At 47.6% G+C, this 121896-nt stretch overlaps 1 protein-coding gene, 1 long non-coding RNA gene and 1 other non-coding gene across 12 annotated transcripts; 2 read left to right on the plus strand and 1 right to left on the minus strand.

The window, feature by feature from the left end:
- The first annotated feature begins 15498 nt into the window (after positions 1-15498).
- Positions 15499-119536, plus strand: XPO6 (exportin 6). Of its 9 annotated transcripts, none has more exons than XM_058711719.1 (24): positions 15499-16101; positions 46129-46219; positions 49682-49794; positions 50600-50797; positions 55842-56001; positions 57933-58028; positions 68120-68573; positions 71880-72006; positions 77971-78080; positions 87027-87135; positions 89138-89293; positions 90385-90454; positions 96528-96687; positions 99623-99715; positions 102267-102411; positions 104422-104568; positions 105481-105670; positions 110256-110411; positions 111479-111593; positions 111777-111948; positions 113286-113447; positions 115983-116081; positions 116214-116444; positions 118840-119536. In XM_058711719.1, exons 1-24 carry the CDS (start codon positions 16099-16101, stop codon positions 118939-118941), a joined length of 3459 nt encoding a protein of 1152 aa, XP_058567702.1. In that variant the 5' UTR covers positions 15499-16098; the 3' UTR covers positions 118942-119536. The 9 variants fall into 9 exon arrangements, with proteins under 9 accessions (XP_058567702.1, XP_058567699.1, XP_058567698.1 ...); XM_058711716.1 differs by lacking the exon at positions 15499-16101 and adding an exon at positions 25106-25248 and having other exon boundaries at positions 89141-89293; XM_058711715.1 differs by lacking the exon at positions 15499-16101 and adding an exon at positions 25107-25248.
- On the minus strand, positions 54095-61879 carry LOC131501491 (uncharacterized). Of its 2 annotated transcripts, XR_009256803.1 has the most exons (3): positions 61161-61879; positions 57457-57806; positions 54095-55212 (listed from the first exon to the last, which is right to left on the minus strand). It is a non-coding gene; the product is annotated as an uncharacterized LOC131501491 (long non-coding RNA). The 2 variants fall into 2 exon arrangements; XR_009256802.1 differs by lacking the exon at positions 54095-55212 and having other exon boundaries at positions 57204-57806.
- Positions 62265-62456, plus strand: LOC131501738 (U2 spliceosomal RNA). The gene has a single exon (XR_009256871.1). It is a non-coding gene; the product is annotated as a U2 spliceosomal RNA (small nuclear RNA).
- Positions 119537-121896: the final 2360 nt, after the last annotated feature.

A 121896-nucleotide genomic window follows, 5' to 3' on the forward strand; every position in this document is an offset into this window, starting at 1 on the left:
ATTGACACAGAGCTGCATCACAAGCTAGGTCTGGCTCCTGCGAGCAAAGGGGAGGCTGAGCGGAGTGGTGTCCCCCTCCCACAGTGCATGTGTTGAAGTCCTGAACCCCCCACCTCTGAGTGTGACTGTGTCTGGAGATGGGGTCTTTAAAGTGGGGATGGAGGTAAACTGAGGTCACTGAGGTGGACCCTAAGCCAATATGATCGGTGTCCTTAGAAGAAGAGGAGATTGGGACACAGAGACGCACAGGGGGAAGACCACGTGAGGACAGGAAGAAGACGGCCGTCTGAGTGACGAGGAGGGAGGCCTCCTGACACCCTGCTCTTGGACTTCCAGCCTCCAGATTTGTGGCAAAACATATTTCTGGTCTTTAAGCCACACAGCCTACGGCACTTTGTTGCAGCCTCCAGAGCGGACTGACAGAGTGCGTCTCCCGGTCAGGCCAGGTCACAGAGACCCAGGCTCCACTTCCTCTCCCACCTTCTGTTTTCAAGGTCACCTCTTGCACCAAGATGGCTGCTGGAGCTGCCCACTGCGGACAGCAACAAGGAAGAAGGGACAAAACGCGGGTCCCTTCCTCTTAAGGAGACTTCGTGTAAGTCCCCCAGAGCAGTGTTGCGGACATCTTTCTGGCCACCACGCGGTCACACGTCTCACCTTGCTGCGGGGGAGTCTGGGAAATGTGTTCAGCTAGAAGTAAGGGTTTACTCCTAAGGAACAAGGGGAGAATGGGTGCCAGGGGGAGGCAACCAGCCATGTCTGTCGCAGACCGTCACTTCAGTCCGCGTACTCAAGGGTGCACGAGTAGACTTCTTCACTTTTGACATAGTTCACTCTGATTTTTATTGCAAAACCAAGATGGCATGCATACCTTCCTGTGTGAATGTGTCTAATTCCTGGGTGGCTTTTGAGGCGTCTAGCTATGGTGGGCCGTGCCTGTCCTGAACTCCTCTGTCCATGAGCTATCTACCCCCGACCATGAGCTTACACAGGCCACCTCGTTTCTGTCTGTGCAGCTCCTTTGGCCTCTTCTCGACCATCCTCAAAGCTCCGCGATCAGGATATCCCGCTGCTCTCATGCCTGCTGGGAACCAAGACACTCTGGGAAGCATTCTTTCCATCTGCACTTGGACTTCACGAACCTCGCTTTGGAATCCTGCTGCTGTCCCCACAAGAGGTAGGGTTCAGGGCCTGCCCTCCCGAGATTTCCCAAACGATTTTTCCTTACCTCTCCTCCTCCTCCCTAGATCCCGGGAGAATATACCTGAGCCGAAGGGGGCAAGCCCTACTTTTGGCTTTTATGTGTCTCCAGTAAGGACTTAAGGTATCGGGGAACAAAAGCCAGGCTCATGGCCTTTTCTGTTTCTCATCCTCTCATATTCCTCTCTTGAGGTGACAAGCATAGCTTTTGTCTTGGTGGCAGGAAAGAAAAAAAAGAAAATATCAAGAAATTGGGAGGGGGGCCTTGGCTGGCGAAGTCTGTAAAGCATGCAACTCTTGATCTCAGGATCGTGAGTTTGAGCCTCACATCAGAGATAGAGATTACTTAAAAAAACTAAAAAAGAAAATATCAGGAAATTGAAAACAACATAGGTCGATGTCCTAAAAAGATTATCCTACCGTATTTACAGTAAACTTTCCTGTGGTTGACACTATTTGGCATTCCCCACTTCTCACCTTCTACTGCCACTGTAGTCTAGAAAAACTAAATATTTTCTTTCCTAGCCTCTCTCGCAGCTTAAGGAAGCTGTATTTCTCAGTTCTGATCAATAAGACGGGAGCAGATGGCTGCTCAAGGTTTATAGGGAGGCTTTTACTTTATCCCCCCCCAAAGTGGGGGGCGGTTATGGCTGACACATTCTCTTTCCCTCTGCTTCTTACTTTGAATGTGAACACAATGCCTGGAGCTGCAGCAGCCATCTTGCCACCATGAGGGCAAGGCTAAGAGAATCATAGAGACGCCATTGCACCATTGAGCACCTGAGTCTACACAGTGTCATTTATTTACTATTAAGCAAAAAAAACAAAAAACAAAAAACAAAAAACAAAAAACCTAAAAACAAACAAAAAACCCCCCAACCAAACATGAAAGAAAAAAGAAATATAGAAAGAAAGAAAGAAAGAAAGAAAGAAAGAAAGAAAGAAAGCCAGTCCTCATTTTTGAGACTTTGTTACTTGTTGCTGAAAGCATTTCTAATGCATACACTATCACTTTATTTAAATTAGCACGAGTGGATTTCTGTTTCCTGTCACACACTGTGCCGAAACAGTGACAGCCTCTTGAATTCTGGACCACGTGGATGCAAGACAGTTCCTAACCACCCTCCATCCTGCTCAGCCCAGGCCCCGGCCGCCAGTTCTGTCCCGGTGGTTCCCATGCCAGACTCTGTCAGAGTGAGTCACGTGGATAAGATAATACTGCCCAGGGGTCCTAAACAGAACCTTCAAGTAGGTTCTGTAGGTAGGTCCTTCAAGCAGGCTGGAGGATGGAGATAGTCCACTAGCTATTGTCAACCTTGGGACCTACCACATCTCTTCGGCCCCCTTTTGGGCAGCAGAGGCCTCCATTCACTGAATGTTTGAAGGAAAGCCAGATCTGTCTATTAAAGGTCTTCAACAATGTGAGTCATGATATGTTGGGCCGGTCCCTGCTCCAAGAGGAGGTGCCGGGCTGAGGTCTCCCTTTACGTGAGAAGTCCCTTTGCTAGTCTGTCCCTTCTGTATCCTCCCTCGCCGGAGGTCATCAAGGCCTGGAAATAGAGGAGTGACAGTTCGGATATGTACCATCCAGGAGTTCAAATTAGATTCCACCCAGCTCAAAAGTGATGGTTCAACGGAAGCTAACCTAGAGTAAGTTGTAGGACGCTTTCCGGAATAATTCAGGAAGAAAATCATTCTCTCTTTTAGACTTATTCTTGAGAGGGTAAGAGTCCGGTACAGCCGGGGTCCACCACTAGGGGAGAGCTTAGCCAAGAGCAAATGATAAACTAAGAGAAAGCGAGATCAAGTTTCAAGGACCTGCCAGGAGTCCCTGGATCAAGCTATGCCTGAAGACCACTGACACCCAGACGTTTAATATATGTGAACCAGAATATATACCTGTTCTGTTAAAGCCAATTTGAATTGCTTGTCTCTTATACAAACTAAAACAGTCTTGAGAATTTCAGCCCATGACAAACAGCATGGCAGGTGAGCAGCTAGGCTGAGACCTAAATCCCAAATTGCCTGCTGTCAGATCCAGTGAAAGGCACTGATAGGCCAGAGCCTGACTCCAAAATGTCCCCAGGAGAATATGTGTGCACACAGCTTCTCTTGATGTTTGAGTTCTGACTTGTCTCTGAGGATTTCCCAGACCATTGGGTTCGACCCAAAGTGCATCTCTCCACTCCCCACGTTTGTCTGTGCGGTGCCTTTCACATGGGAGTGTGTGCCATTTCATTCTGTTATTGTCCTGTTCTGGTCTTTAAATCTTGGCAGACTTGGGCTGCTCTTCGGCTTTTCTTCTCTTTTCTTCTTTTATTACTTTTTCAATTTTTACATGTATTTATTTTTGAGAGACAGAGCACAAGTGGGGGAGGGGCAGAGAAAGAGGGAGACACAGAATCGGAAGCAGGCTCCAGGCTCCCAGCCGTCGGCCCAGAGCCCGACGCGGGGCTCGAACTCACAGACCGCGGGATCGTGACCTGAGCTGAAGTCGGACGCTTCACCGACTGAGCCACCCAGGCGCCCCTCGGCTTTTCTTTCTTGATGTGAACTCCGCCAGGCCAAGGGGCTGGCTGCTACTGATCTCCTTTTCCCACACAGCTCAGGGCTCAGCACACAGATGGAACTTTGGGTGGCAGCACGGGACAATGGAAGGAACGCTGGCTCTGAATCCTGGCCCTGCCACTTACTAGCTGGGTGACCTTCAGCAAGTCGCTTAATTATTCTGAGCCTTAGCACGGTTATGGTGGAGACCGCATACTATCACGTGTCATTCGTTTGTTTGTTCCTTCAGTAAATCTTTATTGAGTGGGCGCTCTGTGTAGGCATGGGGCTAGGGGCTGAAAATACAATGGCAGGTGTAACAGTCAACATACAGTTTGGTTGGAGAGGCGCCTGGGTGGTTCAGTCAGTTGAGCGTCTGACTCTTGATCTCCACTCAGCTGCTGATCTTGGGGTCGTGGGTTCAAGCCCCATGTTGGGCTCTGTTCTGGACATGAAGCTTACTTAAAAAGAAAAGAAAAAGTAAGAAAAAAAAGTATACTCTGGTTGGTGGTAAGCAGAGGAAGCAAACACTGTTTCTTTTTTCGTTCTGACACACAGACCTCATTTTTTAGCTTTCCTGGCAGTTGGGAGGGGCCGTATGACTAAGTTCTGGCCAATGGAATCTGCGGGGAAAGTGATGTGATATGTGACCTTTCTCCTCACACACGGCCAGGGGAATCCTTTACCTTCTCTGTTTGCCAGCAGATGCAGAAGATCTGATGACTCCAGGGACCTGAAGCAGTGTTGAGAGCCAAGATCAAAGGGCCTGGCACCCTGAAGGATTTGCCAACGTTCTGTAACTGTGACACGAACAAGAAGTAAACTACTGTGTTAAGCTACTGAGATTAAAAAAAAATTTTTTTAATGTTTATTTATTTTTGAGACAATGCGAGAGACAGAGTGCAAGCAGTGGAGGGGCAGACGGAGGGAGACACAGAATCTGAAGCGGGCTCCAGGCTCTGAGCTGTCAGCCCAGAGCCCGACGCGGGGCTCGAACTCACGAGCCGTGAGATCACGACCTAAGTTGGGCACGTAACCGACTGAGCCACTCAGGCGCCCCTAAGCTACTGAGATTTTAGGTTGTTACTGCAGCATAGAGTACCTTGACATCAACTGTGGTCAACTTAAGTAAAAGTGAATTTCTTGGAAGGAAATGGGCTGTTCTTGGGGTCATCAGGAGCCTTAGAAGTGGGCAGCTCCAGAGGCTAAGGAAGGAGGATGTGTCCACACATCCGGAACAATAGTCCAAACATTTCTATCTTTTTGTCCCAATATTCAAATTCCTGGGAAGGGGCTCCACTTAGCCTAGTTTGGGCCATATGCTGCTTCCCTTGGCTAGAGGAGAGAAAATCTTTGATTTCAATCCCTACTCACTGTATTTAATGAGAGGATGGAAACATCAGAAGGGAATTGAGGGGGCGATGGACGTTGGGCAAGATGAAAACAAGCACTCCCTGAAATGAACACACTTCCTTCCCTCTTTGCGTTCCAGCCAAGGGGAGGCCCGGACTAATCGGGTCCTCCCGCAGCACAGCACAATGACTGGGGTGATCTCCATGATGCACAAGTACAGGCCACCCAGATGTGGGCGGAGAGGTCAGGGAGAGCTTCCCAGAGGAAGTGACATTTGATCTGGGGTTTGAAGTGTGATAGAAATCTACTGTGTAAAAGGAGAGGGGGCGGCAAAGGAGAGAACATATGTAATGGTTAGGAGGTACCACAGGAGAGGTGAATTTCTCTTTTCTTTCTCTTCCCCAAACATGAGGGACTTGGAATCAGGGGAAACGTCCTCTTTGATTTTCAGTCATCTCTAAGATATGGAAAAAGGGAGCTAAAATCAACATGATTGACAGATGATACAGTTTTGTTTGTTTGCTTTTTTTAAAGTAAGCTTTATGTCCACCGTGGCACTTGAACTCACAACCCCGAGATCAAGAGTTGCATGCGGTAAAGACTGACCAAGCCAGGCTCCCCTCAGATGATACAGTATTATACCTGGAAAACCTACGTGAATCTGTTGGAAGAAACAAAACAAAACAAAACAAAACAAAACAAAACAAAACAATAAAAATATTCACTTAGTTGGCTAGGTCCAAAATTTAAAGAAATCGATAGCTTCCCTATTTATACTAACAACTGCTTAGAAGAGATAACGGAGTGGTGGCCCCATCTACAATGGCAACACAAAAGATAAAGGACCTAAAAATAAACTTCATAAGAAATGCATAAAATCTATTTGAAGGAGGGGCAGCCGGCAGGCTCTGTCAGTAGAACGTGCAACTCCTGATCTCAGGGTTGTAAGTTTGAGCCCCATGCTGGGCGTAAAGATTACTTTAAAAAATCTATATGAAGGAAACTGTAGAATGCTATTGAATGATGCAAAAGACGACTGAATTTCTTTCTTTTCTTTTTTTTTTTCTAGGCTTTTTCTGGATGCGGGAGCAGCTACCCAGTCCCTTTTCCTGGTCTCCTTGTATCTTCATGCTGACGGGGAACTTGGGCTTGCTGTCTTCTTGCTGTCACCCTACTGGTGCACGGTGCTGCTCCTGCTGTCCTGGCCGGTTCTGGGCACATCTTTTGTTTCATGCATCAGCTTCTGGCAACAGGTCTGGCCTCTTTCTGGGAACTAAGTCACCTTACTCAGTGCCCGGTTTGGGGTTGGCGTCTCCTGTCTCAAACAACAGCTTGGGTTCGTACCTCGCACTGTATACCAATATAAATTCTACGTAGATCAAAGATTTACCTGTATTTTTGAATTAAAGATATAAAAGTACTTGAAGAAAGCATGAGTAAATTCCTTTAAATATTGGCATGGGAGCGGGGCGCCTGGGTGGCGCAGTCGGTTAAGCGTCCGACTTCAGCCAGGTCACGATCTCGCGGTCCGTGAGTTCGAGCCCCGCGTCAGGCTCTGGGCTGATGGCTCGGAGCCTGGAGCCTGTTTCCGATTCTGTGTCTCCCTCTCTCTCTGCCCCTCCCCCGTTCATGCTCTGTCTCTCTCTGTCCCAAAAAATGAATAAAAAACGTTGAAAAAAAAAATTAAAAATAAATAAATAAATATTGGCATGGGAGCAACCTTATAAAGTTTGACTCAAAATCTGAAGCCATAAAAGATTGATTAATTCAGCTATAAACAATAAATTAAGACTTCTCTGTGGAAGAGTGGAACCATAAGCAAAGTCAAAAGGCAGCAATCTGGGAAAAATATTTTCAAGTCAATATCACAAAGAGTTAATCTCCCTGTTGCATAAAGAATTCTTAGAAACATAGCGAAAGAGCCCAGCAACTCAATGGCAAAGAGGGGCAGAGCACAAAACTGGACAGTTCACCAAAAAAATTGCAATGTCATCTCTCAGATGGGCAAAAATCCAGAAGGCTGACAGTATTGACTATTGACTATTGACCGGTCTGTGTAGAAATAGATACTCTCTGTGTAGCTGGTAAGAGTGTACAACTCCTTTACAGGACTCTTCAGGACAATCCATCAAATCACAAAGGCATTTACCCTTTGATCTAGTAATTCTCCTTTGTGAGTTTATCCTATGGATACACCCGCGCATTTATGTGTATGCACAGGGTAAGTTTTTACAGCATTGGTTTTGTTAATGAACGAACGGAAACCGCGCTTTCTTGGGTCACATGCTTACCTCTGATACTGAGGAGTGGGGTTGGCCCCATCCAAGCTCCAAAAAACCGAGTATAAAGGAAAAGTGATCCTTCATAGAAAAACTGGAGTTATCGGAAGGGACAAGAAAAAAAAAACAAAACAACAGATGTCCCCTGCATCATCTATACCCTTCCTGTGTCACATGCTGGAGACAACTTCCTTTACTGGAAGGCTCCAGAGCAAACACAGTGATACAGCACTTAGATGTGTTTGGGGAACCCGTGGTGGTGTCTCAACTACCTTCTAAGGGCGGTGGGTTCTATCAATGTGAGGGCCCTTAGCTCTGCTGAGCACCCATGATGAGTGTGAATATACTAACATGGGGTAGCATCTTGGGCAATGTTGAGGTGACTGCGTCATAGTGAGGAGAGAGGCTTGAGATTTGGAATGAAATTCTAGAGGGGAGAAAGATGAACTAGCCAGCCAGGCATCATGAGGGGGGAGGGGCTGAGGGAAAAAAGCGATCCTGTAGCAGCCCAGCTGATGAGGGACTGCAGGAAATTGCAGATGGTGGGAATGATGGCTTCAGAGTCTTTGCTGCGAGATGTGCGATGTAAGTCCTCTCTTCCGTACATCATCTTCAGTAAAGAAGGGTCCCTACTGCTTTGCTGTAGCGTTTCCCTGTTGAGGGTGATACTGCCTCCAGGAGCACTTGGAAACAGGTGGGCTTGGTTTTTCTTGTCCTGATGACCTGTGGGAGGTGGAGGCATGGTCATTACTGACTTGGTGACCAGGATGACGCTACCTGGTGAGATGTCTCTCGCACGAGGCCGGTCGCACCCCCACTGGAAACGCTGCTGTGGTGTGAGTGGATTGTTTGGGAAAACTTAAAGGTGTTCAGAATTTGGGGTCCAGGTTGAGGTTGGGCAAAACCAAAGCACACAGGAGCCAGAGGACAAAGGACTGACACCTGCGTCGCACCTGTATTTAAGATTTGGATTATGTGTATAATCACTGCTTAATGAGTCTTTTTATAGCTTCCTTCCCCGCAGCCTTAGTTTATTTCCCCATTTGTCATTTGCTTCGTAATAGGCTGTTCTTTTAACTTTCTGCATTTTACACTTATTTTTTGTTAGCTCTAATCTGCATATAAAACAGAGGTATTTTGTACTCAATTTGTATCCATTGGCCCGCAGACCCGGCCTCATCTTCTCCTTGTGAACTTTTATCACCTTCCCCATTTTTGCGTGCCATTACTGTTCAATAACACACTGGGTTTCCTAAATTTAGATTTTGTTGAGGAAATAATTTTCGATAAAAATAACTATTACACACACTGTTCAGAACCAAAGTATTGCAATTTCGGACTTTCTTCTATTAGTTATACATATGGCCAGCTTTAGCACTTCGTCATTACTTCCGAAGTTTGCCATGCCAACAGAAATCCATTTCAGCATTGGGGCATTGGGCTCAAGCTGGAGGGTCTCTAGCCAGAAGCTCGCCTGGGGCTCACTGAGGCTGGGAGACCTGGGTGTGCTTTGGGGTTGGATGGAGAGGGGATGACCTTGTATGAGGTGCTTCCTGTCCTTTAAGGACGCAGTCCCCAGAGGTGGCACAGGACTTATATGAGGGGGTTGTCCAGCAGCTGACTGGGGACATGGAGAACTGATTTTTCACAGCCCTTCAAGAAAGCTGTGATGGCTCCTCATTAGTTTCCTTAAAGGTCAGATCCAGGGGCTCCTGGGTGGCTCAGTCAGGTAAGCATCTGACTCTTGGTTTCAGCTCAGGTCATGGTCTCATGGTTCGTGAGTTTGAGCCCTGCATCGGGCTCTGTGCTGACACCACGAAGCCTGCTTGGTACTCTACCTCTCCTTCTCTCTCTGCCCCTTCCCACTCATACTCTATCTCTATCTCTCTCAAAATAAATAAACTTAAAATAAAAGGTCAGACCCTTACTATAGTGTTCTGGTTATTTACTGTTATATCCCCAAACATAATGATTTTGCATACCTGCTCGTTTATTATCCCTCATAGTTCTGCACAGTTGATGGGGCCTTAGCTGGGTGGTTCTTATTTGGGATCTCTCATACTGTTGCAGTTAGAGAGGTGCTGTGGGCTGGAGTCTTCCCAAGTCATGACTGGGCTCAACGGTCCAAGATGGCCTCTTCACCCACATGGCTGGTACCTCAGCTGAGCTACCTGTGATGGATTTTTCTGGTCAGTACTCTCTCTTTTCACATGGGCTTTCCATTTGTCTGGCTAGAACTTCCTCACAGCTTGGTGTTCTCAGGTAATCAGACTTCTTACATGGTAGCTGGCTTGTCCCAAAGATAATGTCCGAAGAATCCCAAGCAAATACTATACAGCTTTTTAGGAACTAACTTTGGAAGTCATGCTCCATTCCACTCCATTTTACTGGCCAGAAGGGAATTCATAGGGCCAACCCAGAATCAAGGTCAGGGGACTACACAAGGATGTGCATTCCGACAGACATGGTTCAGTGAGGGCATTTTTTTTGGACCAGCTACCACACACGGTCTCGTGTGCTAGTCAGGAGATGCCAGGTTTTGTTGCAGTAACAAACCACCCTAAATACCAGTGCCTCGAAACACAAAGTCTATTTCTTGCTCATTCTGTTGACCTGGTGTAGTTGAGGGCAACGTTCCACCTTATGGTGCTCCAGTCCCAACATAACGGTTCACAGGGCACTATGGCAGGGGAGAACAGAATCAGAGGGACTTGAAAGGAAATGCTAGCCAAGGAAATGCTCTGGCCCAGAAATGACGTGGGTCACTTCCAGCCAGCTGGCCTTGTCCAATCCAACCACAGGAAGTGGGGAAGTATAAACCTCCCTTGTACTTGGAAGCGAGCCAAGGCAGATATCGCTGAACACTGGAAGTCTCTCTCCCATCATACCCTGCCCATGGGTAATTCTTGTTGGATACTTCCGGTGGGTGTCACAGCTAGGTAAGACCTCAGACAAGATTTCTCCCTTAATCATATTAATGGGTGTTTCTAAACAGCTCTTTATTCTACGTGAGGAGGTCACTCAGTAAGCGATATTTGAGTTGGGTCTTCAGGACGAGTAGGAATTTGAAGGGGAGGGAAAGAGACGAGGAAAAGGACATTCCTAATGATAGAATGACATGAGCACAGGCTCAGAGACGTGGGAGAGACTGTGGCTTTCCAGGAGTCTAGCACGGTGGGCTTGTAGAGGGAGAGGAGATAGTAAGCGAGGCTGTAACTAGGATGGAAACAATAATAAATAAGTAATATGTATTGAAAATCTTTTTAAGGTGCCCGTCACAAAACACTTCACGTGCTTCGCCACAGTAATGGTACTGTTCTGCCAAATCTCTTCCATTTGCACCTCCGGGGTCCCATTTCTTCTTCTCTCCTGTGTCCTTCTTCTCGCCCTGTGTCCAGGAGGTTGGCCCCAACCACTATATCACCAGGCTCCCTTGCTCTCTGGCTTCTGGTTGGATTTGTCCCATGGGGATCCCCAAAAGGAGATGGAGGGAAGAGAGTGTGGTCAGGGTATTTATTCCACTGGCTTCCTCCCTACAGGAACACCTTCGCTGGTTGCTTCCTTCACCTGCCCTCGCACGATTCCCCCTAGACAGATTCTGGCAAATGTTCCTCCACTTGCCTCTTCAGCCCTCGGGGTACTCAAAGTCCTGCTGTTACGAGACTGGGGGTACTGTATTATCTTTTGTACGGTTTCCTTACACCCCTTTTAAGATAGCTCCCTTATCAATTCCTCAAATTCTCACTAGAATTTCTTGATAGAATCTGACTGATACAGGTATGTAACTGACCAGGTGGGGATCAGTATTGCTCCCATATTATGGATTAGGAAACTGAGGTACAAAGAGTTGAGGTGACCTGCTCAAGCCATACAATGACCTAAGAGTAAAAACTCGGGCAGAGTATGGCCAGAGAGCTCCAAAGACTTTCAAAGGCCTTAAGTGCCATGTTAAACAGAGACTGTTCCTATCACCTATAGAGGGTACCAGATGCTCCTCCTTTCTTCCTTTTTTCATTAAATCCATACTGGGTGATACTCCTATGCCTCTTGAGAAACCAAGGTGCTTCCTTGCAGGGAAAAATGAGAGAGTTCCTCAGGTTCCGATGGCTTCACAGAGCTGTGGTGGCGCTCAGGGAGATTTTTTTTTTTTGCCATAGAAAGAGCTTTTCTGGAAATTGGGGCCGAGGGTGTGACTGAGGTCCAGCCAATCAGAGCACCACAGTCCCCCTGGTCACAGTGATTGGCTCAGGAGTGATCCAATCAAAGCCAACGGGACTATTTTCCTGAAACACTCCTAGGAGAGGCAAGCTTTCTTCTCTACCAGAGAAGATAAAGCATGGACATGCCAGGGGTGACGGTGTGGATATAGGACCCCCCCCCCCCCCCCCAATCAAGGAATCAGAACCAATAAATGGAGAGGAACGGAGTTCTGCGATGCCACTTCGGACTCTGCCTCCAGCCGCGTCCGAAATCCACGTAAACCTTTGGATGATTCTCTCACACCAGACGATAAAGTCTGTGTGATAGCGTTCCCACTTCCAGGGTCACGACCTCGTCAGTTGCCATGGAAAGAGTCGTGATACAGTGGGAGAGAGCTCGGAGTGGGAAGAGGACGGGGCACTCTGCAGCAGGCAGGCGAATTTCTGTTCCTCCCGCGAGACCCGATGAAAATGTTACCATCTTTGTCCAATCCTCCAACCACGTCTCTCTCCGTAGCTGGTTGCGCCGTCCCCTCTTCCTTGTGCACCCAGAAAGTTTGCGCACACCCCTGCTATATAGCACCTTATTGTGCGGTAATTGTTGGGGGGGCTGTTTCTGCCGTGAGGCAGTGAACGCTTTGCCTGAGTGTCATTCATTTTGGGATTTTGGGTCTTTGGCGAAAGGCCTGGCGTAAAGTTGATACTGGGTGTTTGTTGAATGAATAACTGACTGAATGAGACCAAGGCAGCGGCAAAAGGGATGGGCAGGAGGAGCTGGATGGGGGCCATCTCTGCGGTGCCAACAGAAAACAATAGCAGCCTTAAATCTTTTTTTGGAATAGACAGGCTGGAGATTAATATTAATAACAAAGTGTTATTTAGTTGACTTGGACCCAATCCCTGGAGCAAAATTAATAATACCTGTGATTTATTATATGCCTCGTGTGCCAGGTGTTCTGCGGACGTTCAATGTAATATTAACTCCAGCTTGGCAATGGAGGTGTGCTGATCGTGTAGGGGCCCCACCGCACCCACTCTATTATGGGGAGTTGAAATCGACTCCAGGGAAATAACAATTCCATCCTCCTCCCGTGTGGCTGGTTCAGGGACGGGTAGGCCTGAGCCAAGTAAGACCAGTAGGATCAAGTTTATCGCCACGAGAAAGGGTGTGAGATAAGGTGCTCTCTCTTGCCGGATGTGAACCCGGAAGTGTGTGGCCCTGTCTGTTCCCGGCAGCCCTCTTGAGGACAAAGCCAATCCACTGAGGAGAGCAGAGCCAAGAAAATCCTGGAGGAATGGACCCAGGGCTTCCATCACTCCCAGCATGAACGTGACCTTTTTCTTGTTTTCTTCTTTTCTTTCTTTTCTGTGAGCTCTACGCCCAACGTGGGGCTCAAACCCAGGACCCAGGACCCTGAGGTCAAGAGTTCCATGCTCTACCAATTGAGCTAGCTATTGGTAGACCTATTGGCTGACCTATTTCTGGATGTCCAGTTATGGGAGTTATGTGAACCAAAGGCATACCTCTGAGTCTGGGTTGAGTTTCTGCTATTTCAGCCAATTACACAGCGAGGGAGTCAAGACTTGGATAGTCGTGTGCTTAACGTACCTCAGCTAATGGTAAGAGCTGGGATTCCGCTCCGTCTTCTCCTACAGCCTTTGCCCATCCCACTGAACTGAGCCAAGAAAGGTCAAGTTACCTGGTCTCGGTTCGGATTCATCCGTTTACCTTTTGATATGGTTTCCCTAATACAGGCAGTCTCTACTGCCTAGAATATTCTACGCATCTTGTCTTTGCCTAGAAAAGTACAACATATCTTTCAGGCCTCAGCTTTAGTTAATGTCACCTCCTGACCTTCTCCCCATTCCAACCCTGGAGATTAACTTAGATCCCTTGGCCATTGATTCTCATGGTGGTTTGTATTTTTTTTTTTCACACTTTTTTTTTTTTTACATTTATTTATTTTGAGAGAGAGAGAGAGAGAGAGCACGCAAGCAAGTGGGTGAGGGGCAGAGAGAGGAGAGAGAGAGAGAGAGATTGAGAGAGAGAGTCCCAAGCAGGCTCTACGCTCGATCTCATGAAAGGAGACATCATGACCTGAGCTGAAATCAAGAGCTGGATGCTTAACCGGCTGAGCCACCCAGGCATCCCTTTCTTCCACGCTCTTATCACAAGTATAACTGATTTATTATTGTATAATACTTTTAAAATAGCTTGTCTATTTCATAAGGGCACATAGGTATCTGTTTTCACCTTACCGAATCCTCAGAACAGTGGATGTCACTTAGTGGGTGGCAATAAATATTTGATGAGAGAAGGAATGAAAGCTCTTGCTTTCTGTGGTCAGGAGTTCTATTGGTAATTCTCCAAGTGTGGTCCCAGGACCTGCCAGCATTAGCATCACCTGGGAACTTGTTAGAAATGTCAATCATTAGGCCTCTCCCAGACCTATTGAGTTAGAATCTCGGAGAGTGGGACTGGGATGGCAATCTGTGTTTAACAAGCCCTTCAGGCCATTCAGGTTCTTGCAGGAGTTCGAAAGACACTGGGTTATACAGATTTGCTCTAGTCTATGCAGTGGGCACACATTAGGGCTTAGCCTCTGTGGATTGGGGTTCTTTCCTGCTTCTTTCTTTCTTCTTTCTTTCTTTCTTTCTTTCTTTCTTTCTTTCTTTCTTTCTTTCTTTCTTTCTTTCTTCCTTCCTTCCTTCCTTTCTTTCTTTCTTTCTTTCTTTCTTTCTTTCTTTCTTTCTTCTCTCTCTCTCTCAAATCTTTCCTGAGGGAGAGTGAGTGAGCAGGGAAAGGGCAGAAAGAGGGACAGAGGATCCGAAGCAGGCTCGGTGCTGACAGCAAAGAGCCTGATGTGGGGCTCGAACCCACAAACTGTGAGATCATGACCTGAGCTGAAGTCAGAGGCTTAACTGAGCCACCCAGGCGCCTCTCCTCCTGTTTCCTAAAATCAGCACTTTCACAAGGAAAGCGCATTGGAGGATAGGAACAGGAACTCATCACATTCTATGCCCTCTCAGAACCTCTGCAGTTGCTGCTAACTTCAGCTTAAAAAAATTTCTTTTTCTCTAAATTTCATTTTTAAGTAGTCTCTACACCCCACATGGGGCTTGAACTCACAACCCCAAGATCAAGAGTAGCATCTCTACCAACTTAGCAGGCTTAAAGGTTTTATTTTATTTTTTTTAAAGTCATCTCCACACTCCGTGAGGCTCAAAGTCGTAACCCCAAGATCAAGAGTCCTCCAGCATACTCCCACTGACTGAGCCAGCCAGGCCCCCTACTGCTCCTTCAGCTTTGATCACGCTTTCCACTATCACCCGACTTTATTCTTCAGGTGTCAGTCTACATTTTCATCCCCTCCCTTCCTTGCTATCTCGGCCAGCTGCGTGTTTGTTGGGTTCCTAACATTCACAGCACTCCTTTCTTGCAGTTAGTTTATTCATTTGCCCTTTCCTTGTTTCTCTGCCTCCGCCAGCGCCGGGACGACAGCAGCCGTGCTGACTGCACTAGTCCTAGCGCCTGGGTCCTTAGGGCTGGCTAACGTGTGCGTGGACTAAATGACTGTAAGCTCCACGGAGGGCAGAGGCGGCGGGCTCCCGGCCGGGGAGCCTGGCGCGAAGACGCTCCCTAAAGCTCTGCGGAATGAATGGGCCAACGAAGCGAAAGGGAAACCGCCCCTTTACTAAGATGGCAGGCTCGGGCCCTTTACCAACATGGCCGGCGGCCCGCGTGGATGGGCGGCGAGCGCCGGGCGGGGACGGGCGGGGGCGGGGCCAGGCGGGAGCCGTCAGGTGCGGCCCCGCCCCGCGCCCCCCCACCCTCTCCCCGCTCGATTCCGGATTGGTCCGGTTCCAGCGCCGCAGCCCGGCGGCCGCGCCGTGGGGCCGCGCCGGGCGCTCGCCACTTCCGGCGCGTTGGGGCTGTTGGTCGGGGGCGGCCGCGCGGCGCGAGCGGGCGGCTCCGGGGCGGGCGCGCGCGCAGGGATGCTCCGGGGGGCGGCGGCGGCGGCGGCCGTGTGGGCTGAGGCGGCGAGGACAGCGCGGGCCCCCGGGCCTCTACCCTGAGCCGGCCGCCGGGGCTGCGCCGCCGAGGCCCCTTCAGCCTCCGCCCCTTCAGCCTCGGGGCCCGGCCCGCAGCCGCTTCTGAACGCGGAGGCCGGGAGCCCCTGCCTGGGCCCGGAGCCTCCCCTCGGGGGTCGGGCCCGGGCGGGGGGCCCCCGAGCCGCTGCCCTCCTCGCCGGCCTCCGAGCCCCATTTCCTGCTTTTTCAGTTTCCTTGGGGAGGGGCGGGTGGGTCTAGATGAATTTGTTCCGGGGGTCCCCGGCGAGGCGGGCCGGGGGGCCGAGCTCTTTTTAGAGGGTCCCCGCGGGGCCCGGGTGGGGCAGCGGTTGTCTTTGCATGGGCGGGGGACTTCCCGAACCTGCCGGGACCATGACCTGAACTGTGCGAGCGGGACGTGTCCGAAGCTCGAGAGCCAGCTCACCTGAGCCGCCCCTCCCCCGGCCAGCATGGTAAGTGGGGTCCGAGCCCCTTCCCGCCCCGGTGCCCGGCCCGAGGGGTGGGAGCGGGCCCCGGGACTGCTGAGCCATCGCTTCTCGGGGCGGGGAGAGGCGCGTGCCGAGCCCAGCAGTGACACATGCGTGCAGGCTTTGCAGCCCCGGCTCGGCGCTCCCATCCCCCCCTCCCCTTCCCTCCCCTCCCCCCCCCCCCCTCCCGGGATGTCTCAGGACTGGGAGGGACCTGGAAACGCAGCCGGCACTCCCCTTGCATCTGGCGTTTGCCTCTCTCACAATGTGGCATGTTTGACGGGGGCTCTCCTGTATTTATTGAGGGCTTACTATGTGCTGAGCGACTGACCTGTGTTATTTAATGAGCACACCAGCTCTCTGCTGAAGTGGGGAGACTGAGGCACAGAGCAACTAATAACCCAGCTCAAGGTCACTCTTACGTGACCGAGGCGCTATTTGAACCTAGGCACTTTGACTTCAGAGCTTGTGTTAGGTAGAACACACAGAGCTGGATTTGGGGGCTTGCTGTCGGCGTATAAACGAGGAAACGGGTTGCGATTTGCAGAGGTCACTGATCTGGATAACAGCAAAGTCGGGAACAGGGGTGCTCTTTTGACACCCAGTCTGTTGTTCTTTCTGCTTCGTGCCCTGGCCTTTTCCCTGGTAGTGCTTGGAAAACTATTCATCCTTCCACATCCCCCTCAGAAGCCACCTCTTCTGAAGATACTTGCCACGTTTTTCAGACCCATAGACACTCTCAGTATTCCCTTAGATTTATGTACTCCCGTCTATTTATTAAGCCTTTTGTCTTTTTTGTTGTAATTGTTTCTGAGCCTTATCTCTCTACGGCAGTAGATTCCGTTCTCTCAAAGATGAAATTGAACCTTTATCTGCCCCAACTCCTGGTACATAGTAAGCCCTTGGGGGAGCGGTTGACTGCTCAGCCTGTGTCTGTGCGCTTCCAGAGAAGGAAGTGTTCTTCAGGCTGCCCAGTTTACCCCTGTTGGGGATTTCGTGGAGAAAGGGACACAGTGACATCTGTGATCTAGACGTTCAGGCCAATGGGATTTTTAAAACACTCAAGGAGCCTGTGGGTGTTGTGTTAGGTTCTGGGCATAGAGGGACAGCCTCAGGCATAGGCCTTGTCTTCGTGGGGCTTAGGCCATTAATGGTGAGCAGCACTGTGTGGTAGGTCCTGTGTGTCATGGAGTGGCAGATCAGTTAAGCTCTCTGAGTCCCAATTTCATCTGTAAAATGTGGAGTTAGGAACGCCCTAATGAATAATCCAAAGGTATGAGATAAGACATTTAGTGAGTGATGAAAATAATACTCGGTATTCCTTCAGTTCTTTCAAATTAATTTTCTTGTTTTTCTTTTTTAGATTGTAAAATACACAGAACATAAAATGTACCATTTTAATGATTTAAAAAAATTTGTTTTTCTTAACGTTTATTTATTTTGGAGAGAGAGACAGCCCGACAGAGCAGGGGAGGGGCGGAGAGAGAGAGGGAGACACAGAATCGGAAGCAGGTTCCAGGCTCCGAGCTGACAGCACAGAGCCTGATGCGGGGCTTGAACCCACAAACTGTGAGATCCTGACCTGAGCCAAAGTCGGACGCTCAACTGACTGAGTCACCCAGGCGCTCCCCATTTTAATGATTTTTAAGCGTACAGGTCAGCAGCATTAAGCGCACTTGACCCTTGAGCAACATGGGGGTCATGGGCACTGACCTCCATGCAGTGGAGAATCGTGTATAACTTTGGACTCCCCCAAAACTTTACTGTTAGTCTCCCTGGAAGCCTTACTGATAACATTAACAGTTGATGAACGTTTATTTTGTATGTTATGTGTATTATATACTGTATTTTTTTTTAACAATTATTTATTATTGAGAGAGAGAGAGAGAGGGAGATAGAGCATGAGCAGGGGAGGGGCAGAGAGAGGAGGAGACACAGAATCCGAAGGAGGCTCCAGGCTGTGAGCTGTCAGCACAGAGCCCGACACAGGGCTCGAACTCACAAACCGGGAGACCATGACCTGAGCCAAAGTCGGACGCTTAACCAACTGAGCTACCCAGGTGCCCCTATATACTGTATTCTTAACAAGAAAGTAAGCTAGAGAAAAAAGTCAATAAGAAAATCATAAAGAAGAGGAAATACGTTCAAAACCACGTTGTTCAAGGGTCACTGTACATTCACAAGGTTGTGCTTTCATCCCCAGAACTTTTTTCATCTCACAAAACTGAAACTGCATCCATTAGGCAATAACTTCATTCCTTTCTCCCCCCATCCCCTGGTGACCACTATTCTATTTTCTCTCTCTGTGAATTTGACTCTGTATCTCATATAAGTGGAACCATACAGTATTGGGTCTTTTCGTGACTGCTTATTTCACTGACTATAATGTCCTGGAGGTTCAGCCATGTTGTGGCATGTGTCAGAAATTCCTTCATTTTAACACTGAGTAATCTTCTATTGTGGGTGTAAACTCACATAAAACTCCTATAAGCTCATATTTTGTGCGTCCAGTCATCTGTTGATGGACACCTGGGTTAACTTGCACCTTTTGACTTGTGAGTAATGCTGCCGTGCATAGGGGTGTCCCAATCTTTCAGTGGATTTTAAGTCCCCACTATGCGGCAGGCTCTAGGGAATGTCAGATGAAAAAGCAGATAAGCTCCTCCCCTCGGGGAGTTTGCAAAGAATGTTGCTTTAGGACCCCGGGCAGAATTTTATTGGTTATTGACTAAGCTAGCCCAGCACCCTTGCATTCAGATTTCATTAATAGGCAGGCAGAGCATCCTGAAAATGGCCACCTGGGAGCAATTATTGTAAAGTAGTTGACTTCATGTTTACCTTGTATGTCTTTTTCTGGGGGGGGGTAAGTTTCAAGTGAAGGTTTTTGTAACCTAGACCTCACATACTTAAGCACCCAGGGGGTGGCCACAATGGATGTGATGAGAAAAGGATCTTTTTTTTAAATTAAAAAAAAAAAAAAATTTTTTTTTTAAACGACTTTATTTTGAGAGAGAGTGTGCAAGCAGGGAGGGGCGGAGGGAGGGAGGGGAGGGAGAGGGAGTGAGAGAGAGAGAGAGAGAGAGAAAGAGAGAAAGAGAGAGAAAATCCCAAGCAGTCTCTGTGCCTTCACAGAGCCCAACTTGGGGCTTGAACTCATGAACCACGAGATCATGACCTGAGCCAAAATCAAGAGTCAGAGGAGCCACCCAGGCGCCCCGAGACTAGGACCTTCTAATCACAACATTTTTTCAGTTCTGACGCCAGGGGTTCATATCCTGTAGGTATCCCAGGGTCGGGTGTGGACGGGGCAGGCCTTGTCCTCAGAATGCAAGGAAGTTGTTGCCAGGTGTGTATTTTACAGGAGGAGGAGCTTTTCCCTGGGATCACAGCTCTTTATTCCGGGAACTTTTTCCTCACTCTTAACATTTTCACTTTCAATTAAGGGCATTAGTTGACACGTTTGAGCCTTTTTAATGTCTTCTTTGTAAAACTTCAATTCTGATGAGATGAAAATGGTGTAATAGGAGAAAACCACCATTTGTTGTGTGTCTGCTATAAGCTAGCTGTTTCTCATTTGTTCATTTTTCTTGTGGTCAGTCATTCAGTGTCTGTATCTGGTCTGGTTTACTGGAGCAGCCCTGCGAGGTCACATTGTTACGAGGGGGGGGAATGACACCTGATGGAGGTACCTGGGTGGAGCTGGCATTTGGACCAGGGCGCTCTACTCCAGAGCCTGTGCTTTTGGTAGTTCAGATCTTTCTCGATTTCCAGTGGGGTTGTGTCCTGATAAACTCCACGTAAGTTGAATATATTGTAAGTCAAAATGCATTTACTATCGAACATCACAGCTTAGCCTAGCCTACCTTAAACGTGTTCAGAATACGTAAGTTAGCCTACAGTTGCACAAAATCACCTAACACAAAGCCTGTCTTACAACAGAGTGTTGAATATCTCACGTCATTTGCTGAATATCGTACTGAAGAGAATAGAATGGTTGTGGGTGTATCAGTGGTTGACCCCGCTGATCGTGTGGCTGACTGGGAGCAGCGGCTGACTGCCACCGCCCAGCGTTAGGAGAGAATTTCGTACTGCGTGTCACTAGCCTGGGAAAAGATCCAAAGTCAGAATTTGAAGTATGGTTTCTACTGACCGCGCGTCGCTTTTGCGTCCTCCTGAAGTCGGACCATTGTAAGTCGGGGACTGTCTGCGCCTTGTGCTGCTGCACGTGGAAGATCATGGAACAGGATGGGGGATGTCACCCGACTACATTTTGTTGGGTTCTGAGGTAGATAGTGATGGGGGCCGGGAAGTATGGATATTTCCTTTAAACCCTCCCTCTAGGAGGTATCTTGACCTGCAGATTGAGAGCCAGTTAAAAAACAAGATTCGTAGTTGCAGTACAGAATCACTAGAACAGCTGTACTGTAACTACATTTGATTAATTCATTGGTGTGTTGTTGTTGAATTTCGGCGAGTTCTGAAGTGATGTAATATCTTGAGGTTCCCACTCCTCTGAAGAGTGGTTACTTCATATTGAATGAGCTGTTGGTTATTGTGGAAGTTTTGTGCAAAATCAAGTTCTTGCTTAAGTTAGTGTTTTTCTAGTTGCTTAGAAAAGTGCTTTGGTTACAAGGACTTCTTATGTTTTTGAATGTTGCCTTCTGTGAGTGGTCCCGAAAACGGAGGCAAAATCACACCTTCCGTTTGGCCACTCAAATGGTGTGTCATCCCCTTGTTCGTTAATGGTGTCACGTGGCGCACCGAGCCCTGGGAGGTATGAAGAGCCGTGACGGTGCGGACAGATGCCAGGGAAAGGTTCAGAAGTACTCAGGCTCTGTCCGCAACGCAGCTAGAGCTGGGCTGGGAAGCAGGTTAACTAGCCAAGAAATGACATTGCTCAAATGATGGAATTACTTTACTGGGAAAAACACAAACTCTGTAATGCATAGAGAAGTAATTCATTACGGTGAGCGAGAGCTTTTTAGTGCCTCAGTTCATTCATAAAATAATTTATTGATTTCCTATGTCAAGCGTACAATCCTAGGTACTGTGGATATAAGAATATAATAGTTAATACTTATAGGGCTTAGCATACACCACATATTTTACGTATGTTCACTCATTTACTTTTCTAAGCAATGCCAGGAGGTAGAGGCTATTTTTATTTCTCATTTTATGGATTAAAACATCCAAAGCCCTGAGAGGTTAGGCACCTTCCCAAGGTCACATTGTGACTGAGTGGTGGAACCGGGATTCAAAGCCAGGCAGTCTGGCTCCAGAGTCAGAGCGGAGTCAGAGCTCGTAACTGTTACACTTTGACCCCAAGAGGGTTAGTATTGCCCTGTCCTCTAGGAGCCAGTTTAATGAGGCAGATGGGACTGTCTCCCGGTGATTACAAGAGACTGTGATAAGGGTGATAGAAGAATGCATTGGTGCAAACGGCAGCATATCTGAGGGAGACTCACTGAGGAGAGGGGCCAGGGAGGGTTTCCCAGGAAGCGTATTGGAATCTTGAAGGGTTAGGAAAAGTTGTCTGCAGATAGTTACAAAGATCAGATAGGTATCCCTAAAGATAACCAAAAACAGGTGTCAAGGGAAAGTGAAGGAAGGAATTAAGGTAACATTTGTTGAGTGCCTGCGACTTTGTAGGGCTTTAGGTACTTGTAGGACACAAACGTGTTATTTCTTCTCATTGTAAATACCTTTACCTCTGCTGCCCAGGCCGGCTTCTGCCCCGTTTCTTTGCTCCCCTTTGCAGTAGAACTCTGGGGAAGAGTGCTCTCTAATTCCTCACCTTCCATTCTGTCTGCCTCGCACATCAAGGTGCATCAAGGTTCTTCTGTCCACTGGTGCTACAGCTGAGATGATTAGTTCCCAAGCCCTCTCCACGGCTCCCACGCCTTCACATCCTGCTTGCTTGCTTTTTGTGGCATTTACCTTAAAATTTTTTTTAATTTTTTTTTTTTTTGAGAGAGAGTATGCAGGCAGGGGAGGCAGAGAGAGAGAGAGAGAGGGAAAGGGAGGGAGGGAGAGAGAGAGAGAGAGAGAGAGAGAATATATATCCCAAGCAGGCTTTGCTCCATCTCATGAACTGTGAAATCATGACTTGAGCCAAAATCAAGTCAGACGCCCAACCCACTGAGCCACCCAGGCGCCCCCCCCCCTCCCCTTTGAAGTGAGCTTTATGCTCAACGTGGGGCTTGAACTCATGACACTGAGATCAAGAGTCGAGTGCTCTAGGGACTGAACCAGCAAGGCCCTGTGTAACATTGACCATTTGAAAACATTTTATATACTTGATGTTATTTATGAGGTCTATTTCTTGTTATCTCCTTCTGCTAAAATGTTAACTCTATAGAGCTGGGGATCTTCACTTTGTTCACTGATGAATGGCAAGAATCTGGAACAATTTCTGGCAGAGTAGACAGTTACATTGTAGGAATGCTGTGGATGTGTTGCATGTTCAAAGGGCCTTTGGAGAGCTGGAGTAAGCTAGGTTCCCCGTGCCCAATAGAACTTGCCGAGAGAGGATATTTCAGAAGAGAAGGGTGTAACTAATGTTCAAACCATTGAATAGACTGGTTTGGCCATGGTGGTTTGTGTTATGTAATAGCTGGAGAGAAAGCCATAAAGGTGGTTTATGACCAGGTTATGGAGGGCCTTCCGTAGGGAGTTTGGCTTTGTTGGCTGGTTTTTCCTTAAAGGAAAACCATCTGCCGCGTACAGGTTAGATTGGTGTGGGAAACCAGACATGACACCTTGCCTGTATGGCCGTGCCAAAGGTCGGTTTTTAGGTGTGGAATTAGAGTGAGGAAGACTTGAGCGAGAGAGTTGTCATTTTTTAAAAAGTGGGTTCCAGAGTTAAGGGATAAAGAAAAGGGAAAAAACTCAAGTTGACTTTGGGAAACTGGTGTTTGGGAATAGTGGAGGTTTTAATTAATTGGTGATTTGGATTTGGTGGAATGGAGGAGGTGACAGGTAAAGAAACGGACAGGAAGATGACAGGAGAGAGGCCCCATGCAGATAAAATAAGGGGTTTGCTCTGGAAGGAGGTGGGCATTTGCCACGTTGAGATGCAGGTGATTGGCATCGGGCAGGACAAAGGTCTTGACGATTGACGAAGCGGAATCGTTGACATACGTGTCCAAGTCAAGGAAGATGTGACAGCATGGGCTTGGGTGAAAAGGGAGGGGGCTCCTGAGCTTGTAGCTGCTGTCCTCCCGCACCTTTTGCGACCCATCGCGGACTGACTTTGTGTCTTCACCACTTTTCGAGATCACCTGTAACTTGTGGGTGCTGACACCAGTATAAGCGGCCTCTTTTCAGTCCTTGTGCCTTTCTGACCTGCCTTTGGCAACCCCTGGACTTCTTTTTCGTTTCTGAAACACTTTTTTTCCCTTGCCCCCCATGATATTACTGTCCTGGTTCAGTCTTCCTTGGTCTTCTCATGGCTTCCGCTAGGACCTGGGTGCCAGTGAGGACTCAGCCTCACTCTCCAGCCGTTGGTCTCCACCTGAGTGTCCTGGAGGCACTCGAAGCCTTTCTGAGCCAAGTCTACCATCTTTATCTCAGGTTAGCGCCTCCTCCCACCTGCCCTGCTTCTGTTCATGACCTTATTTGCTGTACACTTAAGGGGGAAACCTGAGTCATCTTTAACTTCCTCTTTACCTTATGCCTCTAGACTTGGGGATGCTCTGCTGACCTGTGTTCTGACCCCCGCCCTTCCCTCCATTCCCTCCACTTCGGTCAGGGTTGTCTCTTGCTTTCAGTCTTGGTGTCTCGACGGCTTCCAGGTTCTCCCTCTGCCATTCCATCTTTTGTATTCCTGCCAGAGCCACCTCTTGGAGCTCAGATGGAAGCGTGCCATTCGACCCCAAATCATTCAGAGCAGAGACCCAAGCTTTCCACAGAGCGGCGGGAAGCACTTGGGCCCTGGATTTTCACAATTTCACTTTTAGTCCTCTCAGTACGGATGAAGATGATGTATTAAATGCTTACAGTGATGTATTTGGAATATCTTTTAAAGACTTGCCAAATTATACATGTTCCCTAGCCACAGCAAACCACCTGTCGTTCCCAGAACACTGAGTACTCTTCATACTTCTGTCTTTGCTCAGTGCTGTTCCCTCTGCTCTAATGTCCTTTTCTTCATTTTTGCAGGTGACACCTTCCCCACCATTTCAAGGTCACCATAAACACCTTTCTAAGGCTTTTCAGCTAGTAGTTTAGCATTTATCATCTTTGAATAGTTATGTTTTTTCTTTTGACTTTTATTATTTTGATATATTGTTTTTTATTATATAGGAATTACAGGACTACATGCTTCTAGTGTCAATTCAGAAGCGTGAGGAGCACAGTGTGAGATCTTCGACTCGTTTTCTTTTAGTCCCACTCCAAGTCTGCGGGTGGGGAGGATTAGATCTTTGTCTTTAAGAGTCTGTGTCAGAGTGAGTCTTAGGCCTCTTTGCATTTCCAGCATCTGTAAGCATTCTGTAGATACTGAGGCAGTCAAAAGAGTCAGGTGTTAAAAGAAAAATTCAAGAAGGTCAAGGAGGCCCTAGACTGTAGTAAATGACAGTGGCAGTTTTTGGAGAGTGTGGTAAGATTGTAATAGAGTATGAATGTAGTAGGCACCCTGTTTTTCCAAAACCTACACGCTCACAAACAGGCGCCCTGTTTTTCCAAAGCCAGCACACTCGCATGACAGCATTTTCCCCCTAGACGCGTAGAGGTGGGGAACAGCAAGCCGGGGAAGTTGTTAGAAATGCTGTGTAGATGGTGTGCTTAGGGGGAGGCTCCAGCCACCAATTGCTGCTGGAAGAACTGTTGGGGCACAGTGGGGATGGGGTGTGGTGAGGGAGGGGTTGTGGATACTGAGGAAACTCACGGCGCAGAGGGAAGTGAGGGAGGTGGCAGGAGGCTGATGGGAAAGGAAGGAAGCTGGGGGTCAGAGGGAGCAGAAGGTCTGTGTGTGTTTCATAATTACACTCCACAGCAGCCATTGTCGATGGGCCCTCACGTTCACTGCGTACGGTACCTCCTTTAATTTAATGACAGCGCTGCAAGGTGGGTCTCCTCTGTTCTCATCGCACAGTTGGGAAGATGAGGACACTGAGGGTCAGGGAGGATAATGTAAGTACCTCGTTCAAAATTACACAGCAGGTTGATAGAAATGCGATTCAGACCCAAGGTTCTAACTCCACAGCCCGTGGTTTTTTTTTTTTTTTTTTTTTTTTTGACATCACTAGGTTGTTTCTTCTTCCTCTTCCTCCTCTTCCTCCTCCCTCCTCCCCCCTCCCTCCCCCCTCCCTCCTCCTCCTCCACCTCCTCCTCCTCCTCCACCTCCTCCACCTCCTCCACCTCCTCCACCAGGTTTCTTCTTAAGCCAGTGCACATTTACAGAGACATATTTACTCGAAATGTAGTCCAGCTGGGTGTATTGTCCCAGGAAAAACAGTGCATCTAGTCATCTAACCTTAAAACTTGTAAAGTAATAGGGCAAGATGGTCAAAACTTTGCTCATAACTGAGGAGAAACTAGGTATCTGCATGTCCTCTACTGTGATAGACTAGAGAAAGCATGACTCTTGAGGGCACAGTGGTAGCTGGATCCCATCACAGCACATCAGCAGAAAGGACAGTGGCTTGATTTCTTTATGCAGGTCAGTTGACCTAAGTCCATTAGGTTTAGCGTATGTGGGAGCTCATTTACATTAGAGTAGCCTGCTGCTGTTTTACATAAGGGTTATCATGAAAAAGATCTCTGGTCTCAGACTCCCTGAAGAGGTAAAGGTATTTTATTAGCTAAATGCAGCTGGGGAAACAAAAAATCACTGGTTTCTAAATTGGTTAGTAATTAAGTAGACCTGGGAAGATCGTTCCATCTCTCTATTTAAAAAAGAGTAACCAGGGCGCCTGGGTGGCTCGGTCGGTTAAGCGTCCGACTTTGGCTCAGGTCATGATCTCACGGTCCGTGAGTTCGAGCCCCGTGTCAGGCTCTGTGCTGACAGCTCAGAGCCTGGAAGCTGCTTTGGATTCTGTGTCTCCCTGTGTCTGACCCTCCCCCGTTCATGCTCAGTCTCTCTCTGTCTCAAAAATAAATAAACGTAAAAAAAAGAAAAATAAAAAAGAGTAACAACTGGATAGTTTTTTATAAGAATGACATGTGCTTTTTAAAAATCAGGCGTTACAGGTGCAAAGAATATGGCAAAAGAAATCACCCCTAATCCTACTACCCTAAAGTATAATTAGCACCATGTAAATATCTGTATGTCTTTGTAGATATGTGTTATCTGGATAGGCGAGATGGAATCCTAAAGTTCTTTCATTTCAAAAGTGATCATGCTGATTTGGGGGATCATTTTTTTTTTTTTTTAATTTTTTAACGTTTATTTTTGAGAGAGAGAAGAGACAGAACATGAGCAGGGGAGGGGCAGAGAGAGGGGGAGACACAGAATCCGAAGTAGGCTCCAGGCTCTGAGCTGTCAGCACAGAGCCTGACATGGGGCTCGAACTCATGAACTACGAGACCATGACCTGAGCTGAAGTCGGATGCTTAACCGACTGAGCCACACAGGCACCCCTGAAGAATCATGTTAGTTTTAAAGTAAAAGAAAAATCAATTAATTGTTGCATTTTTTTTTTTAAAGCTTTACTTTCTGGAGTAATTAAATACAGAAAGTTGCAAAAGGAGGTCCACAAGTTCCCAGTGGTGACATCTTCCATAGCTGTGTGCAATAGCAAAACCAGGAAGTTGACGTTGGTGCCTGTCAGTTACCGACTGGACTGGAGACCTTACTTAGTTTTCACCTGTTTTTAACCTGCACTCACTTGTGTGTAGTTGCAGCTTGGTCCACGTGCTGATGGATGTAACTGCACCGCAGTCAAGGTCCAGAGCTGCCCCAGCACCACAGAACTCCTCAAGCCTAGTACTCTCTGTGTCCTGCCCCCACCCCCCAGCATCCACTCATCTCTCTCTCCCTCTAGCTTTGTCAGTTTGAGGACAGTGTAGGAGTGTAATCCATGTGTGACCTTAAGAGATTGACTGTTTTCATAAGCATGGCGCCCTTGAGGGGTCACTTGCATTTCATAGCAAATAAAGAAAGCAATGAAACTGAACAAGGACTTGTCAGATTTCAAGTAAATCTTTGCTTCAGTAATTATTAGCTTTTGATAAATCCGTGGAGGTTAAGAGAAAAGATTATGAAAGACTTCAACAAGATGGAGTCATTTTTATTTTATCTACTAATTTTATTTTATTTTTAAATAAGCTACAGCCCAACGTGGGGCTTGAACTCAACAACCCCAAGATTAAGAGTCCCATGCTTCATTGACTGAGCCAGCCAGGCACCCCAAGAAGATGGCCTCAATTTTTTTTAACGTTTATTTTATTTGTTTAGAAAGAGCGAGAACGAGTGTGAGCAGGGGAAGAGGCAGAGAGAGGGAGAGAATCTCAAGTAGGCTCTCTGTGCTGTCAGTGCAGAGCCCAGTGAGGGGTTCAATCTCACAAATCGTGAGATCATGACCTGAGTGGAAATCAAGAGTCAGATGCTTAATTGAACCACCCAGGTGCCCCCATTTTTTTAATGTTTATTTTGAGAGAGTGTGCACACTCACGCATGAGCAGGGGAGGGGCAGATAGAGGGTGAGAGAGAATCCGTCCCAAGTAGGCTTCATGCTTGGCGCAGAGCCAGACATGGGGCTTGATCCCACGACCGCAAGATCATGACCTGAGCCAATATCAAAGTTGAACGCTTAACCGACTGAGCCACCTAGGCACCCCAAGATGGCATCATTTTTAATAAATATATTCCATGTTTCAGTTCTAGGCAGTGTCAGTGACCTTAATAATAGGAAAAATAAGAACATTTGCACTTCTTCTGTTTTCCCCTTCTCATTGTTGATTGTTGTTTTACGTTACTTTAGAGCATTTATAATTTGTTCCGTAACCATAATTTTCTCAGTATTTAGTTTTAGTTTTAGATTTTAAGGATTCATTGTTCTCCACTGGTTCTTTGAACTGTGGTCTTTTCATACATGAAGTCTTTTTTCTTTTTAAGTTTATTTAACAAATAATAGAGAAAGACACAGAGAGAGAGAGAGTGCGTGCGCGCGCGCCAGTGGGGGGAGGGGCAGAGAGAGAGGGGACAGAGGATCTGAATGCAGCAGCCTTTGTGCTGAAAGCAGTGAGCCCGATGTGGGGCTCGAACTCATGAACCGTTAAGATCATGACCTGAGCCAAAGTCAGACACTTAACCAACTGGGTCACCCAGGTGCCCCTCCATATCTCTTATCTTTAATTCATCTTCCTGTTGGCTAGATTTGATTGTCAGTTTTTAAAAAGGGTGACTTATTTGGTGAAATAATGCTTTTATACTTGAAGGATATCTTGGCTAGGTATAAAATTCTTGGTTTGCACTCTTTCCTTCAGATTCTTAGATATTCTGGGATTGAGTGAGATATTCTGGGATTGATCCTTTTAATCTGTTCAGCATTGATTAGCTGATAATTTCTTTTCATAGAGTTTTTGGTTGCTATATTCCCTAAATTATTTCATGTTTGAAAATGCCTGCCTGTTGTTCTTATCCATAAATACTCATGGGTCATACGTTCTTTTCTGAAGAATTTTGTTGATACTTACCGTTTTTTTGCCATTGAATGATGTGTGGACAAGTGTGTTTAGCCTAGTTCATATAATGCTGTCCCTTTACCCCAGTTAGAGATAGCTTGCCTTTTTTTGCATGGTTGTTAGAAGAAATCTATGTTGCTGAAGTTCACTAACTCAATTAGGATATCTTTTAGTGTGGATTATTATTTTTTTTTGTTATCATTTTGCCCAAGAACGTGGTATGCCTGCATTAAGGCATAAGTTCCCTAATGTTGGCTATTTTAGATTTCTGGTGCTTGGTACTAATACTGTAGTAAACACATTGAATACATCTTTGTCCACTTTGTGAGATAGTAGGATAAATTTCTAGAAGAATTGTGGAGCAAACCGTGTATTTAAAAATTCTGGTAGATGGTGCTATTCCTACAGTTAGGAGTTTCTACTCTCATTAATGGGATACTTCCTGTTTTCCTATCTTCCAGCCAACTGTTTAAACTTTTTTAATGTGAGAGGTGAAAATGGCATATCGGGAATTACATGTGGGATCCTTTTTTGTAAGTGAAGTGGAACATCTTTTGATATTTTATTGCCATGTGCATTTTTTCCCATGTCTGCTGACCGTTTTTGGTCTCCAGATCTTTGTACATTTTTCTGTTGGGTGAGCCAACAATTAAAAAGAATGTAATTTGGCTGAATTTTAGAATCGATAAAATTATGTTTGGAATGGCTTGCACATTTGGTCGATGGCTCTCATGCTGCTGATTTTTTTTTTTTTTAAACGTTTATTTATTTTTGAGACAGAGAGAGAGCATGAACGGGGGAGGGTCAGAGAGAGAGAGGGAGACACAGAATCGGAAACAGGCTCCAGGCTCCGAGCTGTCAGCACAGAGCCTGACGTGGGGCTTGAACTCACGAACCATGAGATCATGACCTGAGCCGAAGTCGGACGCTTAACCGACCAAGCCATCCAGGCGCCCCTCATGCTGCTGATTTTAGTCAGAATAAGAGCACTAACATTTCACATATACTAATATTGTAGACCTGACTAACATGATTGTCTTAGTGATGGGACTGTGTAATCTCATCATTTTCTAAACTTTTGTCTGATGATCCATGTGGTTAAGACAATATTCTTCCCCGCTTGGCTTCATGTTTGTCATAACATAACGTGAGAACAAGTTTAATTGTAGGAAAGCAATTCCATGGCCAGAAAGCTGCGGAGCTCACCTTGGTGAAGAGGTTTTTCTGGTAATCATTTGTTAACTGGGTTTGTGAACCAGAGTGTGAATTTAGAATGCTAAAGGATACATGAAGTAATTTCATAAGGGAGTTTACCAGTCATGCTTAGGGTTTCTCTGATTTTCTACTGAGATTCCCCTAATGGCAGAGAACACCTATACCTGGTTAAAGGAAGGCACCTGTCCTGGGGCTATAGGTCACAGCCGCTCTCTGTGAATCTGAAATGTCTTGAATCTCTTGGGTTGACTTTAAACATATACTGTTTAAAAATCAGTGTATGTATTCTTTCTTCCTTCCTCTCCTCTCTCCCCACCTTTTTGGCCTCCCCAGTCTTCACAAGCAAATTAAAGACCCAGGCACACACATTATCTTTGAGGATAACACCAGGTGGCCTTCAGCTCATTTTGCCGTGGGGGCGACTGATCTGTTTCCAGACCTTTGTGGACAGACATGCTTTGCTGAGAGGTGCTAACAAATCCCATCCTCGTGTAACTGTGAAGGAGACTTCTTATGAAGAGAAGAAACTTAAGGCTTTTAAAGACCTCGAAGAAATATCGGAAGACATTTTGAGAAAAAGAATCCCCTTTCATACCTTGATAGTGAACAGACTGAAAGCGAAAGGACTTCGCGTGGACCGCTTTTTTCGGCACACTCCATAGGACCCTTGACATTTAACACTTGTGGTTTTGATGATTGTCGGTGACCTTCAAAGCCTTTGATAAGTCATTTTTTTTTTTTTTTTTTTAAAGACGTGTCTTGCAGTGTCTAGAACAAGTTACCTAGCTGGCTAGTGAGTGGCCCAGCTGACCTCCTAGCTCAGTGCAGCCTGTGGGTTCTTTACCATTCAGCGTTGTGACTAGGGCGTTATAAAAGTCTTCACTACTTTATGGAAGATAATCCCCCAAAGAAATTCAACTCACGGAATTGGTAATGCAAATGAAAAGATAAGAAGTTAAAGTTCTTAGTGAGGAAATAGAAGTTATGGATAAATTCAAGAGTTGAATGTTAAGTTTGGGGTCTTGGATTCACCATGCCCTAGGTGTAGAAAGAAAGGAAAGCAGTTCATAATACTGGTGGCGTGCTAGGCCTCTGAAGATCTTGCTGATGATGTAAGGAAAGTTGAAAAGACATTTAATTTCAGGTGGGAAGTCTGTGCACGGATGTGTTGTGTGCTTTGTAATACTTCACCCAAGTGGAAAGTCGGGAGGTGAGTTTGGGGAGTTGCTTGTGATAGAGTTGCAAAATAATTGGGAACTCATCTGGTCTACAGTTATTGAATGTGAGGGTGGAAAAGGGTGAAGAAAAGTTCTAGAAGTTTATAACTTCTGGAAGTTTCTAACCCTGGATGAGGAGATGTGCCTGGCAAGAAATGATTACTGTCCTGGGGGATGAGTGCAAAAATAGAGCCTTGTAAGAGGTACTCCTGTACTTTGAAAATAAAATAAAAGCCTTGGCCAAATTGGAGAGTTGTAACCGGGAAGGCTTCCGGAAGGAGGTGACACTGGGGCTAGGTTTCAGAGCAGAAGGAGGAAGTCACTAGGCAAAGAATTTGGGGCTTGAGGCGCAGAAGCAGAAGGGCCATTTCGGGCAGATGGAGCCACAGCTACATGTGGAAGAGGGGTCAGTTCACAGCAAGGAAAGCTTTGAAATGTTGAAGAACAGGACGCCCGCCTGGCAGCACTGGTGATTTCTGTGAAGACTGCGACTCCAGAGGCTTTTATTTAGTTCGTGACGAAAGGAGCCCTGTGCTTTTGTACAGCCCAGGAAATTATTCACGTACATTCTGCATTCTGATTTTAGAGAAAGACAACGTAAGGGATCTATCAGGGATTTATGTATTTAATTGAAACATTGTACTTGGAAGTAATTTTAGACCCGAAGGGTTGCACAAATAGTGTGTGGGGCTCCTGTGTGCTTTTCTCCCGTGGGGATTTAGTTTTACACAGAGCTGTAGTCATCCAGCCTTCCAAGATCTGTGGCCAGTGAGTTAGGTCGGTTTCTGTAGCGTCTTCTTTCTTGTACCATTTGGTAATTGAAGTAGGTGCTGGTGCTGTCACAAAGGCTTCTCTGCCACCTTTTGATTTTGCTTAGTCAATTGTTTTTCCCTGATGGTAAAAAGGACTTTGAACTCTGTTGTAGACTATTGTGATAAGTACAAAATAGATAAGAGCTCGGATTCAACCTCTTGGATTTTGTTTTTCTAAGTCTTTTTTCCTATGTACTTTTTATTTATTTTTTAGAATTAAAAAAAAATTTTAATGTTTACTTATTTTTGAGAGAGAGAGAGAAAGAGAGAGACAGAGAGAGACAGACTGCAAGCGGGGAAGGGGCAGAGAGAGACACAGACACAGAATCTGAAGCAGGCTCCAGGCCCTGAGCTGTCAGCACAGAGCCTGATGCGGGGCTTGAACCCACGAACTGCGAGAGCATGACCTGAGCCGAAGTCAGACGCTTAACCGACTGAGCTACCCAGGCACCCCTCCTATGTATTTTTTAAACATGGCTGAGATCACGATACTGTAAATGCACTTTTTTTCTTCTTTTTGCATGTAACGTTATAGAAGTGGTTTTCCAAATCATCAAATACTTCATAAGTATTTACAGAGGCTGTGTAATATTGCATTGCATGGATTTTTGGGCAGTTAGATTGTTCCATTTTTTTTGCCATTGTAAATAATATGTGATTCATGTTTTTGCAAAGAGCTTTTTCTGCATTTCAGAAAATTGCCTTAGGCTAGATTCCCAGAAGGGAATGATTTTTTAGGGTATGAAGATTTTTTAGTAAACCTTTTATTTTTAACATAGTTTTAGATTTAGTATGTACATGTTTAAGCTACGTCATCAGATATTTTCTGGAAAGTTTATACCAGTTTATTCTTCCTACCAGCTGTAGATAAATTCACTCCTTGGCATTGGGTAGGCTTAAGAAAATTGTTGCAAATTTAATAGGTTAAAAAGTGGCTTCATTGTAATATATTGTTTGGGGTGGAAGGGTAGGAAAAGTTATCACCAACTTCGATTTTATTTTTGTCTATTTTTTTTTTGCTACCTACATCCTTCCTTATTTTTGTCTCTTTATAGGACTTATAGGTCACATTTATAGGTTTATTTAATGTTTACCTATTATTTACTTAAGCACCCTTTGTAGTTATTTTAATGTATTAGAAATGGTGCCTTAACATACTTTTTCCCCACAGCCTTAAGAGTTTTCTGTGTGTGTGTGTGTGTGTGTGTGTGTTAAAATAAACATAAAATTTACCATTGAAAAATGTACGACCGTGACATTAAGGTAGGTACGTTCACTGTGTGGCGCCAGCGTCCTCATTCCTAGTTTGGTGTGCGTTCGAGCAGTTGTCCCGTGTACCCTAGGTGGCAACGGTATTGGAGCACATTCTTCTGAGCTCTGGCTTCCCCCTCTCATTTTTTCCTTCCCCCAGGAGGGATGTAGTTCCTGATTTGTTTATGATGGGTGCACTGGGGAGAGCCCAACACCGTTGGCCCACATTTCCCAGGTGTGAGGTCACGGCATCAGAACCCTCCTAGCTTTGTCCTTGGACTTCTCACCTGCTTATCCTCAAGAGAAGCTTGTCTCCCGCCGCCGCCGTGTCCTGCCTTCCTATTGTTGCTCGGCCTGGCTGGATCAGGTCAATTCAGGATGGAAAGGGGGAGGCATTGCAGCTTTGCAAGTCATGAAGAGGATATTGGACTTTGATCGCACTCGGTTGCTTGAGACCCTAGCGAGCGATAGACCTGGGCGGGAGGAAGGAAGTGATTATGCCCCTTCAAATCCCAGCAGGCTGGAATACAATCTGGAGATTTTTGCCAAAATGAAATAAATGTTATTTAAACTGTTGTGTAACATGCCACTTCTGAGGCGCCTGGGCAGCTCAGTCGGTTAAGCGTTCGACTTCAGCTCAGGTCACGGTCTCACGGTTTGTGGCTTCAAGCCCCGCGTCGGGCTGTGTGCTGACAGCTTAGAGCCTGGAGCCTGCTTCGGATTCTGTGTCTCCCTCTCTGTCTCTGCCCCTCTCCCACTCACATGGTGTCTCTCTCTCTCTTTCAAAAGTAAATAAACATTAAAAATAAAATGCCAGTTGTGTCTGGGAATAATTCTGGATGAAGGTGGTACAGGTTTTACAAGACTTGCTCTTAAACAGTTACAGGTAGTACGAGCAGCTGCCATGGATTCTTTATGAATGAGTTGTAGTGTTACTTGGGATTTTAGATTTGCAGCACGCATATAGTGGGCCTGTTAACTTCACACTCATTCATTGCCTGATTTCATCCCATGCAAGGTAATGCCAGCTCGCTCATCATACTTACAGCCCTAGAACTCGCTGTCCTCCTTTAAATTTTTTTTTTTTTAACGTTTATTTTTGAGACAGAGACATAGCATGAGCAGGGGAGGGTCAGAGAGAGAGGGAGACACAGAATGTGAAGCAGGCTCCAGGCTCTGAGCTGTCAGCACAGAGCCCGACGCGGGGCTCGAACCCACGGACCGTGAGATCGTGACCTGAGCCGAAGTTGGACGCTTAACCGATGGAGCCACCCAGGCGCCCCTCGGTGTCCTCCTTTAAAGGATAGAGGAGCTGTCACTGGGAGAGGGCTCTGGTGGCCCTGCTCCAGGGCCTTCACTTGACCAGTAGCTGGTCGACTTTGGGCAAGATACTCTTCATTTTCCTCCTCTGTATGTTGAGGTTGGACTTGCTGTTCTCTGGGGTTTGTATTTCTAAGATTCTGTGGTCCTGTTTTAGGAGTTGTTTGATAGTATGCCTTGTGTTGATGGTCTCTGCATCTTTTGGATTTAATTGACTAGGCATGCAGATAAAAATATCCGTCCTCCTGGGATATGTACCTGGGAAAAAGAAGCAGATGGAATTGTGACGAGAGAGCCTATTTTGGGCTGTATTACTCATTTATTTTAGACAGTTTCTTGCCGAATAACTATTCTTATCACTTGCTTTTTTGGCTGTGTAATTAAAACCTTCTACTGTAATATAAATAAATAAGCATGTAACTTACATGTATTTCAGCTCCTAGCGGGATATGTTTGTTGCCCAACCAGCAGATGCAAAATTTTTAATGCCTATGCTGTATCCTCTCCTTGTTCACAAATGATGTGTGCTAGTATAGCCCTGGCATCTGAGAGGTTGATGAGTCTCTTTTGCCTGTCATATCCTTGTCTTGCTTTCTCTTTCCTATTTGCCCAGCCCGCTGGGAGCACTGAAGAGCAAAGTTGGAGGGGTACCAATCCAACAGATGAAGTTTTTTTTTTTTTTTTTTTTTTTAAATATTTATTTGTTTATTTTGGGGGGGGTGCAGAGAGAGAATCCCAAGTAAGCCTCATACTGGTAGCACAGAGCCAGGACGTGGGGCTCGATCCCACGAACCATGAGATCACGGGCCAAAGTCAAGAGTTGGACATAGGGGCACCTGGGTGGCTCAGTCTGACTTTGGCTCAGGTCATGATCTCATGGTTTGTGAGTTCGAGCCCCGCGTCAGGCTCTGTGCTGACAGCTTGGAGCTGGCAGCCTGCTTCGGATTCTGTGTCTGCCCCTCCCCTGCTCATGCTCTGGCTCTGTCTTTCAATAATGAATAAACGTTAAAAACAAAAAAACACAAAAAGGGAGTTGGACACTAAACCGACTGAGCCACCCTGGCACCCTCAACAGATGAAATTTTCAAAAACTTTCTATTTGGAAATAATTTCCAACGGACACAAAGATTGCAAAGACTGAGTAGTACAAAGAAATCTCTTCTACCCTTTATCCAAACTCTGCCAGTGTTAACATTTTGCCCTGTTTGCTTTATTATTTACAGTTTCTCCACGTACACAGGTTCTTTGGCTGAACTGTTTGAGAGTAAGTTGCCTACGTCATGGCCCCTTGACCCTGTGTCGTGTATTTTCTTACGGAGCCACGGTGCAGTTAGCAACTTCAGTTAATGTAACATTGATTCAGTACTTTCATCAGATCTGCCATTGGTATTCCAGTTTTGTCCTTTGACCCAATTATGTCCTTGTAGTATTTTTCCCCACTTTGGGGCAGGATCTAGCCTTAGAATCGAGTATCGCATTTACTAGTCATGACTCGTTAATCTGCTTTAGATTTGTTTTAAGTTTTGGAAACCAGTGCCCCTGTCCATTAGTAGCTAATTGGTGGTTCTTGTTTTTCTGTATTGTCCAGTATAGTACATGGATAGGTTTTTCCCAGCATTAAAACATACTGTCCTCTCTGTACAAGATGTTTCCTCTAACTGGTCCCCAGGGGGACAGACAATGCTGCCTCGACCTTCTCACTGCCACAGTGGGACCAGGTGGGCTTTCTGGCCCAGATGCCTGGCCGTTTTCCTGCTTCTACCTCCCAGTCCTCAGCAGTAAACAGACCCCTTTTGTTCACGGGAGAGACAGAATCTGACCCAAACCCGAGAAATACTGTGCAAACCCAAAAAATACTGGGAGGTATTTTTTGCCATTGATCAGCTTGATGGTAGCTTTAGACTAAAGCAGAAAAGTACCTTTTAATGATTAGAATTACCTTTAGAGGCGGCTAAACCATATGTTTGAATCAAATAATTATCTATATGATGATATTATACAAAGTTATATCTGTCGTTACTCCCAAAGGGCAAATATTTTCAAAGTTAAGCTGTAGGCAACAATGAGGAGCCCTTCTGAGGCAAACGCAGAACTTCATTAAAAAAAATTTTTTTTTAACGTTTATTCATTTCTGAGAGAGACAGAGAAAGAGAGGGAGAGAGAGAGAGGGGCAGAGAGAGGGAGACACAGAATCCGAAGCAGGCTCCAGGCTCCAGGCTCCGAGCTGTCAGCACAGAGCCCGACACGGGGCTCGAACTCACGGACCGTGAGATCATGACCTGAGCTGAAGTCGGATGCTTAACCGACTGAGCCACCCGGGCGCCCCATGCAGAGCACCAATAGTTAGTTCCAGACATGTGTTCGTGGAGTCATGGTAAGTGCATCTGCTCTGGCCTTGCTCTCCCGGAACATGGTGCGTCTCCGTTTCTTTCCTGCAGTAGAAAACCGTTTTTCCTGCAACTTGTGTACATAATTTTTTTTTTTTTTTACGTTTGTTTATTTTTGAGACAGGGAGAGACAGAGCATGAACGGGGGAGGGTCAGGGAGAGGGAGGCACAGAATCCGAAACAGGCTCCGGGCTCCGAGCTGTCAGCACAGAGCCCGATGCAGGGCTCGAACTCACGGACCGCGAGATCATGACCCGAGCCGAAGTCGGACGCTCAACCGACTGAGCCACCCAGGCGCCCCTGTACATAATTTTTGAAGTTAATCACTGCACTGCACATCTGTAGTCCCAGACAACCCCTCTTCTTAGCGTTGCCTCTACTTTCCCGTCGCAGATGGGCTAAGGGACACCCGGACTCGGGCACGGATGCGGCTGAGTTGGGAGACGCGGCTTGCGGCGCGTGCCAGCTGCGTACGTGTGAGCCAGGCACTCGGCACCCCCGGCCTCAGCGCCTGCGCTTCTGAGGGCTGGACTTCGGAGGTCCAGCCGGTTTCAACAGTTTGCTTTTAGAGAAGTAAAGCGAGATTTCTACTCATTAGGATGTGTTTAGGGTTTTTGTTTCTTCTTCTTCTTCTTCTTTTTTTTTTTTTTTTTTTAAGGATAGTATCTGCCATTTGAGACACACAGAGCAGAGACAGGAAAGGAGGGAGAAGACCTGTGAATCCCTCCTGACCGGGGCTTCCTCTCCAGGCTTTCCTGCTTTCTGGCTTTTTGAGCCGAGTGACTTCAGAGGGGCCACATAGATGTCACGTTGTTGATTCCCGTCGCACATTCTTTTAAGCTGCTTATTCCGTCTCATGCTCTTACAGGCCTGAAGGCCAGAGGGCCTTCTTTCCTCATCTGTTTCCTCTTCCGTGAAGAAGAGCGTAAGGGAGAAGGAGTGTTCTCTTCAGAGTCGGAACACCCATGGTAATCCTGTTAGCTTCTGAGAAAGTTTATAAGAGATTGAAATGTCTTCACTGTTGTAACGCGTCAGGTATGCCTCGCATACTTTTGAGCCTTGGTCAGAGGCTAGTGCGGAATCCTTGTTCCCAGAAACCTTTCTGTACAGGCAAATAGAGTGATAGCATTGTTCTGGATATGCCACAGGATATTTGAGTGGGACTCTGGGATGCTGGTCCTCATGTTTCTGGGTTTGGCGGCAAGGAGGCCATGAGCCCAAGTGCAGGAGGCTCATCTGATTCACCTCCTTGGAGGAACATACTGGAAAAGGTGCCAGGAAGCTTGATAAAAGCTTCTTTAGAAAAGAGTCATTTTTCCCCCCTGGTACTGATTTTGTAAAAAGATTATGCTTCGGTGGGGGGCATTTTAGAGGCAAGTAGATAAAAACATTACAGATTTTAGGTGGGGTTTGAGAAGCCTGCCATGTACGTGTCTTAAGTTAAGGACCAAACACCATATTATCCGCTTTGGGTCTCAGTGTCTTTTTAAGATGAATGGTTAGCATTCTCCCGTTTTTTCCAGAAATGTTTATTGAACGCATGTGAGCAGTCTGAGGCCTTAAAGGGGGAATTTTAAATAGTCACGTGTATTTTAAATTCGGAAGGATTACCAGTATTCCTGAGAAACGAAAAGTGATACTGTCTCCTTGTTCCTTTTTTTCTCCTGAATTCGGACTGTAAGACATTTGAGCACCAGTCCATGCTGGATGTGGTAGAAAATACAAATGTGTTAGGCAGAGTGTCTTCCCAGGCATTTTATGTTCTGGTTACGGAGAGAGGCCCACTACCTATGAAGTATTAGCAGTGACAGTTGGGGCTTTCAGCCCTTTATTCCTGGCATTATGTTCACCGTGTGCTTTACACAGATTATTTAATCCTTAGAACGATCCCATGTGTTAGGTTCTCTTATCCCCAGTTGTGCGCAAGAGGAAAAAAAGTGACAGATTAAATAACTAGGCCGAGGTTGAGGTGCATTTGGGCTCAAACCTGAGGAATGCAGTCTCGGAACCCGTGCACTTGAATTGTGCCGTGCTGAACTGACCAGAGAACAGGGCCATGGGCAAAACTGTTGGTACTGATTGTAAGAGATAAAAACACGAGGTACACACAGCGAAGGGAGCCATGCTGTGAACTTTCATTTTGTAAGAAACGTCATGAAGGTAGAGCTATGAATTGCAGACCCAGGAGCAGGTGCAGGATGGGAGGAGACACTTGCTGGGGAGACCATGCGTGCTCAAAATGGAGGGATGGCTTCCTGTGGTGAGTGATGGTGAGTCAGGCGTGCTTTCCTCCTTTCATCCTAGTAAACTCTGCCTTCTTCAAAACCCAAAATGCATGTTCTCTGTGAAGCCTTCCTTCTCTCCCTCAGACAGAGTTCGTTCCCTTGGGATCCGGAAGCCATTTATACATCTGTCACTACTAGATCTCCTAAGCCATCCTATTCTACTTTTTTTTTTTTTTATCATAGGCTCTTCCCTTCTCTCCCCCAGGCTACCTCCAGTCCCTTGAAGTCAGGGGGTCAGTCAGTCTTGTTCATCTTAGTCTTATCGATATTCATCTCCGGGGCTTAATGCAGAGTCAGTTACTTGGTGAGAATTGGGCTTATTTGTTTGTTGAATGAATGGCTGAGTTTCTCAGTCCAGATTCAAAGGCCCTTTAAAGCTAGATTTAGAATAATTGGGACAGAGAATCCACGTTTAGAAGAATTCATCTGGTGGTGAAGCACGGATTGGACTGGAATTGGGAGAGCCGACATCAAGGCAACCAGGGAAGAGAAATTATAGTAATCTAGGCAGGAGGGGATCAGGGCCTATAGAAGTGATGAGGGAAAAGGTGCAAATCTGAAAGACAGTGTAAAGCAAGAACCAGGTGGCCTGGTGATCTTAGAAGATGTAAGGAAGAGTCAAAGATTTCAGATGATGTGATCCTTCCCTTTTCAAGTTTTCCTTGTAGTTAGGCGATTATGGGTGTTGGTTGACTTTGTTGTTCCTTAATAAATGAGTCAGTAGTAGGTAGGTCTCTGAACCACTGAACCGTGAGCAGTGCAATAAAAGGAACAGATAAAGTCAGAGCAGGCACAGCCGAAAGCTCCTCCGCGCTGCAGATTTTTAACTCTTTGTGGAACAGAAAACTTTATTTTAGAGAGATACATACACTCCGAGAGAGTTTTCTGAGCCAGGTTTATTTTCTCATCCTGCCTCAGGGTTTTAGTCTGCTACTGAGGTAAGCCGAGGAAGTCTTGGGGAGGTATACACAGGCTTTTGGGATTGTAATCCTTCATGCTGTCACCCTAACAGCTCTGAAAACATAGGTGATGGTGCCCAGCAATCCAGGAGTCTCCCACTCAGACCTGACCTTCAGGCCCCCAGTTGCTCTCAGTGGTTGTGCTGATAGAGGAAAAAACACAACTTTTAAACTCACTAGCTGAAAATAACAACCTGAATGCTGAAAATAAGTATGCCATTAAGGTTTTTAAATGGTGTATGTATACTTGCAGAAAAGTGCACAAATCCTAATGTGCATCCTGTGTGCTAACACTCAGATCGAGAAAACAGAATGTTACCAGCATCTCAGAATCCCTCTTCCCCAGAGGTAACCACTGTTCTGATTATTTTGCTTGTTTTAAAAATTAACATACAACGAATAATGAAGAGTGTGTTTTGGCTTCTTTTTACTCAACGTTGTGTTTGTGAGATTCATCCATGTTGTTGCATGTGGCGATATTTATTCATTCTTATTGTCTTATAATATTTTCCTGCTGAATGAACCACAATTTATCCATTCCACTGGATAAATGCTTATCCAGTGATGCTTATTTGGGTTCTTTTGGCTTTTTTGGATATTATGATTAATGGTGCCGTGAACATTTGTGTACAGTTTTTTTTGATACAGGTGTACCAATTTCTGTTTGAGTTCTCAAGGAGTAGAATTGCAGGGTCATAAAGGATGCATGTGTTCAGCTGCCAAGGGTTTTCTCTCTTAAAAAAGTATTTTAAATTCCAGTATTGTTAGTATACGGGGTTACATTCGTTTCAGGTGTACAATAGAGTGATTCAGCACTTCCGTGCGTCACCCGGTGCTCATCGTGACAGGTGCCCCCCTTGATCTCCGTCGCCTGTGTCACCCAACTCCTCACGCACCTCCCTTCTGGTAATCAGGAGTTTGTTCTGTATAATTAAGAGTCTTGTTTCTTGGTTCTTTTTTTCCTTTGCTCATTTTTGTGTGTTTCTTAACTTCCACCTAGGAGTGAAATCATGTATTTTTCTCTGACTGACGTATTTCGCTTGGCATCATACTCTCTGGCTCCATCCATGTCATTGCAAATGGCAAGATTTCTTTCTTTTTTATGGCTGAGTAATATTCCATACTCCTCCATACCGTTTTCCACAGTGGTTACACCAGTTTGCATTCCCACCAACAGTTCATGAGGGCTCCTTTTTCGCCACATCCTCGCCAACATCCTCGCCAACATGCGTTGGTGCCTGAGTTGTTAAGGTGAGCCATTCTGACAGGTGTGAGGTGGTATCTCATCGTGGTTTTGATTTGTGTTTCCCTGATGACGAGTGACGGTGAGCAGCTTTTCATGTGTCTGCTAGCCATCTCTGGCTTCTTGGGAGAAATGTCTGTTCATGTCTTCTGGCCATTATTTGATTGGATTGTTTGTTTTTTGGGTGTTGAGTTGTATCAGCTCTTCATATATTTTGGATGCTAACCCTTTATCGGACATGTCACCTGCAAATTATCTTCTTCTGTTCCGCCGTTCAACCACTCTCTGAAGTGGTTATGCCAGTGTATGCTTCGCCGGCAGCAGTATGTGCCTGTTCTAACTGCTCAACAGCCTTACCAACTCTTGTTCTTGTCCTTTTAATTTTAGCCGTTTTGGTAGATGCATAGTGCTGTCGTGGTTTTAATTTGCATTTTCCTGACAACGGATGAGGTTGAGCACTTCTTTTCTGTATACGCTTAACATTTTTTATTTTTTGTTTTTTATTTTAGAGAGAGTGCACATGGGGGAGAGAGAGGCAGAGGGAGAGAAAGAGAGAATCTTAAGCAGGCTCCATGCTCCGTGTGGAGCCTGATGTGCAGCTCGATCCCGTGACCCTGGGATTATGACCTGGGTGAAATCAAGAGTAAGATGCTCAACTGCCAGAGCCACCCAGGTGTCCCTGAACAGGCTTTTTGAATAGCTTCGTAGAATTAACTATTTGTCAAAAAGTTGAATCCTTTGTCTTTCCTCAATTGACTTGTACTCTAAGTCCTCTGGTGGAAATATCTTTTCCCGTTTTGTGGCTTTCTTTTGCGTGCTCTTCCTTATGCCATTTGATGAATATTCTGATTTATCAATCTTTCCCTTTGTTTAGTGCTTTTATGTGTCCTTTTCAAGGAATTTTTCCCTACCCCAAAGTCATGAAGATGCTCTACGTTATCTTTTAGAAGCTTTATTGTTTTCTCTCTCACATTTTATATCTGTTGTCCAACTGTAATTGTTTTGTGTGAATGTGTCTTACTTGGTTTTAATTTAATCTTGTCTTTCCTTAGTTCTTCAAGGTCCGGATCTTACATCCCAAGCACAAGCTGGGAAGCGGTCGGGTGTGTTGAGTCCTGAGTGTGCTTCATAAGTTAGTCACTACAGGGCTTGAGTAGTCTTTGGGAATTGGAGCCTGTTCTTCCTACCACATCATGGCACGTGGGTTTTGTTTTATGTCCTTTGTTCCTTCATTACTGGAAAGTGAAGTCTGCACGGAATCTTACCGCTTCCTTACTTGCCTTTAATCCCTAAACCCACAGCAATCTGGATTTTGACTTCATCCCCTCCCTGAAACATCTGGCAAAGGTTCCAGTAGCCTTCTTGCCAGTCGGGAGGAATTCGCCAATATCCTTCGAGCTCTCTGCCGGTCTTGAACCTATCTTTTCTGTCTTTACATCTCTGTTCTGTGTATATGACTTTGATCTCCTTTTTGTCTCCTGTAAACTTTTACATAGTTTCATTTTGAAATCCAGCTGGAAGAGCCTCATTAGAGATGTTTGGACAAAGCCCGTAAAGCCTGAGGACATGAATCTCCAGTTTCAAAGGAGGCCTACCACTTCAACTTTTTGTTTTGGTTTGTTTTCATTTGGTATTTAAGACCAAATAAAAATGATAGCGGCCATAACTATGAATTAGGTAATTCTTTAGAGTTTACATAGTAGCTTTATGTGGGTCATTGTGAGGTAGGTGTTAATATTGCCGTGGTAGAAGTGATCGAAAATGTAAACAGCGTGCTGTTTGTTTTTATTGGCAAGCTCCTGGTGATACTACTGGGTTAGGTTTTGGAGTTTCGTTTTTCGTGTAACCGTCATTCGGTGGGGAGCGTCCATCCCGTGATCCATGTGGATACTTCCATCTGTCCACTTTTCTGTTGGAAGGTTAGCTTGGGTTTGGGCAGTGAGGGTGGTTGGGACCGGGAGTGGAGTTAGAGGTGCGTTCTTTGGAGAGATTGTCCTGAACTTGTCCCAGCAGCATTTAATACAAGGCTGGTGATTGTCAAGTTCACAAACTTGTCCCTGAAGAACCAGTACAAAATAGATCTTGGTGGTAGTTTGCCTCAATGTGCTGAGCTCGGGTGTTTTCTAGGATCTACCCTGAAATGATTCACTACAAGAAAAAGTTGTGGAGCAGGTGTGATTTGAAGATGTGTCCTTAATTTTCAAGGACCCATTTTGACTCCAGAGGAACTACTGATTTATTTTGAACTCAATGGATGACCTAATTTCAACAGGTGTCTCTTAATTTATGTTAAGTTTTATTTTTTTGCCAGTAAGTTAAATGGTGAGATTTTCCTTTGATTCTTTCAGATCTTTCCCACAGACTGTTTTTAAAACAAATTTTTTTTCTTTCACAAAACATTTTTAAGCTTATTTATTTATTTATTTATTTATTTTGAGAGAGAGGGAGGAATCAGGGGAAAGGCAGAGAGGGGGAGAGAGTCCCAAGCCAGCTCTGCACTGTGAGTACAGAGTCCGATGCAGGGCTTGAACTCAGGAACCGTGAGATCTGTGACCTGAGCTGAAAACCAAGAGCCTGATGCTCAGCCGACTGAGCCACCCAGGTGCCCCAACAAATCTTTTTTTTTTTTTTCCCCCTGAATCAAATGGGTATACCAAGTCGACTTATGAAACAGATCAAAGCATTCTTTTACTTACATCAATTCATTTTAGGAATTTGAATATTTAGCATTTACTTAGCGAGAACAGTGAGATGTTGCGATCAACACAAAAAGTTGAAAACAGGTTAAAAAAGATTGTGGGCTATTTTAGTCTGACCTTCCGGTTATTTCTGCATTTGAAAAAAATGTGTGTATATGTATGTACGTACACACACACACACACACACACACACACACATATTTAAGTAGGCTCCATGCCCAGTGTGGGGCTCAAACTCATGACCCCAAGATTAGGTCACGTGTTCTACCGATTGAGCCAGCCAGGCCCCCTAAAATACGTAGTTTTTAATAGCTTAATTTGCAGGGGCACCTGAGTGGCTCAGTTGGTTAAGTGGTTGACTCTTGGTTTTGGCTCAGGTCACGATATCATAGTTCGTGAGTTCGAGCCCTGCATCGGGCTCTGTGCTCACGGCTCGGAGCCTGCTTCGGATGCTCTATTTCCTCTCTGCCCCCCCCGCCCCCCCCAGTTGTGCTCGCTCGCCCTCTCTCAAAAATAAATGTTAAAAAGAAAATAGCTTAATTTGCAATCCAAGGATATTTTTCAGTTGAACTGATGCATCGGTTTGAAAACAGAGTAAGAGGGGTTAATCCTGATCATAGCTGTAAACTTCAGACAAATCCCAAGTGCTGTAACTATTGTACAGTAATTCCTCACTCGGCGTGCCATTATGACACATCACGCAGCCGTTCACGTATGACTGCGGCATGGGAGGGACAGCCGTGCCTGGCACTGCTTGAACGTGACCCCTGTGTGCTCTGTGGTGTGCTCGTGCATGCCAGTTGATGTGGACGGGCTGGTGGAAGCCTGACTCGGCCCCTGTAATTGGTACCAGGCCCAAGAAATGCCGAAATGCCGGTGTTGCCACAGAGATGGCCCCAGTTCCTCGGGGTCTTCAAAAGTCGGTCGCCAGGTGGAGGCCTCTGGTAACATTACAGATTGATTACATAACACATTTGAGTGTGGGCTTGCTTTAAAATGCAATTTTTATCATCGGCTCTTAACTGTGGAGACAGTGGAGAGGATATGGAGGAGGGAGGAGCGGGGAGACTAGAACGAAGAGATAAGAAGTCAGAACTGCTCTTGGCTCTTGATGGTCTCTGGGTACGTAATGCCAGCGCAGATTCAGAAATGGTCTAGGAATGCTCGCCTTCCCGCAGATGGGCAAGTGAAGGAGGGCGGACCCAAACTCATTGCTGCAAACGATGCCCCTACATGCGTGGGAGAAGAGGGAGTGGGCTTGGAGCCCTAGACGGAAGAGGGAGACGGTGGGCTCTGGGGCTGAGAGCACCTCCCCTCTCATTCTCCACCTGAGCGGTTCTGCCCAGCGGTTGCCTGTCTGTGGGTCCGTGGCTGGGATCCTGTCTGTGGGTCCGTGGCTGGGGTGTGCCGGTTGGGAGTTCCTGCTCGGTGTGTTTCCTAGCTGCCTTCGCCTTAGCCTCTGGTGGCTGCTCATTTGAGATGGACAGTTGTCAGAACGTGTGGCTCCTGAAGTGCCTTCAACAACAACCCCCAGGAATCCACGCAGCAGTTTGATTGCAGTTGTTGTGAATCAAAATATGGCTAATTATTTAGACTTGGGGCAAATGTATAGTTGACAGGAAGTCTGTAGGGAGCCCTGACCTTCTCCCTGGGTCTCTTCTGCCTATTCAGTCAGGGCCAGGGGCTGGTAATTTGCTTTCGATATACTTCCAGAATTAAATCTTGAGTCATTTGTTCCCTTTGCCTTAGCAGAAATAATTGAAAATCGATTGCACGGTAGCATGGATATGTAGAATACACTCAGAATTTGGGTTTTGAACCAACTGGGAAATTCCCTTCAGTTTTTCTGAATCCCGTGTATTTGAAGAATGTTGCAACAAGATGTTTGAGGAAGTCAGTTACTCTTGCTGTTGAATGTGACCTGCAGGGAACTGAGGAAAGTAGAGCTGGAGAGACAGTTAACTGATTTTTTTGTTTTTCCTAAACACCTCTGTTAGGCCTCTGAAGAAGCCTCCCTCAGGGCGTTGGAAAGTCTGATGACAGAATTCTTCCACGATTGTACAACCAACGAAAGAAAACGTGAGATAGGTAAGTGAAGCGCTGGGCGTCGCCGAGAGTCCTTTCGAACACACCAGGTGTGTGGTGACGAGGAAGGAGTCGGTTGCCTGGGCTGGTCAGGCCTGCTTGTTTCCCCTTCAATTCTCGGCTTTCGTTTGGCTCTTGTTTTGCTGGTCGGTGGCGTCTGTAAATCCAGGGCTGTGGTTCACGGAGCCCGCCATAATCCACGCTGATGGGTTCTCTCTGGCCAAGCGTGGAAAACCCCTCCCGCCGCTCTCTTCTTAATTTCAGCAAAGTTGAACTTCTGTCACAGAAGCCCGTGACTGTTACCTTAAGAAAACAGCTCCTAAAAGTGTCAGAACGACATGGTTTTGGTGTGTAGAAGTCCAGTCCAAACCTTATCTGGTGCCTAGAGGTCCTTTGTGTAACTGGTATTCCCTTGGGGGCTGCTGCTACATCTTTACCTCTATGATTGTCTCCCCCATTCTGCAAGTTGTGATGAATAAAGGCTTCAGACAACAGAGATGAAGATATAATTACCTTGGGTCTCCTGGGAACCTCAGCACCTTCTAGAATTTCCTTTTGAATTCCATATTCATTTACATGAGCGTTATCCATTGAAGCGCACTGTGAACTGTCAGATCTCTGCCTCAGAGACATGCTGCACTATGGTCCTGGAGCACTCTTTTCCCCCCTCTGAGTCCTCACTTAACCCCTGAACTTGAAAATGGAAAATGTTTTCTTCTCTGTCCCAGCCTAAAAGCTTTTCCCTCGGATGTTTGACTGCTGGGTAATAACTTTACATTCATTGTTTTCACCTCCAGGGAGGCCTTTTTGCGTGTCTCTAGGACTCTGGAGGCCCATTTCTCTGCCCCACTTGGCTTCTCTAAGTCACGTTGGCCAGTTGGGTGTTGTGGCTGATTTCTGCCTTTGGTCCAAGGTTTGACTAAGGTCTGGATTTCCAGGTAGCCAGTAGACCTTTGGCTGCAGCCCTTTTTCTCTCGCTTTCTTTGAGCATCGTATCAGCTTCTGGTAGTTGAACTTCTTACTTTTACTTTTTTTTTCTTAATGCTTATTTATCCTTGAGAGACAGAGTGTGAGCGGGGGAGGGACAGAGAGAGAAAGAGAGGGAGACACAGAATCCGCAGCAGGCTCCAGGCTCTGAGCTGTCAGCACGGAGCCCGACGTGGGGCTCGAACCCACGAACCGTGAGATCGTGACCTGAGTCACAGTTGGACACATAACCAACTAAGCCTCCCAGGCGCCCCTTTACTCTTCTACTTTTAAACTTGGTCCTCTCTTTTGGGCCTGCCCCATATATGCCTGTCTTTTCTGACGGAGTGTCTATAGAGAACCAGAGCTTTCATAAACTAGGGATCGTTGTTAGTTTTATGCTGCCAGAGTACCTTATACTTAACAGTAAAAATACAACTGGTGATTTTTACCAAAGCAGGTGAAGGATCTTTCTCTTACATCAATCTGCTATATCCCAACACTAATATCTTTGAAGTCCTATTTTTAGCTTATAATTGAAGTGGTTTTGGTCTTTCTCTCAATTAAAACAATGTTTCTTTAAAAGTATTTATTTATTTTCGGGGCGCCTGGGTGGCTCAGTCGGTTAAGCGGCCGACTTCGGCTCACGTCATGATCTCGTGGTCCGTGGGTTCGAGCCCCGCGTCGGGCTCTGTGCTGACGGCTCAGAGCCTGGAGCCTGTTTCAGATTCTGTGTCTCCCTCTTTCTCTGACCCTCCCCTGTTCATGCTCTCTCTCTGTCTCAAAAATAAATGTTAAAAAAATAAAAAAATTAAAAAAAAATAAAAGTATTTATTTATTTTGAGGAGGGGAGGGGCAGAGAGAGAGGGAGAAAGAGAATCCCAAACAGGCTCTCCACACTGTCAGCACGGAACCCGATGCAGGGCTCGAACTCCCACACTGTGAGGTCATGACCCGAGCTGAAGTCAAGGGTTGGACCCTTAACCGACTGAGCCACCCAGGCACCCTGGGTTTTCTCTCAGTTTTTGGTTTGCCAAGCAAATATTGCTCACCTTCAGCGTTCATGAATTTAAAGTGGAACCTCTTAACTAAACTTGTATTCGAATCTGATTTTAAAATAGCTTTAAATAACCAGATACTACAAATGTCTAATTTAAACACAGGCTAAGGAGAGTCTCCAGGGGTTTGGTTCTATATGGTGGGTGTGTCTCACTTGGCTTCTCTTTGTGCCTAGTCTTTGGAGCTTTGAGTGTGTGGGCTGGAACCGCGTGCTTCCTTTTCCATAGCTTAGGATAAACTAACTTTCCTGGCGAGGTGGCGGAAAGGAGGCGCCTTATTAGTACTCTAGAGGTACAGCTGTTAGCGGGGAACCTCAAGGGACAGTCTGGTCATTTTCACAGTGGAGGAAGCCGAAGCATCAAAGAGGAGCCGTGATCCCTCGGGATCAGACTCCATGAGTGAGCAGCACAGTCTCCAGCCCAGCGTTCCTCATTTCTAGCCAGAGCTCGTTCTTTCCAGTTTGACTCCTGCTCTGGGATTCATAGGTCTTCTGCTAGCGGAGCCGTGATCTTAGGGTCCTTCCTGCTTTTCCAGGGGCTTCCTAGAATCTCTGGGGGTTGTTTGCCTTTTATTCATCCTTTTACTCTTTAAAATTTTTCTATTTTTAAACTTTTAAATTTATGTTTATTTTGATTTAAATTTTTTTACCCCCTTTGTTTTGTATTTCACGCCCTGTGTAGCAGGTCAAGATGACTAAGGGGCAGTGTGTTCGGAAACGTGGTGACAGACTTTCAGTGCTTGCTGTCTTGGGCTTCTGGCTGATGGTACCGGCAGCCTCAGGAGGGGGAAAACCGTTTCTAACTGATTTGATGTGGACAGGGCTGCTCGTGGTAACTCCCATGATTGTTACTCTTAACTTACAGACCGTTTTTCATGTGGTAGTTTAGAATGAAACCAAACGAATACCAAATACAGAGAATTAGCCATCTGTAATTCTCTTGCATTTTTTTTCCTGTCCTGTGTTTATAAGGTTAGCCTTAATGTTTTCTTGTCCCGCTTCTCTAGCCATCATTTTGTGTGTGTTTGTGTGAACACTGTTGAGTCCTGAGGAAATACATATAGCAGGTAACCCAGAGGAAACAGGTTAATAATTAGCCTTCGTTTATAAGGTAAAATGATACTTTGATCACTGTCTGCCCACACTTTAGGCTAAGTAAGAACTTTATCATTGAAAGTTTCTCTGCCTCAATTAGTGCCCTTAGGCTATTGGATTGTAGCTGGCTGAACACATTGTCCATGTTCATTGTCACCTCAGAGTCAGAAAAATGTTGTACAGTCTGTCCTTTCTATCTCGAAGACGCAGCCTGATTTTGCTATTGTTTTGGGGGCCATTCAATTATATGGAGAGATGTGTGTTTAAAAACCTGATGAGACAGCCCAGCCATGTGTTAATTTCATGTCTTTTTCATAGCCTTCTTTGTTGCTATTTAACTTTTTCAGAGGAGCTTCTTGATAACTTTGCCCAGCAAATAGGAGCCTGGAGACTCTGCCTGTACTTCCTCTCCAGCACCCGGAATGACTATGTCATGATGTACAGTTTAACGGTGTTTGAGGTGAGTTGTCAGATGCCTTTATACTGTTCCGAAAAGTCTTTTGTAGTCACGACGCCAGGTCGTTGGCACTAGACTTTAGCTTTGAGGTGCAGCTGACGGGGAAACAGCAGTAGCTCAGCTCAGGGACTTCCTCCCACACGCCGTCCCCGTCAAGATGTCTGGCTTCTGGGGCACCTTTCCATCTTCAACCCAGAAAGGTGAGGCAGGGCTGGTTTGGTAACGTGTAACTTTGCCTTCCACGTCATCATTTAAAAGAGAAAGGTAATGAAAGAGAAACAGTTTGGGAGGAGAGGTGATACCCATAATGCTGTTACCCAGCCAGAAACATTTTCATTTATTTTAACTGTTCCAAATTTTGTCTTCCTGTGTATATCTTTTCTTTTTAACCTAATTATAATCATGTTGCTCATGCCTCTTTGTATTCTGCCCCCCCCCCACCCCATTTAGCCTTTATATTATATTTCTATATAAGTGGGTATACCATTATTCACCAAGTGGGCCTCCTGTTGTTGAACATTAAAGTTGTTTTCTTTATTTTTTGGTGGGCATCAGAGACAGTGGTGTAATAAAAAGTTTTTGCACATGCAGCTTTTTGTTTCTGTGAAGTTATTTAGTGGATCTTTCGAGGATGGGATTGTTGTATTCTAGGGTTTGAATATTCCTAGTACTCTTATTGCTAAATTGCCCTAAGCCTTTGTTTAAAAGCAGGGTCTTTTGTTTGAGATGATGTAGCTAACCGTTGGACGAAAGCCGGTTATTGTTGTGTACAGATGGTTCACTTAGAAGACGTGTGTTTGTTTTTCAGAATCTGATCAATAAAATGTGGCTTGGGGTCCCATCTCAAGATAAGATGGAAATCCGTAGCTGCCTGCCCAAACTCCTTTTGGCTCACCACAAAACCTTACCTTACTTTATCCGGAACAAGCTCTGCAAAGTTATTGTTGATATTGGCCGTCAAGATTGGCCCATGTTCTACCATGACTTTTTTACGAACATTTTACAGGTAAGGATATACCTAAGGAAACTTCATCTCATAAACTGTTTGTTTGTAGAAGTGATTATTTCCTTATCTTGAGGGGGAGTTTTCAGATTAGCATTTTGGAACTGCGGTAGTGAGGTCATCGTAGGACAAATTATCCACTTCGTGTTCTTGAGACATGTACCTTTGTGTGTGTTGAACGGGGACGGGGGCGGGGGGGTGGATAACCCAGTCGCTTTGTTAACCTCATGGGAAATTTTGTTCAGCAAAGATCTGAAAGCCTGTTAGGTCCTGTGCCAGGTGTTGGGGTGCATGCCTGAGGCCTTTGACGGTTACGCTTTAGTAAGAAGATAGCTGTGCAAACGATCGTCCGACACTGTGGAAGTGTGTGTGGCGTGCAACGGTGGCATACAGCCTGCCGACCCCAGAAGCTGAGGTGTCCTCAGCGTTGTTGGGTGAGGCGGTGGGGTGCTGGAGTAAGAGACCGGATTGATGGGCTGGGGCCAGGCGGGGAAGGGCCCTGCTCTTGCGGGGGGGCTTCAGTTTGTAAGCTGTAGTCCTTCTGTGGGAGCTAATGAAAAGTGGGTAGAAGGGGGGAAGACAGGGCCACATTTTCGTGTTGGAGCCACAACTCTGGAACAGTATGGGGTGTGGATCGAAGAGGGGTGAGGCTGGACCCCTGACGCTGCTGTTGGAGAGATATGAGCTACCGTGAGGACCTGGCCCCCGGGCCTCTCTGGCGGGTGGAGGCAGGGCACTTAGGAGACCCAGTCAGGAGGCTTTGGTTAGTGACTGGGTGGTGGAGGTGAGGCAAGGGCGGGATCTAGAATGCCTTCCCGGTTTCTGGCTCAGATAGCAGATTCTCCAGGCCAGGGGTGAAGGAAGAGGAAATGAGTTGGGGTGGAAGATGGGGAATTCAATTTGGCAGAAAAGGCACTTAATATTTGTGCCCTCCTTCTTTACCGGAGACATCGGGAGCTGTGGATCTGGGGCTCGGGAAGGTGGTCGGGGCGCAGGTCAGGATTTGGAAGTCATCAGGGCAAACAAAAGGTGGGACCCAAAAGCCAAGCGGGAGATGCCGTTGTTCACTTGAATCCTATGCGGAAGTTGGAAACACTTTCATATTATTGAGAGTCACGGGTATACAGGAAATGGGCATTAGGTATCGTTTATAGAATAAAATTCTTTGTAAGTTAGTATCTCGGTGACTGTAGGCTCAGGATTTTCTAACATTCTGTCTGCTCTTGTTACAAAGAATTAGAAACTAATTCTTTCTTAGCAACTAAGAAAAAATAGAGCATCCTTATTGCTTCTCTCAGACTGCCTCAAAGTGATACAGAAATTCTTCATTCAGTATTGTTTTGTGTAGTGATTCCATTTATCTAAAGGTTTATTGGGTTGATACCGCAAAGGAGATTCATGCATTTACTCAGTAAGTTGTTTGTTGAATACCAGCCGTGCGCTAACTAAACGTGTGGGGAGATGGTAATGAAACAAAACAATGGCTCTGCCTTCTGGAGCTTATAATCTCAAGGAGGAGACATCCGTAAACAATAAACAAATAGACTTACAGGTGCTTCTAAGTGTTACGAAGAAAATTAAATCCAAGGCAAGGAGAAAGAGAGCATCGGGGGTGTTGTCTAGACGGCGTGATGAGAAGGCCTTTTTTGAGGAGCAGCCATTCGAGTAGAAGCCTGAGTGGAAGTGATGGAGTGAGCCATGTGGGTATCTAGGGGAACAGTGTTGGAGGGAGAGGGAATAGTAGGTGCAAGGACCCTGAGGAATGGCAAGGAGGCCGGTGGGCCCGAAGGGGTAGGACACGAGGGGAGAGGTTTTGCTGGCTCTCTGTGGTATATTTGCCTTCACTCCAAGATGAGGACAGTCGTGGTCACTCTCCACGGCCTCCCTGGAGGGAGACTGCGTTCCTGGGTCGGTTAGTGGCAGGTCCCGTGAGAAGCAGCAGTGGACTGTGAGCCGGAAGCCCCCGGTCCTGCCGGTAGCAGTCGGGGGAGCCGTGTTCCCACCCGGCTGGGATCACTCCTTTCGATGGAGAACAGATTTCCTGTCAACCCTTGAAATATGATTAATGGTGACAAATGACCGTCTGGAAGAGCGTTTTTTAGGCGAAGTGCTCAGGGAGGTTTAGAAAGGCTAGTTGTTGCCCTCTGTTCTCTACCACTTCCCTCTTTGCACCCCTTCAGAAATGACTCTGTTTACCTCATGCAGCCTTTGTGACTTTGGAACGCCCCATAGTGGAAAGAGCAGCGAAGGGGGCAAGCGGGTGTGGGGTCTGCGTCTGTTGTCACAGATCATCTCTGGGTTTCGCCGCTCCTTCTGCTTCCGGGAGCCTCCTTTTCCTTCTCTGTAAAACGAGAGGATTGGAGTAAGTGATCTCTCAAATCCTTCCACTTGTAGTAACGCTCTGCTTCTTCTCATTTATCCGTACGAAGCAGTCAGTGGCGTGAAAGCCAGGTCAAGAATAACGGTGCTCCGCTGCAGACGTGTCTGGTAGTGATAAGAAAGTAAGCTTTTCTTCAGGTAGAGAGCTGCCCAGTTCTGGAACCATCCTCTCCATCCTCCGATCCTTTGGATAAGTCGTCTCTAAGAGGTTTTTTGCGGGCTCAGTTCCCTCACGGTCCGCTTGCTGTCTGGGGCGCATCGTTGTTTTGTGGTGGTTGTTTTGTTTTTTAACTGACAATTTGGTGGACATCTGTGCAGTTCATCCCATCGTTGTGGTGACCACCATACCAGGCAGAGAGGAGTTGAATTGGGGCCCCAGCGGGATACTTGGAGTTCTCCGTGCTGGCTTTGCCCTTTCTAGGCCACTGGAAAAGGAAATAGCTGAAGTTGAAACTGACCTCTGTTGCCCCCACTCTGCCCTCCACCTCCCACCCATACACTAGGCCAACTATCACAGCTTTGTAGAGTCTGTTCTTCAGATTCCTGAAATCTCCTGAGCTCAACCTGTGGTCACATTGTGCCTGGCACCAGGTAATTAAGGGGTAAGCAGCATAGGAAAAAAATTACCATTTCTTTTCTGGTTGGGTGGTGTAATAAAAATCATTGAGCCTTTTCAGAAGCTCACACTAAGTGCCTGAACTTGAGGGGGGGAAAAAGGATCTGAACTTGATCTTCAACCTAAAAGTGCTTATTTTCTGTTAAAGTAAATTGCAGAGAATTACCAAAGTTACAAGATTAAATTATATATGTGAAGATGGTCGAGAGAAATGCTAGTTTACAAACAAGCTTTTTGGACACAAAGCTGGTGAGAAGAAAAATATTTGATCAGGCTGTTCTTTTTTTTTTTTTTAAATGTTTATTTTTGAGACACACAGAGAGAGAGAGCATGAACAGGGGAGGGTCAGAGAAAGAGGGAGACACAGAATCCGAAACAGGCTCCAGGCTCTGAGCTGTCAGCACAGAGCCCGACATGGGGCTCGAACCCACGGACCGCGAGATCATGACCTGAGCCGAAGTCAGATGCTTAACCCACTGAGCCACCCAGGCGCCCCTGATCAGGCTGTTCTTTCAGGAAAGAATAACTTTCGTTTTCAGTTGGCTTTTTGCCTGTCTCCCCTTTTTCCAAATGATGAGAGAAAGGAGGGCTTTGGATACATTTTCCATAGCGTAGGATTTTTTTTCCTATGGGAGCACAGAGCATCTCACACCTACAGGAAAAGTTTACTGCCAAATTGGAAGAGTCGGTAATACGAAGCATTCCCAGCCGAGAGAGTAAAAATGAGGGCTGTGGGGGAAAATAGACACAGAAAGAGGTAGAGGAGAAGGACGGGAGTGAAAGAGGGGGAAGGAATGGGAATCTTTAAAGTACAGATTGATAACCCACAGGCCTCCGGATGGGAAGAGATGCTTATGAAGGGTCAGTAAAGTTGCTTCAGGGATTTCCTGTTCCTCCTGCTGCGTTTTCTTTTACGTTGTTAGAAGTAGCCCAAACTTGGACAAAAAGAAGAGAAAACTTGTGGAGGCTGTATCTGAAGTTTCAGTGTCCAAGATAATTGATTTAATAAGAGCATTTTCAGCATGCCCTTTATTGCCACTTGTCTTACATCACGCTGCTCCCAACAACAGTTGAATTTATCCTCAGTTCCCTGAATTTCCTGCTCTTTGGGATGAGCTTTGCCTTAGTCTTCAGAGGGGAGAGCTGTTTGCAAGGGAAAGGCAGGTGCCCTGTATTGCTTGAAGCAGAGAAGGTGGGTTCTGTCCTGCCCGGCTGCAGTTCCTGGTGCCCTCCTCTTCTCTGATTTTTGTGGACTGAATAAATAAACAACTTATTTGTATCAGAGAATGAATGATTTTTAAAGTTCATTGTGATCAAAGAAGATGGTCGAGTGTTCCTTCAATTGTGTACGTACTCTTGTATAGATTGCAGCATAGAACTCCACAGAATTTTCGTGGCAGCTTGCTTTTACCATTTCTGGAAACTAAAAAGTAAATTGAATTAGTAACACTGTGAATTTTTGAGAAATTGACTAGAGAGACATAAATAGTGTTAATGCTGTTGAAGGTGTATCTTTCTTTCTGTCTCTTGCTTAAGGCGACTAGTACAGTGTAGTGGATATTGTCGGTGGTAGAAAAATAACTCAAATCTCTATGTAGGTATTTGCAAAATTATAACCGTAGCCCTCATTATGCATGTTTCTGTTCTGCCACGTGTTGAATCTTGAACTTGCATGGAGCATGCAAAGCTTAGAAACGTAACATTGATTTAACCCCTGAATGTTGAAAAGATAAACACACATTCCCTTGTTGCTAATACACGAATGTGGGCAAAGGGACCAGGGCTTTGTTGGGAATCTGGACATGTAGAAAAATTGTCGTGTTAGGTGTAAAAGAGCATTGTGTTCATGGTTCGAGTTTTGTCTTTAGAATAAAACGAGAACGTACTTTGAATCAGTAAAAAACGTACAGAAATGCGCTCTGAAGCACTGGTTTACGCGGCCCGTTCCTGTGAAATTAAACGCATGGAGGGACTCACGGGTTTAATGTTTCGTGGTCCTCCTCGTGCTTCCATCGGCTGGACAGTCTGCTCAGAACTTCTTCTTCCCTGCAGTTGATCCAGTCCCCCGTGACAACCCCCCTCGGGCTGATCATGTTGAAGACGACTTCAGAAGAGCTGGCCTGTCCCCGTGAGGACCTCAGCGTGGCTCGGAAGGAGGAGCTGCGGAAGCTGCTGCTGGACCAGGTGCAGACTGTGCTCGGGCTGCTGACAGGTGAGCCGTTCGGTGGAGGCCAGGGACACTGGCGGTGGCGCTCTGAACTTTTGAGCAGTTTTGCTTGTGACCGTGGCCGAGTTGAAAAACAAGGAATGTGGTGGTGGCGTGTGCGGTCAGCACTGAGCCCCGTGTCCAGCACGTGGTAGGACCTCCCCAGATGCTCGTAACCTACTTGTTTTTACTGTCTTTATGAATCGGTCCTCACTGTCACTGTCGTTAAGGAGGTAGAGATCAGGTCACGGGAATGTGATTGAAATGCCAAGCGCTGCATTCTCAGTAAGGTGGGTGGCGAGCACTTCATGTAAAATAATTTGAATATAAGATCAGGAGAAGTTGAAGGAGGGGGGATGGGGAAATTTCAAAATCCGCTCAGGGAGGCGAGACCAGATGTGGCATCCGCACCCCATGCGCCTGGTCGTGGTTGTAAGTAGCATTTTCCTCGTCATCTTGTCTGTTTTATCAGAGCCTCGTAACCATGTGTGAGGAGTAAGAATAAACAGAAAGCAAAAGCAAACCGCACAACGAGACAGGAAGGCGGGACGAGGGTGGAGCACGCTGGCTCGCCAGGGCCCTGCCGCTTGCTTGTGACGAGGAGCCAGGTGCAGCCCTAGTCTCGGGGCCCTTGAGGCACCGGGGGCCCGCTTGCTGCTTGAAGGAATGCCGCAGCGCAAAAAAAAAACAAAAAAAAAACCAGTTTTTATCTGCAGCTCCTCTGCCCAGACTTCCTCTCGGATCTCTAGGAACTTGCTTCTTTTGTCTGTGTTACAAAAGTGCTGGGCGTGCAGTGGGCACTTAAAATCGGTTGAGAATGCCCGATCAAAAGTAAACTTGTCGTTTGCCCCGTGTCCTTCCCCACGTCCCTAGGGGAGACCCACACCGCAGAGCATTTGTTCATTCAGAGCACGTTCAGTGATGCCCCCAACTAGATGTCACATTTCTATAGTTAAGGACCATGTCTGATATCTCTGTGTCCTGCCGTGAAGACGTTAACATTTTTTCAGTTGGGGTTAATTCACATAGCGTCAAATCCTCCATCTGACGGTGTCACAACTAGGTTTTTAATACATTCACAAAGTTGCACAACGATCACGCAATCTAATTCCAGAACACTTTCATTACTGCCCTTTCCCCCTCCAACCCCTGGCAACCACTAATCTGTTCATCTCTGTGGATTTTCCTATTTGGCCTTTTCGTTTAAAAAAAAAAAAAAAAAAAATCGTACACTATGTGGCCTTCTTAGTGGGATACTTCAAAGCCCATCCATGTTATAATATTAAATGTTTTGAAAACACCGTACTTTCAAAAGCTTTTACAGCTGATCATCTTATGCAGTAGGTTCCATAAAGAGGTACAGAGAGGAATAAAACACAGTCCCTGTCTCTAATTAGGGGTACTTGAGTTGGGGAGAAAGACAGCTAAAGCCAGTGTTTAGTAGAGGTGCGTTTTACTCACAGGCAGAACTGAGCAGACGAGACTTCCTGGGGACGATGGCGGCTGGGTGGCGCTCTGAGGGATGGACAGGCAGCAGCCTGGTAGAAAGGTCCAGCTTGGATTGGCAGGAGGAGAGCAGGTCAGAAGTTGGTGTGGAAGGAGTAGCACCCCGTTGAGCGTGCGCAGCCTTTGTATGGAGGTGGGGGTGAGGCCAGGTGGGGAAGCAGAGGCCTGAGGGAAGCCATGTTCCATGGGTGGGTGGCACTGTTGGCTGGGTGAGGGGCGGAAGAGAAGCAATGGCAGGTTTGTGGGGGAAGATGAATTGAGTTTAGGACATCCAGGTGGTGGTGTCCGGGAGTGTCTAGTTGGACCTACGGTGGGGAGAGGGAGGTTTAAATACTGACGTTCGATCGAAGGGATCAGATCTGTTTTTAAATCTGACTTTCATAGGTTAGACTTCATTTCTCTCTTAAACTCCATTTCTCCTTCCTCGCTAGGTATCTTGGAGACTGTCTGGGACAAGCACAGTGTCACTGCTGCCACCCCACCACCATCCCCGACCTCAGGAGAAAGTGGTACGGTCTGCCCACCACGTATGCTGTTCCTCTTTTTAAATGCACTTGGGGGGCTCGATGGGGTAGCGATTGCTTATCTATGCCAGATACAGATGCTGATTTTTCCTTCATCACTTTTTGGCCTCTCTGCCCACGTTTTCTGAGTAGGTAGCTCTACTTGGTTCTTTGTAAGTACTTGTACTTCCTTAATGTAACGTTTTGAACAACATACATTGTTTCTTCCTTACCCATCAGAAAAATGGCACCTTTGATGTTCTGTCATCTATTTCCGTTCCCTTCAGCTTACAACTGTGTTGTCCCTCCTGGTTTGTTTTTTGCTCTTTCTCAGATTTCATGGCTGTATTGCTCATGCTCACGTTGGCATGAGCCCGTGGGCCTGAAAGGTCTGCTTTGCAGTTATGCAGGGGTCAAGGTCAGAGGAGCTGGTTGGCTTCCTGAAGCCGGGGGCGGGGGGGGGGGGTAGGGGGGCAGGGGGGATGGTGGGGGGGGCGGCACGACACACGGGAGAAGAGGATGTGGAATGCTTTCTTCCCTTCGGGGCTCGGGGAAGATGGGGCCAGTGTGCAGTAATCACATCACCATCAACTTAGATCAGTTCAGAGTAATTTGATAAAGCATGGTTATATTTACAGTGTCACTAAGTAGTTTACTGGAGGCTGATTATCCACAGTTACATTAATCAGTCTTTCAGAAGTGAGTGCAGTTCGCCTAAAGATGGCTACTTCAAGGATAGAAAGAGGAAATTGTGTCTGAGCAGAAACTTTTTGTTTCTGAATGCTTGTGTTTACACTAAATGATCACAGGTGCTTTTCAAGTAGAGTACATCCTGTGAATTGCATATTGTTGCTTCCTCTGCTGTAAAGGTTGGTTGGTATGGCTGAGGGGAAATATTTCTCCATCTTTCTCCTTTACCCCAGGAAATGGGCTGTTGAAATCAGACACCTCTAAGCCCGAGCTGTTTCATGTAGCCTGTTAATTGTTAGTATGTGGAAGCTGAAATTCTCGCAGAGCTGAAAATACAGCATGACGTTTTGAGGACTGCTCATAGTCTACCAATTTATTCCAAATTCCATTTGTCATACTTGGATTAAAAACTGTTAGCCACTTGTCAGACTTCTTAGATGAAACACTATTACAGAGCTTTAGAGTGTTTTAAAAGCCAACAGGGATTTGAACTTTATTTGTACTTGGTGGCAGACTTTCATTTTCAACGTGGATATTTGAGATGACTTAGCAGATTTAAATTTTGCAATACGTGATGATTAAAGGAAAAACTGCAAATGAGGCAGAGCCTTGCTTTCATGAGGGTACACTTTGGAATCTCTTGCAGGTTAGCTGATCTTAGAATATGTCATTTCGTTTAAATAGTAGCTTGCAAAGATTAGTTCTGTTGAATTGGATTTGGTTTTAGGTGGTTGAATAGTGGCTTAGCATCCAGTTTCAGTTAGCAGTTTACTCTAGTAAAACTTGTTTTTCTGAGATCATTTTCCAATGCCAAAAGTGGTATGTTTTAGTTGGCTTTGTTCAGCTACATGTTCTGAGCGAACTCAGTTTATGCTTTGATAGACTTATTTTCCTGGAGTCCGGGTTGGGGAATATCAGATAATACAAATCAAAAATATATTCTTGCCTCTTTTCTATGTTGCCTAGGTTTTGTTTATGAGGCTAGGTAAAATACAGTATGAACCAACTTGACATTTCCATATAAACAAAACCTAAAAATGTGGTGTGTATTTCTTGAGAATTGCCTCTTAGACAGTATTAAGACATTTTTGAAGTCTTGAATTTTAGTATTTGAGAAAGAACAAAACAAATGGAGACTGTTTGGAGCCTGGGAAGTTAAGCAAGCTGGTATACTTCCCCTTAAAAAAAAAAAAAAAAATAGGGGGCACCTGGGTGGTCCAGTCAGTTGAACGTCCAACTTCAGCTTAGGACACGATCTCGCAGTTTGTGAGTTTGAGCCCCGTGTTGGGCTCGCTGCTGGCAGCACAGAGCCTGCTCTGGATTCTCTGTCCCTCTCCTGCTCATGTTCTCTTGCTTGCTCTGTCTCTCTCTCTCTCTCTCTCTCTCTCTCTCTCAAAAATAAAACATTAAAAAAAATACAGGATTGCATGTTCATTTGACATGCCTTTTTCTCTGACAGTTGCAAGTGAAGCTGTTGGATCTTGTTCCATTATTTGGATGATGCTGAGGATTTAATTAACATTTATTTTGATGGTTTTGCTCAACTGCCTTTGTGCACTTAAGACACCAAGTTAAGCAGTAAAATTTCTAAAAAGTTGTTGAGCTTTATTGACCTAATAAGCTCGCTGTTACGGACAAAAATTATTCTGAGCAACCTTAGGGCCCAGTGAGTAAAGCAGATAATTCCTATACCCACCCCACCCAACCTTTATTTAATCGGCAATCCCTGCCGGAATCCCGGAATCCCCGAATCCCTCCGCGGTGGGTTTGGTGTTTTTTTCCCCCCTGCATACTTTCTGGTAGCATCGTTTTTGTCTGATCATTTTCAAAGAACAAAGCCCGGGGACGAATCCCTGCGGTGGCTACTCTGGCAGTCTGGAGATAGAAGAAGCTTTGAAGGGTGCTTGTGGTCTGCTTCTCGGAATAGTTCCTCAAATTGTTGCCTTATCTTCGAAACTTGCCTCATTAGACCAGAATCCTGTGAAGTAGATGACGGTTTCATCTCTCGTTTACGAACGAGGAAACTGGGGCTCATGGGGGAAATCACGTCACCAGTAAGTGGTGGAGCAGGGGCGGCCTCGGCGCACGGTCTTCGTCCGAAGTTTGCCTTCTCGGCCGCTCAGCCCACATCTCTCTGCCTTCCCCTCCCCCTGGTTCAGAGCCCCGGCTACCCCGCATCTGCTGGGCGCCTTCCCGGACTGCGGCCGTCCTGGGCTGTGAGAGGAGCAGGAGAGGAGGAGCAGTCCTCTGAGGACGGAACGTGACCGTGCCCTCCACACGCTGGGGCTGCGGCTTCCTGCTGCGCCCGGGCAGCCTCAGCCCTCCTGCTTTCAGAGCCTCTCCTCGTCCTCCCCTCTCTTTGCCTGGACAGATGGGGTGGGGGAAGCAGGGAACAAAATGAAATGGTGTAAATACTGCAGCTCCGAGTTAGCTTTCACTGTTCTGCAATAAAACTTGAGACCGTACCTTTCATCGGCGTGATGTGTACTGTCCAGTGTGGGTCTGTGCGGATACCAGTGATGGCAAGAGACCAGGGTGCAGGTACGTTAGAGAGCTCAGATGGTGGGGACCAGTTTATGCCTTCCTGTTTTCTCCCATACTTTGCAGATTGCAGATCTTTGTGCACTTGGAAATCTTGTCACGTGTTCCTTTATAAGCTGCTTAGAGGAAGATGTCTCTCGGGAGGGTCACTCAACTCCTGTGATCTCATTTTCTAAGCCTAAGGGCTCCTTGACTGGAATTTCTCTCCATTTCGCTGGACTGAGGCTGCAGTGAGATCCCTGGTTCTCAGTGGGGAGTGATTTTGCCCTGCAGGGGATATCTGGCTGGCAACACGAGAAGTATTTTGGCTAGCGTAAGAGAGGAGAGGGTACTGCTGGCATCTGATGAGTGGAAGCCAGGGGTGTTGCTAGATATCCTACGACGCACAGAACGACAATGAATTATCCAGCCCTGGATGTCAGTAGTGCCGAGGTTGAGAAACCCTGGATTAGAAAACGTAGAACTGAATAGAAAACACGACATTTAAAGAAATAAAAAAGTAAAAAAGCCCAGGGGATCTTTGCATGAATGCCTGACCTGTCTGGGTTACTTCCAAGTGAGTAAATGCACCAGAGTCGTCCAGGCACCTCTCGGCAGGGATGCACATTGCCGCCAGAGCCTGGCCTGATTCAGAGAAGCCGGTCGTTCACAGGCTCTACAACCAAGATGTTACCCTGTTGCATAGGTAGCTTGTCAGGCTCTCTCAAGTTTGCATTGGAAATGCAGCATGAAGCAATGTCTGTTCTGTGGTAATTCCTTCCCCTTTGTTTAAAGTACAATTTTTGAGGGGCTCCTGGGTGGCTCAGTTGGCTGAGCATCCAACTTCAGCTCAGGTCACGATCTTGTGGTTTGTGGGTTTGAGCCCCTCATTGGGCTCTGTGCTGACAGTACATGTCCTTTGTCTCCCTCTCTGCCTCTCCCCTGCTTGCTCTATCAACAACAACAACAACAATTTAAAAAAATACAATTTTTGGAAAGCTCTTTGTAGCCTACTAAAATACTTTGAAATATTTAAAGTCGAATAAAATCATCACTTCTCAGCCTTTTGGCTAAGATCAAGTGTAGTATCTGTTCATATCAGTTTAAAGTTGAATAAAATCATTTTCATTGAGAACAACCTTAAAAGATTCTTTTTTTGAGGGGCAAAAATCATAGGTCATCTTACACGCTTAAAGAATTTTGCATAATCCCATTCGGCATTTGCCCTTGGGCTTACGTCTTTTTTTTTTTTTTTTTTTTTTTTTTACGAGGTGTCACATGTTTATTGCTGTTCACAGATGGGGTCAAACACTGCGCTCGCTCGTGCTCCTGGGCGCTGGGGCCCGGCTCTGCAGTGAGTGGTCACACCTTTGAGGGCAGCTCTTCCTTGTCACTGGGGACACCGCTAATGCAGCCCCCTCTTCTGAGGAGTCTATAGAAGAAGCCTCTCTTTGCTTTGGGAACTGGGTGGCACAGTGTCTCTTGTAGATGTAGTGCCACACATTCTCCAGTGTCACTTTCGTTGATGTCCTTAAAACAACCCGATTCGATCATCTCGTTCTGCCAGGGGATGGAGACAGAGCCTGTGGCAAATTGGCTGTAGAAAGTATCGTCCGTGGTGTCCAGGTAGACTCCCCTCACCGTGGAGAACGGTTGTGGTCCTGGTGCGCACGCTCTTTTAATTAGGATTTTAGAGCATACATATTTTCCCGTATTTGAATATTAGCTTTCTTATCGCTTTGCCTGGCTGCCTGATCCTTCCAGTGGGTCTGCTTTCTGGGAAGGAGCATAGGCTTAGGGGCCAGACCTGGGTTTCCGTTTCAGCTCTACTTCTTATGAGCTGAGGAACACGGGCCAAACACTTAATCTACCTGGGTCTTATTCTGACAGTTTTGTAAATGCGGATAATAACATCTACCTTAGAGCCGTGGGCATGAAATGAGAATATGTATGTAAAGTGCGTAATGCAGCACTAAGCAAATAATAACAACACATTAGATGGTGGCTGTTCTTACATAATTATTGTTGTTGTTGTTTTGCTTTTTCCCCCTTTGGCAATCCTCGTCTGGAAAATTTCTTCTGAGCTAAAGCGTAGAGAGACAACTTTTTGGTTTTGCTTTCGTTTTTAAAGCCAGGATTTATTTCTAATTAAAAATGCTCAAGAGATTTAAAAGGTCCAAGGGCCCAAAGATGTCCGGGTCTCATAGAACATAGATGGTATCTGTTGGTTAAGTGTCCATTTGATCCTGGTTAATTATTTGCCCCCTTAATCCTTCTAGTTGGGTGGTGGTGGTTTCCTCTAACACCAACATCTTTCATAAATGGCCCCAGTCCATGAATGACAAGAAGAGCGACACCAGAAACAGTTACTATCTTTGAAAGAGAGAAAGTTGAACATGTGACTCAGGTGGACAGCCACCACAGCAATTCCAGAAATCAAGCTTATTAATCCAGCAACAAACTGAAATATGCCCAGATTGTACTTGAACATCCTTCTTGCGTTCTTCTTTGAAACCAGGTCCTCTGATGATCAGTGTGGGCAGCTGAGATCACGATGAGTCTTACCTAGTATTAAATGCAGCTCTTTCAGAGCAGAGACCACTGGACATCCTACCAGCTAAAATGCCAGGGGACAGATTTTTAATCTGCCTGTTTTTCAATAGGCTCCCTGCCCAAGGTGGGGCTTGATTGAGCTCACGACCCTGAGATCAAAAGAGTTGCATGCTCCACCGACTGAGCCAGCCAGGTGCCCCCCTTTTTAATCTACTTTTAACAGTAGAAATTAAACCCCTTATTAATAAATCACAAAATCCTCGTGTTACTGGCAGAGGAGATGAGGCTGAGAAAGATTAATCCGTTCGTATTCATTCAACGTTAGTATTAAAGTAGCAGTTTTCAGTAGGTCTGGGGGTCCCTGGAGGTCCCCCAAGCCCTTTCAGGCGTCCCAAAGATCAAATAGATGTTCATAAAAATACTATGACTTTTTTTTAAGTGTTTATTTTTGAGAGAGAGAGTGCAAGTGGAGGAGGTGCAGAAAGAGAGGGAATCAGAGGCCCTGCACTGACAACCGAGAGCTCGACGCAGGGCTCGAACTCACGAACCGTGAGATCCAGACCTGAGCTGAAGTCAGACGCTCCAGCGCCTGAGCCACCCGGGCACCCCATGTTGTTTGTCATTTTTACGCATGCTCTCATGAGTATACTGGACAGAACTCAATCAGATCCCACATTGCAGTTAACCTTTAAGAAATTTAAAGTGAAAGTTTAATACTGGAGAATAGCTGCAGTTACCCAGAAAGGCCGCCGAAGAGCTGCTTTCTTTTTCAATTGTGTATCTCTGTGAAGCTGTTTTTTTCATATACTTCAGTGAAAATAGCATATTGCAACAGATTGAAGCAGATGAGAGAGTCTAGCGATCTTTTTTTAAGCCAGACAGACATTAGAGAGATTTCCAAAAATGTACAAACGGTGCTACTCTTCTCACTTATTTTTTGACGGCAAAGTACACTTTATCACTTAAAAATATTTTATGCTAACATGTAATGGGTCTAATATTATTAAATGAATATTTAAAATACAGTATTTGAAAACTTCAGTTTTAAATTCTGTGTGATGAATATCAATAGAAATAACCCACATAAAAGTTCTTTGGCATCCTCAATAATTTTTTCTTTTAATGTTTGTTTATTTATTTATTTATTTATTTTAAAAAATTTAAAAAAGAATTTAATGTTTATCTTCTTTGAGAGAGAGAGAGAGAGAGAGCGAGCAGGGGAGGGGCAGAGAGAAAGGGAGATAGAGAATCTGAAGCAGGCTCCAGGCTCTGAGCTGTTAGTGCAGAGCCTGATGAGGGGCTCGAACTCACAGACTGCAAGATCATGACCTGAGCTAAAGTTGGACGCTTAACCAACTGAGCCACCCAGGCACCCCTATTTATTCTTGAGAGAGTGGGGGCCGGGGTGGGGGGGGGCAGAGGATCCAAAGCGGGCTCTGTGTGGAGAGCAGAGACCCTGATGCGGGGCTTGAACTCCCGAACTACAAGGTCATGACCTGAGCCAAAGTTGGATGCTCAGCTAGCGGACTGAGCCACGCAGGCACCCCTGCATCCTCAATAATTCTTTTTTATTTTTTTTAATGTTTTTTTAACGTTTATTCATTTTTTGATAGAGAAAGAGTGTGAGTGGGGGGGGAGGGGCAGAGAGAGAAGGAGACACAGAATCCGTAGCAGGCTCCAGGCTCTGAACTGACAGTACAGAGCCCGACGCGGGTCTCGAACTCACGGACTGTGAGATCATGACCTGAGCCGAAGTCGGATGCTTAACCGACTGAACCACCCAGGCGCCCCCTCAATAATTCTTAAGAGCGTAAAAAAGTTCTGGGATCAAAATGTTTGAGAATTGTTTCTGTAAAGCACAAAATACAGTGTAAAGATTTAGCCACTCTTCCACCATCCAGAAATAACGTCATTCCAGATGCCTCTCTCTATATAGATACAGAGAGGTTAAGCTAAATAAAAAGACAAAGTGGCATCATACCATACATTTTAATGTTTTTAAAGATTTTATTTTTAATATCTCTACCCAACGCGGGGCTTGAACTCATGACCCCAAGGCCAAGAGTCACATACTCTCCTGACTAAGCCATCCAGGTGCCCTAGTTTTTATTTTTGATAGCAACAAATTGTAGTTTTACCTGAATTGAATGGGAAGTATTAACCCTAAGGGAATTCCTGACCTTGGGGTGGTTTTGCCACAGGAATATTAGTTTGTAAAAGACACCTCTAGGATTAAGAAGAAAACAAAAGATTATGAAAACCATTTTCTTACTACATGTTTTAATCCTAGCCCATATGTTTTGAGACAACGTGCTTGTGAAAGAAGAGGGAGTTAGGCAGCACACCCTCTGTGATTCCTACATATGTTTAGTCTTGATTCTATATTTAATCCAAGCTTGCTGTAGTCCCCTTGCCACAGCTGCTCCATTCCTTAATTCTGCGTTTTTGTTTGTTGCTTTATTTGCATGGTTTCACGAACAGGATCCTCCTTAAGAGGCTGTGGGCAATATGTTACCTGAGTTTTTGTGTTTGAGAAAATGTCCCCTTCCTTCGTACTCAAAGGAGGGCTTTGGGTTAAGTCATTTTCTGCCTCAGAACTTGTGGGTACTCTGCCACTGCTGTCTGGTTTCTTGCGTGACTGCGGAGAAGTCTGAATGTGGTGTTTTATCTTCTGTGCTTGTGCTTTTTCTGCCTACGTTCCTTCCTTATTCCTAAGATTCTTAGTCTTTATCATTTCTTCTTGAGGCAGAATAAGCCCCTTTATTTTGTATATGCATGTCTTTTTTTCAGGAAAGTTTTCTTCTTGTTATAGCTTTGAATGTCCGTCTTCTCTAAAATCATGATACCTTTTTTTTTGCAATCCCCATTTCGTCTCGCGTGCTTTCTGTTAGTCTCATGCTTCTCAAAAATGAAGCATGTTGGAGGTTCCTCAGAAAGTTAAGAAAAGAACTACTCCAGGACCCAGCAGCACTACTGAGTATTTACCCGATGAATGACAAAAACACCAATTCAGAGGGATACATGCACTCCTATGTTGATAGCTGCATTATTTGTAATAGCCAAGATACGGAAGCAGCCCAAGTGTCCCATCAGTTGATGAATGGATAAAGAAGGTGTGGTATGTCTATTCAATAGAATATTGTTCAGCCATTAACGCGCGCACACACACACACACACACACACACACACACACACACAGAGAAGAATGAAATCTTGCCATTCGCAATGACCTGTATGGATGGAGCTAGAGGTATTATGTATTATGCTATGTGAAGTAAGTCTGAGGAGGACAAATACCATATGATTTCAGTCATATATGGAATTTAAGAAAGCAAATGAGAAAAGCAGAAAAAGAGACAAACTAAGAAAGAGACTCTTAACTGTAGAGAACAAACCGATGGTAACCAGAGGGGAGGTGGGGGGTGGGTGAAATAGGTGACGGGGATTAAGGAGCACGCTTGTGATGAGTGCCAGGTGATTAAAATAAAAACTTAAAAAAAAAAAAAAGCTAAAAAAATTAAGCATGCGCAAGAATCACTTCTTGGAAAGTATGTAAAAACCCGTGTCTCCACCACACGCCTCCAGGATCCCCAGCAGCACGTGTGGGCGGGGCCTGAGAATTTATATTTCTGACAAGCTGCCAGATGTGCTGACGATACAGGTCCACAGACTTACCTCGAGCAGCGCAGTAGTTCTCAGTGTTTTCGTCTCTGGACCCCCTTATTTAATTGAAATACAATTGACCTATAACACTGTAGCTCCAGGGGTACAACGTCATGGTGTATGTATTGCAAACTGATGGTAACGGAAAGTGGAGTTAATATCCATTACCACACACGGTTAAAAATTGTCTTTCTTATGATGGGAACTTTTAAAATTCACTCCCCTAGCAACTTTCAAATACACAGTACGGTCTCGTTAACTAGCTGTAGTCACCACCGTACATTGTATCCCCAGGACTTCTGTCTCTTCTAACTGGAAGTTTGTATTTCTTGACCCCCTTCGCCCGTTTTGCCCACCCTGCCACCCAGGATGGCTTTACTCCTAAAAGTCGCCATGGTCCTCAAAGAGCTTTGTGGGTTGTATCTGTTGACATAACGCTGAGGAAATTTACATTAATTCATTTAAAAAGAACTGTGATGAACTCGACATACGAACAAAGAATGTATTTTAACGAAAGGTGCATTCTCCGAAGCAAACGAAAGTTTCCTGAATGGCATTATTTTCCGTTTCTACAGGTATCTTTAATGTGTAGCTTGGTGAAAGGTGGCTTTTGTTTTCTCTTTGTTGTACTTAAATTGGTTTGTAAGAGACTTGGTAGGGTGGTTGTTAAAACCTTTGTGTATTTCCAGGTGACTTACTGAGTAACCTGCTGCAGAGTCCTAGTTCAGCCAAACTGTTGAACCAGCCAATCCCCATCCTTGATGCGGAGAGTGAGTATATGTGTTCCCTGGCCTTGGAGTGCCTGGCCCATCTCTTCAGTTGGATTCCTCTGTCTGCCAGCATCACCCCGTCCCTCCTAACCACCATCTTCCACTTTGCGCGCTTTGGCTGTGACATCCGGGCCAGAAAGATGGCATCAGTTAACGGCAGCAGCCAGAACTGTGTGTTGGGTCAGGAGCGTGGCCGTCTTGGGGTCCTGGCCATGTCCTGCATCAATGAACTCATGTCCAAGAACTGTGTGCCTATGGAATTCGAGGAGTATTTACTGCGTATGTTCCAGCAGACTTTCTACCTCCTGCAGAAAATCACCAAGGATAACAATGCCCACACGGTGAAGAGCAGGCTAGAAGAACTCGATGAGAGGTAATGAACACGGGTGTGGAACCGGCCGCGCCCTAAGAAGGGGCCTTGACCGTTTACCGTGTTGTGCCGCATGGTGTCTGTAATCCTCTTTGGTTTCAGAATTTGGGGCCCCTGATGAGGAACGGACAGGTAGGTGTGTACCAGTAAGTCTGAGCTTAGCTGGAAGGGCTAGGGTGGTAGAGGGGAGCGAGCCACGTTTGGAAAGTGACTGTGAATTGTGCAGGTTTGTTGTCTTTTCCCCCGTCTGTCTCCTGTCCTCCCTTCCACCCCCTCCCCTCGTCCTCACGATTCGCCTGCAGGTCTGAGTGGCGCAGGAGCCGAGTCTGCTGCTCGTGCGTAGCCAGGAACGTGGGAGGAGGCCGCGGAGGTACAGGAGTTCTAATCCCCCCTTTTCACTTGACGTTGCTTGTCAGTTTTGACTCCGTGACTTTCCCCCAGTGCACATCGTGCAGCGTGTAGGCATGTCGTTGTTACTGTGAGTTTTACACACACGGCACATTTCCATCAAAAGCAAGAGATGGGAATATGGGCACGTCTTAGCGTGGCACACACCGTGTTTCTTTGTGACCCTCCCCTTGAATGGAGCTGAAAATTACCTCGCTTTTCCTTCTGAAGTACTCACACAGATGACGCTGTCACGGTACCCTGAGGCGTGGTCTCATGTATCTCCCTCCAGATGATGTCATTTACCTGTCTTAGAGCTTTCATCGATGTGACGCTGGCTACTGCTGTGTAAAAGCAAGAGAGAAAATTAGAAACTTACATATAAAAGCATCACGTTGACTGTTCAGAAACTTCCAGGCAGATACATTGTATTGAGTTAGAAAATTCTTCTAGAGCGCTGGGCAGCAAATGTTGCTAATATGTTAATCCACTTTCCTTGGCTTGCTTTTTGCTATTAAGCTGCGTAGAGTTAAGGCATTTTCCTTTTCCTTAGAGTAAGTAGCAGAATGTAAAGTCAAGTGCTTACAGACCATTTTAGTGCTTTTTAATTTAGCAACTTTGTTAAGGTTTTTCTAAAGTTAAAAACATAGATGCCTAAGATTGTTTTGGTTTGGTCCATTGTAAACAAGCTTTGTGTGACATTTTCTTTGTATAATCACAAAAGAGCTCGTAATCTCTTATGGTGATATGTTGGTTTTATGTTTCATTTTATAATAGCTTTCTGTATGAATTCAGAGGCATCGGCATGCAAACAGACAATTTCATATCCTTTCTAGCTTTGGTTAAGAAAGGCTGTACTTTATATGTTAAAAAAAAGTCTAGCCGCTCGTACCGACCATCAGGTATCAGTTGTTTTGAGTTTTCCGTGAGGCATAATGTTCGTGATGGCTGATGTTCTGATGGCATAGAGATGTCGTCGTGGGTTACCTATGTACTGATTTTGTTACGTGTAACTTCTGTGCTTTTGGTTTTATATTTTAATGCTATGCTTCCTATTGCCCTGTGAAAGCTGAGAGGTGCCTGGAAGCAGAAAGGTGACATGAACAATACTGTGTGCTTGCTTCCTGGCTCTTGGGCCCCTGACCACTAATTCTAAACAGCTAAGTCCATTCTCGGTTGTTTAGGGGCTACTTACCCCAGGGCCTTTGCTTCTCTTCTCCTTTCCTGCCTGTTTCTAACTTTCAACTGCTCATTAGCACCTGTACCAGAAGGTGGACAAGGGAAAGAAAATGAGGTGAAATAAAATCTATAGTTTTAGCTGCCGAAAGGCCCTTGTTTGTGTGCCTAAAAACTTGGGTTGGAGAGTGAAATAAAATCGAGATTGCGTGACATTTACCCAAGCTTCTCTTTATTTCATGGGTGGCAGGGAATTGAGTGCATCTTCCTAGAGAGCAGTAAACTGGGTGACGGCTCTGACTGTCACGTTAGAAGCAGAACGAGGAATAAGGAGCCCCTGCTGTTGAGTATCTGTGGTCAAAGGCATCGAGAGAAGTCTCTTCACGCCTGACTCTCTAAAAACAGTTGATTCAAACGCCTTAACTGTGTTTCAAGTTTTTGGTCCCATGATCCACAGAGACGGTCATTCTCCTGATCAAGCAGATTAATGTTTTTGTTTTTGTTTTAAACTGCAAAAAAGTTTACATGTGTGTTAGCTAGCCGTTTGGAGGTCAGGCAGGCAGGTTGGCCGCCCTCAGGGTGCTGGGTCCCAGGCACAATATGGGACATTTTATTTATGGGGCAGTTTTGTTCTTCTGAGTAGTTGTCTTTTTCTCCCCCATTATTATTGCATAGATCCTTGCTTTAAAAAACAAAAAACAAAACTTTTTGCAGTTGGGACTTTCAGAATTGGTTTTAGCCATTATTTAATTTTTGACTAAGGCCCATAAGTAAGTCTTTATCGGTGTCCGCAATGTGATCCGTGGAGGTATGTCCATCTCATTTTCGAATCACCTTTTGGTATTTAGGGGCTTAAAATGACAGTTTGTGACATGTGAGAGTGATGATGTGCTGTGTATCTAGTAACAACAGTCTCTTATCCTTGCAGCTGGGACCCACACTCCTCTGGGAAATGATATTGTACATACACATGAGTTGGGGAGCCACTGTGCTGTGAAAGGAAAGAGCACTGGCGTGGGAGTGGATGCTAGTTGGTAGTCCCGTTTTGCCACGAGCTGGCCCAGTGACCTTGGGCGGGTCACTGGATCTCCCTGGGCCTCGTCTGTACAGTGAAGCGCCAGACTGAATTGTCCCTGAGGCCTGTCCAGCTCGGGCAGCTTCTTCCCATCCCTTATATTTGCAGTCACTTTCTGAGTAGATCGGGATGTGCTTACGTTTATTGAGGGCTGGGAGCCGGAGGGCGGGGGGGGGGAGGGGGGAACGAGCATTGGGTTCCAAGTCTGCATATACGTTATCCAGATGCCATGCCTTTGGTATAGCCTTGTTTTGTTCTTAGCACATTCACGTTAATATTTTGGGCTCCTAGCAAAGGCAACCAGCCTTCCAGACTTGCCACATTGACATGACGCACATGCTCTGCCCCTTGACTTTTTAGTATCATTTTCTTTCCCGTGAATCGGTTGTAGCATGAAGGACTTAGAAACCGCGAGAGCCCTAGTTTATAAGATGTCTTAGTAGAGAGTGCCTGAGGATTAAAGTTGCTTTTCTGCTATGTTTCAGGTGGTAATGGAATGAAGGGTTGCCTGACCTGTAGGTAATTGTTGCAGGCCTTTATCTTTTTAACTGAAAAGCTGTTTTAAATCTGTGTAGTTCTGTACTGAAAGAAATTTGGATTGAATTTGAGTTCTCTTCTAAGGAGGTGGCTGGGTTTCTGATCGTCTCTTCTCGTCTTCTTGTCTTACTTAGCTATGTCGAGAAGTTTACTGACTTCCTGCGGCTCTTCGTGAGTGTCCACCTGAGAAGAATCGAGTCCTACTCCCAGTTCCCTGTGGTGGAGTTTTTGACGCTTTTGTTCAAGTACACATTTCATCAGGTAAAGCACCAGCACCGCTCATCCTTTTCCTCCTGAAAAAGCGTGCTTTGTTGTTTCCAGGGTAAAGAGTTAGTTTATTTCCCGAACGTTTATATAGTGTTGGCTTTGTGAAGATTAACACGTTTGTCCTTCCTAATGACCCTTTGAGGTGGGTGTTATTTTCGTCATCTCCACTTTCCAGATAAAGAAACTGAGGCGCAGAGTAACCGGCTCAGGGTCATACAGTTAATTAAGTGGTGGGGCCAGGCGTTTGAACTCCTAGAGTCTGTGTTCTTAACCACTGTTTTGTTGGAGAAGCAAAAGATAGAAATAGTCTGAAATTAGGGCCTTTCCTTCTGTAACTGGCACTAAAACTTCCTACAGGGAGATTATAAATAATGAAGCTCGGGGCGCCTGGGTGTTCGGTGGGTTAAGCGTCCGACTCTTGGTTTTTCAGTTCAGGTCATGATCCTCGTGGTTTGTGGGTTTGAGCCCTTTGGGATTCTCTTGTCTGCCTGTCTCTCTCTGCCCCTCCCCCACTCACTCTCTGTCTCTCTGTCTCTCTTAAATAAATAAACGTTAAAAAAAAAAAAAGCAATATTATAAAAAAAATAAATACTGAAGCTCTGAGGAGTTAAGTTTTGGCGGATCGGATTTTTGCTCCCATTCAACAAATACTTTTTGAGCTTCTTGTGTATCAGGAGCTGGGCGTATAAACCCTCACAAGCAAAGTCCTTGTGCCTTGTTTACATTTTGTGGCCCAGTGTCTTTTCTTTATATACATATTTTAAACGGTTTATTGAGGTAGAATTATATATCTCATGAAATTCACCCATCGTGATTGTACAGCTCCATGATGTTCACTAGATTTATAGACTCGTGCAGTCATCATCAGCCTGGTTTTAGACATTTCTGTCGTGTCTTCTCCCTTGTGCATTTGTGTGTGTGTGTGTGTGTGTGTGTGTAATTTATTTTTTAATTCCAGTATAAATGCAGTGTTATATGAGTTTCAAGTGTACAATATAGTGATTCAACAGTTCTGTACATTACTCAGCGCTCATCCTTCTGTGAGTGTCTTTAAAATAAGTTTTGTATTGAAGTATCACACCCATTCGGAGAAGCGCATAGATCCTGCGTGGACAGCTTGATGAATTTTCCCAAAATGAACACGGCCATGTAACCACCACCTTCGTCAAGAAGTAGAACATTACTGCCAGCTCCGCCTTGGGTGCCTTCCCCTTCACTTCCCGTGCGTCACCCCAGTCTTGACCTTAACGTCCCAGATTCCTTTTGCCTGTTGTGGAACTTCTCTCAGTGGATGTCTCCAGTATATATTTGTTTTGTCTGGCTTTTTCATTCCACATCACGTTTGTGAGATTCACCTGTGTTGTGTGTGTGGCAGTAGTTTGTTTTCATGGCTTTATAGTAAGTCATTACTGAAAATCTGTCCCACTGCAGATATGAGCTGCTCGGTTTTTGGTGATCATGAATTCTCTTGCAGTGGGCGTTCTCATACATGCTTTTGGGTGTACCTGTGTAGCTCTTTCTGTTGGCGTGACCTGGGTATGACGTTCCCGGGTCAGGGAAGGCATGTGATTTTATAAGTTGTGGATTTTACGTGTCGTGGAAGTTTAAACCACCGATGATGTAGCTTCACGAGGGTAGAAGAGAGACAAGGGCCTAGGCTGGGAGGGGTGTGTGTGTGTGGTTGGGGATTTGGAGCGAGGGTTTGGTGTGTGAGCTAGCCTTTCTCGGGGGGTACTTGGCACATAAAAGTAAGCGCCCCCAGTGGGTAAGGGTGAACCGCTCCTAGGTGCAGCAGGGAGGGTGGGGGTGGAGGAGGACTAGGGTTGAGGAAGTATCAGGATGTCCGGTAGAGGGGCCAGTGAGTGCAGGGCAGGAAGGACAGCACTCTCAGTTCACCAGACCTAAGAAGGGATGGGAGAGGCGATGAGATGTGGGAGGGCGAGGGGGTGGGAGAGAAGCATTCCGGGTAGGAGCGTCTTGAGATGGATCCAGAGACCTCCCGGAGGGGACCGGGAAGAAAGGATTCAATAGATACGTTAGGATAAGTGTAGCAGAAATGAAAGAGATGGGGAGCCAGTGCTGAGGTCACAAAGAAGGGGTTTTGGGGAAAGTGGAATGAAAAAGTTTTGCAGTTTGCTCTGCCTGTGAAGTTTTATATCTGCCCTCTATATATGACATAGAAGAAAGCTAAGTACGAGTTTTAAAAATTTTTTTTTTTTTTTTTTTCAATATTTTTTATTTATTTTTGGGACAGAGAGAGACAGAGCATGAACGGGGGAGGGGCAGAGAGAGAGGGAGACACAGAATCGGAAACAGGCTCCAGGCTCCGAGCCATCAGCCCAGAGCCCGACACGGGGCTCGAACTCACGGACCGCGAGATCGTGACCTGGCTGAAGTCGGACGCTTAACCGACTGCGCCACCCAGGCGCCCCACGAGTTTTAAAGTATGCATGTCTTATGCCTACTTTTTTGGACCTGAACCCAACAAACAGTTCTGTGTTGGAGCTCTGGTTGTTTCTATGCGGTCTGTGTCCTTGGACCAGTCTTTTTAATTGCCTTCTATTTCAGTTTCCTCACTTAAGGAGATCGACTGTGGTGGGCATCTTCACAGTCTTGCCCCTGTTCATCTTCTGTGGTCCTTTGCCTAGAATTTTCGGTGTTGGTTTTCCATTGAAATCAAAGTGGTGGTTTTGTATGTTTATATATTACATGTATATACTGAGAAAAGAAATGAATATGGTCATGAAGCAGACAACAAGCTTCTTTCTTTGTCCTTTACCTGAGGTTACTGTCAGCTGAGCTTCCTTGTACTCTCTTGGTCTCCTGTATGAGGACCTTCCTTCCTTCTGTTCTTTTTTTTCTCTTTCAAAAAATTAAACAAAATTTTTTTTAATTATTTATTTGTTTATTTTTTAATTTACATGCAAGCGAGTTAGCATATAGCGCAACAATGATTTCAGGAGTAGATTCCAGTGATTCATCCCCTATGTATAACGCCCAGTGCTCATCCCAACAGGTGTCTTCCTTATGCCCCTTCCCCATTTAGCCCATCCCCCCCTCCCGCAACCCCTCCAGCAACCCTGTTTGTTCTCTGTATTTAAGAGTCTCTTATGTTTTGTCCCCCTCCCTGTTTTTATATTATTTTTGCTACCCTTCCCTTATGTTCGTCTGTTTTGTGTCTTAAATTCCTCATATGAGTGAAGTCACATGATGTTTGTCTTTCTCTAATTTTGCTTAGCATAATAATACCTTCTAGTTCCATCCGTGTAGTTGCAAATGGCAAGATTTCATTCTTTTTGATTCTTTTTGATTGCCGAGTAATACTCCATTGTGTGTGTGTGTGTGTGTGTGTGTGTGTGTGTGTGTACACACCACATCATCTTTATCCATTCATCTGGAGGCCCTTCCTTTCTGGGTGTGGGCTCTTGGACTATGGGAGTCAGTGTCCTTTGAGGTCCAGGAAGAAGCAGATTTGAGCATTGGGCAGAGGGGCAGGAAGCTAGAAGGTGTTCTGTGCAGTTTACTGTAGGCTGGGCTGCCTATCGTAAATGGGCAGGGTGCACTCCAGGGTCAGGAGCTGGCGGTAGTAGGGGAGTTCTTTGGGGTAAGACTTAAGAATAAGAAATGAAGTGCCCTCAAGAGACAGTTTTAAGTTCTCATCTGGTCATTAACAGTGTGATCATACTTTATCATGGTTTAATTATCTGCAAAGCTGGAAAACGTTCTTTCCTCTTGTCTAGAGGGTTATGAGTGTACTCAGTATTTTTGCCTTTTGTTTCTAAAATTCAGAGGGGTGCCTGGCTGGCTCAGTTGGCGGAGCATCTGACTCTTGGTGTCAGGGTCGTGAGTTCGAGCCCCATGTTGAGTATAGAGATTACTTAAAAAAAATTTCATAAGAAATTTTAGTACTGGTCATCATATATTGAAGGAATAGTAATAAGACAAAGGTGGTGTTAGTATCTTTCTATAAGCATCTCCTCTCTCTTGTTTCTTGTCCTGCATTTTTTCTTTCACTGAAGTGTCCCACCACAGCCCCTCTGGCCACTAGTGCTCAGCAGGTGTTTGCCTCCGGCGTTGCTCCCCTCACTGTGGTGTCCCCTCTGAGCATCTGATTTCTGTCTTCCTGGTCCTCTTACTGCATCCTTAGCAGTTCCTTCTGGGCCTTGCATTTTCATCCCGCCCCCTTTTCCTAAAACAGTGCCTGGGGTGGTGTGGCACCGGGGAACGGGGCTCTACACCAGGAGTCTGAAGTTCCACATTCTGGTTCTCTTTCTGTTCCTTATCTTTTCATCTTGCTCAGGTGACTTTGCTTTGGAGCCTTGGTTTCTTTTCTTTTTTTTTTTTTTTTAAAATATGTTTTTATTTATTTTTGAGAGAAAGACAGCACAAGCAGGGGAGGGGCAGAGAGAGAGGGAAACACGGAATCCGAAGCAGGCTCCAGGCTCTGAGCTGTCAGTACAGAGCCCGACGCGGGGCTCGAACTCACAGACTGTGAGATCATGACCTGAGCTGAAGTCTGACGCTTAACCGACTGAGCCACCCAGGCGCCCCCCAAAAGCACTTCCTGATCAGCTATGTTCTGTGGAGGAGAACATGGGTGTTTTTAAACCTAGGAAGGCCAACTGAGTGATTGACTCAGCAAGCTGAAGCCAGGGAAGACTCCCATTTCCTGGCTGTGCAAATTGAGTGCCTGTCTACAAGCTACTTATATTATTTCCACGTGGCTTATTGTTTTCTGTGCTTATTCTTCTGGTTCACTTCATGTCATGGACATCCTGGATTTTGCAAAGGATGAAGTGGAGACAGGAAATGGTCATTTTCTTTTCAGAGGATGGCCCTGTCAGGTCCTGATTGTCAGTTCCAAGGCAACCCTGTGAGTTGTGAGGTTGGACTCTGCCCCAGTCTGCCCCGGAAAAAGTTAGCTTTCTGTCTCAGACTGCGTACAGAACTCCCATCTCCTGCTACCACCCAATGGGCAAATCCCACACATGCCCTTATAAGCCTCTGGATTTCCTTGTGGATCCGAGATGGAAGGAAACTGATCCAAGAAGATGATGGTCTTACTTCTTTCCCTATCTGATCCTGCCGCCCAACATTGCTTCAATGAAGCAATCACAAAACCAAAGAGCTCTTATAGGTAGCAAGAAATTGAGTGGATATAGAAGGGATTGGCGGGGGGGGGGGGGGGCACAAGTTGAAATTGAATATGCGTGAGAAGGACTAGACGTTGGAGAATGTAGTGCCTGGAGTTTACATGAAATAGAATCTCAAGGCTCTTGAGGAATCAGAGCGCAATGAGTCAGGCACTAGACCCTACAGAGACTTGTTCTTCTCTCCTCACTTTGTCTTTGTCAATACCTGGTTAGAGGTTGCTCTTAGCCCATTGGACACCCCTCCTTCTGCAGATGAGATCATGCCTGAGAGTCAGACTTAAGCTAATTTTCAGTCTGTTATGTAGAAAGACTGCAGATGTTACTTTTCTAACTTTCAAATATGTAAACTTGTCACCTTCAGAACCATCGAAACTTACTTCTGGTTTCCTAATGATATGTAGAAGGAGCATTTACTGGGGTGGGGGGGGGTGGTAAAGGGATCTGGTTTGAATAAATCATGTCCCTGGATCTCAATTTCTTTTCCTCTAAAACAGATTTGAATGGGATGATCTGTAAGAGTCCTCCCCATCGATCTCAGATTTAAAGATTGGTGTCTGCTTGGCTTATTTTGTAATTAAGTTTGTCCTGCATAGAATCTCCCTAATGATATGTTCCATGGCACCTTTGTCTTGTTAGGTTCACCAGGGCCCAGTCATTTGAAAGATTGCAGTTGTGGTTACCAGGAAGTGGAGGGAATCTAGGCTTCGGGTTGTACCATTCTGATGGAAATAAACACTGGTGGGGATGTTTCTAAGGAGGAGCTGCATTAAGTAATTTCATTGTCTGGATTTCTTTTGCATCATAGCCTACTCATGAAGGTTACTTCTCTTGTTTGGATATCTGGACGCTCTTCCTGGACTATCTGACAAGTAAAATTAAAAGCCGTCTGGGAGACAAGGAAGCAGTTCTCAACAGGTAAACCTCAGAAACACTGATAAATAGAAATAGACATTTTTGCGTTCTTCTTGTGGCTTAAAGGGACAGCCAGGCCGTCAGACCTCTTCAGTGAAACTGGGTCACACAAGTTGGGTAGGTAGTAATGTCATTGAGCATTTTCATATATTTTTTTCCCCCTTTAAATATTTCATTTTCTTAAAACATTTTATTTTCTGATTAAAAATGTAATTTGTATAGTTCTTCAGCTGTGATAACTGTCTCAAGGGTTTGTTTTTAAGTGGCCCTTATTTTAGAGATTAAAAACTGAAGTATTTATTGGATGGATGAAATGATAGGATGTCTGGGATTTGCCTTAAAATAATCCACTGGGATAGAGGGAAAGGAGGGTCGGCCGTTTGTTGATAATTGATGTTGACCTTTATTGATGGTAACTTGGGGTTCATTATTATGCTAGCTCCTTTTGTATGTGTGTGAAAATTTCCTAAATAAAGTAGTAAATACCTGCTGTGAAAAATAAGTATTTTAAAAACTAGGAAAAGATAGAAAAATATAAAGAAAAGATATCCATAATCCCACAGTCCAGCGATAATTACTTTTGTACTTTCTATTGTATTTATTTCTATTTTATTTATTTATTTAATTAAAAAAAATGTTTATTTATTTTAGAGAGAGAGCGCGAGTAGGGGAGGGGCAGAGAGAGGGAGACACAGAATCTGAAGCTGGCTCCAGGCTCCGAGCTGTCAGCACAGAGCCAGATGCAGGGCTTGAACCCACGAACTCCGAGATCGTGACCTGAGCTGAAGTCGGATGCTTAACCGATTGATCCACCCAGGCGCCACTCTATTGTATTTTTTAAAAAACAGAAAATGGGGAAATGTTTTTCCCCTTATGTTCCTCAAGGTCATTTTTCTTGCTTGCAGGCAGAAAGTGTAGTTCCTGTCCACCATAGTTATTTAGTTAAGAAGTGAAATATTGAGCTAATGAATCTAGAACGCTTGGCACATTACGAATGCTCGCTCAGTAGATGGCATCAGTGGCTGGTGGTGAGTGAACACCCCTTCCTAGCAATGTGCCCCGTGGGGGGCGGCGAGGAGAATCCTGGCCTGGGAAGAGATCGGACCCTCTGGAAACCCACCCTCGTATTGGTGAAGTTTTAATGAGTTTTTATAATCTTAAACTGAATATTTGCATTTCAAGTTAAAAATCTGCACTTTTGTTCCCAAACATTATTTGTGTGATTGCAAAATAGCTTGCAAGTTGCTTTGTTGTCAGGTCAGATGTGCTTTGTGGGTGTATATTCGTGTATCCGAAACTCTTACACAACAGTAGATCCTGTTTTTGGTGATTTTGCCAACTAAAAGTTAGTTAATTGTGTTTTTGAATGAGATTCTTCAAAGGAAAGGTATTTTTGCCTTATTCTCTATTTCGTATGCTGAACAGTTGGGTCCTGTAGTTCCGGGACTGTGCTTGATTTTGCTATGTTTAGTGGGAGATTTGACATCTCACGCTTGTTGGAAGAATAAACTGAGGAAATGATTAATATGAAAATGCTTTTTAAAGCACAGTACAAAAGTGTTTTAGGTGTGGAGAATATGGTTCCATTGAGAAAATCTGCAGAGTGTAGTATTAAATAGATTTTAGTATTAATCTGGCAGATTATTGGTGTTAAAGATACCCTTGTGCACACCAACCTACCAACAGAAGGAGCAGTGGTATACAATTTAAATTCCTTTTCTGCTTCATGGGAGCAGTGTTACTTTTGGTCAAGTTATATGCTGATCACATTTCCTCTTGCAAAACGTGCATGTTGACCTCTCTCTCAGGATGGTTAGGATTCAAGGAAATCACATATATAAAATGCCTGGCACAGTATTTAGCCTGTATTAGGCACTCAGTAAATGGTCCCAGCGATGACTGCAACCACGATAATAAGTAGTAGAAGACGCTGCCATCGGACTGTGGTGGTGACCATGGAGTTCAGTGACCAGGGCCCCCCAGGTGGCCTAAAGGCCTTTTAGTCCACCTTCAGATGTTGACCTGTCTGCCTAGGCATCTGTCATCTGATGTCACTGGGTTGGCAGGGGTGATGGCTGATCACTTTCAACACTAGGAATTTTTTTTTGATGTTTATTTATTTTGAGAGAGAGTGTATGAGTAAGAGAGGGAGAGGGAGAGGGAGGGAGGGAAGGAGGGAGGGAGGGAAGGAGGGAGGGGGAGAGAGAGAGAGAGAGAGAGAGAGAGAGAGAGAGAGAGAGAGAGAGAAAGAGAAAGAATATGAATCCCAAGTGGGCTCTGTGCTGTCAACACAGAGCCCAACGATTTGGGGCTCAATCTCAAAAACCATGAGGTGAAACCTGAGCTGAAATCAAGCACAGGACGCTTAACTGACTGAGCCACCCACATGTCCCTAAGAATTTTTTTTATTGATCATTTGATTATCATCCTAAATGAGGCTTTCTAATTCTTTATGACTTTTTTTAATGTTTATTTTTGAGAGAGAGAGAGAGAGAGAGAGACAGTGTGAGTAGGGGAGGGACAGAGAGAGGGGGAGACACAGAATTCGAAGCAGGCTCCAGGCGCTGAGCTGTCAGCACAGAGCCCGATGCAGGGCTCGAACCCATGGACCAGACCACAAGATCATGGCCTGAGCTGAAGTTAGACTGAGCCACCCAGGTGCCCCTATGACTTTTTTTTTTTCCCCCAAACATACACTTACAACACTTTTAAGCCCTTGAAAAACAAAAAAAGCCTTGAAATCTTCAAAGCTGGTCTGGGGTTTTTTGCTATTAGTTAACCATCACCAGGGAACTGTTTATTGAGCAGATACCACCTAGTATCTGGGTTACAGATTACAAAGAGGGCTGTATAAGGTAGTCCGCTGAGGGGCACAAAGAAAATAGTTGAATTTTAACGTCTATATTTTTCCGGTCACCTCTTAAACACTGTATATTTATGCAGGTGTGCGCTCAAGTCCTTAAATGAAAGTTTTGAAGTGTGGCAACCACTGTTCTAGGTTCTAAGAGACCCTGATACGTCAGAGATGTGCTGTTTCACAAAAGTAGTTGATAAAGACCACTGGCTACTGGTCGTGACCCACTCATTTTAACTAAAGCACGTAAATGTGATCAAATGTTTTTCGGCTGATGAAATGCATCTGAAAGAAGTTGAGGTGCTCTTGGAATCACATTTGTGGCTTAAGCCAGAATTTCAGAAGCAATTGATGTTGCAGGAACTCGTCAAGAATGTTTTCTTGGTGTCTTAAATGGGAAACGTAGGTGTGGTTAAGTCACTCAGTTCCTGTCCCTTGCGGTTTACAGGTTTTGCATCATCCATCACAACAAAGTGGTGTAGGCATTGTAGGCTACAAATTTAGAAGCACAAATGTACATGAGTTTATTTTTGGACCTAGGAGCTTGGAAATTGGAGCTCCTCATGTTCCTCACTCAGTGAGAATGCTCCAGAGTTTCTTGATCAGAGCTGCTGGGGACTCGGGTCCCTCTGTCCGAGGACTGTGTTCTGTAACTTAGCAGAACAAAGCCGCTGCTGGAGCTCGTGGTCCGGGTTGGCCATCTTCAGGTGGTGGTTTGGGAAGACCTGAATTTCAGTTTCCTTTTCCTCCGTTGGACTCTGGGGAAGGTTGTGCCGACTTACAGGTTGTTGAGTAAACGAAGTGAACCGGTGCGTGTCGAGTAGCTTGGCCGACAGTAGGTGTTCGGTGAAGAACTGATTCTCTTCTGCTCGCTCCCTCTCACTCCCTTCTCTCTGTGCTTGTCACTGTGAGAGGAGCCACCTGTGTAGGAACTTCTTGCAGGAAGAGGAGGAAACCTGAAGGGAGTTAAGCAACCTCTAAAGTTCTCGAGTCATGTCCTGTGACCGCTTCGTCGTGAGAGTGCTGGCCAGGACCAGCCACAGAGCGGCCAGGGATCCCGAGTGACACCGGGTTGGACTGTAAACACATGTGGGCGAGCGTGAGAACAATTGCCGCCCTTTGTTTCCGGGTGGGTTTTCTGCTTAACAAAAAGGAAGTGCCGTTGTGACCCGTGACATTTTGATACACTTAATAAAAGGTGTCAACTAGGTTTGTTTCAGGGCTCCGGTCGTTTCCTAGCTCCTAGGAAGAGAAATTCATGCTGTTGACGGCCCTAGAGAGCAAGTGAATGGGGTCTCAGTGACTTCAAAATTGGGCCGGCATCCCACCCCTGTCCTTTGTAGCCCTGTCTCACTTGGACTTTTGTCTGTTTGTTGCCTGCATTTATTCATGTTTTTGTTCATTTGTTCTTTCACCGTCCTTTGTTTACTGAACACCTACTCTGTAGTTGTCCTAACGTGTGCAGTTTTATTTAACTCAGAAGTTGGGGTGCTTCGGAATCACATTTGTGGCTCCAGTCACAGAGGTCTGTAGGTTTATGACCGTTGCATGTTTAAACATTTAATGCTACACATTTCTCTCTGAGTACTGCTTTGGCTTCATCCAAAAAAATTTTTAAGTTTATTTTTGAGAGAGAGAGAGAGAGAGAGAGAGAGGATGCTCAGAGAGAGAGAGGGAGGCCCAGAATCTGAAGCAGGCTCCAGGCTCTGAGCTGTCAGCCCAGAGCCCGACGCGGGGCCCAAACCCACGAGCCGTGAGATCATGACCTGAGCTGAAGCTAGATGCTTAACCAAGTGAGCCATACAGGCACCCCTCACCGAAGGTATTTTCTAATTTCTCTTGGGGTTTCCTCTTTGCTGTTTAACTTCCAGATATTGGAGGTTCTCCATCTGTCTTGTTACCATATTCTAGTTACCATGATCTGCAAACGTAGTTTGTGTTCTTTTTAATTTCAGTTCTTTTTAATTTGTTAAGGTTTGTTTTATGACTTAGTTTTCTTGGTGATTGTTCATCGCGCACTTGAAAAGAGTGTGTATTCTGCTCTTGTCGGATGGGGTGTTGTGTAGATGTCGGTTAGGTCGGGTTGGCAGGTGGCATTTCTGTGTGTCCTCTGTCATGTTCAGTCAGTGACCGGGAGAGAGGTAAGCTCCCCGTGTGTAATTGTGGGTTTACCAATGTCTCCTCTCAGCCCTTATCAGTTTTTGCTTCATTTATTTTGAGACTCTGTTGTTAGTTTCCCACAAATTTAGTTTCCCTTTTCAGTATGTTTGTTTGACTCTCTGTCTTTATCTGAGGTTTTTAAGAGGTTGCTCTGGTATTACAATATGTCTACTTTTCCTTTTAGCCTTTCACCACTGAGAGTGTATGTGGAAGAAGCCTTGTCACCACATAGATCCTTTTGCCCTCCCTTTATACTGAAGTTGCCACACGTTTTATGTCTATATACGTGGACAACCCCAGCAGACAGTGTTTTATTTTTGCCTTCATCCATCATTCATATTTCAAAGATCTTAAGAGGAGAGAAATAGTCTGGAGAACACTAGAGAAATGGTATTTACCCAGACATTTGCCAATTTCTTGCTTTTGTCCTTCGTCCTTAAAGTTCCAGGTTTCCTTCCTATGATCATTTACTTACTGTATTAACGAGCTTGGGCTGTCCTGACAAAATACCACAGGCCGGGTGGCTTAAACAGCGGGAATTTACTTTGTCACAGTTCTGGAGACTGGAAGTCCCGGCTCAAGGTGCTGGCAGGTTCACTTCCTGGTGAGGACTCTTCCTGGCTTGCAGACTCTTGCCTTCTCCGTGTCCTCATGTGGCCCTTCTGTGCTTGCACGGGAGAGCGAGTGGCACGCATGCACTCTCCCCTGCCACTTTCTCTTCATGTAAGGCCACTGTCCCGTTGGATAGGGTCCCACCCTTATGACCTCACGTAACCTCTGTTCCCATTTTATAGGCCTTCTCTCCAAGTACAGTCACACGGGGGATAGGGCTTCAACATAAGAATTTCCAGTGGACCCAGTTCAATTCAGTGCCTAGCACCCCCTGCCCGAAGAACATTACGGAGGATGGTTATACCAGCTGCCTTAAAAGTCTTTGATAATTCCAGGGTACTGGCGTCTTGAGGTTGGCTTCTGTTGATCGTCTTTCCCTTGATTAATGGTCAGTGTCTCCTCATTCTTTGTATGCTGACTAGTATCTCGAATGCTTTTACCTCTTTATTTGAACCAGCTTTAGGCATGGCTTCCGTCACCACGGTCACCTTATGCTCAGAGATGCTGCATGTTGAGACCTCGCACTCGCAACGCCAGGTAGCGGGAATGAGAAGGGGAGAGTTGGACAAAAGGCTCTTGTCCGGAGGCTCTGCCCTGTGACTCCTCTTAGCATGTCCTCGACCACTGCCATCTGCGAGGGAGGCTGGGAAATGTGGTCTTCCACTTGGCCTCAGTGCCCAGTGTTGTCTTGCTGAGGAGGAAAGGAAGAATGGGTCTTGGGTAGGGAGCCGGAGTCTGCCACACCCGAATACTCTGCCCACCTTCACCAGCCACTTGGGGAGAGCAGTTACTACCTGAGTGTGTTTAGCCTGGTTCCTGGTTGGGGTCCATTTTCTATGGGATAAGCTTTTTTTGCAGCCAGAGCTGCTAACTGCCGGTAGGGGTTTAGGTCTAATTTAGGGTTATTCTGTGCATTTTACAAAGTCTTTAAAGTCCCTTTTGAGCTCAGCAGGACAACTTGTAGATGATGGGTTTCATCTGTCCTCTGGTCTGAAGTGGATGTTCTTTCCTAGCAAAATTGTGAAAATGCACTGGTCCGTCGTAGTGATTTATAGCATAAAACTTGTGTAACTAACTTTAGGAATTTATGTCTGAGCACATGGCAAATATAAGCTCCAGGCTTAAGTGTTTGATCTTACCTTTCTCTGAAGTCGACTGAAATAGGATTTTGAGTCTGCTGGCAATTCTTCCCACAGACGTTGCCTATTTTGTGAGTGATCTTCCCTGCCAGCGTTAGTTTCTGGGCGGCCTTGCTTGGTTGCCCGTCCAGCCTGGGTTGTTAAGTCATTTGCAAACACTGCGGGGAGGGGTGGTCAGTGTTTCTGTCTTCGTGAAAAAAAGAACTCTTGTGCCCACCAGACTCTGCAGTGTGACAGCATAGGAGGATTTCCAAGTAGTCTCGAGACTGTGTACAGAGTCGTCACAAGGGTTGTAGCAGACTAGATGGACTGACTGTATTTGATCTTGGCCCTGGATTCCTTTTAGCTGTGGTTAGCTTGTCTGGTACTCACCTGTGTTGGATTAGATGGTTCATTAGGTAGAGTCCTGTCAGGAGAATGGACACCACACTTAATTGTTTTAAGAATTCGGTGTAAGAGATTGACGGAACCGGTGTTGGAGGGCTGGAAGAGTGAGAAGGAGACACCAAGATTCAGCAGATGAGAACTACAGGAGGCAGCCCACCCCCAGGGCTGAAGGAAAAGAGTGGAGCTGTTCAAATCTGGATCGCAGGGATGGGCCCCGTGCAGCTCAGGTCTCTGAAGAGAGGGCACCCAGGAGCTCGGCCAGACGGGGGGTGGAGGCTTGGAGCTGGTGCTCACTCCTGAGAGGACGGGGTGCGACCTGGCTGCTGCTGGCACCTCCGAGAGTGCATGCGGCTGGCTGTAGGAGTGTGAAAGCTGAAAGTAGGACCAGTTCTTACCTCCAGGTGACCGTCACTGGGGTGACACTGCCAGGGCAGCGAGCCCACCAGGAGAATGGCATCCCTGTGCTCCTGCTGCCTCTTGGTCTTCCTCCAGCGCCCCTGCTGCAGAGCCTCCAGGCAGAGGAGAGGTGTGCTCTGTGCAGCCTGGGCCCCGGCGTCACAAAGTGTGCGGCTGGATCGGCGCCGGACGCCTGACGCGAGTGCCCGGCTTTGTGAGTGGGAGCGGTCCCTGAGCCTGTCTTGGAAGCGTTTCGGGACAGACATTTAGGCTTCGGGATTTGTTCTTGAAAATTAGGGTTTGGTGGCCCTTGGGTGTGACTGCTGCATGTAACTTGGTGTTTTCGGAGGTAGGCTGTCATCACACGTGGGAAATAGCCAGGCCTGGAGCTTGAGGTGTTTCTTTGGAAGGGGCAGGGTTCCTCCAGACCTTTTCCATTTCTTCCTTTAGGTTTTAAGTGTTCTGACTGAAGGTTTTGGGGGAGTGAGCGGAGCAGGCTCGAAGACCATTGGTGGTTTATGCATAGAGAGGAGGGCATAGGATGTTGAGTTAGGGAGCCCCAGGTTCAAATCACCTAGCTTGGTGACCATGGGCAGTCTGTCTAACTTTTGTTAACTCTGGTTTCCTTGTCGGAGAAACACCAATAATATATCTACCTCTCACAGATGTTAAAAGGATTGAATCATGGAGTTGAACCTTCTATTGAATCGGTGTAAATTGATATTTATATATCATTACTTATAATCCCTCGGGCACCCGTTGAGAAAATAACTCAAGAGTATATGGTGAAAAGAATGCCAGGGGAGTGAAAAGAAGTATCTGTTTAACACAAAAGAAGGCATTAATGGAGGAGCTGAACAAAAGATACTGGCAGAAGTCCTTCCTTACCAGTAATTACATTAAACGTAAAGAATATAACGTCTCTAGTTTAAAAAGCAGTGATTAGCAGAATGGATTGAAAACACATGATCCCACTACATGTTGTCTATAAGAGACTCACTTCGGTTTCAAAGACACAAACAGGTTGAAAGTAAAAGGATAGAAAAAGCTATTCCATGTAGACAGTAACCAAAAGAGATTCAGGGCAGCTATGCTAGTGTCAGACAGAATAGACTTTAGGACAAGAGTGGCTGCCGGGGACAAAGGACATCGTCTAATGATAAAGGGTCCATCCGTCAAGAAGGTGTCTGGAACATAGCAAAATAAAGAAATACCCCTGCCTGCCACCGTTCCGCTCTCACATATGCACTTGCCAACCCGTAAGCTAAATCTAGTTCAGATACTGCTTGTATATGGTAATCCAGCAGGGACGCTGTTCTTCTTCAGAGCGTAGGAGGCCTTTTCAAAACCCAGGCTAAAGGCCTGCTGTCACCTGTTGTTGAATTTCTCCCTGCCGCATAGGTACGAAGACGCTCTAGTCCTCTTGCTCACGGAGGTGTTGAATCGAATCCAGTTCAGATACAACCAGGCCCAGTTGGAGGAGCTGGATGACGAGACTCTGGATGATGATGTAAGCGGCGTGGCCTAATCAACCGTAGTCATTGTCATTTTCGGTGTGAGTCCAAACGGAGACTTGGAACCTGTAAGCTCTCTGCTCTGGAGCCAGAGTAGTCTTACAGTTTGAATTGTGTGTTTGAACTTTACAGTTGACCTTGACCAGTGTGGGGCCTAGGGGTGCTGACGACCTGTGCAGTCGAAAATCCCAAGTATAACTTTTGGCTCCCCTAAAACTTAGCTGCTAACAGCCTGACTGTTCACCGGAAGCCTTATCGACAGTCGATTAACACATATTTTGTATGTTACGTGAGTTCTGTACCATATTCTTACCATAAAGTTAGCTGGAGAAAAGAAAATGTCATGAAGAAAATGGTAAGAGCAAATACATTTCCAGCGCTGTACTGTGTTTGTTGAAACAAAAAACCCTGTGTAAGTGAACATGCCCAGTTTAAACCTGTGTCATTCAAGGGCCAGCTATATATCCTACTCGTCTTTTGGGGTTTGTTAATTGTAAAAAGAAGTTGACAGACGTTTTTACCTGTATGAACTAGGGAGATAAGTAGAGACACCATATGCACAGTGAGAAATGGTTGAGCAAGGGCTCTGTATTGCCTTGCACCCACACCTCTGCTCCCCACTCCGGGCAACGAATAAAAACTAGCTAGATGCGGGGTGAGGGACAGGGCATAAAGAGCTCCTGAAAAGGTAAGGCTAGGATGAAAAGAAGTCTCTTTTGAGTATATTTTGTCAATCGGTATCTTAAAATCAATCTTGAGTTTATTGACACTCGTGTGCCCAACATGGGTAAGGCAAATGTGTTGAAGGACACAATTCCCATGTTCCTTTTTCTTTTTTTTTTTATTTTTTTTTTCAACGTTTTTTATTTATTTTTTTTTATTTTTGGGACAGAGAGAGACAGAGCATGAACGGGGAGGGGCAGAGAGAGAGGGAGACACAGAATCAGAAACAGGCTCCAGGCTCCGAGCCATCAGCCCGGAGCCCGATGCGGGGCTCGAACTCACGGACCGCGAGATCGTGACCTGGCTGAAGTCGGACGCTTAACCGACTGCGCCACCCAGGCGCCCCCCATGTTCCTTTTTCTTAAGCACCGTGCACTTTAGAATTTTCAAGTCACTGGTAGGGCTCTCAAAATAACTGTGACTGTGGCATGGCTGAGACCTTGAGGGTGGCCGTGTTTGGGTTAGAAAGAGCCTTGTACTTGGAACTCAGAGGCCTGGGTTTGAATCTCTGAAACCTTGGGCCACAAGGAGATAGAAGTCTGGGCCTTAGATTTCTCTGAGCTTCATTTTCTCCTCTCCCAAAAGGGAAGCGATGTGGCTGACTGGCCTGCGCTGACGGTTACATGACGGTAATGTGTGGAAGGGCTGGCTGCATGCCTGCTATGTCGTGGGTGCTCGGTAAACTTGAGCTTCGCTTCTCGTTAGCCGTACGATTTAGTTCAGTGCTTCTCACGTTGGAGCATGGGTAAAAATCGTTGGGACAGCTTGTTCAACAGACTTTGATTTAGGGGTGGGGGCCACAGAATCTACGTTTCCTACAAGGCCGTGGGAGATGCTGGTGCTACCGTGTCTGTGGACCGTACTTTGAGTGGCACTGACGCAGTCCGTTCTGCTAGGGACCTAGTAATGCACTGTTTCAGAAGGTAATGAACGAGCGACCAGTTCCTATAGCTGCGTTCTCATAGAGGGGCCTTGAGCATTTCACCAGTGGCTTTTTAAAAATCTCTGTGTCCCTGTGACCGTAGGGGGGAAAAAGTAGGTCATTCTCTCTGGATCATGTGCTGAGGAAACAGCTTTTTAGGAAACTAATTCATTGGACTTAAAAAAAAGATTCCAGGTTGGCCTTTTTAAAGTACCAAATGACCTGGTTCCGTCATTTGCCACTTCTTCGAGATTTTACGTCCGAGAGTGGACTTGAGGTTGAGGCTAGATGGGCAGGGAAGATGACAGGACTGCCTTTCCGGGAGAGCTGATCCTTCTGTGTTTCCCCCACAGCAGCAGACAGAGTGGCAGCGGTACTTACGCCAGAGCTTGGAGGTAGTGGCCAAAGTGATGGAGCTCCTTCCCACACACGCCTTCTCGACACTGGTAACTCACCATCGGGAGGGGAACGAAGAGCCTGATTCTCTCCCTGCACATGTAGCACGAGTAGTAAGGCTTTTTTGCTCACCGGTATTTTAAAATACATAGGTATACATTTTAAACAAAGAATAATGATGACCATCACCGACCTTCAAAGTTTAACAAATGCTGACATGTCCCCAAATATTTTAAATCCGCTTTTGGAAGCCCTGTTTTTCTTCCTGAACTCTCACATGTAATATGAATTTTACTGATGCCTTCAGGCCTGCATCAGTAGCTCAGAAACGACCAGGCCACGCAGAGGACTTCCTGCTAAAGATCGATTGCTGCAAAGTGAGCCTTTGTAAAGCCCGTCGCTAGCACTCTGCGTATATTCATGTGCTAGAATCTTAGTCCTAAGGACCGCTTTCCTTCACTCAGTGGTGCTTGTTATTTGGGGAGATTTCATTAAGCCTATCTCTTCTTCAAGGACAAGATGATTTGGGGGAGGGGGTCTTGTGTTCTCTTGTAGACAGTTCTGTTGTGTTTCGCCATCTGCCTTTCGTAGGGACCTGTCACATTGAAGTCTGATCTTTGTCCTAACGGTGAGTTAGCAGCTTTAGAAAGAAAAGATACTGATAGCTCTGGTTATGAGGGTCCTGTCTGCCAAATGAGTAAGGGAATCAGACTTCTAAAAAATTGGGCCTGTCTTTTCACTCTGCCGTGCACTTAAATAAGGCAGATTATCTGACAGTTCTTTCCAGAATAGGATTTCCCTTGGATTTGAAGGGAGATAGGTTCCGTCTTTAAGCTCTAGAAGGTGTAGATCATTTGGGGTTTGGTGTCCTCTTTTAGGAACCGTAATAGTCAAACCCAGCATCCATTGCTGTGTTTAGAAAAGAGTTATCTACCTGATAAGTTGTTGTTTTGCTTTGTTTTGTTTTTTTCTTTTCTGATTCCAAACATTAATTGGTGGTGTGAATTGTAGAAATTGTTGAAGGCAGGGCACTGAAGGGAGCCACTCCTTAGCTGGCAGTAAAGGTTCTCAGAGAAAAGGGTATTTTTAATCTGATGCCCCTCCCCACCCCCCATAGATCTTGTAATGTTTTAACGTTAAAATGCTGTTAAAAGTTGGACTTATGTTTGTTTTTTTTTTTTAATCTTTGTTTTTTTGTTTTCAGTTCCCAGTTCTTCAGGACAATTTAGAAGTTTATCTGGGTTTACAGCAGTTTATAGTTACTTCAGGGTCAGGTAAACTGGTTTTTATTTTCTAATTTAACCGACATTAAGAAAACTACCGGGCTAATATTTAATTATTGCCTTCTTTGCTGCCGCAACATGATTTCTCCACTGCCACCTCCCCGCCGCTCTGTCTCTCCCCACTCCTAAACGGAAAACTTTCTTAAAGAATCAATGACAAAAAGGAGCCGTGGGGGAGGTCAAGGATGAGGCTGTGACAGTGCATTCCGAACAGGTGTTTCGGTGAGAAAGAAGCAGCTGATTTGGAGCAAAGAGGGGGGACTTAGCGGGGGGGAAAAAGAAACAAAAAGCCATCAATTAGGCTATTTCCTTATGTCTTTGAAACCGGCAAGCACGCTAGGGAAAAATGGCTTTGGGCTTTGCTGCCGTGTGCTCTTTCCTCCCTGGCGTTAAGCAGTAAGAGGACCCAGGAGCGGCTCTGGAGTCGGCCGACCTGTGCGGGCACACGCCGACAGCTCGTGGCTGTTAACTCTCCTCCCGTAGCTGGCCCGCGGGAGGCCTGGCTGCAGCTGGCTGGGAAGACTTTGGGCTGCCCTTGGTAGGTGGCTTCACTCACCTGCTTGGGGTTTAGGGTCAGCAGTTTTTGGCCGTTTGGTTGATAACAATAACAGCTTCCGTGTGTAGAACACACGTCACACGCCAGGCACTGTATTCTTTGCCTACGCTGTCTTTGACTCTCTCACCTGTCCTGGTCTCCTGTTTTATGGAAGAGGAAATGGGTGTCCGGAGATGTCACTTTGTCCCAAGATGGTATAGTAGGGAAGGATTAGAAAGTTGAATGAACTAAAATGTGCCGTCCATTTTTTGCTAGCTAGTGGAAAACACCAAAAACTTCTTCTTGTGCCTGCAAATGCACCCGTGCTTCCCCGTATCCCCCCAGCCTCCCCCATCTTCTTCCCAGTGTTTTCCTTCCAGGAGTCCTGCCTGGCCCCGGCCCCCAGCCCCTCTACTGTGTAATTGTCTCAGCCTGGCACAGAGCCGCTCAGGGTATAGACCATCCCCTGGGCGAGCTTGTTATTCATGGCAGAGCCTCCACGAGAGGCTCTGTCTGGGGCTGCCCTTCTTGGTGGCCTGTGACGGTTTGTTTCCATGACTGTATTATTAGCTTCTAAGTAATCCGCTGGGCCCCAGGAGGTGGATGGGACTTGGCATGCCCCTAAGTTTGTAGATAGGTTAAGAACAGCTTACAAAGAACTTTAAAAAGATCACTTTTCAAAGCAAACATGCCTGTAAAATATGCTGTCAACATTAACAAAAATCATTTGACTGTATAAATGCTACAGATGTTTTCCAGCATCCATTCTTGGGGAAAATTGTACCCCGGTGGTCTCTCCCTCAGGGCCACTCATCAAATTAGAATGTACCCAGCATCCTAAAGACCCGGTCTTGATCTTATTCTCGATCTTTTAAGAAACTGAGCATGTACTCCTCCACCCCCCCCCCCCAAATTGACCCCTACATAAAGCTTACGTTGAGTCTGTCTTGAGGAGAAAAATCTGAGCGACTCCTAAATCCTTTTTCTGAGACATACTGGTAACTTAGAGTTTCTCATCCGAGAAGGATAATCTGATTTATTTTTTCCTGAATGAAATATCATATACCTGTTCTCACTGAAACCCGTTTACTGGCGGTTTCCCAGTGTGCCTGGCCTTTCCAGATCGTTTATAAATCTCATCCCTAGCACTGCTCCTTGGTGCATACTCCTCTCAGGCCAGAGAAATACTGTTTTAAAACGATCTCTCTTATCCGTGACGAAGCATTCCCCCATCCCTTAGTGGCTCCAAAGCCAAGTTTCCAATGCAAAGCCTATTAAAAAATGGAAACTCTGAATACATTTTGTTCCCTGGTTCCCATGGCCATCTAACCTCTCCGATAACCTCCATGCTGGATTAGCAGCCCTCCTGCCTCTTAACAGAAACTGTGGCATCTTCCTCTGAGAGGGTGGCCCCTCCATTCATGTGCTTTACTTCTCACCAGCTCTTAATTCTCGAATCTCCCCTGGAGGCTGTGTGGATGGGAGACTGACTGTTTACACCTGCTGTCCATCTTCCTGCCTCTACTTCCTCATTAGGACGGAGACAAGGCCTGAGGTCGCTGTGGCACCTCAGCGGCTGTGTGCGGGTCTTGCCCCTGGGAGGTCATCCTTCGCCCGCATTGCCGATCTTTCTCAACCGTCTGTGGTTTGAAAGATCCCACCTTTGGTTGTTGTGTCTCTTCTATTCTTTGTTCTGCTTGGCTTCATTTATGACCTACTTGTTCTCCCAGAGTAGAATTCCTCAAATGGGGATTTTCACATCTCTACCTCCGCAGCCCCCCCAACAAAAGAAGACTGAGTTATATTTAACATGAAGATGTTTTCTCCCCCGGGCATTGATTTGCCAGGGAGCTGTCCTTTGGACGTGGTAAAAAGCACATGCACCTAGATGGCTTCAGGGCGACTTGCTTGATGGAAGATCGCGCTTCAGTGTGGCCGCGATGTTTTCTGTCCCGCAAACCTCCATGTGGCAGTGATGTCCTTCTGAGGGTTCCCCTTTGCGGCTGTTCTTTGCTATTAGGCGGACATCCAAGCCTTAGCCAAATAGGAGGAGAAGGGGGTGGTTCTGAGCAGCTTTCTCAGTGGGAACTCAGGTGATTGCTTGCAGCATTTGGTGCTGCTGGCGGTGTGAAGGTTCTAGGCTCGGGGGTGGGCGCAGAGATTTTCATTTGGGGTGCCTCCTGCCTGTGTGCTTATGTGTCTTGCAGACGGTAGGCGAGCAGCAGTCGCAGTTTGCATTGACACGCGCTGTAGATGGTACGTGTGTCTTCAGTTGAATTATACGGAATTGCAGTTTTGTTCTGTCAGAAGTGGACACATATCAGCAGTTTCTTATGGTTCAAACTGATAGTTTAAAATCACAGCGGTCCTGAGCTGGTTTTCATTCCAAGTACTGCTCTTTGACAAATTCGGGCAGGTTTAGAAGGGAACGAGCAGGATGACAGGGATTCTCAGCCAGAGGGTGACACGGGAAACGAAGGGATGCAGGGGTGTATTTGAGCCGAGAGGAGAGTCTCTGTCTTTGCCTCTCCCCAAGGCTGCCATTCGTAAGCAGGCCTAGGCTCGTTTTGTGTTCTTCCCTCGGGGTGGGACCAGGGATGCCAATAAGGAATTGTGGGGGGAGGGACACTTTTTCTCTGTCGTTTCTGGCCAAGCTGTTTAAACATGGAGGACTCCCCGAAGAGGCTTGTGGGGAGAGGCTGGGAGGAGGCCCCGCACCGGCTGTAGCCGGGTGGACTCAGGAGCAGGCGGGGAGGCCTGCTCACAATGACTCCAGGACTGTTAGGACCCAGACGCCAGTGGAAACCCGATTCAGGGTGGTATCTTGGTTTGGTTTTTGTTTCCCTTCATGTCTTAAACTGTTCAAGAACCTCGTTCTTGGGTAAACCTAAGGGCACAAGAAGTTGGGAAGCAGTCGGCAGGGTGGAGAGCCTCGTGGGCGAGGGCGAGGCGATGAAGGTGCGCGGGGCGGGGCGGGCGAGTGCGGAGTCAGAATGTGTCCTCGCTGCCCCGGGGAGAGAAAGGCTGGTCTCTTTTCGGCCAGCCGACACTAGCAGCACCACACCCAGCTCCAGGGCAGATTTTTCTTAAGGCTTTGTTTCCCACAGCCCTAAAGCTTGGTGTGCAAAGGAAAACAGGTTTTAGTTTACCCTGGGAGTCAGTTATACAGCTGTAAGCCTGAAAATCCTTGACATTCAGAAAGTGCGTGATTGTGGTGCTTTTGTTAGCTGGGAGAAGGAGGAGAGGCAGCATTGTCTCTCGCATGATCAAAAATACCTCTTGGTTCTCTCCGTTTTGTGGGCTCATCTGGCTGGCGTGGGGTGGTCGTCCTCTTGCTCTGACCAGAGGAGCTGGCTCACCCTCCTTAGGCGCCCACCCCAGTGACCTTGGCAGGGTGCCTGCAGGCCGCGAATCCCACCGCTTGGTGTTTTCCTCACTGAGGCACTGCTCTCCGTGCGGGGCTGGGGGTGGAGGACCAGGTGAGGAAGGCAGGGGTGGGCCAAAGCTGGCCTTTGTCACCGGCTCTGTCCCTGTAAAGACCTTCCTTGATTTGCCCCTTCCTTTTGTCCTCCTGCTCCTGGGGATGTGACCCACACCTTTTTCCAAACCCATGTCTACCCTTGGGGGCTGTCACAGGTCTGTTTCTAGCCTCATCACGTGGAAGCCAGCGTAGGATCCGAGGCATCAAACTTGCCGCTTCATCCGGCAATTTCTTAGGTGTGCAGCCTTTACTGTGTGTCTCGCTACAGGTGTTGTTTATCCATAATCACGTTTAAATAATCAGGGGAACATTCCCAAGGGCAGTACGAGGACCTCAAGCTCCCCAAGCCTCCCTGTACTGCTCTAGTTTGCTCTGTGTTCGGTCGTATCTAATTCATTCGTTCGTTGTGGTCACTTCTTCCGTACCAGGCGCTGTGCAGAGCGTTAGCCACAGCCCCTCCCCGTGAAGGAGTTCATGGTCAGTGAGGAGACTTGTAGCTCATTAGTTTGTCTGCATGTGTACTTGAGGTGCCCTGGAGGGGGATGCAGGAAAGGAGGGAAGCACATTCCTTCTGTCGGGCAATGCGGAGAGAAGGTCTCCCAGAAGACGTGGTGGTTATATGAATCTGGAGAAGAGCATACAGGGCGTGAGTGGTCAGGGATGCAGTGGACAGTCTGGGCAGGGACCTGAGGCACTGGGGGTTAACAGTGGGTCCGGGTGAGATATTGGAACGGGGGTGGGGGTGGGGGAGGCAGTGAGGTCACGAGAGCCCTGGTGTTGATGGAGGCGGGGGGTGGGGGAGTGGGGTGGGCGGGAGGGGGGAGTGGTCCGGCTTCTCCTGCCTTAACTGGAAGAGCCCCAGGGGGTTTGACACTCGCTTAAGGGGAGCTGAGTCTGTAGGTCTGGGTTCTAGGAAGATGCTTGTGGGACACCACGGGAGCAGGGTTGCCCTTAGCCAGTTCCTCTCTTCTAACGGAGTAAACCCCTGAAATTGCCACAGGAGGGGGCTGGTATCTAGGGAGTGGTAGGATTTGTAGGTGCCCTGTGGGCAGGGAGGGGGCTCTTGCTGTTACTGCCCCTCCCTCCCTCCTTCCGACTGGATGGAGGAGAACTCTGTCCCAACTCAGAGCGCCCTCTCCTGGCTTGGCTCTTCTCACTGTCTTTTGTGGACCTTTGTGGGGAGAGGGGTCCGCAAGGCAAGGAGATGGGCTGAGTTGAAGATGTTTTTGTCCTTCATCTTTGCATCTAAATCACTCGGCTTGAAGAAATCGTGTGGAAAAGTAAGAAAGTCTCAGGCCGTAGAAAATCACAAGTTTTTTGTTACACCTATTTCTTAAAACATTGAAGGATGCTTCATAGTTCATTCTAACTTTGCCTTTACACTAGTGAATTTAATGGGAGCATTATTTTCCTCTTTAAGGAACCAGACTCAGAAGGGTTTGCTGAGGCCCGGAGCCAGCGGGTAGCAGGGCACCCGTCTTGTGAATCCAGGCCCCATGCCTTTATTCTAGACCGTGCTACCTGCAGACCGTCTGGGGTGGAGTGCCAGCTACCCCCGGTTCTTTGAACAGGGGTGAATCCTGTCAGCCCAGGGAGATTCCATTCTGTGTGACAGGCCACGTGCAGAAGGCAGGCAGGTTTGCAGCTGTAGAGGCTTAGCCTGGTTCTGCCCCAGAAATAGGACCCGCATTGGGCAGGTGGCTGGGCCTCCCTGTGTGGGTTTCCTTGGGTGGAAAATTGGTGGTGTCACTACCTCAGGGTCACAAGAGGAATGACGTCAGGTGCCCCGTCCATGTTGGCACACCAGGCCATGTGTCCCTCTTGTCTGCGCTCGCTGTCCGTCTCTCTGGCCCCGGGGTGCGTGTGGGTACAGGTTGAGGTGGAGGACTGGGCCCATTTTCCCAGCTCGTGTCTGGGAAGCAGCCTGTGAGTTGCTGTGTTTCAACAATTGGTTTTGCTAAATGTAGCTTGCCTGTAGGAGCTGTTGTCCGTAGCGGTAACGAAACGCGTCCTTCCCGTGGAAAACCGCCTGTGGTGTTACGTTCCAGGCCACAGGTTGAACATCACAGCGGAGAATGACTGCCGGCGACTGCACTGTTCCCTGAGAGACCTGAGTTCCCTCCTGCAGGCCGTGGGCCGGCTGGCCGAGTACTTCATCGGAGACGTGTTTGCGGCGCGGTTCAGCGATGCCCTCACCGTCGTGGAGAGGTAGGCCAGAGTGACGTCACGGCGCCGCTCCTTCTTGCGTGAGGGCGGCGTGCTGCCGGCTGTAAGGCGGGCGCGGAGCGGCCACCGGACCCCTCTGGACTTCAGGTCCCTCGCTGTGACGTGGAGGGGACCTGGTGCCTTGTAGCTTCTTGTGAGAGTTCACGAGATACGGCACTTAGCGCAGCGGCCGGGGGTTAGCAGCCTGTACGCGTAGGCCGTTCACTTCGGTGCAGATTGGGTCTGTGGATGAGAAGGCAGGGTTAGTCCCGGAAGAAGCCACGTGGGGTCAGTCTTCTGTCTCTGCCCACAGGTAAAGAGACACCGGGAAAGCCCTGGGAGTGGAAGGACAAACAGGTAGTCCGTCGGCATCTGGCAGCCAGGTGCTAGAGGTGGGACTTTTTCCAGCCCTGGGAGGGTCTTGAGGAGTTGAAGCTTGACCGGAGAGGTGGCTCCCAACCTCTCCACCACCAGGCTTCTGTCATTACCCCTCCCCTCGGGGCCCTCCTCGGGTTTATGGCTGCGTGTGTTGAGGACCGCTCCTGACTGCCCCATTCTCCCTGCGCCCCTGCCACGAACTCAGGCACTTAACGAGTCAGATGCTTCAATGTGTTTGGAGGTTCAGACTGTTTCAGGGTAACCGGCGGATTGATTAGATCAAAATTGGGCAGATGTGGGTCCAGCCCACAGTTGAGCCACCGGACTCTTTCACTGGCCCACTCGCCGTATCATTGATAACACGCCAAGCGAAACCAAGCCCCAAGCCTAGTGACTTGCGCACCAGAGTCTTCTTTAACTGTTACTCTTAGCTTAAAAGCAGAGAAGACAAAGAGTTTTGAATAAACCTTTAAAAGCCAGATTAATATCAATAAATAGTAAAAGTAGGGCGTGGTAGGAAACTTTCAAAGCGGTTTTGCACGTATCCTTTCATTCTTTACTTTGGGGGATGGGGATGTCACGTTCCCTGTGAGCCAACCGTGGCCCAGAGATGGTGAGTGCCTCTCTTCAGGCCACACTTCACAAGAGGGAGCACATGGGTTTTTGACCATCTTCCTGAGTCCAGATGCTGTGCTCTTGCCACACCACAGAGCTGTCACCTCCAGCATCCTCCTTCCTCGCTGTCCTGGGTGAGGCCTGTTCCCACTGCACTGACGGTTAGCGGAATGGGACGCGTTCTTCCTCCTTGAAATCTGTATCTTTTCAGAGTTCCGAGTTCCTGCGTCATTAGCTCATAGGTCCTTATATGTACATCTTTCTGTACTGCTTTTAGGTTTGAGGCTCAGTACTTACCGGTACTTTGCAGTCTTCTCTTCATTCAGAATAAAGTGTGAGAGAAGGCTCCTTGTTACGACTACTTGATCTTTGTAGCCGGTGTGATTAGCCGGCTTTTCACTCAGGCTCCACACAACAAACCTCCTAGCTAAACTGCTACACGTAGAAATCGTAAAAGACACGTTTAGAAGCCCATTTTCCGTGTAGAGTAGCACTAAAGAATGCTGGGGAACGCGAAAGCGGAATGTAAAGTCAAACACAGGGTGACTCCGCTTATGTGAGGCCCATGGAATAGTCCGGACCAGAGGGAAAGGGGAATGGCGGGGGCCGGGGCTGCGGCGGGGGATGGGGTTGCTCTTTCGTGGGTCCAGACTTAGAGTTTTATAGGACGAAAAGGTAAAGGAGACAGGAGCGCGTGTATTCAGTGCCACTAAATAAATGTATACCTACTTTGTGAATGTGAAGAATGGAGAACAGTTTAAAGAGTTAAACACCGGGTGCATGTGGGTATGTCGCTTACGTATCACCCCGGCCCCTTTCCAGAGCTTCCAGTCGAGAACCCTTGCTACTTTCACCCTCACTTTCTGACTGCTTCCTGACCCTCAGTACTTTGGGACTCAAGCTTGTGGTTTTCTAGTGAAGTCCCGCTTTCTGGTCCCTTCAGAGAGCAGCACTTTCCAGAGTGTGGTCCACGCGCACGGAGCCCCAGGATGTTTCCAGAGATGCAGATTTCCAGGCTCCTCCTTGCAGCTGCAGGGTCGGTCTGTGGGGTTGGACCAGGGAGCCTGCACTGTGACAGGTTCCCCAGTTGAGTCTTCGGCTCGGTGAAGTTTGAGAAGCTCTGTGCCGTGGCACCGAGGGAGAGAAACACCCACTGTCTTCCCTGGCGCCTGCCTCAGACCTGCTCCCAGGCTTCCTTAAAGAGCAGGCACGGGGAGAGCTTCGCTGCGTCTCCGGCTTCTTCCCTTTGCTCAGAAAGGAGCATCCATCTCTAACGAAAGAGGCATTTTCCGTTTCTCTGTACGGCCGGTTCTCCAGTTACTGGATTGAAGGCTTGTCTGCGTGCAGTGAGCCCTTGCGCCACCAGTGGGCGCAGCAGCTTGCTTCTGGAAGGATTGTGCTTCATGTCAAAAACCGTTCGATTTGTTCTCAAACCTTTTTTGCTTCGTGCCCTGCCCTCTCCCCCAAACATTTTATCATGAACATCTTCGAATCTTCAGGAAAGTTGAAAAATTATACAGGGACCACCCATATACCTGTCCCCTAGATTCTACAGTGAACATTTTGCTGTATTTTCTTTGTCATATATCTGTCCATCTGAAACATTTACTTGTCCAGAGTTTTTTCGTTGTGGTAAAATACACACCATGAAATATTTACTTCTTAGTCACTTTTATCGTATATATTATATCATCTTATATTTCCCTGTTAGATATTTATTTTGCATACAAAATTTTTTGATTCTGTAAGTCAGCTTTAGTTAGTGTCTTTATATAAATCTTCATGCACATCTCAGGTATCTTTGGGATAAAATTGAAGGTCTGGTCTTGATTCTTCTTTGGATGGAGAAAAGTCTGTCTTTGGGACCTTTGTTGGTACCTTGTCCATTTTGTCTATGTTAGCCCACAAGCTGAATGTTTTCTCTTACCTGCTTCTTTGCCAACAGGTTGGTCAAAGTCACTCTGTATGGATCTCAGATAAAATTGTACAACATTGAAACTGCTGTGCCGTCAGTACTGAAACCTGACCTCATTGATGTGTAAGTACAGAGTTAGCTGTTTGTGCGTTCTCAGGAGGGACCTTGTCCTCCGGCCCCCAGGAATTTTCTGGATAGAAGGGAACAGTTGTGCCTGCCATGAAGAGGAGAAAAACTGCCTCCTCCAAGCCTAGGCAGAGAGAAAGATTGATTGGGGGCAGGGGTGATTGGAGTAAGTGGAATTCATCAGGTAGATGAGAGCTGGGAGCAGAGGGTATGTGGGGTAGGCATTTCAGGGAGAAAGAACAGCATGAGCCAAGACAAAGATGTGTCGCAGAGCCCCATGATTAGGGGGTGGTGTGTGGTTTGTGTGGTGGGAGATGAGGCCGGATAGGCACGGTAGTACCATGGTGGAAACAGCTCGAGTGCGGTGAATCTTCTCCTGTGGGCCAGTGACTGCAACTGTAGGGCCCAGAGAATTACTTGGGGAACACATCCCATCAGAGATTCTGACTACAGCAGGATGCGGAAGGCTCGGGTATTTGCGGATTACGCAAGACCTCAGGCGATTCTGAAGAACATTCAGGGACCACACTTTGAGAAGCTTTCAGGACGGTGGGGAGCTATTAGGAAAGTGACTATGGAAGGGACAGCAGAATGGAGTCTGGAGGCGGGGCCACATCCCAGGGATCACACTGCCTGGAAGGCTTGCTCTGGACCGGAGCGGGCATTGGCGAACTATGGCCTGTACCGAATCCAGCCCACTGCCAGCTTTTGTAAATTAGGATTGGAGCACGGCCGGGCCCGTCCATTTACGTATCATCTATGCTGCCTTTGTGCCGCAGCGGCAGAGTGGCTGTGACAGAGTGTGTGTGGCCTGCAAAGCCTAAAATATTTTCACTCTGGTATTTGCAGAAAAAGTCTGCTGACCCCTGTTCCGGAGCAGTTCTTAAGCTGCAAATTAGGTAAATGATAGAAAGAGAGTCCTACCTGTTACTTTATAGTGGTTTAGGTTTTTTTTTTTCAGAGTGTGTGTATACACACACACACACACACACACACACACACGTATACATATATATACATACTTTTCCTTTTCGAGATTAGAGAAAGCTGTGAAGCTTCAGCCGAGAAAAATGCTAATTTGCTCATAAACACAACATTTTGCACACAATTTCAGGAAGTTTTGGAGCCCCTCCCTTTAAGCCTTACGGAGCTCTGTAAATGTGATAGATTGATTAAAATTCCTAGACTCCAAAGGCTGACTTTCAGAGCTTAAAAGTTAAGTCAGTGCATTCTAAATGTAAAATACAAAATAACGGCTTGAAAAAGTTCACACCTGTAGAAAAGGGGAAAAACAGAATGAACACCCTATACTCTCAAGCTAGATTCATCAGTTATAGATATTTTGCCACATTTGCTTTTGTTTCTCACGCTTCCTTTTTGTTTATACAGGTGAACACACACACACTATTTTTTTGTAAGTAAACTGAAAATAAATTGCAAACATGTCACTTCACCTATAAACTCTTGAGCACATATCTCTGGGAACAAGGTCCTCCTCCTACATAACCATAATACGATTATCAATACTCTGAGACTTTCATGGATGCCGTAATATCTGGGGTTTTTAAGAGTGTATATGTATATATTTTTCCATACTCTAATTTCTCCAGTTGCCTCAGAAGTGTCCTTCTTTCTTTGGATCCAATGTCTAACTAATCATGAATCCCATATTACATTTCTCTCCCATAATCTAGATCAGCTCCCCAGACTGTACATGTTGGTGGGAGGGAGGGACAGGAGGAGAGTCAGATGAGGGAAAGAGAAATGGAGTTTTGGGGGAGATTTAGGTCTTAATTTTTTTGTTTTTAAATGTTCACTTAATTTTGAGAGAGAGAGAGAGAGAGTGCAAGCGGGAGAGGAGCAGAGAGAGAGAGGGAAAGAGAGAGGATCCCAAGTAGGCTCTCTGCGCTGTCAGCACGGAGCCTGATGCGGGCCTTGAAGTCACAAACCGTGAGGTCATGACCTGAGCCCACATCAAGAGTCAGACACTGAACCGACTGAGCCACCCAGGCACCCTCTTAATTTTTTTTCCTAAGGAAAATCTTAAAAATCGAAATTTGTCTGGTTGTTGATCTGTATGAGATCGATGGTCAACATTTTTCGCGAGAACACTAGATAGGTGGCGGTGTGCCCTTCTTGTGTCCTGTCTGAGGCGCTTGAGGTCAACTTGCCACCCGGTTGGTGGCGACCAGTTTGATTTCCACGTGGTGTCTGCCTGAATCCTAGCTCTGTCCCCTAAAAAAGGTCCTAGGAGCGGTGAGACCCCTAAGTCCCCAGGCTCTTGTTTCCTAAAATTCGTCGTCCACTAAAAGCCGTAGCTTCATAGAGAACTGACTGCTCTCTGTGTCACAGGAAGTGGTGGCAACATTTAGATGATGAGTTTTGATTTTTAGGTCCTACCTGAGCGAGTACGTGATTTCTGTGCCGTCTCGCGTGTCTTAGAACGGTAAATGCAATGAGTGGAATCCTTACTTGCTGTGGACACAAGTTTAATGCTCATATGTCTTGACCTTAACCTTTGAAATCGCATCTTCTCTCCCCTTTGCAGGCACGCCCAGTCCCTGGCTGCTCTCCAGGCGTACTCTCACTGGCTAGCGCAGTACTGCAGCGAAGCTCATCGGCAGAACACACAGCAGTTTGTCACGCTCGTCTCCACCACCATGGATGCCGTCACACCTCTGATCAGCACCAAGGTCCTAAGGCAGCAAGGGCTACGCTTTTTAAGTTTGTTTATTGGGGGGGTGGGGGGGGGCGAGGGAGAACATCGAGCAGGCTCCGCACTGTTACCGCGGAGCCTGACGTGGGTCTCGGCCCCACGAACCTCCAGGTCGTGGCCTGAGCCGAAATCGAGTTGGACACTTAACCAGCTGAGTCACCCAGGCGCCCAAGGGCTACGCTTTGTGTCTAAGTCCTTGTCCTTTTGTCCACATACCCACTTATTATAAAATCAAAATATCGCATGGTGTTAGACCCATAATTCTCAGCACTACCATAGAACCACGTGTCCTCTCATGTTCCTTTTGAGCTGTGGTCCATATAAACTCAAATGTAGCTTAAGTTTTTAATCTCAGTCCCACATGAATGCATGCTCATTGTGAAGAGGTTAAACACTATTTAAGTTATAGACCGAAAATTTATGGTACTCTTTAATCCCCCATTCTAAAACACTGCTGTTTGGTAGTGGGAATGTTTTATAATTCTCCTGTTGATGGAAATTAGTTCTTGGCATGTACAACCTTGTAGGATGGGTTCCGGAAAGTGAATTTACCGGGTCAAAGGTGCATCCAAGTAAATTTGACAGCTTCTACTCAGCTGTCCTTTGAGAAAACCATCAGTTTATATTATGGAGCGTATAGGTGTTCGTCTTTTTTGTTTGTTTGTTTGTTTGTTTGTTTGTTTGTTTGTTTGTTTGTTAAATGTTTATTTGCTTTGAGAGTGTAAGTGTGGGAGGGTCAGAAGGAGGAGAATCCCAAGCAGTCTCCGAGCTGTCAGCGCAGAGCCCGACTTGGAGCTCTGTCATGTGAACCACGAGATCATGACGTGAGCTGAGATCAAGAGTTGGACAAGCAACCAACTGGGCCCTGTCTTTTTGTAGTCTTAATCTACGTAGCGTTCTGTCCTCCTCTTAACAGTGTATTGATTTCCATAAGGTTTTGTTTAGCTTGTTAAAAAATTTTTTTTGATGTTTAGTTTTGAGAGAGAGAGAGAGTGTGTGAGCGAGGGAGGGGCAGAGAGAGAGGGAGACGCAGAATCTGCAGCAGGCTCCAGGCTCCGAGCTGTCGGCACAGAGCCCGATGTACTCACAGTACCCATGAACTATGAGCTCATGACCTGAGCGGAAGTCAGATGCTTAATCAGTTGAGCCACCCAGGTGCCCCAGGTTTTGTTCAGTTTGTGATTGTAATTTGTAAATGAGTTACAATATCCCACGAGGGGGGATTTATATAATTTATGATGTATCCAGCCATTGCTGGACTTTAATGTTGCCTGCATTTGAAAAAAATCACCATAGATCCTTCTGAAATGCACGTATGCACTTAGCTTTATCCTCTTAGGTGATTTTCTTAAAGCGGGATTAAAGGTTAAAGGTTAGGGATAATGTGTGGTTCTAGGAAATTCTAGTAATATTTCTTTCGAAAGTAACTGCATGCCCGTGACTCTTTGGTGTGCTGTTTTTTACCAGTCTTACCAGCATTAGGTCGTATCTATAAAGAGTTTTCTCTTTTGCTAATTTGAAAAGGGCAGATGGTCCTCGAACCAGGTTTTTGATTGGCACGTGGAGGGGAGGAAGCAGGAGAGCCTGGCGTGACCGGTTGAGTGTTGGAAGGCGGGTGGAGAGAAACGTTGGCTTGGTTGGAGCGGCAGGAGTGAGGTGAACAATCCCGAGTAGTTTGAATGACAGGCCAAGGAGTCTGCCGTGGAATTTTTGGAGCTGAGAAGCGATCGCGCCCAGAGGTGCCAGCGACTAAGGACAGGAGGAACTGGAGGTGGCGCTCCCGGCGTGAGGTCAGGAGCTGCGACGTGGCACAGAGGAGCGTGCCTCGTGCTGGGCGCCGTCCCCGGAAACTTCTTGGACACAGAGCCCGAGTTATGTGCAACGACGGCCCGGCAGCAGATCTGGCTTGCGACTGCCTCGTCGCAGTTCTTTGAATCGCAGCCTCGCGGGAGAGCTAGTGAACCGACACGTTCTCTTCTGTCTCCAGGTCCAAGACAAGTTGCTGCTATCTGCGTGCCACTTACTGGTCTCACTGGCCACCACCGTGCGGCCCGTCTTTCTGATCAGCATCCCCGCGGTGCAGAAAGTGTTCAACAGAATCACCGATGCCTCTGCTCAGCGACTCGTCGATAAGGTGAGACCCCAGGGCCACGCTGCATGGGCCCTGGAGCCGCGAGGCTGAGCGAGAGCAGTCTGGCCTTTCTTTCGCACTCGGAGCTCACGGGCTGTGCCGCCAGAGATGGTTTTTCCTCCCCAGGTGGCACTTAGGGCAGCCTCCGTGCCCTGTCGTCAGGCCCTTCCCGACGCAGTCGGGCGGTGTGCAGATCAGGACGTAAAAGACCCTCCCGATAGGTGCTGAGGTGGCGCTGCTTTGAGAGCCAGCGATTTGGCTGGTGTCAGCGTCTTCTTTGCATTCCTTTTGGTTTAAAACAGTCCGTTGTCACGTTTGTTTTCTTAGGGTTGAGAAGCTCCAGACAAGGATTTTCACAAAATCCTTCAGGAGGCTCAGGCTGGAAGTTTAAAAACCAACAAGACACAGGTGGCGTCCGAGGGGAGTCGGAGCAGTTACTTGGGCGCGCCCGGGGTGGCACAGTATTGCTTTTGACCTGGCGCCAAAGGCACATTGATCGCGAGAGGTTCTCGGCAGCCTCTCTCTCTCTCAGCCCTGTTCTCAGCGGCTCCTCCGAGGGTGTTGGGAGGCAGCAGCTAAGGGACCGGTTAGACCGAGCGTCTGCAGTGACTGTGACTCCCCCGCCCTGTAATGCTGCAGGTACCAGAGTAGAGGGGCAGTGACAGCACCGGGAAATGACATTCCAGGATGGGGCCTGGAACGCGCTGGAACCAGGCGTGGTGTTTTTGCTTCACTTCCGCTTTCCTCCCTGCCTTACCTTAGATTTGGACCGAAGCGTCAGGCCCAGCCTGTGGGAGAGGAGCCCGGAGGCCTGAGCCCCGCGTGCGCCCTGGGTGCCCAGGCTGCGTCCAGTGCAGCGGCTGTTGCTCTTAACCCTCTGATGGGTACCTGGGGCGGGGGGGTGGTCTCTTCCAGGCTCAGGTGTTGGTGTGCCGAGCCCTCTCTAACATCCTGCTGCTTCCGTGGCCAAACCTGCCTGAGAATGAGCAGCAGTGGCCCGTGCGTTCCATCAACCACGCCAGCCTCGTCTCCGCACTCTCACGGGACTATCGCGATCTGAAACCCAGTGCTGCGGCCCCCCAGAGGAAGATGCCACTGGAGGACAGTAAGTGTCCCAGAGCCGGGGACGGCCCGGGGGGACAGGTGGGCCAGGCGCTGTCTTCCTTTGTGGCCGATGAGGCATTCGTTCATCTGTCCGTAGTCCCTCAGCTGCAAATTGGGAGAGCCAGCTTTCTTTCGGCGGTAGAAGCCGCTTCTCTGTGGGATTCTGTGAACGCGTCAGCTGGACCTACTTCCTGAATGTGGGACGCCCCTTCTCTTAGTTAACATGTCAAAAATAAGAAAACCGTCAATGGTGCCTTCCTTGGATAAAAAAATGTACTGTACAGGGACCGATCCGTTTCAGATACTCATATAAGCAATCAAAGCAATTCACTGGGAAGAGCAGATCTAAGAACTGTCTTTTGAAACTATTTTTAACCTTTCTCCAAATGCGTGTATTTCAGAGGCTTTGAAAGAACTTGGTATCTTCACAAATGGCACTTCAAGTTTAATTATTTATATTAAAAAGGGAGAGAAAAATGAATCAAGAGAACTCAGTTCAAGTAGAAGGCATCAGATTTCTCTGATGTACAAATTTTATAGTACGTGTTAAAAAAAATACAGTATTTTCACAGTGAGAAAGTATTGGAACGTTATTGGATAACATCATTCATAGAATGTCAACAGATGTTAAAAATAGCAATAAATACCAGCATTTTTTAAAAAACATCATTTTCATAATCAGGGACATTATTACCATAATGCTTATTGTACAAAAATATTAGAATAGTATAAAGAAGGGGAAAACTCTTAAATCTCATTGGTTTTAGTATTTTAGAAAGTCACCCTTTTAATTCTCTCATTGTCATCCTTATTCTCTGTTCAAGTATGTCTTCTAGTTCTGGAGCTGCATGGGAGCAGCGGAGCTCGTGAGGGTGTACTGAGCGCTGGGCCCTTGCCTGGGCGGTCCTCTCTCCGCCATCACACCTCCGGCTGAGCCGGCACCAGCCTTCACGGTCCGGTGTTTGCCTGGTCCTGGGTCTCGGTGTTTTACATTCACTAATTCGTTGAATTTCCACATCAGCCTACGAGTTAGGCACTGTTGATTATCCTGATCTTATCCCTGGGGAAACTCGGGTAAGAGGAAGTCCTTGGCGCAGGGGTTACATACAGCTAGTGTGGAGTCGTGTTTCAGAAAATCTAGTGGTCTTTTGTCTCTTTATTTTACACGTGCTTATGTCGGTCAGCCAGCATGGGTTGGGTAGGTTTGCCCTGTGGTAACAAACAGTCCCCAAAGCGTAGTGGCTTAATCCAGGAGAAAGATGTATTTCTTGCTCACGCTGCATGTTCAGCTGGGGCCACGGGGGTTGGAGAACGTCCTGCTTATTTTCCTGGCAACTCAGCGACCCAGGCCGCTGAAGGCCGCCCCGCAGTCTGTGCTTACACGGGGACAGGGACGTGGGGGCTTATGCAGTGGCTCTTAAAGCACTGGTCTGCAGGTGACACCCATCATTTGTATCTCCGCTCACTTTTCGTCGGCCAGGGCATACGCTTCCACGGCAGAGCGGGTGCCACCACGTGCTGGAACTATTTGCTGAATAGAAGCCATGGTTCCCACGGTGCACAGACTTAGAGTAATGTCTGTGGGGTGTTTGCTGTGTGCCAGGCAGGGTCCCGGAACTTCATGTACGTTACGTCGTGCGGTCCTCCCTGCAGCCCTGTGAGGTTTGTCTTCTCCTCCTGCTGCAAGTGATCAAATCCAGGCCTGGAGTGTTTTTTCCCGTCCCAGTTTAGTACTTTGAAAAATTTTCAAACCTACAGAATAGTTGAAGGATGAAGCAAAGGAACAACTGTGTATCTTTCACTAGGATTTACCACTTGTTAGTATTTTGCCACACTCGTGCTTCCTCCCACCTCCCCACACACTTCCTCTTTTTAGCAGAGCCCTTTAAATAAAGGACGTTACCGACACTTTATCCTTGACACCTTAACCTTTGTCTTTGAGAACAAGGTGTTCTCTTCTGTAACCCAAACACCACAAATGCAGCCAAGTTGTGACATTACGGTAATGTCATTTAACACCTAGACCATGTTCAGGTTTTCCCCAGGTGTTACCAAAGTGGCCTTTTTTGCTTCTTAAAAAGTCCAAGATACAGCCAAGGAGCTTGTGTTCTGTTTGGTTGTCACGTCTCTGTTTGTTTATTTGAGAGAGCCAAGTGCAGAAGCGGGGGAGGGGCAGAGAGAGAGGGTGAGAGAAAATCCCAAGCAGGCTCTGCACCGTGAGTGCAGAGTCCCACATGGGGTTCCATCTCATGAACTGTGAGATCAAGACGTGAGCTGAAATCAAGTGTTGGACGCTCAACCTACTGAGCCACAGGTGCCCCTCTTCAGTCTTTTAATATAGAAAAGTATTCCTGGTTTTTTGTTTCTTCTGACATTGACAGTTTTGAAGAGTCCAAACCCATTTTCATGTAAAATGTCCCATAATCTTTTCTGTCTGATTGTTTCCAGCAGTTGGGGTGTGAATACGACCTGGGCAGTGACGTGTACCTCCCGTTGTGTCACTTCTGTGTGTCCCATTTTGGCATGCTCTCTGGGATCACTTGCTTTTTTTTTTTTTTTTTTTTTTTTTTTTTTAATTTTTGAGACAGAGACAGAGACAGAGCATGAACAGGGGAGGAGCAGAGAGAGAGGGAAACACAGAATCTGAAACAGGCTCCAGGCTCTGAGCTGTCAGCACAGAGCCCGACGCGGGGCTCGAACTCACAGACCGTGAGATCATGACCTGAGCTGAAGTCGGACGCTTAACCGACCAAGCCACCCAGGCGCCCCTGGGATCACTTGCTTTGAGCAGTGCCTGCCAGTCTCTCCGTTGTGAAGCGCCCTCCCCCCACCAGGCTCAGCAGGTGTAGGTTGTTCAGGATCAGAGAGAAGGTGGTGGGGTCGGGAGTCAGATCTGATTCTGAATGCTTCCAGATCCTTGTCCTGCACGACCTCACCCCTTTGTTCTGAAAAGCATTGTTTTTAATGATTTGATAACATCCTATTCCATGGAAGGTATCACACTTTATGTATCTCTCCTGTTACTACGTATTTAACGGTGCTTTCCGTTTGCTCTTGTACATTTTTATGAATACGCTTTGGTTCTTATTTCAGTTTCCTTACACATCAGAGGTCAAGTTTTGGTCTCTTAACTCTACTGGCTTTTCCCCCTAAACTGCTTTCCCTGTGCCTTGTGTCATCTTGGGGAAACGTCTGACCCGAGTGCAGTTTCCTGGCCCCGGTCCTTGTAGCAGCTGTGAGGGAGTGGCTCCTTCCATAGGATGCGTGTGCCCTGTGTGCACTTGCCGAGGTCCGTGTGGCTGGCCGTTAGAGAAGCAGGCCCGTCGTGAGCCATTCTTCTCTTTCATGCTCCGTCCTTTGAGTGAGGTGGTGGTCTCTCTCTGTCCACATTTTCAGATGAGGAGACAGAATCTAGTAGAGTCAGGAGTCAAACCTGCTCCTCTAGAGCATCTATTCCTTCTGCTTTATGTTTCTCTGGAAGCTGCTTCAGCCGCCGCAGAGGCTGGTGAGCTTGAGGGGCCAGGGCGACCCAGGGACCCCCACCAGGTAGAGGCCAGCCCTCAGCCCGGCTCTGGTTCCGCCCTCTGGAGCTCTGCCAGCGTTGAGTCTGCTGAGCTCAGGCTGAGCCATGGGGGTGCTTCTTAGGGCAGCCGGTGGGACGCTCCGTGTCTAAGGGGAGGAGCCAGCCCCACCAGTGCTGAGGAATGGTGACAGCTTCCCTGTGCTGGACCTTCCGATGTGCCAGGCACTGGGCTAGACACGTTCTCAACCTTGTCTCTCATCCTCGCGGCAGCCCCGTGAAGGTGGGGCTGTTGGCTGTTCCCGGTGTACTGACAAGGAGCCTGTCTGGGTGTAGGGCCGTCAAGTGCCCGTCTGTGGTTCCTATCCGGCACCTCTGATCAGGGCCCTTTCCGTGTCCTCTGAGCTCCTGCCCGTTTGCTGGCCACCACCTCTGCTTTCTCTGTGTTCCCTGAAGGCATCGCGTTTACATCGGGGTCTCATTAGAAGCGTATGTTGTTGATAACATCACACGATACCATGATAATCATATATATCGTCAGGCCCCAGGCCCAGTAGGATAAGGGGCGAACAGGCAGTTTATTCACGAACGTAGCAACAGTAGGTGGGCCAGCGGGGTGCTGGTGCCGATCGCCAGGCGGGGAGGTACACGTCGGGTGGAAGGGGTGTCGGATCTGCATGTGTCCTTTCTCGCCTGGGGTGATTACCTTGGGACGCCCAGTCTCACCCGTCTGTTCACCATCTCAGAGTCTAGACACCTAACTGGGGCCACGTTTTATCTTTTCCTCTGGGTGGCCTTGTTTCTGGTGGACAGAGGCAGAAGAGAGGCAAAAATCTGAGCAAGCAGGCGGCCAGAGTCCTGGCGGAAAAAAGAAGAAAGAAGAGGGTGTAGGGGGAGAGAGACGGGAGAGGTGGAGAAGCCCACGAAGAGAGACTGTGTTCGTTCAGCAAGGTTTCTGCGATTGCCCTCCGAATACTTCTGCGAATCTCGCCCCCTCCCGGGTATTCCCCGGCCCCCTGCTTTATCCTCCGACAAGTCATAACATGCACCGAATCTCGATTTGCAGCCAGAGTGATTATCCACCAGACGCTCAGTGTTTTAGAAGACATCGTGGACAGCGTCTCCGGGGAGTCCACCAAGTCCCGGCAGATCTGCTACCAGTCGCTGCAGGAATCCGTGCAAGTGTCCCTGGCCCTCTTTCCAGCTTTTATCCACCAGTCAGGTAGGAGCTGCTGGCAGGCGCCTGCAAGGCCCGGAGCCACTGCTCGGCTCGGCAGAACACAAGGGGCTGGCGGTGCAGGCCCGGGTTCTGAAGGCAGAGGGCAGGGACGCTCATGGGGGGGGGGGGGGGGGGGGGGTTGCTGAGGCCCCGTGGAGCCCTCACCTGGGCCTTGCACCTGTGTCGTGTGGCGCGGGGTCACTTGGGGCGTCTACCTGGGACTCGCTTCTAGTCTTTGCCTCCTCCCAGCGTGGCCACGAGTGGATGAGGTGCAGGGGGCTCTGTAAAGGAGGGGAAGGAACTTTTTCCCCCGAATGCTGCGTATTTCCTTAGATGGCAAGGTGGGTTTTGCCGACACGGTTCCCTCCCTCACCCGATAGAGGCTCTTTCTGGCTCTCGGGAGAGCGTTTACAGCAGCCTCGTCAGTCTTTGGAGAGGACTGTTGGGGCCTGTCAGTCAGCAAGCATTCACTGATTGCCTCTTGTAAGCAGAGTGTGTGAGGTTAGAGCCAGAGCACTGTACGAGATGATCGTTGAGATCTGCCAGTGGAACCGGAGGAAACGTAACCGACGTTTTTGGCAATTAGTCCCATTATTGGTCCATTAATGGTAACGGACCATTAATAATAGAGGGCCACGCAGCCTGAATACACCGTCATTATCCATTTTCAGCCACTTAACCCCTGACCCAAGTGCGGGGATTAGCGATCAGAGAGCAAAATGGCAGAAGCACTCAGGTGCTGACCCGGTTGAATCGCTCCGTCAGCGTGAGCACAAAATGGCCCGCCTGCAGTGAAAACTCGGTGTTGCTGGATGCCGGCTGGCGAGGGAGGCTTCGAGGTGACCTCCGCTTCCTCTAGTGAGCCGTTGTGAGCCAGAGGATCGCGAGGCCGGAGCCGTCGTCCCAGCATGTCCTCGGTCATCTCCCGCTTTGCATCACGGCTCCGATGGCGTTGGGGAAATTTCTTCCAGCAGGAAGCCTTCGGGAGAGAGGATAGTGCAGATTGAAAAAAGGAGGTCAGCCAGGCCCCGGGCTTCCACTTACCCTCGTGTGCTTGTGCCTCTGCTTAGATGTGACTGACGAGATGCTGAGCTTCTTCCTCACTCTGTTCCGAGGCCTTAGAGTACAGATGGGCGTGCCTTTCACGGAGCAGATCATCCAGACCTTCCTCAACATGTTTACCAGGTAACCAACCACAGATCCGCTGTCCGTGGCTTCCAGACTCCCAGGGGACAAGGAGGGGTGGGGCCGGCCACAAAACCTAGGACTTTCTGCTCCTTTCTCTTCACTTGCCGCGGGCGTTGGTTTTCATGCTGCCCGCCCCAGAGAGCATTTCTTTGGCTACTGCGTGCTTCCCCTTGTCTGCAGAGAACAGCTGGCCGAGAGCATCCTCCACGAAGGCAGCACTGGCTGCCGGGTGGTGGAGAAGTTCCTGAAGATCCTGCAGGTGGTGGTCCAGGAGCCTGGCCAGGTGTTCAAGCCTTTTCTCCCCAGCATCATCTCCCTGTGCATGGAGCAGGTGTATCCCATCATTGCCGAGGTATGAGGGGCTGGGGTGGTCCCCTGTGCTGCCTCGCTTCTGCAGCCGAGGAGGGAATGAGATAGTGAAGAAAATGCAGTGTTTTAAAGCTCACTTGTTATTTTTCTGTAAAATAATTTTTTCCAGGAAAGAATGCCTGTAGCTTGGTCCAGTCTTTTTGTATTGGTCGAGTTAATTGGAACTGGTCTAGGGAAAACACAGCAGGTTAAATGCGAGGCTGGTCGGCGAGTAAGATCAGCGTCCGTGGCAAATAGCTTCTAACTTTAGGTGAATATGTGGTTTTCTCCGGCAAACACCGTAACAAGACGTACTTGTTAAGACATACTAGTAAGCCCATGCACCGGTCTCAAGGATACGAGGCCAGTGCTTGGAACCATGTAGAAGTTTTGTTGTTAAAGAAACACTCCACATCCTTAGAAAACCTACATTCAGCATGACAAGATCCAGAATAAGTGTGAATTTAACTAAATTTTATGTGATGGTTAAGTAAGAGCTAACCTTTTTAAGTCCCCCAACTAAGGCTTAAGTGAGTGAGTTGCTTTGCATCGTTAAACACGCTTGGGCCCTGGAAGGATTCCTGCCATGGGAGCTGGTGCCCTCTGGTCCCAATTTAATTTTAGTCAAGGCTGAATTAAATATATCTGGGGCTTACAGTTTTGAATTCTACAGAGACATCTGGAATACCGTGACCTGGCATGCCCTCCAATGACTTGGAGATTTTTGGTTCAGTTAGAAAATACCGCTAAGCCTCCCCTCCTCCCAGAACCCTGCTGCTGGTGACCGGGGACACAGGCCCAGAGGGCGCTCAGCGCCACACGCTGCCTCCTCCAAGGTCCCCTGACGCTGCTTTCTGTGCCTTCCAGGTGCTCTGTGACTCCTCTTCCGTAGACGGCAAAACTGCTTTTAAAGCTTCTTACTTGTCTTACATGGGGTCAACAGGTTAGCTGGGACAGCGGTTTTTATCCTGGGGGAAGGAACAACACAGCCAAGAAGAGGTGACAGATCGGATCAGCTGCTTTCTAAACAGGAAACCCATATCGCTCATTGTGCTGCCATTTGGTAGCCGTTTTTTCCTGGCTTAGAGGGCTGAGGGTTTCCCTCAGAAAAAGGGTACCGACCCTGGCACTGACCCGGGCATCGTGTCCCTGCGGAAGTACACCTGGTTTGAACTGCTGGCCTGAAGGGGACTGGACCAGACGGCAGCGTGGGGGGACACTGACACTCTGCTTGCTGTTATCAGGCGTTGCCCGGGCCTCCTTGCTGCTCGGAGCTGAGGCTGTGAGCGGCCCCCCTGAGCCGCAGGAAGGGAAGGTTTGAGGGTCTGTGTGTCTCCACAGCGCCCCTCCCCTGATGTGAAGGCTGAGCTGTTTGAGCTCCTGTTCCGGACGCTCCATCACAACTGGAGGTACTTCTTCAAGTCCGCTGTCCTGGCCAGTGTCCAGAGGGGGATCGCTGAGGAGCAGATGGAGAATGAGCCTCAGTTCAGTGCCATCATGCAGGTAACGTGCTGGCAAAGCCGGTGAGGCTGCCGTGTGATCCCGGGACGGACAGGCCTCATCCTGGACACCAGCTGGGGCCACTGGCTGGCCGTCCCTTGGTTTGCTTCCCTGACATATGGGGAAGCCAGGTCGTCTTGGGTCGAAGCTTGGTTACTGCCTCTTGCGACCTAGGAAGTTAATTAACTTCTTGGAGCCCCAGTCTCTCCCATCATCAAGTGGGGAGAATGCTGCTTATCTGATGGGTTTATTGTGAGGTTGGATGAGTTAGCGTATGCTCAGCAGCTGGCAGTTGTGTTTCCCAAGTGTGAGGGGACTGCCTGCCGTCAGCACAGCTGTCGAGGCCTCCTTGACTGGGAGCTGAGTGGAGTCTCTTGGGGAGACTCCCCCTTGGAGAGGGACCCAGTGATCTGCATTTTTAAAAGATCATTCAGGGGGCGTCTGGGTGGCTCAGTCGGTTGAGCGTCCGACTTCGGCTCAGGTCATGATCTCGCGGTTCGTGAGTTCTAGCCCCGCGTCGGGCTCTGTGCCGACAGCTCGGAGCCTGGAGCCTGCTTCGGATTCTGTGTCTTGCTCTCTGTCTGCCCCTCCCCTGCTCATGCTCTCTCTCTGTCTCAAAAATAAATAAAACATTAAAATAAATAAATAAATTAATTAATTAATTAAAAAAAAAAAAAGATCATTCTGGCCCGTACCGCACTATACGGGTGGAACACCGCCCTGTGAAGCAAGTGGTCTCCCGCCGTGGGAGGCTAGGGCGGCCAGGCTGCCTCGTGGCTGCTTTCCGGCACTATCCTCATTCTGCACTGGATCGTAGAACTTTTTGTTCTAAGCCTAGGTTGGAGTAGAGGGTTCTCCTTTTGTTTGTTTCAGTGCAGGGTTTTCTTCACAGCATGGGCAAAGGGATTCTCCCCTTACCCCCTTGAGCCCCCAGTCGGCACACAGGCACACGCTCCCAGTGTGGAGAGTCTGGATGAGCACGAGCCCTACACCTGGTCTCCTGCTGCCCTTCTGTCTCCGGTGGGGCCTTGGGTGTGGAGTATTCAAGTGTTTGCTCCCCTCCTATCCCCCTCTTCAGCCTTGCTTTTAAGCCTTCTTGGTGATGGCTGGCCCCCTGCTCGGGACTGGTAAAAGCCAGTTTGGAAGACGGCTTCACAGTCTGGCAGCTTCCTGACCAACAATCCTACATCTAAGCATTTTACTTAAGATCAATGAAAACATATTCATGCCACGTGTCCACGGGTGTTTATAGTGGCTTTTTTCATAATTGCCCAAATCTGGAGACAATCCAGATATCCATCATCTGGTGAGTGGGTAAACTGAGGCACACGCATATAATGGACTGCTACTTGACAGTAAAAAGGAACATTCTTACACCAACACCAACATAGGTCACGTTGTGCTGGGTGAGAAGCCAGACCCAAAAGGCTACAATGCCATATGATTCCATTACATCATATAACATTCTGGAAAAGGCAAAACTGGAGGGACCGAGAATGAGCAGTGGTCGCCCAGGGGCAGGGGAGAAGGCTGACTACTAGTGGAGACACCAGGGACACTTTTGAGGGGTGGGGGGAGATGGAAATGTGTGCTTTGATTGTCATGGTGGTTAGATGACCCTGTACCAGTCACTCGGCAGTGCACCCCGAAAGAGGGAGTTTTTCTGTGTCACACACTTCAGGAAACCCAACTTAAAAAAGTAAATAAAACATTGGGCATCATGGAGGTGTCACTGCTGTAGCAGGCATTATAAGACCCCCTTCTGGTAGCTCAGGGGCCTGGGGTCAGAATGACCGAGCAATCAGCAGCTTGTTAGGGGTGGGGGCTTGTACGTCATCCGCTTGGGGGTTGTTTTGGTCAGGTCCGGAGGGGAGTTTCTTTTTGCCCTTGAACTGATAGCTCATAGCCCAGAAATTACGAAGCAGTTTAAAACTTTGCTGTTGCTTAACCCCAAGCAGAGGCAGCTGGTCGAAGGAGCCTCCCAGGATTTGTGGTTTATAAGAGCTGGGACGCCGAGGAGAGGGTGGGCAGCTTCTCGCTACACAGGCAGAATCCATGAAGGGATCTGGAGGTTTATTCCAAAAGGCCAAGGTGAAACCAAGATGTGAAGTGAGGCCCAGTGGGGAGGACTTAAGAGCTAAGACTAGGGGCGCCTGGGTGGCGCAGTTAGTTAAGCGTCCGACTTCGGCTCAGGTCATGATCTCCCCGCTTGTGAGTTCGAGCCTGGTGTCAGAACTCAGAGCCTGGAGCCTGCTTTGGATTCTGTGTCTCCGTCTGTCTCTGTTCCTCCCCCACTCGTGCGCCCCCCCCCCTCCCCCGCCCAAATAAACATTAAAAAAAAAAAAAAAGAGCTAAGGCTACACAGGAACATTCCAAGATCTGAGCAGAAGAATCAAGGCAGTGGATACCCTGCCCCTGCGGTGGGCATGAGGAACTGCCTGTGGCACGCCCATTCTTTTGGTGTGGGGCGGGGGCCCTTGAGGGCCTGGTCTGAGGTGGTTTAAATGGTGCTTACAACAACAGTGGTCTTATTTCTAGGCTTTCGGACAGTCCTTTCTCCAGCCTGATATCCACCTATTTAAACAAAATCTCTTCTACTTGGAGACTCTCAACACCAAGCAGAAGCTATACCACAAGGTCAGTGCCCCCTCTCGGGAAGGACCCTTCGTCAGAGCTGCCCCGGGGGCGGGCGGAGTCCCACCCTCCTCAAGGCCCCAGGGGCAGAGCAGGCCCTCGTGCCCTGGCTTACCCAGGCCTCTCTGTCTGCAGAAGATCTTCCGGACCACCATGCTGTTTCAGTTTGTGAACGTGCTGCTACAGGTCCTGGTTCACAAGTCCCACGACCTTCTGCAGGAGGAGATCGGCATCGCCATTTACAACATGGCCTCTGTGGACTTTGATGGCTTCTTTGCAGCCTTCCTCCCAGAGTTTCTGACCAGCTGTGATGGCGTGGATGCCAACCAGAAAAATGTGCTGGGGCGGAATTTCAAGATGGATCGGGTGAGGAGAGAGAGGCCAGGCTAAAGGGAGGACGGGCCAGGGCTCACACGCCTGGGGCCTGCTCAGGGAGGAAGGGGCAGTGGTCTGTACCCGCCGGTGGCTCCTGAACGACTTGGTGCCGCGGCTGGACGCAGGGGCACACGCCTCCCCCGGTGTGTGTTCTTCACGTCTGCCCCTGGGCCCCGGCCCCAGCAGTCCGGACGCTGTTCCCTCACGGGTCGTGAACTCGCAGACAGGCTGCGAAGACTGGTGCTCGGGAGTCTCTGAGTCCCCAGAGTTCGAGATGGGCACCTGGGCTCTCCCCAGGCCTCCCGGTTCAGTGTGGGCTGACCTGCTGCCGCGTCCTGGGAGGAGCCCCTGCAGCACTCCCCCTTGTCCCCCTCGCTGCCCGCTCAGGGAACGTGGTGCGAGGGTGGGCTCTGTGGCCCCCCCGTGCAGCACCTTGGGTGGCTGTGGGTGCACACGGAGCCAGCGCTGCCCATGTGTCCGGGCCCCGTGGCACCCGGCTTCTGTCCCGGCGCCTCCCTCCTGGGCACTCACCTGCCCTGCTTACTCTCTCAGCCGTTAGGTTTCTTCGCTTGCCCGATAGGCTTTTCCTGGAACTCTTCCCACGGAACAAGTCCTTTTTGTCCTTCACCACCTGACACGTGGCAAGATGAAATCTTTCTCCCACGTCCTCATGCGTCCCTGCCTTGCCTCCCACCCTGGAGCAGCCTGCCCACGGTTCCCCTTTAGTGTTCAGATTTACACATCGCTCGCTGGAGCAGACTCCTCTCACCGCTTGCCCGTCTCGTCTGTGACGTGTGTCAGGATAGTGCTTTCTTAGACTCAGGTCCTCTTTTCCCTTGTCTTGGAATCTTTCTCTCTGGGATGTCTTGTTCCCTCCTAAACTTTTTCTTAAAGTTCACTTGGGTATTTTTCCTTCCTTTTCCTGGAGACCACATCCTGATATTTAACTGTCAGTTTCTAGTGATGTCATTGTCAGCCAGCTTCTCGATTGAAAGCCGGGCTTCCAAATCTATATATGCATCAGTGCACCTGGGGTGCTTATGAAACACACAGGAACATATTCTTGTATCCTCCCCCAGGAAATTTGAATTTGGCATTTGGGAGCCACTGATCTAAAGAGACACCCCTTGGTTTGTTTTCTGGAGGATGAGTAAAGGAATCAGTGCCTCCACTCACCAGTTCCCTCTGTACCTGAAGTTGGCTGCCTCTCGGCCCGGAGAGGGTGTTGGGGCTCAGTCCCTCCCTGCTTCAGAGGAGCCTCCCTGGGAAGACAGGCGGTGGCGCCCTCCGTGGATGACGCCGGGCCAGCCAAGTCACATGTCCTGGCTCTCGTGAGCCTTCCAGCAGCCTTCTGAAGTGTATACAGGTCTTGTTGTTAATCCCATTTCACAGATGAGCCCAGGCTCCGCAGGGTCATCCGTTAGTTGGCAGTTCAGAGCCTGGGAACGCTAGAGCCGGGAAGCAGGATCCCTCGGCTGGGCCTTCTCACTCGGGAGCCGGTTTGTACTGCCCACGCACAGGGGGAGCCGAGGGCGGCTCGACAGCGATGAGCAGGGGTGCTGGCCTGGGCAGCTGGGGCCTTTTTAGAAGAGGCAGGCTTTGAGCGGAGGCCGAAGAGGACAGATTAGTGGGGGTGAGGCGTGGGTGGGCGAGGGGAGCTGTCGGTGGCTTCAGCCGTTTCCGGAACCCGCCCTGCCACTGGGCTTTCAGAAGGCGTGCACTCGCTCTGTGGCAGGCACCGTTGGGGTCACTCCGCATTTGGACCTGCGCTCTGGCCACCGGTGATCCCGGCCTAAAGATGAGGGGGCTGACCCCCGTGCTCTTGTTGTGGCCTCTGGTGGGGTCTGGGTTCCGGCTGCGAGGGGCCCTCTCAATGGGTGTCTGCAGCCCGTGGGTGCCGCCGATGCGTCCCTGCTGACTGGTCGGGCCCGCCTGGGGCCCGGGCGGGGGTGGACTCTGTGGACGTGGCTTGGCCGTGGCGAAGGAGAGGTGTGCGTTGGCAGGCGTGCCCCCGTGCACGAGCGAGTCCGGTCTGGACCCCCTCCCTGCTTTCTGTGTAACCTGGGGCAAGTTCCGCGATCGCTGTGCGCTTCGCTGTCTTCACCCTTACACCACACACGGTGGTGTGAACGCACCGTGCGTCGCGGGCTTGGGTGGGGCTCGAGGGGGTGGGTCCCTGAGCGGATGCGCAGGCCTGCACGTGGGGAGCGCCGGGGGGGGGGGGGGGGGGGCGTTTGCTCCGCTTCTGGCTCTCCCGCAGCGCCTGTGCTGACACGGTGCGGGGAGGCGTAGAAGGTTCGAGCGTGCTGGGACGGGAGTGGCGGGGGCTGGGGTTGAGCCGGGGTGCGGGGTGGGGCTGGGCTGCAGCTGTGCCCCTGCCTTCCAGGACCTGCCCTCGTTCACCCAGAACGTGCACAGGCTGGTCAACGACCTGCGCTACTACAGACTGTGCAACGACAGCCTGCCCCCCGGCACTGTGAAGCTTTAGGCGCGGCCGCCCGCTGCCACGGGACACACCTGCTGCTGCCACCGCCTCCGCCCTCCGCCCTCCGCCACAGGCGCCCCCTCACGGGCCTCGCCGCTCCTCGGATTCCCGCACCCTGACCGGCTACCTGCCCCCCGCTCCTCCACGCCCCCCTCCCGCCGCCCACCCAGCCGACCCGGCTTCGGGGTGCCCCTCAGCGCTGGCTGGGGTGCCCCCGGACGTCAGGGGCGGGCGAGGGGCTCCTGCGCCCAGGCACCAGGGAGGCCCCGGGGAATCCTGTGGGCCGTCCGCGCACCTCCCGAGGACACCAGCCGTGAGGCAGAAGCGCCGGGGACCGCTCGTGACAGTGCCACCTTCTCACCATTCCGCCCCCACCCACCCCGCCCGGCTGGCGGCGGAGAGGCCTGACGCGGGACTATCTGGGCGCTTCTGCCCAGCCTCTCCCGCCCTCCCCTCCGATTGCCTTGAAGTCTCTGCGTTTTGTCAGAGATTCGCAGACTTGTGGGTTTTTGTTCCCGTTTTCTCATCATTCCATTGTGATACTAAGAAACTAAGAAGCTTAATGAAAAATAAAATGCTTATGTTGTTGTTATAGAAACGCTGGTCAGGGAGCGTCTTTCCACTCGGGGCCTCCCTGGGCCAGCGTGCGGGTGGAGGACATCCTGGTGCGGAGCAGGGCAGTGAGGGGCGTGGGACTGTGCCGGGGGAGCGCGCACACAGGAGGGCCGCCTGGACAGCCTCTCAGTGAAGCGGCCGAAGGACACGGGACCCCCGGTTCTCTGGGGCAGAGGGCGGGAGCTGACTCTTACAGGTCACCCGGTGGCGGGGGTGGGGGTGGAGTCCACGTGGGGTCCAACACCCCTGCTCCTCAGGCTCGGGATCCCGTTCCTCTCCTCCTCGAGAATGGATCCTTTCTAGACACCCAGGCAGGAGTTGCCCCTCTGTGGCCCAAAGTCTCGCCTGAGGTCAGCAAAGAGGCGGAGGTCTCAACAGGTGGCTCATCTGAGAGGCGGTGGTTGCAGGGGAGAGGAGGGAGGCTGTAGCGGGGTGGCCCTCGGGGCCGGTTGGTGGGTCTGAGAGCTGGGCCTTGTCCAGCCGCTATTCGCATGTGGAAGTGGTGCTTGTCCCGAAGTTTCTGGGATAGCGCGTCAGCAGCTCCTCTTGCCTTGAGGGTCATAGCGACCAGTCTGACGGCACTAGACATTTTTTTTTTAATTTAATTTTTTAAAAATGTTTAATTTTTTAAATGTTTTTATTTATTTTTCAAACAGAGACAGAGCATGAGCAGGGGAGGGGCAGAGAGAGAGGGAGACACAGAATCGGAAGCAGGCTCCACGCTCTGAGCTGTCAGCACAGAGCCCGACGCGGGGCTCGAACTCATGGAGGAGTGTGAGATCATGACCTGAGCTGAAGTTGGTCGCTTAACCGACCGAGACACCCAGGCGCCCCTTTAATTTTATTTTTAAGTAATCTCTACACCCAGCGTGGAGCTCGAACCTACAGCTCCCAAGATGAATAGCCTCAGGCTCCACTGACCGAGCCAGACAGGCGCCCCGGGACTCGGCTAGATTCTGACGTGGAATCCCACACCTGGCAGGAAGAGGCTTGCGCACCCAAAGTGAGAGTGGCCACTGGCTTGTTGGTAGGACTGGGGAGGAAGGGCTTCTACTTCTGAGGCCTTTACAAGGACCACTTGCAGGGGTGAGGGGCCCCGGGGGCCCTGGGTGGTACGTGTGTGTGCGCCTGTGTGTGCGTGATGTGGCCCCTTGCTCCGTGTCGGTCACAAGCCTCCCAGTTACAGCTAGCCCCACTTCAGAGTTCGGAGAGGAGGAATTTGAAACTCCGGTCGCTCTTTTGCAGAAAAGAATTAACATCCAATTATTCCTGGGCTATAAATACCACCTCACCTGCCCGTGAGGGGAGGCCAGAGTGTGGTCTGTGCCTGAGCCAATGAAAGGGCTTTTTGAATGCCTTGCAGATGGAAGGGGTGAAGGGATGGGGTCTGCCGCCCGAGAGCTGTACCCTTGGACAGAACTCGAGGCAGGATTTGGGGTGGGAGAGGAGAGGCCGTGGGGAGTAAGGTGGGCCCAGATGGGGGATTTTTGTTCCAATTCTGCTGGACGTGGCCCCAGCTGTGTGCATTGTAGTGAGCTCCCCGTCCTTGGAGGTGTGCAAGCAGAGTCTGGGCGACCTGCAGAAAGGGTCTGCCCCCTTCGTCGTCATCCTCTGACTTGCATCTGATCCCTCTTGTCTGCAGTGGCTCTCCCGCCCCCCTCCGTGGGCACAAGAGCAGGCCTTAAGAAGTGTGGCTGGAATTGGGTGCATTCTCAGGCCCTTGACAAGCCCAGAGACTGTCTGCATTCTGAGGGAGGGGACAGGGAAAGGCCAGACACGGACAGCAGTGAGCCTTTAGGTCAGTCTTGGCTGGGGACTGGTAACAGCTTCCCGAATTCCAGCATTTTCTGCCACTCGCCTGCCATTGGCCTCAGACAGTGGAGGGTCGACTTTTTTTTCAATAGCCTTTTTTTTTCTCCTGAGTAAAATATTGTAGTAAAAAATGTAGAAAGCTTAAAAAAAGGCATCTGATCAGAGAAAACCACTGTTAATATTTTGGTGAATTTTCTTTCCCACGTGTGGACAAACACATGTTTTTGCTTTTCCTTTATTTTTGGTTTTGTAAAAGCGAGTTCGTGTTGTAGTGCAGCCTCTCTTGTTCACTTGACACGTTGTGACCGTTTTACTTACTATTCTAGTAAAACATGATTTTTAATGGCAGATGGCATTTCACGGACACGCTTCGTTTATGGGGTTCCTTATTCTCAATGATGCGCTGTGGACATTCTCACACGTAAATTTCAGCGCTTGTCTATTTCCATAGGTTCGGTTCCCTCACGCGAAGCTGGCGGCACAAACGTTCTCGACTTGTGACAGGTTTTGCTGGGCCTGGTTTCTCTTCGG

The sequence above is a fragment of the Neofelis nebulosa genome, chromosome 18, assembly GCF_028018385.1.
Source record: "Neofelis nebulosa isolate mNeoNeb1 chromosome 18, mNeoNeb1.pri, whole genome shotgun sequence".
In the NCBI taxonomy this organism is placed as follows: Eukaryota; Metazoa; Chordata; class Mammalia; order Carnivora; family Felidae; genus Neofelis; species Neofelis nebulosa.

What these genes read in the sequence shown, in the direction of transcription:
- XPO6 (XM_058711715.1), top strand. Translation starts at nt 25,219, where the DNA reads ATGAGGACACTGAGGGTCAGGGAGGATAAT. An exon ending in TATAGTTACTTCAGGGTCAG is followed by an intron (nt 90,455 to 96,527) that starts GTAAACTGGTTT and finishes GTTACGTTCCAG; the next exon opens with GCCACAGGTTGAACATCACA. An exon ending in CACCTCTGATCAGCACCAAG is followed by an intron (nt 102,412 to 104,421) that starts GTCCTAAGGCAG and finishes TTCTGTCTCCAG; the next exon opens with GTCCAAGACAAGTTGCTGCT.